Genomic DNA, 144,179 nt, shown 5'->3' with positions numbered 1-144,179 from the left:
GAGGACCCTCTGGCTTGGTCAATTGGTCAGGACAGAATCTGAGGATTGAGACCTGGCTGTTATCCTCAGACCCTCTATCACTGTCTCTTAAGAGCCAATTCTTTATATATGTTTCACAACCATGCTCTAGAGTAAGTCAAATTGATAATTCCCAGTTTACAAACTCGAGAAGCAAAGAAAATGAACATGATTTATTTACCCATCTTGGGCATTGTCTTATTAAGCTCCAAATAGGAAAAAGATATACTGTTCTCAGCCCCAGGACTATTAATAGGTGTGCAGTTGGTTTCAGGGTTGTTTCTTAAGTGAGAAAGAGGGTGGTAATGATTAAATAGAATTCGTTGGGGGAATAGCATTTGCTAGTTCAGCCCTAATTTGAGTAGAAAGTAAGCGTCTCAAGGTCATACATTGCAAAAACCAGAACTTGAATCTGGTCTTCTCTGATTTCAATGTCCACAGAGGTTGAGCCTCTCCGTCAGAGGCTCTGGCTGAGCGTTAACACAAAACAATGGGAACTTGACCCAAGAAAGTGTGTAGGTTCTTGGAAGTGTTCACACATGACTTGACATGGGAGCTGGACTTTGAAAATTAAGATGGAGTTTTCTATGTGGAGAAAGGGAGGAAAAATATCCTGGAAGCCAAGGGAGCGGCCTGTGCTAAAAGATGCATGTTTGGGAAACTGCATGTGGGCTTGCTGTGACCAGAGCATCCGCTGTGGAGGGGAGAGATGTGTTAAAGCCCATGGACCAAAACTATCAAGAACCTACACCTGGGCAAAAAGGATAAATTTATTTAGCTTGTTGTAGCAGGAGAGAATGATCAGCGAAGGTAATAGGAAGTTGAGAGGGGCTCATTCGGGCTTCTGCTGAGCAGTTTTAAGGAGGCTGTGAGCAAGTGCAGGCCTGTTCTGGATTGAGTCCCATCCAGAACAGGCTATTCAGTAGTTGCGTATTTAATTTAATCTAGGAGATGGAAGGATTAAAGCGGGGTTAGCATTGTTGTTGTAGTCTTCCATGTTAGTTGGGAAGAGGGGATATTTACTCGTTTTTGTGGTCGCTGAGCATCCTTGTCTGTTTCAGACATGGTCATGGAGAGAAAGTGTCTGATCACTGTTCTGTGAGCACAGCTTATGTTCAGTTGGGAGCATCACAGCCTGGCTGCCCCAGATGCTTTTTACTCTCTCAAGCAACCACTCTCTCAACCTTGCTATACATGTTGGAGAGTTTTTAAAAGTGGAATAACATAATAACGTTTCTGTTTGGGGAAGACTCCTCTCAGATGGCTACATGGAGGATGGTTTTGAATGTGGCAAGACTAGATACAGATGGCGCAACAGGAGCAGAGGAAAGAAAATGCCCTGGGAATGGGGATGGAAAGGAAAGCACTGCTCACAGATGCTTTAAGAGCAGAAAAGAGAAAACTTGTGCTACATAACAATTCAGAGAGAAATAACAATGTAAACTTACTGGGACAAATCACAGGATGTCTCTTTATCTCCATTGTTTCATTGGGGAAAACTACTTTGGGGGAAAAATTGTAAAGGGTTTCCTTTTCTTTGAAAACTAAAACCTGGTGCTTATTAAGTTCCTGCAGGGCAAATATAATTTCTCAGGCACCTGGAACTTGTTTCAGCTATGGTAATTGCCCTACAGTAGCGTTTTCTTATTTTGGATGCAAAAAGTTTGTAATCTATTCATCTTGGTACAATTTAGAGCAAATAGACCAAGCACAGAGACTGCTGATTCCAGGTTTTCTTGGGAGATGGACTCTCTTCGTCCAAGACTGTGAGTCCTGAATCAGCTGCCAGGAGCCTGAGCGGCAGATGGAAAAGGCTGGTGATAAGAGAGTCAGGTCGCCCAGCTCCTCGTCCCCAAGGAAAAGAGTAAATGGGCCATTCTGGAGAAACAAGAGATTAGTAGAATGCAGTAGAACCCTGGAAATTAGGAAGGAAGAAAAAGAGGGAGAAAAGAAAGAAAATTTTCTTTAATGTCAGGCAGGAGATTGGTAGTAACTGAGCATAAAGGAGAGGGGACCATCTTAGAGTGCTTCAGATGTAGAGAACAAACATATGGACACCAAGGGGGGAAGGTGGACGGGTGTTGAATTGGGAGATTGGGATCGACATGTATACACTACTATGTATAAAATAGATAACTAATAAGAACCTGCTGTATAAAAAATTTAAATTAAATTTTAAAAAGGAGTGCTGGGGCTTCCCTGGTGGCACAGTGGTTGAGAGTTTGCCTGCTGATGTAGGGGACACGGGTTCGTGCCCCGGTCCGGGAAGATCCCACATGCCACGGAGCGGCTGGGCCTGTGAGCCATGGCCACTGAGCCTGCGTGTCCGGAGCCTGTGCTCCGCAACGGCAGAGGCCAGAATAGTGAGGCCCGCGTATAGCAAAAAAAAAAAAAAAAGGAGTGCTAATTATATTGTTGCCTGACTTTTTTTATCCATAAAATTGTCGTTTACTGATGTAAAGGCAGATGCATAGAGAAGACGCACGTGATAGAGGGGAAAGTAAAAAGAACAATGAAATAAGTAAAATAAATCATTTAGTATTACAATCATTAATGGCCATAAGATAGAAATTTTAGCCATGTAGAAGGAAAAAGGTTATGGAAAAATCCAGTCTTTCCTTTTAGTCTTGTTTTGTTTGGGGGAGATTGCCTCAAGTCACTTAATTTTAATCTGTGACAGCACATTTACATAAAGAGCTTTGAGCAGAGTGCTCTTAACATTTACTTCTACTCCATTTAACGTAAATATTTTGAGGAGCAGACATTACTTTGAAAGCAACATTTCCTAAAACTCAGATGGCTTATTTACCCAGTTCTTCTCCAGGCCTATCCTACAGATTAATCTTTTCTAAAACTGTTTTTTTAAAGCCAACTGAAACCCTCAGAAAGTGAGGATTCTATTAGTTCACGACCTTATGTTTTAGTGGAGAAAAAGTGGCTTTGCAACCCATAAAATGTATTAATGTAGGGATAGAAATCTTTATCCTTCCACTGATACTAGGTCCAATCAACAGAATGGATTAGACCTTAAGTCATCTGACATTAGTATTAAAACATGTTTAAAAACACGTGTATCCATTACTGGTACACTATGTATGGGGCTTTATTTCTTGGTATTAAGACATATCCTGACCCCAAAAACATTGAGTAGAAATCATGACTATATGTGAAGTTGGGTAGGGAATACAGATTGTGACTTACCTCACTTTTTCAGTTAGTAGCAGAGCAAAGATTTGATGGCCATTTATAACTGATTAGTGAGACAGCGGATTAAAAAGACGGTACCTTGTGACATATTTTGCTTCCCTGCCTTTGAATGTGTCTGATTGCAGTGAAGGACATCTGCCACGTTCAACCAGCGAGTCAATGTTCAGCTTTCACCACCAAACAATGTTTGAACAAGCACAAAAGGCAGGTCCAAGTCTCCAAAAAGCAAAAACCAGCTCTATTATCAACAAATTGGAAGTGGCATTGCAACAGCTATTTGTATGGTTAATTTAAATCATCTTCTGAAAATACGATTTTACATATTTCAAAATGTACCTCATTTTCCATTCAACTGCCTACATTTTTCCAGTGCCTAATTGTGACTAAGTAACTCATTTCTTTAACATATTTTATTTTGAGCACCTGCCATTCATTTTCATGCTGACAAACCCCATGGGGTATATAGATACACATCACATTGTTCCTGCTCTCATGGAGCTTAAAATCCACATGAAGAATCATTAAAGGTTAAATGGTGGCATGTTAAGAAAATAACTCTGAACACATCCTAAGCCACAATATACTGCTTAAGTGTCAAATAAGTGGAATAGATCGTATATGTGCCCTCAGGCTGTGGCAGGCAGGAGATCACTGAGTTGGACTTGAAGCTTTATGAGGAAATGAGTTTTAAGCTGGTTCATGAAAGATGGGTAGGAGCAAGGGTGTGCTGGTGGACTGGGGGAGCCTGATCTGTAGCATCCACTATTTCCATAAACACTCCCACCATCGCTGATTGAAAGCTACCAACCTGATCTCACTGAACGTGACGTGGGGAGAGCTGTTCATAACTGGCTCTTGTGAGCCAGTGCAAGCCAATTCCAACACCACTGAATACACCTACAAGTGACGAAGATCCATTCAGTTCAACAAATGTTTTGAAAAAAAGAAAAGATGGTGTTGTCTGAGGTCTTCCTAAGAAGTAAATAGCATTTGCCTCATCTCTTTTCCCTCATCAATCCCCAATTCAGGCACAGTCCTCATTAGAAGTGGAATACTTTTGAAAACTCCAGAAGGATCTTTCCTATTAAAGGTGGCAGTGCTGACCTAGCACCAGCAATGCCCTTGAGGTGCTTTTCCCAGGGGTGGTAGTGGTGGTCTTGCCCTATGTATTTACCCCTTCTTTCTCAGCATCTCTTATGGGCAGGACCATCGGCCCAGATTAGAAGCTCAGGCTGTGTTCCTAAAACAGATCAGAGTTACACACCAGCGCAGAATTTGACTGGATATAAAACTTGGTAGAACCTGGCTGACTTGCTCTCTCTTAGCTGTACATTTGAAGTGTTCGGTGGGGACCCCAAGTCCTGATCCCATCACTAAAGAAATGTTAAAATGCCTCTAGTGAATCTGATTTTAATTCAATGTGACTGCTAGAACAGAGGCTGTGGAAACTAAAGGAGTAGCAAATCTCCTGTGTGAGGTCAGAACTGGTAGGGGAACGTTCTGCAGCAGATGCTTTGGCTATATGTGTGGATCCAAAAAAATTAAGTATTTCTAGCAACTTTCCAAGCGCAAATGCATGGCTGGGGGGGGAAAGAGGCCATCCATTCGTTTGGTTCTAAAAGGATTAGAACAGACCTCATTTTCCTTGCTTCAAACCTTGCCTCCTTTCTTTTTCTTCTTCCCTTTTTCTCCACGTCATCCCTTTTTTTGGCTACCTCCCTTGTCCATGACCTTGATTAACAGGCAACCCCCAAGCTTACAAAAACATCTCTGGAAAGAACGATTCTGACGGTTGCTGGGGTGAGATTGCTCCAGTGATCTCCAGCAAGAATCATGAACACCCAGAGCAATCTCCAACCATTTGCTGCAAGGCAAATTTTGCAGCAGTTAGAGATCAAGAAAATTGCAACTTGGGCCAGACCACAAGGTCACATACTCCTCACTTCTCAATTTATAAGACACCAATACTGCTTCCTCTTGGAAAGTTTCTGGGTCTTCAGAGCCAGATTTGTATCAGCTGAAGAAAGGCTATAACCTCTGTTTGAATCACTTGAACTATTTCTTTTTCCCTCCAACACAACAAATATTTATTGAGCATCTCCTCTGGCCAAGCACTAATCTTGGTGCTTTGGGTACACAAGTGAACACTACAAGGAAAGGACCCCGGCCTGCATGGGGCCTACATTCCAGCTATCCACAGCACCATGGGCTAACTGATTTTGGATGAGACAACGAGTTTACATGGGGAGTCGAAAGTAAAGGCTGAAGGCAAAATTCTAGGATTTTAGACCCATTGCCTATTCCCTGAATGTTGTTTACGTACCTAATCCTCTCACTGATGTCCCTTTTTCATTCTAAATTGGAATAATGATCTGACTTTTACCAAATACTGGACTTTCCAGAAAGGTAAGGTGAGAGATTGAAAATAGAAAGCTTAACTTATTTGACAGAAGGAATGGGGAGGTCAAATACTTAAGACAGAAGGACACTGATTTCTCTGAGAGTAAATATAAAGCACCCAGCTCATAGTGTTTTGTAAGAATTACTAGGGCAATAAAGGACCACTACCAGGATAATCTTTTATTATCTGGAATTGCTGGTTCACAATGATAATAAAAAGTGGACTGATTTTTAGTTGGTTTTATTGTTTTTAGATTCTCTCCAGAGAACACCTTCCTTTTGCCTGCACCCAGGGGTAACCATTCTTATGACTCTGGCCCTCCGCCCCTTGGTACACCACTGCTCTTCCTTCAAACATTTTCTTAGGTTAATCTCATCTATAACATCTTTTTTCGGAGCACAGGCTTCGGACGCGCAGCCTCAGCGGCCATGGCTCACGGGCCCAGCCACTCTGCGGCATGTGGAATCTTCCCGGACCGGGACAAGGACCCGCGTCCCCTGCACCGGCAGGCGGACTCTCAACCACTGCGCCACCAGGGAAGCCCTATAACATCTTTATGATCAGCCCACGTCCAGCTGACTCCTAGTACTTGTTTCTTCTAAGATCTTGTATAGCCATTATACTCTGTCCATCTTCATTAGCACTTATCCAAACATAAACTTAAATGTTAATTACCCCTTCCTGTACATCGTGTACCTCCTCAAAAAGCACATAACAAGGATAGGACTGGGTCCGGCATCCGTCACCTGCTGAATGACCTAACAGGTGCACAGTAATTGTTCATCAGTTGGTAGTGGAAGAGGGTGCGGATGGCGATGTGCAGAGCAGCACCCCCCCAAAGGCCCTCCTCCTCTCATGGAGGGGAAGCGCATCAGTGTCCCAGCCTGGCCCAAGCTGTGCTCTCTGCAGAGATTCAGCTCTGTGTGCCCAGCAATGTCTAATGACCCGGTGCAGGTGGGGCACAGAGGGAGTCAGGCAGTTAAGCACAACCTGGTAGCAACAGTTAAGGAATAAAGGGAAGAATATGCTTCTGAGTACAAGGCAGGGGCTTATGCCTGTGTCAGAGGGAGAAAAGGAAGCAAGGAAAAGCTTAGTGAGACTTTGGGGCCCAAGCAGCCCTGCCCCGGGAACCTGCGTAACAAAATGTCTCACAGAAGGCTGGGGCTCTGCTCATCTTTGCTACGAGCCCCTGTGCCGTCTCCAGACAATGGTAGGAGCGTCGTGAGGGAGCAGTGTGATGTGGAAAAAGCAGCAGCGTCGGGAAGGGACAGCAGGGCCTGGCAAACGGAGTGGTTCCTGGCAGGGTGGCTGAGCCCGGCGGGTGTCACCTATCAATGGTAAAAACCCCTAACATTTACTGAAAACATGCCTTGCTCCAAACACTAGGCTAACGTACATCATGTACGTTATTTATTCACTGTTCACAATCCTCTGAGGTAGTGTGAGGTCTCAGATATGGTGCAACAGAACAAGGAAGGTAACAGACTGGATTCGTTCAAGAACACACGTGAGCCCACTGCCCCAGCCCCAAGAAACAGACACTTGTGGGGTGAGCTCTTCAGAGGCTAAATATTGGGGGTTTTCTGCTATTTTAATCAAACCCCATTGGATTGCATGGGTTGGAGAATAAAATAATCATACTGGGTTAAGGAGAAGGTAGATTACCACAAATCAGAAATAAAGTAGTCCTAGCTCAAATATCCGGAGAGAAGGAGCTGTGCAGTGCTGATGTCCCAGGGGCAGAGATATAACTAGGAAGAAACTGATTAGCACTGATGGCTGGCAGATCGCTGTTCTGGCAAGTTGGAAAAGAAGAAGGACAAGCCTTGGGGGTGTGCATGAGATGGGGGTGAGCAGCCTCTCCCCCTCCCCTTTTCCTCCCCACCACTCCTGAGGCAGGCTAATTAGCTAGTGCCCATTACTAGGCTCCTTAGCTACAGGTAGACCAGTGGTTCTCAATCTAGGCTGAACATTTGAAGCGCCTGGGGCTTTAAAATAGCCCCCACCCACACTCACCCCCTCAGGGATTATCTTTTAATTGGGCTGTAGTGTGGTGGAGGGGGAAGGAGGGCAGAATTGGTTTTTTCTGAACTCCTCCAGGTGATTCTTTTGTGCAGCTGCCGAGGTGCCAAGTTTGAAAACCCGTGGATTAGAGCAAGTCCTGATGGAGTTAATTGCACCTGATATTTATTGAGCAACTACTATCCCCAGGCACTGTGCTGGGCACTTTACATGGATCCTTTCCAATCCTTAAAATCAACTTGCAGGTAAGTATGCTCATCCCGTTTTGAGAAGTGAATACACTAAGCCTTAAGGCTAAATCAGGGTCACAGAGAGTCTGTCCCATCTGCCTGCCCTCAAACCTAATCCTTTCCTGCTCTAACTGCTGCTTCCCTGGAAGGACAGTACCATCATTTCAAACACTGGAAAGAGAAGTAGAAAGAGACCAGAGATGCTCTTCTCAAACATTCTTCATGAGAGACTATAAAGACACGAAGAGAGGCTCTCTGACACCTTTTCTGTCAATATCACGCATTGTCCTTGAACCTAAGGGTCCTTCCTCACAGCTGTGCTGCCATCACCTCTGAAAGGGTTTGCCTCTGGAACTGTTAGTTACTTCATCTTTCTTGTTCTGATGATGGTGCTAGGCTATGTGCTAAGGGGTATACCAAGGAGCTAGAATACGCAGTGCTTGTCTTCGGGAGATCTCTTGTTGAGTTGAATAGCAATTCTTAAATGAAACTACTTTGAAATAATACTGGGGGGGGGGATGATTATTTGAAAAACCAGTAATTGCTCTAGCCCCTAATTATTATTATTATTTTATTTATTTATTTATTTATTTGCGGTACGCGGGCCTCTCACTGTTGTGGCCTCTCCCGTTGCGGAGCACAGGCTCCGGACGCACAGGCTCAGCGGCCATGGCTCACGCGCCCAGCCGCTCTGCGGCATGTGGGAACTTCCCGGACCGGGGCCCAAACCCGTGTCCCCTGCATCGGCAGGCGGACTCTCAACCACTGCGCCACCAGGGAAGCCCCGCCCCTAATTAAAATGTGGTCCTCAGACCAGCTGCACCGACATCCTCTGGGAGCCTGTCAGAAACGCAGAGTCTCAGACCCTACCCCAGATCTGCTGGTTCACAATCTGTGTCTTACACAATCCCCGGGTGATATATTTACACATTAAAGTTGGAAGGAGTGCTCAGGAGAAATATTGGCATTACTTCTGTCCCACTTTGTTGCTTTAGGAACATCTGTTTTACCCTTTTTCCTAAGAATTTCTCTCATACATGCTTTTTTTTTTTTTTTTAAAGAGCATAGCTGCAATTCTCCCAATTCTCCCTGCCCTTCTTAAAGTACATGAAACCACGATGAGCAGAGAACTGGGATCTTGTTCATAACTAAGTCTTTTGTCAGGTTTCCTTTTATGGCCCCAGGTGCCCTGGCACAGCTGCTGATATTTAGTTACGTTCTGCACCACCAATTCTAGCATTTGGGGAAGTGAAATTCATTTTTCTCTCTCTGGCTTATGAAAGCCTGGGGCAAAGGAGGTGAAGAAAGGGGAGCTTGGAGGAAATCAGCATTGGAAGTACCAGGTGTAGTACTGAGGTCAAACCATTTTCGATTTAGGTTCTGGCGTTTTATTTAGACCTTGGCGATCTACCCCTTTAAATGGAGATGGGAGGATTTCTTCTTAAGGCCACAGACAAAGGTTTGTAGTTCTAAGGACTCAATATTTGATTCACAAGTCCTTATATTGAGTTACACCCTAAACAGGGGTTGTGTGCCGCTCTGTGTTTGGAATGATTACTCTCGGAAATGTTCAGTGAAGTCTTCCCCAGCGTGATCTTCAGACACTTGTAATATTAATCGTTCCATTTAATAAGGGAACCGCAGTCCCCCTGAACCTTACATGAAGCTATGATTTTCATTTAGTCAAGTAATAAGGTGAATGGCTTTCTCAGATCCCAGATCTCCTCTTTCATAAACCTGTTCTGCTCCTTATTTTAGCATTGAGAATAAAGACCTACCTTTGTTATTGAACAGATTCACAAGCAAAACCTACTCAACGCGAGGAATTAATCTGCATATATTGGGAAACTCTTTGGAGTTTAAGGATGTGGGTGACTGAAACTATTATTCTTGCAAAGTTGCAGAATTATGCTATATGATGTTTGCATTTGGGAAAGTTAATTATGATCCTAAGTCATGGGTTAGAAATATAAACTGATTAGTGTCATAGGATAAAAATAAAAAGCAAGGCCTGTGACAGCTTCCCACTTTCCCTTGACTCCCCAGAAAGCCTCTTAAAGGAACATTTAAAACATGAGCCTTTGTTCCCTCAATCTATGGTGCTCAGGTCAGGTGGACCCTGCAGTGTGGCTGCAATATTTCAAACAGGCACTCACAAATGTGTCATTTGACCTGCTGTTCTTCCAAAGAGGTAGGAAAAATGTGTTCCTTGCTGAGATAACCTGACATCAAATAAACATAATCTCTTTAATTCCTTGTAAATAGTTCCATATTTTAAGTCTAAACACAATAGAACACAAAGCTTCTGGCTTTTAAAAAAAAAGTTTTTATTTTTTTATATGTGTGTTGTTGGGTTTTTTCTCTTCCAGTTTGTGTTTGTTTGATTTTAAGAGTATAATTTACCTTTCAAACCTAGCGAATCTATTTCCTTTGGTCAAGAGTAACACACAAAAGATGGTAACATTGTTACTTGGTTAAGTGGATACGGGTGCTTTTCTAAGAGTGCTATCTGTAGGCAAAGACAGATGTTCTTTTTATATTAACCATCACTTGATAAACCAGAGAAAAGTCTAAACCAAGGCCTGCAAAAAATTGAATGATATTTCCTTATGTAAAATTGGTTCTGGTCCATTGTTTTTATTTATCTGCAATAATGGTACTCACTCAAGTTTGTAATAACACCGTCATGGCTGAAGGGAGTTTGTTTTAGGTATTATATCTATTATCTGCTTCCTCTCCTTTCTATAAACAGAATCTCCAAGGAGAAAGTCTGAATGTGGCTTGGATTTAAGAAGAAAAGAAAAAACAAAAGCTTTCCTAAATCCTCACTGGGTAGGGTGTTATTTTAGATTGTTTTACAATTTTGAATAATTCTTGTTTGCCTTCGGCATTGAACATTGGATAAAACAGAATTTGCCTTATTCTTAGAGGAGAATTATAAGGCTTGGAGTCATCATAAATGTTCTACTAATTCCCTTAGCTGTTTTGAGGCAAGCCTACCTAACCTTTTGCCCAAACAAGGAATATTTATCTAGCGCTCCCTGGCAGTGGATAAATCTAGCCGTTTGGAAGTATCTGCTTTGCTTCACCACCACTAGAGTGTGCTCTAGTGCCATAAGATTCAGAATGTTTTCTTCAGGAAGTTGGCAAGGTAGACAGATGAAATGCCTAGGAAAAAAATCTTTTGCATCTAATTTCACAAGTGTCCCTTTAAGTGCCTTGGTAAGGCTGGATTATGTTCGTGGATATGATTAAAGTGGAACCGGAGACTTTACCTTCAATATTAATGTATACTGTTTTGACTGAGTTCATTTTTTTGTATTTGGAATTTGCCTCGTTTAGCTCCAATGGTAAGAAATATTTCCCTCTCCATCTACAAGCTATGCCTTCAGGCAGCAAGTCTTGATTTATAAAATAACCATCACCATGGCCCAGTGCATGGATGTATAGTGACATGACTTGGAAAGAATTAATTCCTCGAGTGTCCCTTGCCCTTGTCTCAAGTTCCTGGCAGAAGACCCCTCCCCCAGTCTTGGACACCCTGATGGTGATGAGAGCACAATCTCAGTCTCCACACTGGGGGCCGGTCATGCTGGAGGACAGCACCGCACTCATCAGTGTGGTGCTAGAACGTTTTAGCATCACCTCCTCCTCCTTCAGTCCCGCCACTGGAACAGAGTACTGCCTTTCATCTTTACTCTTCCCCAAGAGAAAGTGGCCCCTCATACCTCCACTGACCCACTCTTTTGCTCTTGGGCCTTGAAACAGCTTGAGACCCAGTATAACTTCCTTCTATTAGGCCTCAGTATAGTTGCTTCAGCAAAGTCAGTATAGTTGCTCCAGCAAAGTCTGCAACACCATCCTTGTAGCTGGGACCCCTTGTCTGCCTGGATGTCTAAGGCTCACTGCCCAGGGTTCAGCGACCACCACCTCTGGGGCTTACATTCTCCTTCTAACCAGAGGATAGCCCAGGACCACTTTCACAAGCAGTAGGTGGCTGGGTCCTGCCTAGACAGATGGAGACCCAGCCCAGGTCCCGCTCTGGAGGCCACCCTGAAGCAGACTGGCCCTAAAGGGACCACAGCCCAGGGTGCTGAGGTGGTCCAGTGTGCCAGGCTTCCTTTGCCCCTGAAGAGACTCCCCCGCATAGGTGCCTAACCACCCCTGTGTGACTTGTGCCCCCTCTTCCTAGGAACCTCAGATTTAGAACAGACAGCATTCCAGCCCTCTTTTCAGCTGGGAGGTGGTGGTGAACGCTCTTTAGTTCAAAGTTTCCCTTGCACAATGGAGCCACAAAGAGGTAGCTTGGAAGATTTCAGGACCCCTCCTCCCTGCAGTAATAGTTACGGAGCAAGGGCTCGCTGCCCGAAATGCACAGAAGCCAGTAACATGGCACTTTTTGAGAAAAGAAAGAGTGTATTGCAAGGCTGACTGACAAAGAGACAGGCAGCAAGACTCTCAAACCTATCTCCTAGATCCAGGGTTCCCTACAAAATTCAAGGAGTTAGGGGAATTTTAAACTCAGAAGCTGATTGGCTAGCCTTGAATCAGTCCGTATAAGCTACTCCGGCTGCTCGAAGCCAGATTTTCCTTATTGAAGGTCTTCTCACTTCGTAAAGGGCACCGGTGGCATCATTTCTATTCTTTGACCTCCGAAGACTGAAGATTCTTGGTTCTGGGGTCATTCTGGAGGCAAGGGTTCCGGGCTGGCCCATGTGCTGTAAAATAACGCAAGGCTTGATCAATCAACTACCTATTGAAGGAGGCGAACCCAGTTTAAGCTGGTGCTGTTTCAATTTGATTAATCAACGACCTATCAAAGGAGGCAAAACCAGTTTAAGCTGGTCAACGTCTTAGGTGCTGTTTCATAACCTACACCCAGGCCCTTTCAAAGCCACCCCAAATAAAAGCAGAATCTAAATAAAGGCAGCACACTCGCTACGTCAGTACAGTTTTAAGCCAAGTCACGTGAGGAGCAGCTTCTCTGGCTTCCGAGCAGAGCCCCATCCATGTGGACACAGGAGCCGTCTTTCTTCCACTGTGGCTCCTGAGCAGTCAGTCCTTCTGACTCTCCTTCTAGAAACCCAGGGGAACTAGCCTCTGTGGCCTCCAGGCCTCCAGGAGCAAATGAGCACCATCTGTCCCACTCCTGACCCCGAGATTCTATCAGGACCAGAAGCCCCTCAAATACCACGGTTTGGGCACCTCGTTGGCTTCTGAGAACACCCATAAGGATGGTTTGTGTGACAGCAAAGCCCCCACGCTGGTCCTGCCTTTTCTCTCACTCTCAAAGTTCCTTCAGCCTTGTGCTCCTGTGACTTTGGGCAGAAAAAACTAACACAAACCCTGCAGCGTGATGCTAGGTATAGAAAGTGCAGGCCCCAAATCTCTCAGCTTGTCGGTTGTGTGATCGAGGTTTACTCAAACTTTCTAGGACTCAGTTTCCTTCTTTGTAAAAGAGAGGTCATGTGAGAACCAGGCTTGTGTGGTGCACTACCAAAGGTGCACCAAAGGTGAAAATCAGCGCTGTTAACTCGGGGTTCTTCAAGCTACAGGGTGGTTTCTGCAACCCCATTTGTCAGAAGTGCCTTAAAAAAAGAAGATAATCACTCCTTCTAGGGTTTATATTATTTACCAAACAAGCTGTAATTTCAAAAGCAACAAAGTTTTGACAGACTTAAAAAGAGAAAAGAATTTTGAGATTTGCCCCAAAATAAATGTTTTCCTACCGAACGTATGTTGCCTTTTTAAAAGTCATTGCAGTTATTTAACATGGGAGAAATTGGCGACATAAAAATGAAAAAACAATATGGTTCCAGCTTCTGAGCTGCTCACATCCCACTTGAGGACAGAACCACACACCTTGAACTTGTGAAGAGAAACTTACATAGAAGGTATATTGTGCATAATTATGGTTATGGTTATGGTTTATGATGATGAATACTATATGATAATGGCATACCAAAACACAAATGCACTTATATTTGGGTGTTTTTCCCCCGAAAGCATTGGACCCATTCAATATAGTGACAGGAAGGTAGAATGTTGTGGAAAGAACATTGGACTAAAGCCCAGTTCCACTTCTGCCATCAACCAGCTGTGTGGCTCAGGGGAGACGCTTAACCTCCCTGGCGTCTGCTTCCTTATCTATAAAATGAAGGGTTGTAACTTTAGATCGGTGGGCCCCAGACCAAGCTAGTCAACAGGTTCACCTGGGAAGCTTTGAAAACGTGAAGATACCCAAGATCTACCTGGAACTACTAATTAAAATTTCCAGGGGTGGGCCCAGGCATTTACATTTTTTAAAAGCGTTGCCAAATGTTTCTGATGATCAGCCAGGTCTAAGAAATACCACCTTAGAAAACTGGCCACCCTTGGTCTTTCTTTAACACACCTGTTTTCTCATCCTGCTTAAAGAAATCTCTCTCAAATTCACCCCAGTCTCTTCCATCATTTTCCCACTCCTTGCTGAGGGGTTTCATGATGTGCTCCTTTGCACCTGTGGCCACAGACAGACATCTCTGCTCCTCCTACGTCCTCAGGTCCCTCCTCCACTGAGAGCCCCGTCACTGTTCCCACTGCTTGGATTCCTGCCCCGACGGCTCACTACCCGCCGCAGCTGAAGCCACTGATAGGATGAACCCAGTCCCTCGAGCACATCCGTACCACCCACATATCCACATACTCAGGCTCTGGGGCGAAGGCTAGCCCAAGACAAGGTCACTTCAAATGCTCATTCAAGGACGTGGTGTCAAAGCGAGGGGTACAGACGAGACAGTTGCCCATCGTGGTTAACGTGTGGGCCCTGAGATGAAATACGTGGCTCCACCACTAACTGGCAAGTTAACTAACCTCTCCGTAGCTCCCTCCCCTCCTCTGTGAAACAGGAATAAAAATGGTTTCTAGCTCACAGGGTTGCTGTAATGTAAAATGAGATCATGTGACACAGCTAACTCTGTTTTAGGTGCTTACTGCACAGCAGGCAGCGTTCTGAGCATTGTACGAGTATTGACACATGTCACCGGTGCACGCGGGTCTCCAACCCAGGCAGGTAGGCTCAGACTCCACAGCCTCAGCCACTACTCCATAACTCACATAACGCACTTGCTAAAGTGTCTGGCACACAGTAGGAGTTCAATAATATTAGTTTAAAGAAAATCTGTCCAGACGACTCCAGGGCTGGCCTTTGTTTGTGACATTTGGACTCATGGACGTTGGCTTGTCCTATAGAGGGGGAGGAAGCGCACAAGAGCTGAGGATTTAAGAAACAGAAGTAGCCAAACTAGACAGGTGACAGAGATTTCCAGAGAGACCAGATTCTCAAAGGTTTTCAAGCAGGTGGAGATCCAGCTTCACCTGTTAGCACCACCTGAGACTAAGGACTGATGGAGTGGAGTGAGGGGAACAAGTGTGGGGTACATACACAGAGAGACATCTCTTTGGTATCCAGGTGGGAAAATCTCTGCTGGCCCGAACTTGGCGTTGGCGTAGATGACACCTGCCTTCAAGACACCAGGTGGACTTGAACAACGAGCACATCACCAGAGGCCACCATGTAGATCAAGCCCAGAGTGTGGTGCCTGTAGAAGCCCCAAGACTCTCATGTGACCTGGGTGGGATGGAAAGGAGCCCCAATAATGACTGGGTGAATTTCCTGACAACCAAGTGGGATGGAGAAATAATGCCTGCCATACTTATAACTTTACACAGTGCACAAAGCCTGGCACACAGATACCCAGCTGAAATTTTTTTTTTTTTTTTTTGTGGTACACGGGCCTCTCACTGTTGCGGCCTCTCCCGCTGCAGAGCACAGGCTCCGGACGCCCAGGCTCAGTGACCATGGCTCACGGGCCCAGCCGCTCCGCGGCATGTGGGATCCTCCCGGACCGGGGCACGAACCCGTGTCCCCTGCATCAGCAGGCGGACTCCCAACCACTGCGCCACCAGGGAAGCCCCCAGCTGAAATTTTTGAAGTGAATAATAATAGAACAACAAACACCGCTGTTCTGGCTTACTCTGTGCCAGGCTGGCTGCTAAGCACTTAACCTAGATTATTTAATTCTGACAATATCACCATTTTATACACGGGAAAAATAAGGTAAGAGAAGTTAAGGAACTTGCTCAGCTCGTATGTGATGGAGAGGGGATTTGAACTCAGGTAGCCTAATTCTACAGCCCATGGACTTAAACACTGCCCTGAAAGGAGCACAGCTCCTGGTAGGCCAGTTACCACCATCTCCCTGGGCTCTAGCGAGCCTACCACTCTGCTGAGAGGCCCACCTCACGGTTCATGACCACTTCCTGCACTCCGTGAATACTCTCTGTTCACTCCACGCTCCCCACCTGCTGCTCTTGCAACCTTCCTTTATTTCTACGAACATACATGCTTTATGTGCTACCCTCATGTCCAGGACATTGGCTTCCAAGGTGAACACTCTAGAACTTAGTAACCCCATCTTCTTTCATGTGCACAGGGGAGGAAGGTCTCATTTGCCCCTCAGGTTGCATATTTGAATTTTAATAATAACACTTGATGAATGCTCCCTCAATTAACTCCACTGATTTACCGGCAGCTTGTTCCCAATGTCCTGAGCCCAAACTCGTGATTGAACTAAATGATGCACTTCACATGGTGCGTTCCCACAGGGGAGCAAAGCCCTTTTATTGGGTTTGTTGGGGGGAAAATCCCACTAGGAATGGCACTAATTGCCCAGTCTGCCATACTCCTTCTCCTGACCCCGTGACAGAAGTCTAGTGTGTTCAGGCATTCTTCATCTCGGCTTATCTTTGGCTTCACAGGGACCTGCTGTTAACATCCTTCTAAAATGAAGACTCAACTGTCAGCATCCTCACCTTTTCCATCTGGAAACGAGTAGGAGGGCTGAATCTGGGGCATCCTCTTACAGGATGTAATGCCAGCCCCAGAAGCCTTGGGGTGTGTAGGGCTCAGGCCCCCAGAAGGGTCCTCTCTCCCTACTCTACTCAAGCTCCCATCCTTCAGAGAAAAGCCAGTTTCCCACTGGGCTCTATTACCTGGGAAGTAAGGGGCTTCTCCCTCACTCCTAAGTCTCAGGCAGAAGAATGATCCATCTTATCTTACTCAGCAAGACAAATTTAACACTCTTGGGTTGTGCTATGGGTTGTGAAACACTAAGTTGTCCTTTGACTGTCAACATTTTAAGACACTATTTGCCTTCTTCTAAACCCCAGTTATTAGTGTGTGGCTAATTTCTAAAGGGGAAGAAAAGAATCAGTATCAGAAAATCAGTGATTTTACTTTTCTTCTTCTCCAACTTCCAAGATTAGATCATCACAAGCAAACTGACACGTCTGGAGACAACGTTCTCAACTTTGGTGTTTCGTGTGGCTGAATGACAAACCATAGAATTTCAGGTCGGGGAGAAGGTAAAGAACAGGATTACAGCCCAGCTGACCACCGGGGTCTTGGGTTATTGACCCTCAAAAAGCACCATCCAGGGACTCCATTGCCTATACCCAGAGAGACCACTGCATAGTCCATGGAAGGTAGACTTTAATTATATGTGGAATCACTACTTGTACGCATATATGTGAAAATATTTAGTTCATCTTATCAACTATGTTAAACTCATCAAGATATTACACATCTATCCTTTGGTAATTTTTCTTCTGATGTTGGAAGCATCAATGCAGGAAACCTGAGAGAGAAGAAAGTGTACCAGACTGGGAGTCAGGTCCTAGATCATTAACTATGCCTGTGATTCAGAGCTTGTAACTCCTGTCACATGGAAGGTCCTATATTTTACTAACTAAATGCCTTTGGTGACTGTGGTATGCTAGTTTGAGCAAGTACACGTGCTGTGCATAAGTGGGGGAGGAACTCAGAGTTTGCAAAGGCAATTTTGAGACGTAAGGGGATGAGGAAGAGAGTGAGCAGGAAGCTGGGGTTGTTGTTTGAACACTTCATTTCCCTAGAACGCAAGCTTGTTTGGCATGAGTGGATCTCTGTGGAAACTGGAGAAAGGGCTGAGTTTGGGCTAACGCAGCATGATTAAAGAGCTGCAGACAGTGGGGGACATTTACAGCAAGATTTCCCACCCCGGACATATTGGAAAGGGCTTTGGGTTGGGGGTTTTACCCAAGTTAGACTAAATCTGTAGGGAGCAAGGAGCTTCTCAGATCACACCTAGGCTGCAAATGGATGGTTCGTTTCTCTCATATATTTTCATTTCTAGTGAATTAAGTTTAAATGAAGTAGAAAAGTATGAGTTTTACTTGTCCTATTTAAAAATCATATCCTCGAGTATTTCTTCTAAATTTAGATAATAATAATGATAGCAAATATTTATTGTGGCTCACAATGAGCAAGGCTTTGTTCTTTTCATTATTTTACCGACTCTTCAGACCAAACTTACGAGGATGGCACTACTGTCGTTCTCATTTATCAGATGAGCCATCCCAGTGCCAGAGAAGTTAAGAGACTTGTTCAAGATCACAAAGATAATTAGTAGCACCAAGACTTAACACAGGTGCTCCCTGAACTATTATGAAAATGCTTAATATAAGTTCCATAATTACTTTCTAAATTACCCTGTATAGTTATATGCCTCTTAAATTTCCTTTGTCATTTAATTTATTGCAGGTCTGATTTAGGAGAGACCTTCCTTAGGGTGGGTGGTTTAGATATAATCTTTTCTGAAAACAGTTGGCAAAGTTAGATATCCCCTCTACAGCTTTTCTACTGTCAATCATCAAATACTTTTGAGTACATATTATGTTCTAAGTACTATGATAGGCACCGGGGTAAATCCACAGTCCTAGTATTCAATGTTCATTTTCAATCTGATAGATAGCTTTTAAATATCATCTTCTTTACTGAATGTAAAAAAGTCATGATTTGAACCGAATTAGAACAAAAAGGTTTTGAAAATAGCTCAAACCATCAAAAACTCTAGTTGAATTAAGGTATAAGCTCACCAGATTTTGGAACAGTTGTACCATAATATTTAAGACTCTTCTGTGTTGGGGCCAGACATTTCTTTTCCTAAATACGTATTGGGTTAATGGTTTGAATTTTCCAGACATCTGCCTCAAATGTGTTTTCTTTTGCTCAGGCAGAAAAAAAATGTTTGTCCCATATATTTTCTTTATTTTTGTAAGAGGTCTTACTGGAGGATGTATTAAAGATGGCTATAGGGCTTCCCTGGTGGTGCAGTGGTTGAGAGTCCGCCTGCCGATGCAGGGGACACGGGTTCGTGCCCCGGTCCGGGAGGATCCCACATGCCGTGGAGCGGCTGGGCCCGTGAGCCATGGCTGCTGAGCCTGCACATCCGGAGCCTGTGCTCCACAACGGGAGAGGCCACAACAGTGAGAGGCCCGCGTACTGCAAAAAAAAAAAAAAAAAAAAGATGGCTGTAAATTCTTTCCTACTCCCTTTGATAGGTGGAGTCCAATTCCCCTCCCCTTGAATCTGGGCCGGTTTTAGTGACTTGTCTGACCAATGGAATACAGCAGAAGGAAAATTCTGGGCTTTCTGAGGCTAAGTCATTAAAACAACAATAACGACAAAACAAACACACACAGAGAAACCTTGCAGCTTCCACCCTTGCCTCTTATAAGTCTCTGGTAAACAAACTTGAACAGGTAATAAGTTCCAGTACCCTGAGACTACAACATGTGACCACTCAGATCAAAAGTTTCAGCCAAGCCCAGCATTCCCACCATTCCCACCAAAGCATCAGACATGTAATGAAGGCATCTTGGACCTTACAGACCATCTGCCAGCTGCATACCACAAAGTGACCTCAGTCAATGCCAAACAATGCAGAAGAATCTTCTAGCTGAGCCCTGTCCACATTTCTGACTCACAAAATTGTGAGATATAATGAATGGTTGTTGTTATATGCCACTAAGTTTTGGGGTAGTTTTTAACATGAAAACAGATAATTAGAATCAAGATTTTCAAAATACTTTATGAATTTGTCTAATATGGATAAAACGATTTGCAAATTGAAATAGAATGGCTAAATCAGAGAATTTTTCAAATGTAACTAGTTAAGAGGGACAAACTTCCAGTTTCAAAATAAATGAGTCGAGGGTATGAAATGTACAGTGTGGGGAATATAGTCAATAACTATGTAACATCTTCATATGGTGACATATTGCAACTAGACTTATGGTGGTGATCAGTTTGAAAATGCATAGAAATATCGAAGCCCTATGCCGTATAACAAGAAATAATATAATCTTGTAGGTCAATTTTACTTCAAAAACAAACAAAAAATAAATAAACAAACATAGAAAAAGAGATCAGATTTGTGGCTACCAGATATGGGGGATTGGGAGAGGAGGAACTGGATAAAGGCAGTCAAAAGGTACTACAAACTTCCAGTTACAAGGTAAATAAATACTAGTGATGTAACGTACAACATGATGAATACAATTAACACTGTTGTATTCTATATATGAAAGCTCTTAGAGAACATCCTGAGAGTTCTCATCATGAGGAAGAAACGTTTTTCCTATTTCTTTAATTTTGTATCTATGTGAGATGATGCATATGTTCAGCAGACTTACTGTGATAATCACTTCGTGATGTGTGTAAATCACTATTCTGCACACCTTAAACTTATCCAGTGCTGTACGCCAATTATATCTCAATAAAACTGGAAGAAAAATGAATAACATGTAATTCAAACAGGAAACAATTGCTTTAGGGCAAATATTTATATATCTCCTACTATGTTTCAGGCTCTTCGCATATATTATAATCTCTAATTCAAAAAAAGCTATGGTTTTGGCTTTTTATTTTCATTCTCATTTGTTCCTTTACAAATATTTTCCTATTTTTTTAATCAAAATAATACAATGCAGATGGCAAAGTATATAGTAGTGCAGAACAACTGTCACAAAAGCCGTATCTCCCATCCTACTTCTCCCCCGCCCCATCTCCTGTCTCAGAGGCAACCACTTTTAACCTTTTCTGATTTGGGTTCTTCCCATGATTACCTCCCTAAGTAACAGGCCTCTAGAAGATCTGTTGATGTATCACTTTAAGACATTATCTATTAGTCCCCAGACACGATGAGGATGTAGCTCATTGCTACAATCCTCACCTCCACTTCTAACTTTGATAGTTGTAGGTTTAGCTTAATTGTTTACTTTTGTGCCTTTAAACAATATTCCTTTTTTGTGTGATATCTTAGAGTGTTGTCGGAGAAAAAATTGGTTCATTAAAACTTTGAGGAATACTCACAGATACCAGACTATGAAACCAAGTATTTATTTTTGCCAAAGATTTTTGCCAAATTGAAGCACAATTCACAAAATTTATGTTTAAAAAGTAAATTGGTTTCATGAGCGAGTTTAGTACTCTATTATATTATATCACCAGAAGGGATTTTGAAAGAGAATTTACTTTCATGTTGAAAGTTATTTTCCTTGAGTATAAAACACCTCCATATAACCACTTATATTACAGGGAACTAAACAAATGCAGAAATATTCATGAGTTATTGCATGCTAACTCAGGGTAATATTCTTGCTAGCATTCATTACAAAACTATCCGTTAGGTAACAGCTCTGCAACCTTCCTTCCCTCCTGTCTACTTTTTTTAATCATGAGATATATCATATAGATAGGAAAGTATATATTTATAAATAGTTTAAAGAATAACTATAGGACAGTGGAACTTCCCATGTCTGTCATCATTAGAATACCATTTTTTGGATTACTAGTTAGGCTGGTATTGTGATTTTGATTTATTAAAGACTGCAATTTATTTTAAACCAAAAAAAATCAAAAAAGAATAATTATAAAGGAAATACCCATGTAGCCACCACTCAAGTCAAGAATAGAAACACTGAAGAACAGAATAGCACATAAAGCCCAAAAGTACCCCTTCCCATCAAAGCGCCCACTCATCTCTAGAGGTAACTACCACTGTCTCAACATCTGAGATGATGATTTTTTATTTTCTTTATAGTTTAAAACTATGAATATATCTCTAAACTATTTATCTTTCAGCTTTAAATAACTAGAATCATTCTGTGTGTATTGTTTTATCACTTGTTCCTTTTGCTCACTATTTTTTGTGGGAGTCATCTATATTATTCCATGGTAGCTAGCTGTAGTTTGTTCATTGTTATACAGTATTTCATTGTATAAATATGCTAGGATTTATTTCTCTATTCCAGCGTTGATGAGTGTCTGAGGTCATTCCTATTTGGGGGCTCTTAGGAACAATATTGCCATAGACATTTTGTATCTGTCTCCTGGCTTCTCTAGGTACAAACATAGAGTAGAACTGCTGAGTTGTAGGCTCTGCATATCTTTGGCTTTACTAGAAAAAAATGTTTGTTTTCCAAAGTGGTTGTACCATTTTGCTCTCCTGCTAACATTTCCATTTTTCTACATGCTTGCCGACTTTATATACAGTTAGACTTTCATTTTTGCTAATCTGGTAAGTGTGTAGTATCCCATTGTGGTTTTAATTTGCATTTCTCTGATTACTAATAAAGTTGAACACATTTTCATATATTTACTCACAATTCTAGGTCAAATTATATGAGTATCTTACAGATTGTTGATACACATAGGTATATTGCACTATAAAATGTTATACCAAATTCCTTTATCACCGGTACTCTAGAGATATTAAATATCTTTGGAATGGCCATCATCAAAATGTCTACAAATAGTAAATGTTGGAGAGGGTGGGGAAAAAAAGGACCCTCCTACATTGTTGGTAGGAATGTAAATTGGTGCAGCCACTGTGGAGAACAGTATGGAGGTTCCTTAAAAACTAAAACTAAAAAAAAATAAAAAATAAAAAAATAAAAATAAAAATAGGGTTTCCATATGATCCAGCAGTCCCACTCCTGGGCATATATCTGGAAAAGATAAAAACTCTAATTTGAAAAGATATATGCACCCCAATGTTCATGGCAGCACTATTTACAATAGTCAATATGTGGAAGAAAGCTAAGTGTCCACTGACAATGAATGAAGAAGATGTGTGTGTGTGTATATATATATGTATTATATATATATATAATACATATATACAATGGACTATTACTCAGCCATAATAAAGGATGAAATAATGCCATTTGCAGCAATACAGATGGACCCAGAGATTATCAAACTAAGTGAAGTAAGTCAGACAAAGACAAATACCATATGATATCACTTATATGTGGAATCTAAAAAAAATGATACAAATGAACTTATTTACAAAACAGAAACAGACTCACAGACACAGAAAACAATCTTATGGTTACCAGAGTGGAAGGGGGGTAAATTAGGCATTTAGGATTAACAGAAACATACTACTATATACAAAATAGGTAACCAACAAGGACCTACTGTATAGCACAGGGAACTATAGTCAATGTCTTGTAATAACCTATAATGAAAAAGGATCTGAAAAAGAATATATATATACATGTATGTGTATATATATATACATATATACATATATATACACACACACATATATATAGCTGAATCACTTTGCTGTATACCTGAAACTAACACAATGTTGTGTATCAGCTACACTTCAATTTTTAAAAATCTTTGATAATTAGAAAGGTGAAAATGGCTTTTCTTTCTTTTATTTTAAATTCCTTTGGTTACTAGTATATTTGAATGTTTAAAATTATTTTTCTAAGGCACTTAACAGGGATGTTTGCATCTTCTTGTATTGTCCTATTGCAGATGGCTTATTGGATAGTATTCCATGTATCTAATTTCTATTGTTTCTAATCTAAAATTTCACAGGTATTTGTAAGATTAAGATGCATTTGACTTTATTTCAAGTGGGGTTTTGGGGGATAATGACAAAATTTTCAGGTGAATTTCAGTGCATTAATATCTGTGAAGCTGCCCTGAATGCTCAGAAAGAATAAAACAAAGCGGAGGGACTTCTGCTTCCAGAGAGATGGAGTGGCCATAGTTTTCCCTATTCCTCTTGCTAAGTACAACTAAACACCCTGGATATTATATATAAGACAAATGTAACAAGACGGAAAGGTGGAGAGAATAAGGTAGACCAGACAGGAGCCTTGAAACCTGAAGAACAACACGGTGGTGAGATCCCTGGATTTCTTTTTGCTTCACGCAGCCCAGACCGTGTGCCGGAGAAGTGAGCAACCCAGAGACACCAACAGCACAGCCAAAAAAAAGCCTGCTCTCCCTGGTCAGAGGACGAGGAAAAGGCAAGATAGACACATTTAGAAAATAACTCTCTACTGTAGCCAGAAACCAAAGAGAAAACTGTGGCCATCCACACTCACTCCAGCAAAAGCTGAGTGGGGAACCTTGACCTCCGCCCTCTCCAGTCGCCCCAGCACACCCACCAGGCTGATGGCAAAGAAGGCTGAACAGGGAGCCAGACCTTTCATCCATGGCATCAGTGGAGTCCACGTGGGGAGCACACACTCCCACCCACCCAGCAGTAATGAGCTGCCCATCTTTTCCCTGCTGTGGTGGTGTTAGATGGGCCCTAGAGGAGAGTCAGGACTTGTGCCCAGAAAAAGGAGGGCACTTCCCCGCTCTGCCTTCTCCTCACCGTGGTGTCGTGTCGGCGGGGGCAACGGGGGAGCAGTCACGGGCACTCTTACCCCTTTCCCATTTGAGGGAGGTATCTATCAGTGGAGGCCTGGTGGGGAGCTGGGACACCCACCTCTGCCTGGCTGTAATGCGGAGCCTTAGACTGTCCGTAGATGCTAGACTTGGCTTTCCCTGTGGATTTCTCACTGGCCTAGCCAGCCCCACAATCACATGAGACAATTCCTTGCAATAAATCTCCTAATATGTATCTCCCACTAGTTCTGTTTCTCTGGTTGGATCCTAAACGATCCACATATTTTTCTGTTGTACAGTATGTATTTTTTTTTTTTTTATCTTTGGCTGCGTTGGGTCTTCGTTGCTGCATGCTGGCTTTCTCTAGTTGCGATGAGCAGGGGCCACTCTTCGTTGCGGTGCATGGGCTTCCCATTGCGGTGGCTCCCTTTGTTGCGGAGCCAGGGGTCTAGGTGCGTGCAGGCTCAGGAGTTGTGGCACACGGGCTCAGTAGCTGTGGTGCGTGGGCTTAGTTGCTCCACGGCATGTGGGATCTTCCCGGACCAGGGCTCGAACCTGTGTCCCCTGCATTGGCAGGCGGACTCTTAACCACTGCGCCACCAGGGAAGCCACACTGTATGTATTATAGTAGCTGTCTCTAACCCACTGTGGTGTGAAACAGAGCATACATAACAGATAAATAATACTCTTTGCATATTTTGCTAGTCTGCCCAAGGATAAGGTCCAACTGTCATGTGTTTCCCTCTTTCTTCTACAACTACAACTCTAACATTTTCTGTTTTCATCTCTTCTCTTCTTCCCTCCTTGGTTCCATCCCCTCCATCCTCCAGTACATCTTTATCTCCTCACTATTTCTCTCCAAATACTCCCTTGGATTACCAAAAACCCATTTGACACTTCAATCCCTGTGACTTCCCACACTACTTCTCTCTTTCCCCTCACTGCCAAACTTCTTGCAAATGTATTCTATTTTCCCTTCTTCCATTTCCTCACTTCTTACCCACTATTACCTTGTTTCCATATGTACTACTCTACCAAAACTCCATCCTCAAAGGAGATTAGCCATGAAGCTAACAAAGCTTAAATTTCACAGCCCAAATTTTATGGTTACGAAAGGGGAAGGGGAGGGAAGGGGAGGGAAGGGATACATTAGGAGTTGGGGATTAACAGATATACACTACTGTACATAAAATAGATAAACAAGAACCTACGTATATCACAGGGAACTATATCATAATAACCTATAATGGAAAAGAATCTGAAACTAATACAACATTATAAATCAATTATACTTCAATTAAAAAAAATTTTCACAGCCCGTCACTAGCACAAGCTCCTTCCAATGCCCATACCTAATTTTGTATCTGCAGTTTTGTATTCTTTTGCTTACACGACTCTCCAAATTGTATAAACTTAAGCCCCATAAACTTAGATGTGGCTCTCCTCACCATCCTTCTCCTCTCTGTGACAACCTGACCACACATACATCACTGATATCATTTCATCCTTAGGTCCCTGTGGTGCATCCCTCTCTACCACTGTTCTCTCCTCTTCTCCTGCCATTCCCTAAATGAAGATGTGGTCTAACATTTGACCTCAACCTTGTTCTCCCTACATTATGCCTCTGTAAACTTATTAATTCATCTCATCCTTACATGACAACTCCCAAATTCAAACTTCCAGCACTGAGCTCTACCTCTCAAACATGGGCAAATAATAATGTGCTTCTTTTTTTAAGGGATCACTTGGAGCCCTTCTTTTTTAAAAAAATTTTTAAAATAAATTTATTTATTTTAGGCTATGTTGGGTCTTCATTGCTGCGCGCGGGCTTTCTCTAGTTGTGGCAAGCGGGGGCTGTTCTTCATTGTGGTGCGCGGGCTTCTCATTGCGGTGGCTCCTCTTGTGGCGGAGCACGGGCTCTAGGTGCACAAGCTTCAGTAGTTGCAGCACACGAGCCCAGTGGTCGTGGCTCGAGGGCTCTACAGCACAAGCTCAGTAGTTGTGGCCCATGGGCTTTGTTGCTCCGCGGCATGTGGGATCTTCCCGGACCAGGGCTCGAACCCCTGTCCCCTGCATTGGCAAGTGGATTCTTAACCACTGCACCCCCGGGGAAGCCCCATAATTATGCTCTTTTGAAAGTAATTGCCATGATAAAAACTTATTTTTTTATAAAGCTCATGAGCAAAAGATGAAGTGGATAAAAAAGGAAAGAAGCATATGCTTGGCTCAGTCAGTATTAATCACTGGCAGACTCTTTCAGAAAAGAAATTGAAGGCAGGCTGTCTTAGTAATCCATTGCTGAGCAACAAATTACCCCAAATTTAGTGGACTAAAACAACAACATTTATTATTTCAGTTTTTGCAGGACAGTAATCTGGGTGAGACTTAGCTGGGTCCTCTGCATTAGGGTCTGTAGTCAAGGCTGCAGTCAAGGTCTTGGAGGGAGTTAGTCATTATCTCATGGCTCACGTGGGGAAGGCTCGGCTCCCTAGCTCCCTCGTGAGGTATTAGTGGGATTCAGTTCCTTGCAGGTTGTTGGACTGAGGGCCTCAGCGCCTCGCTGGCTGTTTGGCTGGAGGTGACGCTCAGTTCCTTGCCATGTGGACCTCTCCATAAAGCACCTCACAACATGGTAGGTGACTTCATCAGAGTGAACAAGTGGGAGGGCAAGAGAGGTAGCACCCGCCAAGGGGAGGGCAAGCAAGATGAAAAGTCGGTCTTTTATAACCTAATCTCCAAAGTGACATCCATCACTTTTTCCTTATGCTATTACAGACAGAAGTGAGTCACTAGATCCTGCCCACACACAAGAGGAGAGGATTACACAAGGGAGTGAATACCAGGAGTCAGGGATTACTGGGGGTCCATTTAGAAGCTGCCTACCTACTCTCCAGGGCTCACAATATAGCAGAGAAAGCACTATGTAGTACCTGAGATGCTGGCACAATGGCTGCCTATCTATGCAAGTGTGTTAATCACTCTACATTTGAGACTATGTTCCTGTCAGATTGCTTGTAACACCTTTTAGATTGTCACTGATCTTCAGTGTATTTTGAGATGCATTCCAGGGAGCTTGCCCTCCTCTCCTCCCACTCCAGAATAATTGCTATAATAGTGTAAAATGTAAGCTTAAAGATCTCGCCAAGAGCCATGCTATGTGGTGACCCAAGAGTCCCCATTCTTTTTTGCATCACAGCTAGTTGGAAAATGCAGTATCTTCAGTTCATTTTCTATTGTGTGGTCAAATCTTCATCTAAATACTTCTCTTCATTAAAGTAGGAGACAACTTTATCACGGTGTAAATTATTTGTATTACTACAGAAACTCAAGTTTCTCAACTCATCTCCCAAGTTTTCCTCATGCTATAAGAAACAAAATAGACCAACTAGCTTATTTTAATCTCTCTGAAAATAACTCAGCGATTTAACAATTAGCACACGAGCTTATAATTACTCGCAGTAAACATGCGATTAATGTATGTATTGGCTTACTCGGCACTTATGTGCGCACACGTCCCCTCGGGCTGGCGGTCTGGGGCCCCTTGTGTAGTTCCACGCCACACCGCAGGGGGAAGACGCGGCCCTTCCTCACGCCCGCTTGGCAACCCGGCTCCTCTCTCTGTCAGACCCGACCAAGTCTCTAGGAAGTTGGGGAGGCCATAGAGACGGAGGCCTTGGGCCCAGGCTTCCTTTCTTAAAAGACTGTCAAAAAAAAAAAAAAAAAACAAAGAAGACTGTCGCTTGTGATGCGCTAGTGGAAAGCATATTATAATTCTGTAAACCCGCGCGCCAGAAGGCTGCCTGGGCCTGGCTCCAGCGAGACCCCGCATTTTCTCCCCCCGCGCCGGCGCAGAAGGTGCGCTCCCGTCCGCCCGGCCCGACCCGGAAGTCGCCGCGCGCCGCGCTCGCCCGTCGGACTGGGGATACCCGGCTGTCCCGAGTCCTGGGGCCTGCCGTGTCCTCCTTCCTCGGTCCCTTCTGGCCCATGGGTCTCCATGGCGACGGCGGGGGCCCGGCCGGGGGGCGGGCAGCCCGAGCGGGGCCGCGGCGCTCTGGGGGCCTCCGCGGTGGCGTCGCCGTGTTCGCCGCTGTGGCTGCCGTGTTCACCCTCACGCTGCCCCCCTCGGTGCCGGGGGGCGACTCGGGTAACGTACTCTCAGGGTCGTGCCTCCTGCCCCCCACCTCTGGTCCGCACTGTTCCCACGAGGTCTGGTCAGCTCGACCCCTCCATCCACCCGCCGGGGACCCCGCAGGGTTTCGCGTTCCAGAAACAACCTGTGTTTCCATTCGTGTAATTTTTCTGTAATTCTGGTCTCTTTAGTTCTCAGGCTTTCGAGACGGGGCTGGTTGGTTTCGCCTGATGGGACTTACCGACCTCTCTCTCCACTTCTCCGATCATTTTCCTGGACCTGAGTTTTTGCTTTCCATTCCTTTTTAGTCCACAAACATTACTTACTGAGTGCTTATCGTGTTCCAGACAAAAGGACTAACAGGAGTGGTGGACAGGTGTCTTGGAGAGTGTTGTAATGCGGGCAGAGACAATACTACTGAATAGCCAGCAACATATTAGGTGGGGAGAATTTAGTGGAGACAGAAAGAGGGAAATGTGATTGACAGTGGGGTAGGCAGTGGCTCCATCAGAATGGCTAGTTGGGAAAGGCCTCTGAGGAGGTGATATTTTAGTTGAAACCTGAATGTTGAAAAGGAACCAGCCTTGCAGACTATTTGCGGGAGAACGCCTGAAAGGGTGGAAGCCAGTTGCGGCTTAAAGCTGCTTCTATTGAAAAGCGTGACCCGTGGGCCATTTAAATCACATGAATAATCGTTATGTATTTGGGATGAGAGGCAAGATGCAGGCTTTGTTTTGCTGCCAAATTGACTAATAATGCCTAATAATGGTCCGTAATTTTGTTAGAATGGTGCTGTAAATTTGGGTCATGAATGTATAGACTGAAAAAAAACTGAGTGCCCTAGTTCCTGCATAACAAAATACCCCCAAAGTGAGTGGCTTAAAACAAAAAACGTTTACTAGTTCACATTTTCTGTTGATCAGGAATCTGGGTGCAGTTTAAGTGGGTGCTTTTAGGACAAGGTTGCTGTCGTGGTATGGGGTAGGGCTGCAGTCCTCTCAGGGTTCATCTTAGCGAGGATTAACTTCTAAACCCCATCCAGCTCTTTGCCAAACGGGTTTCTCTGTAAGCTGACTTTTGTCAAGAGAAAGAGATGGCACCTCTGCCTGACAACTCTGTCATTTCGTAACCTGATCTTGGAAGTGACAGACCACTGCCCTGTTTTATTCTTGGAAATGAGTCAATATGTCAGACCACATTCAAGGGCGAGAGGATTACACAGTGAGAATACTGGAGTTGGGAAGCTTTGGAGGCCATCTTCAAGGCTGCCTACCACATTGGGGATCCTTGATGTTCCTTTTACACGTCATTACCTTGACTCTTTCTTTCAGGTCCTATTGAACAAATAGGAGCAATGTTTCATTAGTATAGTGGGGAACGGAGTTACCGTATTTCTAAGGGTTATACTAAATAATAGAAATAGCTTTATAGTTGTGAGAGTTTTGACATTGGAGAGCATTATTACTCAGAGGTTGAGTAGTTCTGTAACTTTCAGGAAAATCATTGACAGTTCTTTACCATGGTTGTTTGAGCCTGAAGGACGGGATTAGGATGAATAATAATAATACTTACTGAGTACTTACTACGTGCCAGTGCTTTACGTGAATTATTTTAATCCTCCCAGCTACTACCCTGTGAGGTAGGTACTATCAATTTCTTTATTTTATAGATGACAAAACGGTTAAGCTGTGTCCAGAATCACACAGCTAGAAAGTAGAGGCCGTCAAGGAAAGAAACCAAGTAGACTGACTTTAGAACATGCTCTCTTAACCAACCTGTGCTCTAAAGTCTTTGTTAAATCTGTCATCACGTGTTTAGTGATAAAGTCTATTTAAAATTTACAGTTGTGTTACGGAGCCCAAGCTTGGTCTGCTCACCACATGACAGGCCAATAAATCGAGAGATGTGTTGTTAGAGCAAGGAATAACCGCTTGAATCGGAAAGCTAGCAGACCGAGAAGATGGCTGACTAGTGTTTCAAAAAACATCTTCCCTCAATCCAAATTTGAGCTTCTTTTATACAGATGGGGAGGAGGAGGGGGCCCACTGCAGTGCCAGCCAATGGCTGAGCGGGCTGCTACAGCTCACACCTGTCCCGCCCCTATTACAGCTGTTGCCTTGTTTTTATTAATACTGTCTTTTTTCCCCAAAAGAATAAAGTTATCTATTCACTTTGAGTTATCAGACTTTTTAGGCATTGTGACTTGTTTAGTTTGACGCTGAATAGTGGTTGCTTCTAATAGTTTTATGTTCATTTTTGGGAGTGATAAACTGTTTTCCAAGTGTTGCCAGTAAAATTTGTATAATCATGTCTGATGATTTTGTTTATATGTTGAATGTACTGTTCTCTTAGAATTTTGTGTTTATGAAAATTTTTTTTACCAATAAACAGAACACATCTCAAAACCAACATAAAGCATGTATTCTTCTTCCTGATAAGTCTTAAATTATACTCCATGAATCCATCGCATTGTGTGGCCTTGCCAAAATTTGTTTTTTGCACTGCTTGATACACATAGTTGATTTATGGGCAGGAGCACTCCTGGTCCTGTAGAGGAAAGGGTAGGAATCTAGCCTTCACTTCTATTTGTTATCCTTGGGAAAAATAAATTAGCTTATATATGTGTTTATATATTTTTAAGATACTGTCTTTAACACACTTGATATATGACAATATAATTTTATAATTAATATAAAAAGTATAATACGGAGGGAGCTGGGTTTTGTAAAGGTGAAGCTTCTGCTAACAACTCTGAGCTTGCCACCCATTTGTGTCCCAGATGAAAAAGCTGTGGTTCTCAAACTTGAATGTACTGGAGAATTGCCTGGGAAACTTGGGCCCCAATGCCAGAGGGTTTAGTGTAGGTAGATTTGGGTTATGGTCAAGAAATCTTCATTTTAAAAAGGCATCTGGGTAATTCTGATGCAGGTTGTAGTAGGACTTAACATTTGAGGCAACCCTAGTGTAAAGGGTTGAGGGAAAGCAAGCACCCTTTTATCATATTTACTTTCTCTTTTGTATCATATTCAATTTTAAGAGTCATGTTTAGCTTTTTATCAAGGGTGCATTCATAGACTTTGAATAGTAGCATCTTTTCTATTTATATTTTAGTTTCACATTTGATAAGAGTTGGTGATGGAGGTTAGTCACATTCCAGATTCATCTTCTTACCGACAACTCCAGCAAAGAATAACAGCATATTGACTTTTCAGTGGTAAAAGGAAATTAGAGAAAACAGGCTATTTTTCTTAATGTTGAATGTAATTCTAAGTACATTTTAAATGGAGGAGAATGAATAGCAACCTTGGAAATCTGAACTGAACTGTGCTTCATAGCACCCACAGAAATATAAAAACCAAAAATTGATTAAAACCATTTGGGACTGAAGACATAAAGAGCAAACCCATTCTAGAGTAAAACTATGAAATACTATAAAATACTGGTAACAGCTACAAAGGGAGGAGTTATTTTAAACATTTTAAAACCATAAACAATTTCTTTATGTAAGATACAAGAAGGGCCTTTGGCTTGTAAGATGCTCTTGAATATCTCCAGTAAACGTCAAAGATGTCCTTAAGTAAATGACTTAAGTGAGCAGTATCTGTCTTTGGTGCCCTCGGGATTTCTGTGAAGTGAGCAGTCATTCAACCTGAGATGGGGGTGTCTTGAGTAGCAAGGATGACAACGTGATAGGTCTTTTTGTCAGTCTCTAGGGGCGGGGCTTTTCTGTGTGGCACGAGGAGGGAGAGGTGCTGATGTCTTGACAGAACCCTGAAATGGATAGGATATTTTCAACTTAGTGGAAAAGACAAATGAGAACAACTAACCAGAATAAAAGGCAATCTAAGTGCTAAATAGAGAGGTTCCAGCAGGTTCTATGGAGGAGGAGGAAGTGATTCATTCTGATGGGTGAAGCTGGGGAAGGGTATGTGTAAGGAAAGGTGTCACTGAGAAGGTAGCAACTGAACTAGGCCTTGATGGATTTAGGAGAGAATGCTGGATGAGAAAATGAGTGGTAAGAGGTGCAAAAGAGGACCATTCAGAGGAACAGTGGGTAGTCAGATCTGACAAAGGTGAGCATAGGTTTCATGGACATAAGCCTTGGAAGGGGACCTGGAAGCCATAGAGGGCTTGCATGTCACGCTGAGGAATCAACTTCATTCAGTACACAGAGAGCAGCCATTGAGCAGTTTTAGTCTAAGGAAACAATCTGACCTCTGGGGAGTGGGGATGGCAGTAATTAGTGATTTCAGTAGGAAGATGAATTGGAATAAAACGTTGGTCAAAGCTATCGCTGTAGCCCAGGCCGGAGAGAGGAAGGGTCTAAAATACGGTCAGGGCAGTAGAAATGAAGAGTACTGATATCCACTGAAGGATAGAAAATGGACATTAATACATTTCCCAATAGATAATAGTACTTTCATAAATCATCAATTAATATTGATTGATTTATTACACTGTACTGTATTAAGTGTATAGGGATAATCAGAAATAGTCCCTGTGCTCTGGATACTTAAAGTATTAACAAATAAGCACTGAATTACTACATCATAATTTTAGAAGTAATTACTAATGGTGAGGAACTACAAAGAACTATGTAAATAATATGATTTATTGGTTTGACAAAAATGTACTTTGGTAGTCAAAGCTTACCAAAATAACCTGGAGTTAATAAACATTTGGCAATTGTTTAAAGATATCCAACATAATTAATGTAGAGAATGTATCCAAATGTCAGTTTAGGGCAGAATGGCACATTTTATAGACTGTTCAAATCTCCAGTGTCTGCACATTTTACATATCATAAGGTTGCATCTTTACCGACAGTTCTGTACTAAATTCTTGAGGGATAATACAGCATTTTACACTAATGCTCTGTAAGAGTTTTTTTATATTTGCAAGGGTAGACGACTTTCAGGAGGGAAAGTAGGCATATTTTTAAAATTGAAGGATAGTTGATCTATAATGTGTTAGTTTCTGGTGTACAGCAAAGTGATTCAGTTATACATATTACATATTCTTCATTATAGGTTATTACAAGATATTGAACATGGTTCCCTATGCTATACAGTAGGACCTTCTTTAAAATAAGCATTTTTAGAAACTAGAATTCACATATATTTACACTGACCAGTTATTAAAAACTAACAAAGGTAGTTTGTTCAGTAATACCTAAGGGAGAACATATTCTGAGACTATTTCATGCTGTTAAATCTCCACAGATTTACAGTTTTATCCAGTCAAATTAATGCAAAACCCCAATGCAAGCATTTGGATTTTGAAAACTTTGGAGGAGTGTCATTTTCTAATAGTAATTATTGGTTTTCCATTATTTTTTCACAGGGGAACTGATCACAGCCGCACATGAGCTTGGAGTAAGTATTAGTTTTATTGTTTAATCAATGCTCTCATTAACAGTTTTAGGAATTAAGAAAGTTTAATTAAGCATGGAGTAAAGTAGATTAATTTATTTTCAAACCCCAGTTTTTAGTAACTTATAAGTACAGTACATGACAATTTACTTTAAGTTTTAAATCCAATTAAACTAAATCATAAAGCAAAGCCTTTACTATATATACAGTAGCTGGCTTATTATCACCCCAAATTTTGTATAAGCTATGGAGAATAAAATAAATCGGGTTAACAGTTTTAATAAGTTTATTATTTAATAAACTTTATTGTGGTGCATGATCCCTTTAGGCAAGACCTTAGGACTGTCGGCACGGTGGTAATCCGATAGCAGTGTGGTCTTTCAACTTACTAACCAATACGATATTTCAGAACCCGCTTTTTTTCAATAGCCTTTTAAATGACCCTAATGTACTGTGAACCCAGAGAACAAACTGCTTAAGAACTGACAATGAAATATGTCACCCTTTCTCTAGGTGACACACCATGTGATAGACCCTGCCAAATCCACTAAAGAAAATATTTATTTGTATTGGCACAAGAGGATTACAATAGAAAACCACTATTCAAACATTTAGTCATTGTCTCTTAATCTTTATACTTGCCTGAGAAAAGCGCTGCTTTTCAATTAAAGCCAGTGTGACTCTTCCTTTACTAGATGAAAACCTTCTGACTGTTGCTAATTTTCCCTTAGGTTGCCCATCCTCCTGGCTATCCTTTGTTCACTCTGGTGGCTAAACTGGCAATTATACTGTTTCCTTTTGGTTCGGTTGCCTACCGAGTCAATCTTCTGTGTGGCTTATTTGGAGCAGTAGCTGCAGCATTACTTTTTTTCACCGTTTTCAGGTAAAGTAGTTGATTAGTTAATTTTGACTAATTGGAGATGGCCCATGTACATACATTACAAAAAAAAAATCTTTTGTTGCTTGAATGGTTTTTCCTAATCACTCATGTGATTTCACTTTCTCAATTTACAGTAATTTCATATGCGTTTGACTGCTTAAATGATTACACAGTTGGTTCTGCTTCATACAACGGAGAGAAGGTGTCACCAGTTCATTATCACAGTTCTCTGGTTAGGCAGAACTAATAAGGTTTGTCATTTCAGGAAGATGCAGATGGGCCAGTTTAATTCAACAATATAAAGTTCATCTTTTGGTAAATGGTAAATATCAGTTACTCACAGTATTGCTGATGGGCAGCTGCCTATCAGGTCCAGAGCTAATACCTAATTATATTGTATTTTAAATATGCACATGTATACTTTTTGAAATGAGGCTGTTAACTAAGGAAATCAATTTGGGTTGTGGTTTTAGTAAGGTTTCACTTTGTTCCATTATTGCTGTAGGGAAGACAGGCGAATTAGACACTTCATGATGGAAGGCTTTCTTAGTTTGGAAGGCTATGCTGCTTTTAAAAAAAACAGGTCATTAGTTTAGGATATTGCTAAACACATTTGCCTTTGCTGTTTCTCTCTCCTTTGGTATTAACTCAGTCTAACTTATGCCTAAAAGGCTTATAGTCAAAAATACAAATTATTCTTCCTGCAAAGGGGAAACCAAGTTAAAACATTTCTTTCAAAAAGTATTGCAGATTTTATTATAAAAACAAATAATTTTTGTATGTAAATAGAGTATAATTTGAATAGACAATTTCAAATGTCATTTTTGGAGACTAATGTTTTTATTTACATTTGTCATATCACTGCCCTTTGACTAAATTCTTTGTAAATTCTCTTTTGATTATTTGTAGAAAGGTAAAAGTTACAATAATTATGGCTAAAGCTTACTATTAAATCTATTTGTAGAAAGCTTTCAGATTCAAAGTTGTAATTGTTGATCATTTACTAAACCTTAATCTGTATTATTTAATTTGTTTCTATTTTGGTCTTACAGGTTTTCAGTGATAGCCATATCTTCAAGTATGAAATGTTTAAAATAACATTTCTGCTTGGATTAATTAGTGTTATGAATACTTTCTCTTTCTAAATGATTAGAATAATCATTATTAGAATTGTTCCTTCTGATCCTTTATAATTAAGACTGTCATTTTCGTTGAGAGAAAAACTTTTTATTTTTAAATATCTAGGTTGAAATTTAGAACTTACCTGTCTTATTAAATGTATGAGTTTTCGCAAGACATTTAAGACAAAGACATTTTAAAGAAAACTAATACTTGTATTTGTTTTGTTAGTTCATCTGTATTTTAGATTATTTCTACAATATATACATATATTTAAATGCTGTAGCCAGCTCTTAAGCAAGTAAAGTGATTCGTTTTCTAAAACTTTTCCATGTTTTCCACTATATTAATTGTCAATGCCCTTCCACATAAAAACCACTGTAAATATCATATATAAAAATCTTTATCTTTCCAGAATCCGAATAGTTTGGGACAATAATTTTCCTTTGAATTGTCCACATTTTAAAATAGCTTTGATTAGTTATTATGCTTGATTATAATGGGTTTTAGATTAGCGCACAAGCCTGTGACCCTTTTCTTTTAATATACAGTCTTAATGATAAATTCGTATACTTGCTGACATATGTTTTAAATCAAAAACTCTTCATAGACTAAGTTGGATATTTGCATGCTTTTAGTAATCTAGTACTTCGGAAAAGTTGCTTTCTTTCTGAAAAGGGACCTGACAACATTATCTCTTACATACTTTTAATATGAAAATACTTCATTATTTTGAATACAAATAATTGACAAGGTACACGTCCTTTGGGAACAACCTAGTTCAAGTGGCAAATCTGTTTTGTCAAACAATAGCCACCCTTCAGGAAAGAGCAAGCCATCTCTATGGTAATAGGACTAACAGTAGCCTATTGATCCAGTGGAAGAAGACATTATACAATGTCAGCTGGCTTGTTACAATTTCATTTGTCGTATGACCTGAACCTAGCCTTTAAAACCTTCCTTCTGTGAATATAAGCCCAAGAGCAGGATGCGGTTTTTGTGCAGCCATTACAGTGACGGCTTTTTTCCTGTCCCAGTGTACAGTAAATGTATTCCTTCACAGGTTGACTCCTTCACCAGCACTCATTCAGGAGACATTTCACTACTTTATTCATTTGCCGACCAAGTCATCATTCCATTTTGTTGTTGAATATTGAAGGGTTTTGATCCAGGAGACAGCTGTATTCTTTCTTTCCCCCATCACTTAAGAGAACATTACTGTACATGTAGGATTAGTGCTGACTGGTGTGCAGGAAATTAATTCTTTTAACAGTTTTAGTTTTTTTTCAGGTATTTGTTCACGTAGCATTCACTATATTTAGCTCTTGGAGTGGGTATAAAGACCTTCTGTACCTTTTAAACAAAGATTGTATTTCAAAAGCAAATTTCTGTTTAAATATGTTGATGTAAAAAGCTCCATTTTTTCGGTAAACATGACTTAGATTGAAAGAACAATTTATTTGTTGTTTCCAATTACTTTGTAATTTTTGCTTTTCTTACATCTTGCTTTTAAAAGCCTTTAAGATGTCATTAACACTGCATATTTTGTCAGTCTTTCCTAATGGTTGGCAAGAGCTCTTTTATATTTGCTTTGCCCTAATGTAGAAAGCATATGAGTAAAACAGTACATTGAAAGCTGTGTCACTGTAGTTTATTGAATTAAAAATAGTAAGATTGTGGCAGTTGTTTCTGCATGTATTTATTTATGTATTGTCCCCTTCAGGGGTATTTTAAAGCATGCACTATGTTAAGGGAGTTTAATCTAATCTATTTCATTTATAGGAAAGAGTATTCATTTTATTAATATGTACATCTGTGCATTTGACTGTACTACAATTAGTGATTTAGAGAAACTGGGATTTTCTCTTTTAAGGCCAATGAAGTAAATGATTTTTTAGCTTGATAGTATGATATTTAAAATGTCATATTAGAAATTCACAAATCCTATTAATATAAAAATTTAAAAGTTATAGGTATGTAAATCACTAATAGGAACATCATTTAGCTTTCCTTAGTACTTGAATTTCAAAATTGTTTTCTAAGAAACCTCAAACTAGATCCTATATACTTAGTAAGGAAGGAGTACTGAAATCACTGTAGTTAATATCAACATGCTTACATTTCATATGTTCTGGTAACACTGAAATAGAATGGAGTCTGTTGATAGTATCATATAAAAATTCTTTACTTGAGGGAAGATTTAAATTGCTTATGATCTCAGGTGAGGGCATGTCTTGTATCATGTATTTTGATAGTTACAGGGCAGGGAATATATTTTCAACAGGCTTGAGAGTCAGCATATCCTTTTCAAGCTAGTATGGGCCAGATGGAACTATAGAAAAATTCATTGAACAATATTTGTTACACACTCATATGAATCGAAAGTAAAATTCTTTTAGTTTTTATAATCAAAATTCAGTGCTTACTTTAAAGAAAGTAAGACAAAGTTACTATTAAATAAACAGTTTTTCTAAAAGGCACTGTTTCAGGAAACTTGCATAAAAAAGCTTTCTAACACCATTAACATTGTACAGTAAGAAATCAGATCTCTTAATGTCAAGCAGGTTCCCTAGAATATATGAATATTAATTATAATTAAAGGTATCTTGAAACTATGCCTGCTTACTACAAAGAACTTACAACCAATTTCAGTGATATTTAAATATCTCCTGGAAGACTGTTTTGTGGCAGTATTTTATTGATGCATATTTTATTTTTTATAAGTTATGTATACCTAAACATTATGCCACTGCTAAAAATTAATTTTATTAAACTTTTGGAACAGGAACACTTGACTCTGAGCACTGTGTCTGCTGTTCTTATAGCTTCAGCTAAGATTCCATTCAATAAAAATCGAAAATTAAAATGCCATACCTTAGAGAACGTAGAATCTCCTGCTTAAGAGACATTTGGATTTTCCAGCTCAAAGAGTATTTTAGATTATTGCCATAGAGAATAATGTGAAGCTCTTCCTAATTTCAGAGGTAACTATGCATAAGTAACAAATAGTCACCAAGTTTTTGTAGTTGAAGAAGAATGCAAAGTACTGGAGTATTAATTTCTATTCAGGAGAATATCTGTCTTGATCCCTGGTTAGTTGATCATATATTTCTCTCATACTTGTATTAAAACTGCATTGACTCAGACTGGCTAAGCATATTAAGAGCTTGGTTCATTTGCATTTTCTTATAAGTAGAGGGACATATTAGGCTCAAATAGCATTTCGTTTTGAAGGGAAAAAAGCAGGGCAAAAACTCTTTTTTAAGACTGTAGAGTCTCTTCTGACAGCTAGTCAGAGTTAGAATTAGTTCAAGGAAATGTTAATAATGCATTGCCTGGCCTAATCCCTTTGATATCACCAGGTATCCTCCTGTTCATGGGTTAATTGCTTTAAAAGCGAAGGCAATATTCTGAGCGGTGGGCCGCTTCACCTTTTCACAGCTGTTACCATTGAGTGACAACTAAATCCCATGTGTAAGATGAGGAAGAGCTCAATCTCCAATTGGGAGAAAATTTATGTAAACCACAATCCCTTCAGAATGTGCGGAAGTCATAGACTTTCTTGATTTACTCTGCTTTTCCCAGAAAGCTCTATTGTTCACTTTCCTAAGTCCCATCAACCCTTTGTAGCAGAATATCACAGCGGCAGCAGATAGCTTGAAATATATAAATGCTATCATAGCTCTGATTAATAGCAGTGCTTATGAGTCAAGTCTGATAACAGTGCAGCTCTCCACTCAATTTCAGATACTGCTAATGGAATCTGTCTTCTCCAATTGTAATATGAGAAGGCCTAATTTGCCATGGAGCTTGGAGCTGTCACCAGTAGGGGATTGTGGGGTCAGATGGGAGCTGCCAGGTTTTTGCCCTGCAGCTTGTATCTCTCACTTTGAATAGAGCAGCCCCCTGCCTGCCAGTTAGCTGATAGGCCGCCGTGGGGTTTATGCCACTATATACAATAGGAAAGGGCTACATAGGCTGACTTTATAATTGTGAAGCTAGCTCATATTTCCACAGCTACTGTGCTGCATAATTTCTAATAAGTGGTTTTAACAAACGTCAGATTATGAAAAGTTTCCTCAATTACAGAAACTTATAAAACATTTAAATTGCTAAATCTGTTTCCTGCCGAGATTTTGCCACTGGAACTAGTCATCAGTCATTATGGCTATAATAATAAATGCATATATTTCTTAAAGTTACAAATAAAATTATAAACCATAACTCATATAGATTTGCTGCTTTTCAAAGCCATAAAAAGTAGAAAACAGTCTTAATGAATTGAAATATTACGATATACTTCATAACTTTGCATAATAAGACTACTTTCTATTAAATCTCTGTTGTTAGTGTTGCTGATGAAAGTAGTTTAATACCCTCATTCTGTTGATCTTAGTTATTTGGATCTTTTACGTTTACTTCATATACCTTTAGTGTATAACATTTTTTAAATTATGCAGCATTTTCTAAGTTTTCAGTTAAGAAGGACTTTGAGAATAATATGCTGGACTACACTTTTAACCAATTTCAGTTTTGCTACCGAATACAAAATACACTGTCAAGATGGAGTAATAAGCTAATCTTGAGGCTTTGTGTGTGTGCTTTTTTCTTTTCTTTTCTAAATTAATTTATTTGTTTATTTTTGGCTGTGTTGGGTCTTTGCTGCTGCGCGTGGGCTTTCTCTAGTTGCAGTGAGCAGGGCTACTCTTCGTTGTGGTGCGCGGGCTTCTCGCTGCGGTGGCTTCTCTTGTTGTGGAGCACGGGCTCTAGGCGCGCAGGCTTCAGTAGTTGTGGCTCGCGGGCTCTAGAGTGCAGGCTCAGTAGTTGTGGTGCACGGGCTTAGTTGCTCCAGGGCATGTGGGATCTTCCTGGACCAGGGCTTGAACCGTGTCCCCTGCATGGTCAGGCAGATTCTTAACCACTCTGCCACCAGGGAAGCCTAAGCCCTTGTGTGTTTTTAAAAATTTCAAACAAAATTGATGAAAATCTGTAATTTGGGAGTTATTTTAAGCTAGGCTGTACCTTAAGATATTGCCTCCCATGGTGCAAGTCATTTGGCATACTATGGAAACTTGGTAAAATGTAAAGTAAATGATGGTGATTCCTATAAAGCTCAGTTCATTGTTTTCCTTTTAGATATTTGGGTATAAGGTTGATGAGCTGTAATAAAGTGAATTGTTCTAAGCCTTGACTAGTTTCATCATTTATTGGTCAGTGAACAAATTTTAATTCTAATGGAAATTGTATAATTACATTTTATTTATGGAAGCTATTCATAATCTTGTTCCTTCCATTTCACTTGTGCCTTTTTCCTTTTCGAAGCCTTTTCCATTTTTTCCCCAAGTTTATTTAGTGGTTTTAAATCAGGAATAATACTTCGTATTTTTCCTTTCAGTGTACTGGTAGTTGATATTTATGTAGCTGAAAATTCAGGGTAGAACAGTTTTCTTCCTTTTGATAGAATCGCATGGAACAGAATAAACCTTGGTAGAATTTTACCTGGAGTGAAAGTAAATTTTTATAAAATATAGGAAAATGGGATTACTTGCAAATTTACTAAAGATGGAAATGTTTTACATTATTTTTTAGGTGCAGTGATGGTGGCTTCAGAGGTAGAACTTGAATATACCATGTCCTCAATTATTGATTTATGTTTATTAGGTCTAAACTTGAAAATGACAAGAAAAAATTTAGATTCTACTGCTCTCCAAATGCCCACTGACTATAATTTGCCCACCTGGAACATGTTAGCTACGCAATACGTATTTGTTGAAAGGGTCTTGAGTGAACTGCCACTCAATGAGAAAGGTTCAGCTGAAACTGAAAACCTTTCTTGTCAGTAGCTTAGCTTCCCAGTTTGACCATCTCCAGGTACATGGAAGAGAGAAATATATGGGTGTTGATTTTGTGCATGGGAGCCAGAGATAACATTTGTATAATCTTCATGAACAAGACCCAGAAAGATAAGAACCTGGGAGGACAGGGGCAGTAGATTTGCCACTAATTGTACCCTGCTTTACCATATGTGTTCCCTGTAATCCACTGTATTTTTTTAAAGTCGTGAATATGAGTTGACACTAATAATAATTTATTTAACAGTAATGCTCAGATGCTGCATTGTGGCCTTCCTACTCGATTCTACTCACTTCAAGTAGGAGTTTTCAGTGTTGAAGGAAAGTAGTGTACCCTCCATGTTGGGTTCTTTGCACACAAGTAACACTGAAGACAAATACATTCATGGATTTTATGAGGCATGTCAAATGTGTGTTCTGAAAGAATTTCAGGTTTCTGTTATTTGCCTTTTGATTGAGGGTTAGACAAACATGTGACTACACATGAAAATCAAATACTGTATAGCGGAAAGAAAAATATACCTTATCATCAATAGCAAACCTGTGTCAGTGGTGTAAATTGTAACCTCCTGATTGATCCATTGTGTCAACAGATGAATAGCATTCCATAAGTGAGAAAACTGCTGCACAGTCAGTACCTTTCTTAGGAATCTCATGTAGGCCTTACAGAATTCTGAGCCTCACATTTGTTAGGATGCTCTTAAAAGCATCACATAGTCCTTACCCTAGTGGAGAATTTCTGTCATTTGCATTTTCTGGGTGAAATTTTAAATACTTAACCACCTTTCCCATACTATCTGTCATACTCTTGGTATATCTTTTCTCAGTGACTGACCACTGTGATCTCCTGGAATGTGAACTACATGGTTTTAGTGTTAGCCCAAGTTAAAAATAATTAGGAAAATTTATTTACTGCCAATATACTACAAAATATATTTTATATATAACATATTTGTAAGATATTTATTTATATAAAACATACTTCAATGACTTTTAGGTTATTTGTTATTTTGAATCATCCGTATCATTACCTTACTCTGTTAATGTGAGACCTTGAAAATTAAGCATGCCTCTCTAATAGTGTAAAAACTTGATTTTGATTGTTAGCACGTGACTATCTTTTAAAATACAATGGTTGTTTTAGTAAACTTTCACAGTAATGTTTGAAGTGTGTGTTCTTCATATAGCCTTGTGAGACGTTATCTTTCTGTAAGTCAGGTTAGATTCTGAGAATATGTATTTCACTTGAAGAAGTGTCTCCCTTGATATCCTTCTATGAGGCTTTATGAGCCTCTAGATTGGGAATAGAAAACAGTTTTTTCTCATATTATATATAACTTATCACGAGGTGTTCTTTAGTTCAAGTGGAAAACAGTTTAGATTATTTTGCAATTTATTAGTGAGTTCTGCTGAAAACAGTTCTCATTTTATTCACAACCTCACTTGAATTTCCCTTTTTTTCCCCTCCAGCTTCCTATTAGTGTGGTTGAAGTAGGTTCATCAATTTCAGTAGAAAAATGTATGTCTTTTAATTTTAATGAGCTAATTTTAAGATGTCACTTTAGCATATTAAGGGTAAATAAATTCATTAATTCCTTAGTTGCTTTCTAAAAAAATAATAATTACTTAAGCATATTTATTTAAAAGAATGAAATGAAAATTGAAAGTAGGCCTCCTTGACTGCTAAGTGAAAACACAATGGTGTTTTTGATTATGCCAGTTTTCGTTGGGAAGAAAACCCTTCATACTTAGTCTACAGATAGATGACAATTGTTTATACTCCATCTGTACATTTGACTTTATGGATGATACCAAACAGCTCGTTTTGTGGACTCAGAACAACAAGTTCATTTAAAACTCATGTTTAAATAACAATATCAGATTAGATATTCCTTTCATATATTTTTGAAAGAAATATTGCTTAGCCAGAAATTTGGACTACCAATTCATGTACCAGCATTTATGCATAGTGTTTCACTCTACTTATATAATCTGACTCTGCCAAAAAATTACAAATATATGTTGTAGCCTTTTCAGGGGAAAAAAAATGTAGAATGTGTGTTCTGGTTAGAATTATTGCCCAAAAGAGTTAGATTACAACTAACTTGTTTAATCACCCATTTTGGGGAACCCTTCATCGAGAAGGCTCATAATTGGTCCAACTCATAACAAAGGCCCCAGCAATCAAAACAGATTATGGATTAATTAGAGGCTTTAAGAATTCAGTAGCCAACAAACACATGAAAGAATGCTCAACATCATTAATCATTAGAGAAATGCAAATCAAAACTACAATGAGATATCATCTCACACCGGTCAGAATGGCCATCATCAAAAAATCTACAAACAATAAATGCTGGAGAGGGTGTGGAGAAAAGGAAACCCTCTTACACTGTTGGTGGGAATGTAAATTGATACAGCCACTGTGGAGAACACTATGGAGGTTCCTTAAAAAACTAAAAACAACTACCATACGACCCAGCAATCCCATTACTGGGCATGTACCCTGAGAAAACCATAATTCAAAAAGAGTCATGTACCAAAATGTTCATTGCAGCTCTATTTACAATAGCCAGGACATGGAAGCAACCTAAGTGTCCATCAACAGATGAATGGATAAAGAAGATGTGGCACATATATACAATAGAATATTACTCAGCCATAAAAAGAAACAAAATTGAGTCGTTAATAGTGAGGTGGATGGACCTAGAGTCTGTCATACAGAGTGAAGTTAGTCAGAGAGAGAAAAACAAATACTGTATGCTAACATATATATATATATATATGGAATCTAAAAAAAAAAAAATGGTCATGAAGAACCTAGGGGCAAGACGGGAATAAACACACAGACCTACTAGAGAATGGACTTGAGGATACGAGGAGGGGGAAGGGTAAGCTGGGACAAAGTGAGAGAATGGCATGGACATATATACACTACCAAACGTAAAATAGATAGCTAGTGGGAAGCAGCTGCATAGCACAGGGAGATCAGGTCAGTGGTTTGTGACCACCTAGAGGGGTGGGATAGGGAGAGTGGGAGGGAGGGAGACACAAGAGGGAAGAGATATGGGGACATATGTATATGTATAACTGATTCACTTTGTTATAAAGTAGAAACTAACACACCATTGTAAAGCAGTTATGCTCTAATAAAGATGTTTTTATAAAAAAGGATTCAGTAGATTCATAGTATTCATAGAATTCATGCCATTTTTAAAAAAACTGATAAACAGATTTAAAACAGTGCTTGCTAAGTCATCTTTTCTTTTTAATTTATTTATTTATTACTTATTTGGCTGCATCAGGTCTTAGTTCCGGTATGCGGGATCTTTCGTTGCAGCGCGCAGGCTCTTTGTTGTGGTGCACAGGCTTCAGAGCACGCAGCCTCAGTAGTTGTGGCACGTGGGCTCTCTAGTTGTGGCACATGGGCTCCAGAGCGCATGGGCTCAGTAGTTGCAGAGCGTGCGCTTAGTTGCCCTGTGGCATATGGGATCTTAGTTCCCTGACCAGGGATTGAACCTGTGTCCCCTGCGTTGGAAGGTGGATTCTTAACCACTGGATCACCAGGGAAGTCCTGCTAAGTCATCTTATTTGCTTAAAATGTTTAAGACCAGATTCACCTACAGACATGTTTGTCAATGTGATTTTTGCAGCATCACTTAGATAAGTCTCTGCACATTTAATGTCTTTTTCTATCTCAAATTCACAGTGGCTTATTGATATGAAAGGTTCATTGATATTTGGCTCAAAAAGACATAAAATGGAAACTTTGAGGTATTTCGTTTGAAATTTCACAGAAGTTTGAGAAACTGTAAGGGATCTTCTTTACACATCAGTGTGAAAGGCAGTATGAGTAACTGTGAACCTTCCATATTTTATTTTTCCCTTTGAAATATTTGTGTTACAGACAAGGAATAAATCAAGTAATATGAAAAAAACTTTTAAAGTAAATTATTATTTCTATACTGTTACCAAAAGAATATTTAAACACTTGAATTAAAGTACAGAATGATGAAATGATTATTCCCTAGTTTCTGAAAGATATATCCATATGGACCTCACTTTATTTTAAAAAAATCAGCGTAACAAAATCAAAATGAATTTTTTAGTTCTTTTCCCTTAATCGCATTTGTTACTAAAACATCACTTTTATAACAGTAAAGGACAGCAATGATAAAGGACATGGTCCTTAAAAGAAACAAAATTTGCTCCACTACCAAAACATCTTTTCTTTCAATTTTTTACAATTAAAAGAGAATAATTTCTAAGTAATGGCATAAGCTATTTTATAAAGCATTCTTAGAGATGGTTGGACTTAGGTTGAGGTAATTAGAAACCATTGCTATTTGGATATTTGAAGAGCATTAAAAACTGAAGATAAAGTATATCTGAAATTATATATATATATAAACATTTAGTTTTCAGAAAATCATATAGCTTTTCTATATGGGATACACAAATACACATATATGTAAAGTGCAATATACTTTTACCTTTTAAAAAGTGCTAAAATGCTGACATGGCTATCTAGTGGTATCAGTAATCCAAAAATAATTCTCTTGGAGAGTTTTAAGTTCCTCACATCTGGTTTCCTTCCTATGTTTTGATTAGGTTACAGTTAAAATATTCTATGCCTCAGAAATACAGAAAAATCTGCCTATTCAGTACCCATTTAATATGTTTAATTTAATGAGAATCGCGAGATGGAGCAACTACCCTAGTCTTGGTGAAAGCACTTTCGGGAAAACTTCTTGGAAAGGTGACGCCCGTATTGAGTTGTACACAATGAGTGGCAGTGGCCAAGTGAAGGCAGAACCATGTTCCAGATACAGAGAACCTCCTGTGCAGAGAAACCCAGAGGTGGAGGAGAAAGAGCCTGTGAGCACAGGGACTTAACAAGTCATTCAGTGTTGCTGGAGCACAGCTCGAAATGGGTTATGTCAGAAATGAAGCTACAGGTGGACTGAGACCAGATCACGAAAATCCTTGTCTATTGTCATGGGGAGCTTGGAATATGCTTGATAGTCAAAGAGGAATCCTTAAAGGGTTGGAGGCAGAAAAGTTCAACATCAGATATGCTTGAGGTCCCTCACTCTGGTGGCAGTGGTGGGCCTAGCACTGGAAGCAGGCAGCACGCAAAGCTGCAGTATTGGTGTGAACCTGAGGTGTGGATTCAGATGAGCTGAACTAGGGCAGTGGTGATGTGGGTGGAGAGAAGAGCGTGAGTTTTTAAAATGTTGATGAAGTACAGTTGGCAGGATGTGATATGTTTTGCAGGGAGAAGGGGAGAGGAGCTCTGATGATGACTCGTAAGTCTCTTAACTTAGATTACTAAACGAGGAAGATAATGAAATTTACTAAGATAGAGAACACGGGAGCAGGAATTATTTCAGGGAGGGGGATGAGAAATCAGTTTTGCATGTACGGACACTGAGGTTCTATGGAATGTCCAGAGTTGGGGTGGCTTTGTGGTGAGGGTACAACAGTAAGTTGGGGATAAGGTAAGTTCAACACTAAGGGAGAGGCATTTCTGGAGACATTTGGTTCCTTTAGTTTGTAGCTGGCAGGTGAAATCAAGATGGTGAATAAAGTCACCCAGGTAGAGCAGAGTGAGAACAATGTCCTGAGAAAGAAATCTTGGGAAACGCTGGCTTTAAAGGAGTTAAATGCAAGAAGAGGAGCCATTTGGAGAAAACACATAAGGAAGATCCAGAGCCATAGAAGGAAACCCAGAGGATGTGAGGTCCAGATGTCAACTCAATGAGTGTGGCTGTGGGAGTGACCCAGGGCAGCAGAGGGGTCCCCAGAGCTTATTGTATTTGGCAGTTAGATGGTCATCGGGGACCCCAGCGAGAACAATTTTAGTAGAGAACCAGGGTGAGAACAGAGGGTGGAGGCTGCAGATGTGGACAGTGTGAAGCCAATCCTGAGCCTCACCGTGACCCTGAAACTTGCCTTCAGAAAAGCATCCTCGACGTCAGCTTGCTCTTTAGTCGTTTATCTCCATCTCAGTAAGGTGAAACGAAGCATGCGCAGATAATGTGTATACCGTGAACAGTATAATGAGACTGCCCGCCTACAGAGTCAGTGAATGAACTGGAGACCTCCGAAGTCTTCAGAACCCCCTCACCCTCACCATTGCTGACATCATCCTTTGATGGGTTAGCCAGTCACAGGCCCAGCTTGCTGTGTACTCACGTGGGGGGGCACATCTCCTCGTTAGCCTGCGTGTGATGTGGCACTGGGCCGCACACCCGTCTTCCTACACTGGGCTCACCCTGCAGACTTATTAATGTGTGATGTACTGCTTGTCTTTTGAGAAAAATGCTTAATTTTAATGAATATCATATGACTTTGAGAACAGCTTTATTAAACTCTTCCATCACAGGCTCCTTTCAGCAGTAGAGTCGTCTTACTTTACAGGCCTGTTCCATCCTTCAGCAATTTTCCGTCCCCTTTCCCAACCCACTTCCCACTCCCTGCCTGACTTGAGCTTTCAGCTCCCTCATTTCCTCGCTGCCCCTACACTTGTCTTCCATTTAATTGACACCTAGATCCCTTTGCTCATCTTTTTGATCCCTCCATCAGCCCCCTGCTGGCTCTGCTTCTGTCCCCATCCAATGTAGACCCTGTGGTTCATACTTTAACACCTTTCCCTCTTGTCCTTCTGTCCTGCTTACCTAGTAAAGCCCCTAACCCCAGCTCCGTCCAGCCTGCCCAGGCCCAGCTCAGGCTGCTGCAGACCTTTCCACAGCCATGCGGACTGAAGCTATACTGCCCCATATCCATAGCCCCTGTGGTCTCCAGCCTCAGCTGAGCGTTTATTATTACGTGTTATTTGCTACCTACAAGTCCTTGTTATGTAGCCCTCCTCAGCTTGTGGAGTTTTCTCACAACAGATGTTTCAAATTATCTCTACTTTTCTTAATCCATTAATTTGTACATGTGACGTGGTCAGTAAATGTTGGTTGATTCTGAATCTTAGTATGAAGTAAACTTTTAAAGGCAGTGTGTTCAAACGTGTGTGTTTGAAGAGACATTCACAGTTTGACTTATAAAACGCTGTTGGAATCAAAGAACTTCTCACAGGCTTAGCCTATATACATTATTTTATGGAAAACATAAATAGTAAAATGACGAGGCCTCCAAAATGTTTTAGTATATTCTATTTATGGATGCACACGTAACTTTCTGCTCTTAAGCATACTGCCGTCTCTTCTGTGTCCCACAAAGCTCTGACAACTTAAGCATTTATTTTCAGAATTTCCTCACACAGTTTTTCTTGAAGACTTAATAGAAATAATAAACAGGGAAGGCAGGTTGTTTTAGTCAGGATTCTTGATTGCAAGCAATTGACTCTGGCTGTGTTTAGCAAAAAAGAAACATATTGAAAGGAAGTTGGGAAGAATGCTACAACTCAATAATAAAAAGACAACACAATTTTAAAAATGGGCAAAAGATCTGAATAGACATTTCTCCAGGGAAGATGTACAAATGGCCAATAAGTGCTTAAAAAGTTGTGCAACATCATTAGCCATTAGGGAAGTGCAAATCAAAATCTCAATGTGAGGGACTGCCCCAGTGGCGCAGTGGTTACGACTCTGCACTCCCAATGCAGGGGGCCCGGATTCGATCCCTACTCAAGGAACTAGATCCCACATGCATGTTGCAACTAAGAGGTCGCATGCCTCAACTAAGGAGCTGGAGAGCTGCAACTAAGGAGCCTGCCTGCCACAACTAAGACCCAGCGCAACCAAATACATGTTTTTTTAAAAAGTGCTTTAAAAAAAAAATCTCAGGGAGATCCACTTCACACCCACTAGGATGGCTAGAATCAAAAAATCAGATAACAGGTGTTCACTAGGTTGTGGAAAAATCAGAACCCTCATCCATTGCTAGTGTGAATGTAAAATTATGTAGTGACTTTGGAAAACAGTCTAGCAGTTCCTCAGATGATTAAATGGGTTGCCGTAGGCTCCAGCAATTCCACTCCTAGTTACATACCCTAGAGAAATGAAAGCATATGTCCACACAAAAACTTGTACACAAATGTTTATAGGCGCACTATTCATAGTAGGCAAAAGGTGGAAACAATCCAAATGTCCATCAACGGAAGAATGAATAAGCAAAATTTGGTATATCTATACAGTGGAATATTAATTCAGCCATAAAAAGAAATGATACTACAAGTTGGATGAACCTCGAACACATTGTGCTAAGTGAAAGAAGCCGGTCACAGAAGTCCACATATTCTATGATTCCATTTATAAGAAAGCCCAGAAGAGGGAAATTCACAGACAGAAAGTAGATTAGTGGTTGCTTAAGCCTGGCAGTGAGATTGCGGGTGGGGATGGGGGGAGATAGTTAAAGGAGAGAGAGTTTCTTTCTGAGGTGATGAAAATGTTACAAAATTGACTGTAGTGATGGTTGCATATATCTGTAAATATACTAAAAATATTTAATTGTACACTTTACATGGGTGAATGTATAGTATATGAATTATGTCTCAATAAAGCTTTTTACAAAAGGAAACATTCAAATTTGGCATTGGAAAAAAAAAAAGAGAAGGAAGTTGCAGAGCTTGCAGAATTTCTAGGAGGGATGGATTACCAGGCTCAGAGCCCAAAATATTCAGAGTCCTAGGCAGGTATATGCTAGTGAAACCACCACTGCTGCCATCTCTGGGCCCCAGACACCCCAGCTTACACCACCAACACTGACCTGGATTCTGAGCACTGCCCTTCCAAGTGCTGCCATCGTTGTCTGTGAAAATGATGCACAAATCCCACCAGCCATGTCTGATTCTGTCTCCATCCCTGCTTCTTGGCCTCACGATTTTCCAATTCAAAGAATGGAGCAGGTGATTCTGACAGACAGAGCCCAGGTCATACACCCATGTGCTAGCTGCAAGGGAGGTTGGAAACGTATCTCGTATTTTTAGTGTGTATAATAGGAGGGGCCTTGCCTCATAAACTCATATCCCTCAAGCATAGGAGAGGATTTTAGATGTTAAGCAACAAAACCCAAAGAAAAAAGGTCCACCACCCTTTTGTCTTCAATTTATATTAGGACCACAACCCAAATTCCTATAGACTGAGTTGATTTCTAGGCAAGCTCATTTGAGATGCTAAAACGATCATGATTATAGGTTTGATTTCCATTACTGGTTTTATAATCAGTTATCTTCTCTTCTATCACCTTACTCACAGTCTCACAAATTATTTCTCTGATACCAAGAAAAATCTAATGAAAGAGTATACGGATTATTTGTTGTAAAACCATCCTGACCTTGGCAGGAGGGTGGTGTGGGACAGAAATCAGGTGGGGAAAATTCAGATTATAAAGACCTTGCTGTTGTAGGATAAGTCTTCAATAAAATGCTAATGTACATAACTATCTGTAATAGTCTAAGGTGACTGGATAAATTTTATCACTGAAGTTGATAATTTTACCTTTACTCTTCAGTTTCTAAGAACTTATGAAATATTTGAAAAGGCAGTTAACATAGTTCATTCATAATTCCAATAATTAATGTCAACAATTCAAACACTAGGATGTCTTTCTGAGTATAATAATGTGTTAAAAATCATTGTAGATTAGTGAGTCATGAGTTTTCTTATTGAGGATTTGTACATATCAGTTCTCTTTAATTAACTGTTTGGTGGTTTTAAACTTTAATTGCCCTTTCAAAAAAAAAAAAGGTTAAAATCAATCTTGACAGGTGTGTACAATTCAAGTTGGTAGTATGTTGTGTTGATAAAACATAGACATAAACACGATTCTAATAATGGACAAAACTTCTGTTCTATTTACTCAAGGAGAGCATAGTTAACCAAGTAAAAGTACAATGTATCATTAGTCTGAAATAAATTATTTGACATTAAAACTAAAATAACAATCTTTTACCCCATAATGTCATGGTCCTAAATAGCTAGACTAACAATTTCAATCCTGGTTCTGCCACTTAATTACCTACCATAGGACTTGGAAAAATTACTTGGCCTCCCTGAGCCTCAGTTTCTTCATTTGAAAAAAGGAGACAAATCCCATCTACTCATAGGGTTATTGTGCATATTAAATGAATTAATATAAAGAAGGCACTTAGAGCAAGACCTGAAACACAGTAGCAAGAAACTCAATAAATGTTAGCAAATTATCTTGGAAATTTGCTGATTTTTTTTTTTTTTTTGCGGTACACGGGCCTCTCACTGTTGCGGCCTCTCCCGTTGCGGAGCTCTGGACACGCAGACTCAGTGGCCATGGCTCACGGGCCCAGCCGCTCCGCGGCATGTGGGATCCTCCCGGACCGGGGCACGAACCCGTGTCCCCTGCATCGGCAGGCGGACTCAACCACTGCGCCACCAGGGAAGCCCCTGATTTGTTTTTTTAACTTCTTATTTTGCCGTAATTTCAGATTTATAGAAAAGTGGCAAGAAGAGCCCAACTCTGTCTACCCTTTACCCAGGTTCCCCAGATGTTAGTATTTTACCACATTCGCTTTATGCTTGACTCAGTGAGTATGCATGTATTGTTTTGTTTTGTTTTTTAACCATTTAAGAGTAAGCTGCAGTCATAGTATCCTTTTACCCTTAAATGCTTCAAGATATGTTCCTTAAAAACATTTTCTTGTATATCCACAGTGGAGGTCTCAAAGAAATTATCAGTGATACAACACTGTTACCTAACCTTCAGACTTGATTCAGTTTTTCCAATTTTCTCAGATAATGTGCTTACAGTAGAAGAAAATCCTAGATCATGTCTTTTATTCTGTTGTGTATTCCTCTTTAATCTGAAACTGTTCCTCATGATGTTTTTTTTTTGTTTTTTGTCAAGACCTTGATATTTTTTGATACATACAGGCCAGTTATTTTGTAGCGTCCTTCAGTTTGAGTTTGTCTTTCGTCTTGCTTAAATTCAGGTAATGCATTTTTGGCAGGAATGCCGTAGAAATGATGCTGTATTCTTTTTATTGCAATAGCTAAGGAAGCATATGATGTTTGTTTGTCCCATTACTGGGCTGTTAACTTTGATCATGTGGTTAAGATTGTGTCTGTCCAGTTTGCCACTGTAAAGTTACCATTTCTCCCTTTGTAATTAATCTATTTACAGGATGATACCTTTAGACTATGTACATATTTCTGTTACTGCAAACCTCTTACCCACTATTTTGGTATCCATTGATTATTGTTATGACAGTTGCCAAATGGTGATTTTAATTCCATCATTTCTTCTACAGTTATTAGTTGACTTTCCATGGACTTTCTCTTCTCACCCAATTTTTGTATCACTATAGATTCATAGATTCTTATTTATTCATTGGGTTACAGTCTATTACTATAATTTTCTTGATGATCAAGTTATCCCCAGTTTGGCCATGAGAGCCCTGTAAGCTGGCTCCTATGTCCTTTTGTCATATCTCCGTTTGAGCACTTCCTTTCTTTTAAGTAGAGGAAGGAATCTTGTATCTTATGCTGACTGTCCAGAGTCATATTGAGAGCTGAAACTTAGTTCCTTTAAAATGTTACTAATACATGAAGATTAATTCATTCTCTCATTTGCTAAGTTTCCTTTCTGTGCTTGGGGCTAGATGCTTCCAATCTAAGTGAAGTTTAACTCCAGTTCATATTTCAAAAACAATGTAAAAATAATTGTTACAGACAATTAAATGCTATCAATATGCAGAGATGGGCTAGAAACCAGGGAATTGAAGAGAAAATTGAGAAAAGAGCAGAGTTTTAATAAAGGAGCAGCGAGGATATTCAGTTCAGCACTACAGCATGAGCAAAGGTGCAGAGCTAAGAATAGTCCTGTCTTAGGGAATTTTGAGGAGCTTGACTAGTTGGTGGGAGATCATGTTGGTAATTAGTGGCTAGGGGTGTCTGGTTTATTGGGAGCCTGGATTCCAGGCTAACTCATTTCTTATTTATCCTATAGGGATGGAGAGAATTCACAAAGAGTATGTTTCAGAAAGTTTACTCCGATTTTATATTGCAGAAGCGTTGGAAAAACATAAGACACGTTAGGCAACTATTAAAATAATTGAGTCTAAGGCAATAGGAATACAAATCGAAAGGAATCTGGGAAGGAATTTGGAAGGAAGAAATAACTTTAGGGTCCTGAATCAGGATAACTGGGAGAATGGGGTACTCTGCAAGAAATAGGAAACTGATGAATTTTATAAGGGAAAGAAAACAGAAAAATTGTAAAGAGAAACTCAAAGAAAAACAGGTTTGGTGATACTGAAATTTTTTAGCTTTTTTTTTTTTCTATTAAGATTGATTAAAAGCCATGCAATTACCCCATAAATTTTATACAAAGCAATACAGCTAAAAAGTAATGCCCTGGGACCATATAATATCATAATTATTAGACATAGAGATGCTTGCTGAATAATGCTTGTAAGCAATAGATATTCAGTAATAGCTTTAATTTTCATAGCTTTAGATTTATAGTGAAATAGGAAGTTGTTTTGGTTTGATATGCCACATTACCAGTCTGAAATCTTATCTCTGAATTGAGATCCAGTTTCCTTGACTGATTTGAAATATGGGGCTCTTGTTGGCATTTGGGGGCGAAGAATTTGTTTCCAAGTGTAGCATTTGATTCTTCTGGGTTTCTAAAATTCACATTCCCATCCTTCTCTTTAAAAGATATATCATTTTTAACTTTGACTTTGTGTAAAGAAGAAATCATCAGAAACTAAGAATCTAGCTTACAAGATCTTAAAAGCACCAAATATTGTGACCAAGACATATTTTGCCAAATGTTGGGAGATAAATGTAGGAAGTACCTAGATCCAGACATTCCACAATAAGTGAATGTTCCTGAACAGATATTCTGCCGTTTCATTAATTTTTACAATTAAACGCATTTCAGTCTTAACCAGTCGTTATCATTCTTCTTCTTAGATATAGCAAGAAAAATGACACAGGTTTGTTATCTCTCTAGCTACTGTCTCTTCAGGCTTTCTGAACTGGCTTGAATCCTAAAGGTTACATCTGAGAACTAAACCTCATCCAATCCATAGGATACCAAGCAGGTTTGTTCATTTGTTTGTTAATAGGTTAATATATGGACTTCATAATTAAAATCTATTGAAAGGAATTATTACATGAAGTAATGTATTAACCATCTAATGTGTTGGGATAGTGCTGGGCGACTGTCATAATTGCTGCTGCTACAGTTCACAAAAAGGAAAGTAAAGTCGGTTCTTTTGGTTGGGAAAGAAGATTTCATGTTATCTGTATTTGCAGGCTTTCTGGCTCATATGCTGGAGGAATCCTTGCTGCGGGGGTGTTTTCATTTTCTCGTCTAACATGGCAGTGGTCCATTGCAGCAGAGGTTTTTAGTTTAAACAATCTGTTTGTGGGGCTGCTTATGGCTCTTACTGTACATTTTGAGGAGGCAACAACTGCACAAGAAAGATCAAAGGTAACCTATTTTGATCAAAGTGAAATCACTTTTTGTTTTAATTTTTTGACAGATGCTCTATTTCTTTTTAACTTTGGTTTAGATATTGTTTATTCTGATTACTGTCAAGGTAATCTAGGCATGTTGAGAGAGAAAATATTCTCAATTCTTTTACTATGAATGATGAGAGCCTTTATAAAACATGGAATTTTTTTTTTTTCTTTCACAGTTCAGAAGGTTTTTGAAGAATGAGGGTATTCTGAAATCCCTTTTGAGTCCTATGACAAAGATAGACTTGTTGGTTAATCCACCATCGTGTGTGTGTGTGTGTGTGTGTGTGTGTGTGTGTGTGTGTGATCTTAAGATGCCAAGTCCTAGGTTGACTACCTTAAATTATTTACCATTATGGCACATTGACTTATTCTCTAATTGCAAAAAAGATCAAATTTGCACTTTTTTTTTTTAACCAGAAGGAGAGGATCAACTGTAAAATGAAGTAGTCCCAAAGAGATTACAGTGAGATTACAGTGATTTCTAAGGCCAACACTATCATCAAAATAATTTGAAATGTGGAGGAACCCTGTCTTCTAAGGGCTTACCGTCTATACATTGAAGAGTGCCAGATCATCTTAGTATATGCACAGCCTGTGTCATTAAAGATTATAGAAACAAAAGAATATAAAAGTTTATCTGAGGCTTCCATAAACAAACCTGTGGTGCTGTTAGAGTTTATTTATTTATTTATTTTGTGGTAAGCGGGCCTCTCACTATCGTGGCCTCTCCCGTTGCGGAGCACAGGCTCCGGACGCGCAGGCTCAGTGGCCATGGCTCACGGGCCCAGCCGCTCCGCGGCATGTGGGATCTTCCCGGACCGGGGCACGAACCCGTGTCCCCTGCATCGGCAGGCGGACTCTCAACCACTGTGCCACCAGGGAAGCCCTTAGAGTTTATTTTTTATTTAAAATAAACTTTTTTCTGATTATGAAAATAACACATGTTCAAAAATAGCAGAAAGACCACCCATAGAGAACCAGGTTTCTAAATAAAAGTGTTATATTCAATTTATTTAATTCAATAGGAGAAAAAGTCAAACAGAATTGTTGAACTTCAGTTCTAGATTTCACTTGAATGAGAATTACACAATATCCTGTTACTGTTAGGACATGTCATCATATAGGACTTTGCAAAACTTAGTTTGAAGACAGTAATTTAAGGTCACACTCTGCAATGATTTGATGAGAATGAAAAATAATAATAAAAAATAATGGTGATAAATATTAGTGCATGTTAAAGCATGACTGTTTGCATCTAAGATGTTGATTTTAACCAGACTTATCGTACAAATGCTTAGCTTTAATATAAAGAATAGCTTTTTACTATTGTGCTGTTTTTGGTGAATTTTTAACTTGGATTTTTTTCTTTTATTTATTTTCAGATATCTAAAATTGGTGCTTTCTGCTGTGGCCTTAGCTTATGTAATCAGCACACAGTAGTAGTCTATGTTTTGTGCATAATACCATGGATTCTCTTTCGACTTTTAAAAGAGAAGGTAAGTTTTTCTGTTTTGTTTTTTTTTTTGCGGTATGTGGGCCTCTCACTGCTGTGGCCTCTCCCATTGCGGAGCACAGGCTCCAGGCGCGCAGGCTCAGCGGCCATGGCTCACGGGCCCAGCTGCTCTGCGGCATTTGGGATCTTCCCGGACCGGGGCACAAACCCGTGTCCCCTGCATCGGCAGGTGGACTCTCAACCACTGCCCCACCAGGGAAGCCCCGAAGGTAAGTTTTTGAGTAAAAACGAAAATTCATAATATTTTATTTATGCCCACTATGACATTTATGGAATCAGAAAACACGGGCTTGCTTTATTTATTTATTTATTTCATATAAAGCTTGATAGGAATATCATTGAATCTGTAGATGGCATTGGGTAGTATGAACATTTTAACAATATTAATTATTTTAATCCATGAACATGATATATCTTTTCATTTGTGTCTTCTTCAGTTTCTTTCATCAACGTCTTATAGTTTTCAGTACACAGATATTTCACCTCCTTGGTTAAATTTATTCCTAAGCATTTTATCTTTTTGATGTTATTGTAAATGAGATAGTTTTTTTTTCCCAGATAGTTCATTGTTATTATATAGAAACACAACTAATTTTTGTGTGTTGATTTTGTATCCTGCAACTTTCCTGAATTTGTTTATTAGTTCTAACAGCTTTTTGATGGAATCTTTAGGATTTTCTATATAAGATCATGTCATTGGCAAACAGAGACAATTTTATTTCTTCTTTTTTTTTTTTTTTCTTTTGGCCCTGCTGAGCTGCATGTGGGATCTTAGTTCTCCCACCAGGGATTGAACCTCTGCCACCTGCAGTGGAAGCGTGGATTCCTAACCACTGGACTGCCAGGGAATTCCCACTTCTTCCTTTCTAATTTGGATTCCTTTTATTTCTTTTTCTTGCCTGATTACTCTGAGTAGGACTTCAGTACTATGTTGAACATGAGTGGTGAGACTGGTGAGTGGGCACCCTTGTCTTGTCTTGTTCCTGATCTTAAAGGAGAAGCTTTCAATCTGTCACCACTGAGTATGATGTTAGCTGTGGGCTTGTCATATATGGCTTTTATTACGTTAATGTATGACCCACATCCATTAAATCAGAATTATTTTAGATTGGGATCAGCCACTGGCTCGGCTCTGCAGATGTGCAGAACTGCTGGCTAAGATCTCTGCTCTGGCACTGCTGCAAGCAGGAACGTGGTCTGCCAAGATGGGAGACTGGTTGCTGTAAGCCTTGCTCCCCTTCTCCGTCTCTATCTGATCCCCAGTGGTTGAGCCCTGAAGATCCCCCCAGTGGTCCCTGCGAGGTGAGAACTGAGTGAGCCTCCTGGGAAGCATCCTGCAATGCTGGGGGAGCGGGATATCCACCTTGGGCTCTCTTTTCCCACTGGAAAAACTGTAGTCCTAGGGGAGTCCTCTTGGTGCAGTGCTGTGCTGGCCTAGGGGAGGGGTGATGTGGTCAGAGTGCCCCCTGACACTTCGAAAGTGGTCCTTCTCAGTCTCTGTGGTCCAGGAATATGCTTTAGCCTCAACCCCAGTTTCTGGGATTTTCACAGTGGGGCCATGTCTATGGATAGTTGCTGATGGTGTTTTGTGAGAAGGACTGAAGTTGGGAATGATTTATGTTGCCATCTTGATGCTGTCACTCTTAGCCAGTCTTCTGATATCACGGGAGGTGCATTTAGATATCAGAGAGGTACATTCTCTGGCATGAACTTAAAAAGCAAATCTTTTGTGTTAGTTCTTTGAAGGGAGAGCCGTATTCTTATATAAAACATGCAAGACTCATGGTTGACAAGTTAGGAGCCTGGTCTGAGAGCCTGTTTACTCTACTTAGATCAGCTACTGCTGAATGATGAAATTTGGGAAAGTATGACTCTTCAAAGGACCTTTTATTTTCATTATTTAAAGAGCAGAGGCTAGAAAATAAGATCTACCAGTGAAGTGACAGGGAGTTGGATCTCACTGGTCAGATGACCTAAGGCAGCGCTGGAAGTCCTGAGTCAGTTGGTTGCGACCCTGACTGCTCACTTAAATTATCTGGGAAGCTTTAAGAAAGTAAGTAAGAGAGAGTGTGCGTGTGTGTGTGTGTGTGTGTGTGTGTGTGTGTGTGTGTGTGATCCCACCACCCTAAACTAATTCTGATTTAATTGATTTGGGGTAAAGCCCAGATATTAATATTTTTTAAAAGTTCCCCAGGTGATTCCAGTATACGTGCAGCTGGGACTCAGAACCTCTCTCCTGTACTCTCTGAAATAGATCTCATGTGATTGTTTCCCTGTTTATTTCCCATACAAAAGGAAAATTCTGCAACAACTGCACCTTGCCATTCTAAACTGAACCTTATAATATGCAGAAACTACCAAAATCTAAACATTTACTTTCTTTAAAGGTACTCTTAAGAATAGCAAAGCCATATTTTTCAATTAGTTATTTCTTACACTTTTTTCATCCCATCATTTTTATGAATCTCATTACCACTTTAGAAATGTCAAGCAAAATTAGTACTATAATAAAAGCACTCCATTTTCAATTAAGAATGTTTATTTGAAAATGCTGATGTAAGTCAACTGCTTTTCTACTTCTGGTGAATGCAAACTTTGGTACTTATATTCACTGTCACCTATGAATTTTCCATTTTGTAAAGGAAAGATGGGCAATTTCTAATCACAATATTTGTAAGAGACCCTTTTCCCAGTTACTAAAGCAACCACTATTTGAATCTTTCTAGTATACCAGGATTCTTCTGGACTTAATCTTTATAAAAATTTGGCAGTGTTGTCCTTTGTTTTAGAAATGTGAAGATGAGAAATATATTCTCCTTGAGGCAAGACTGTTGCATACAACAGGTTTCCTTCCTTCCTATGTAAATTGAGAAAAAAGAACATTTGGATGAACTGGGATGTTACTTAAAAGCTAGCTTCATTTGTGCCAAGTATTTTCATTAAATGTCCCAAACACTTGTAGAAAGAACATATTGTCAGTGTACAATCATAATAAAGTATATAATTGAAGTCTGCTTCTGATGATGGGAATGAAGTGAATCAGTATTAGAACAATATTTTGGGCATTTTCAAAAACTGCCAGACACCGTAATCACTTCCAAGTGGGTTATCTCAGCTGTGCAATGCTGCATGTCATGACATGGTTTTAAATGTAAAAGATGCAATAGACATGATACTCATGAGTCTTTGCTAATATTATTTGCTTCACTCAGATTTCACCTGCCATGCAAAGGAATTCAGACTGATGCAATTTTCTAGTAATCCACAGTAATCAGAAAGTTTAACATCGTATTCTGTGGTGACTTAATATAAATTGAGAGATCAGCTCTGAGTAAACATATTTGATGTTTTCCTTGATGTGTTCTTGAAGTTCCAGGATGAATCTGACTAAAATAAACATTATTATACATGTGACACCATGTGCTCTGATGCAGGAACTGTCCCTGGGCTCTTTGTTGAAGTTGGGTCTGTACCTCTCTGCTGGTTTGCTGCCCTATGTCTACCTTCCTATCTCATCCTACCTCCATCAAGCCCGTTGGACCTGGGGAGACCAGACAACATTGCTAGGATTTTTGACACATTTTCTCAGGGAAGAATATGGAACATTCAGTCTGGTAAATTTATATTTCAAGCCCTTTTAAGGAAATAAGTGGCAAAATTTCAGTGTTCTGCCTGGACCTTGAGTGGAAAAAAAAAAATCAGTGTTTTTGTGTCAATGACAGTACCTGGAATTTTCATTTGTTATTTGTATAGCAGACTTGCCCCTTGGAATGTAGCCTTTCACATATGTTAGAAAAAAAAATGAATCACTTAATCCGACATCATCCTGTTGTATACCCTGAATGTGTTTTTCAGGATAACAAGCAGTAAAAAGATTGCTGCCCGCAGTTGAAGCATTTCAGTCTTGTTAGCATTCGGTATCACTTTGGGCTCTTGGTCTGTGATTAAAAATATTTGGAAATGATTAAAGGGAAAAAAATCTCAAAAATTTTAATATACCTTAATGAGTATATTTGTTTCTTTTTTTAAAACATATTTGATGAACAGTGTTCATGTTAGTATTCAGTGGGGGATCTAAATATGTAAATGCTTCATAAAATATGATCTCACTTAATGGAAACTGTATGTTCTAAAGAATTTCAAAAGGCCTTTCTTTCCCTAAGACATAAATTAGGGGAAAACACTAAATGTGGCTGTAGGTAATGGCTATCTGAAAAGTGAAAGGATAAATAGATGGGTTTTTATTTTAAGAAAGACAGTTGTATCTGATTTTTCTTTCATGGTTTGCACTTTCTGTGTCTTAAGAAGGCAAATCTCAGAAGACTACAATATTATATGATACCATTTATACAAAATTCTAAGCCATGCAAAAACTAAACAGTCTATTGCTGAAGGATACATAAAAAGTAGTAAAACTATATAGTAAAACTGTATATATATATATACAGTTACCACTGGGGGACAAGAAAGCCCCTTTGAGAGCTTTGTGAGATACCTTATGGTATTCGTGCAGTTCTGTTTCTTCAGTGAGTGGTGAGTCTGTAGATTTTTAAAAACTCTTTATTCCCTAAATATATATTATATATGTTTTTTTATGTAGGAGGTATTTCATAATAAAGTCATTTAATAAAAGGATAATTATTATTTTTTGACTTAGAAAGTTTGGTACTTTAAATTTATACTCTGGTTTACTTACATTGGTTATTCCATTGAAATATTGCTTGAGGGCCACTCCAGATTTGAAATGTGTATAATTCACACATAATTGTGAAATTACAGGCAGGCGATAATGAGCTTTAACCAAAGTGCCCAAAAAAAGAGCTTAAAGAGACTTTGTAATGAAAGTGTAAAATCTGTTAGTTCATTAATGTGTTAATCATTCCTGCTGGAAGAGTTTAACTGATTTTTAGCCAATTATTGTCTCTGAAATTATTCCTAAGGGATATCTGTGTTTAGTTTTCACTGACTTCTAAAAAATCCAATAAGGCTCTGAAGTAAACACTTTGAATGAAGAGACAAGTTGCATTGTATATTTAAACGTGTATCTTTTAAATCAGGGTAATTAAAACACAATAGTCTGTCTACCAAAGCTTCAGTTTAATGCTTATGCAAATAAACTTTTTTATGTTTAGGCCAAATCTGAAATAGGATCCAGTATGTCTGAAATATTGCTGTGAGTATGAAATATCTTAAACTATTTTTAAATGAATTCTTTATTAGTTCCTTTAAACGATTTTAGGGATTTCTGAGTTTATCTCTTTGTGAAGCAGTACGTCTGAGATGTAGTTTTCACCTCTGTGGTTAACAGTTTTTGTGTATAATGACAAATATTCCAGCATTTCCTTCAATAAGATAAAGCTTAAAATGAGTAATAAGTAAAACAGTAAATAAGACTATTAGGAGACTAAATAGAATATATAAAATGAAAATGTTTCAACTTTCAGTTGTATACAAAATTACCCAATGTATTGTTGCTTTAGAAATAACTTTTTCTTTGTTTATATCTTCTTTCTTTTGGAGACATTTTAGAACATTGTATTTAACACAATTTGAACAATTATTTTCTTGTTATTTTGGTTTGAGCTATATTCATTTAATTCTTCAAACATTAATTTATTTAATGTTTTTTAAGACTTCCTTTAAGCTGTCTGTAAGCTCTATTTTTGACTTGCATATGTTTAAACATCCAGCCTTATTAGAACCAGCTTAAGCAAATATATTTTCATCTATATTATCTATTAGAGTTCTTTGAAAAATGGGTTAATATTTGCTTTAAAACCTATACAAAGCTGGGATGAAGTGAGAGAGTAACACTGACATATATACACTACCAAATGTAAAATAGATAGCTAGTGGGAAGCAGCTGCATAGCACAGGGAGATCAGCTCCGTGCTTTGTGACCACCTAGAGGGGTGGGATAGGGAGGGTGGGAGGGAGATGCAAGAGGGAGGGGACATGGGGATATATGTATATGTATAGCTGATTCACTTTGTTATAAAGCAGAAACTAGCACACCACTGTAAAGCAATTATACTCCAGTAAAGATGTTAAAAAAAAAAACTATACAGATTAAGGCAACTTGAAAAATATACATACCAGTTCTGTAATATTCTTACAGTATTTTCAATATAAAATTAGGGATGAGTAGGTTTCTCTAACACTAAAGTGATCTCCTAAACTATTAATATGGAATTCACAGGACTACTTGAAAACTATTTTTAAAATATGGGGGAAATATTTCAAATCTGTATGTGAGGTAGTTCACAGGTTCTCACAATTTCTGTCTTGTTCATTAGCTAGCTTGTTTGCTTCCTTCCATACTTCCTTCTTTTCTTTTTAAATTACTTTCTTTTTACTCCAAGAAATGATACATAATTATTACAGAAAATTTAGCAAATACAGGCAAGCAAACCAAGAAATTAAAATGACTATAATTCCAACATGCAGAGATAACCACTGTTCTCAATCCATTAACATTTTTGTCTATATCCTTCCAATATTTTTAATATTTTTGCTTGTTTTTGAAAATGTAATCATAATGTATACTCTGTTTTGTTAGCCTGCTGTTTTTCATTTAATACTATATCTTGAAAATATTTCCCTGCCACCAGTTATTCTTATATAACCTTTTGAGGTTCTTACAATTGACTTTAAATATTTCTTTTTATGTCTGACAGAGACTTTTGTGGCTCCTTTTTCTTTTCTGTTGGGAAGAAGGTAGTAAGAAGCTCAGTTCCCCTTTTAAAGATAAAGACAACTTTATCAGTGTCTCTGGGCTTCTCCTTTGTTCTGCTTTTCTCCATGCCAAGACTCCCTGCCGGCTCTTTTCTACCTACCTTCCGAAGTTGTCACATTCAGGATCACTAGTATATTTTATCTTAACAATCCCACATGAACTCCAGAGAAGCCTCAAGACTAATCCTAGACCATACATCTAACTTTCATTAGTAGCACATAAAAGTCATTTATTGGGGAACTTAAAGGCCTCCTTTACATTGAAATAATAGCAGTTAGGTCATATACTTAGAAAAAAAGACTTGACAAGAGCGATGACCACTCACACCGACACTGTTTGCTCAAACGAAATCGTAATACGGTATGGGGGCATAATCCTAGCACTCTCTGAATGAGTGAGAGAATTTCTAGTCTTTGTTTCAGGTGGACAAGAGTATTGAGAAAGGCAACTCATAATTAACTTACTAGAAAATCCTTCAACATGATGGAACCTAATCATCTTCTCTTTTCCAGTCAAGCAAATTACGTTCTTTCTCCATGCATATCTTTAAATTGCAATCCTGTTGAATTGCATTCTGGAAATTATTGAATCTAACCCTAGGCAGTGACCATGTTTTAGAGCTTACATTTAAGCAACACATCTCCAAGAATAAATTTTGAGACTGACTTCATTCCTTTTGAAGAATGGTTTGAAATGGGCCTCATGCTGGAATCAATTTTTCAAGTGTATTTGAAAATGAGTAAGGATATCTTCTCATAGTAGATAAGTTTCCATTAGTAAAATACACATTGTGTGGTTTCCATAATTATGGCATCACATTTTCTCCAGTAAAATTGCCAGTAGGGAGAAGAAAGTTCTTTGAGATAGTGTATAGAGTCATTTCTTTTTCAAAAATTGGAGACTGCTAGAGCTATTTGAGAACTCAGATAACATTTAGAAAATGCTTATTAGTTAATGAAATAATTTAGATTAATTGTAGGGGAAAAATACATTTCTTGGAGATTGCTTAAACATTTTTTGAACCAAATAGTATAGAAAACAAGGAAGCCTTTTACGGAAGAAGATAACCTAGAAAACGATGATTAGAGATCACTTCTCTTTCCTTTTTTCTTCATGATTGGATCTCCAGAAAATTATTTGAATTGTTTTATTTTCAGTTTCATATGACTTCTTATCAAACTAATCTAGGATACAAATTGGTTTATAATATCAGTATAGTATACCAATATCAAAAGTACCGAATAATTATTTGTTCTTATCTCAGGTCACATTGTGTAAGTTGTTAACCAGATGTTACAACTGGAAAATATCTTAGACTGTTTAACTCTTTCTTGTGGTACTTTTTCTTCCCAATTTAAAAGAATACAAAATTTTAAAATCTGACTCAAAGCCTTAAAATTATTCATTGCATAATCAGATATAGCCTATAAAGAATGCTTTATTTGGAACTCACAAATTTGGTTTTTGCCAACAATAAATTAGATTGTCTTTTACAGTTCTCAGGTGACAAATATGAGGACCCAACTCTCATTCAACATTCAAGCCCTTGCAGTTTGGGCAAATATATGTTTAGTAAGAAAGTGAGTAAAGTAATCCTTTTTCCATTATTTTTCCCATGTTCATTAATTGAATTAATATATTCAATGTCATTATAAAACATTGCCAGTAGTATTTTATATTCCAAATAAATGACTCTAATCAGTTGTATTAAGGCAAATATGTATTGCTTTTTTGCTAGGTTTTTTTTCTAATTATAAATTAATGACTTTGGAACACTGAACAGTATATTATAATCTAACTAAGTGGGCCATCTGATATCTTAAACTTCTGGTTTGATCTCTTACTATCCCATAGCCAATTATCGTTGCTTTGCAAAAGAGGCAAACAATTATTTGAACTCCCCTGGAGAAAAAAGTAACCTCCAATGATAAAAGGAAACCTAAAAAAATATAGCACTATTTACCTCCATTATTTTCTTGTTCATTTACTTTCTAGCCTGTTGAGTGTATTTTATGTAAATATATATTTGTATATACATTTATAGTTTTATTTCCTTAACATTATATTTTGAGCTTTTTCCCATACCATAAGAGATACTTAGAATCATTTAAATTTCTGTATAATATTCCATACTATAACCTAGGACAGTTAATTTAAATGTTCTCCTATTTGAGGGTCTTAGATTGCTTCCACTTTTTCCACTATTATAAGTAATACCAAAGCATTGTTGTGGATTAATTCTTATCCACATTTCTGGTTCTTGCTTAAAAATTTATTCCCACATGTCAAATTACTGGGTCAATGAATGTGAATATTTTCTTTAAGGCTCTTGATATATATTATCAAATTAACTTTTCTTGAACATTGTACTAACATATATTCTCATACAACTGCATTCTCACCAGCACTGAGATTTGTCATTTTTAAATCTTTATTATTTTGATGCATGAAATTACTCTTTTGCGTATGTTTAATTACATCTTAAATTTAACAAGATTAGTAATTTATATTTCTTCTGCAGATTTTAACTTCGTATCTTTTGCTGCATAGTTCCAAATTATGCTGTCGACAATATGTAGTGCAGTGTATGGTTTATTACTATGCTTTGGTTATCTATTCCAACTCATATTTTTAAACCTACGATCTTTCTTTTTTCCTACTTAAAAATGGAAAGTTTTTTAGTTCCATTTTTTTTTCATAGTTTAAAATTGTGTAATATTATTGATATTCATGTCACATAAATAATTTTGGACATATTTTAATTTTTTTTATAGGGACAGACAGAACTCATCATTAGTATGGCTTTTTACTGGAATGTTTTGCATTTATTCATTGTTCTTTGCTTGGAGGGCAAATTTAGATATTTCAAAACCACTTTTCATGGGTGTGGTAAGTTTTACTTAGATATATCCTTTGACCAGAAAGTTAGTGAAGAATGTACAAATTTGTCTTTCATGAGTCTTGTAGAAGAGCAAGTTATCTCAGAAATAGTTAAAATTGTATATACATTATTATAAATCAAAATTTAAATTATTGAACCAGTAAGGCTAAGCCTTCTTTTTTGGGGGGGTGGGGGGAAGGGGGCGGGAAGCATTGTTTAGTTAACACAATAGTTAAATAAAAAAATAAATGTAAGGTAGATTTCAGTGAGTCATTTTATATGTGTGCTAGGTACTACTGCATTTCTCCTGGGATTTTCTTTTAAAAATAGCAAAGAAATAAGGGTTGTAATTAGGGCCTCTACCAACACATTCCCTTATTTCTTACCTCACCAGTCCAAGCCTGTGCAAAAGAGCAAGTATATTTCTGTTTTTCCCTGACTACCATATCTGAGATTAGAGTACTTCTTCTCCTTACAGAAGAAACTATATAAATGTAGATAGCTCTTTTTTGAACAGCTGAAACAGTTTGTGTGTGTGTGTGTGTGTGTGTGTGTGTGTGTGTTCAAGAGGCCTGATGAATAATACCTTACTTGAGCACCCGAGTTCTGAATCAGTTGAGAACACGGTAAACCAGTACATTGGGTGGGAGAATCACCTTTGTTACCCATAATGCTGAGATTGGAGAATGTGGTTAATATCTGTGGGGAAGGGAGTCTCCTCATCCTGCATCCCTGAATGGACTAGTCACAGGCAGTGCTGCACAGGGCAGGCCTCTCCCCTCCCCAGCTCACCTCACCCCAGAGTCTTCCCCTGGACAAGTACTTCCTGTGGGCGGCTCACTTCCAAGAGGAAGAGAGAGGAAAGAGGAGGGCTATACAGGCCCAGTCCCAGCTCCCAAACTCCCCAGTCAGCTCAGTCCCTACAATCCTTCAGGAGGAAATAAGTGAGGGTAGAGAGAGGCCAGGAGTGTTATACTAGTGGAGCTTCTCTACATGGAAGGAAACATCAGGAGTTAAGCAAAAGCATTTCTCCACCTCTTCTGCTTTGAATGTTAGAATAAAGAGTTCAAGATGAAGTTTGTAGTATAGAAAAGAATGTGTGGATCCAAAAAGGGAGATCCACACGTCAAACAAGGAAGGAGGAATGCTTGAAAATTGAAAAATAAAGTGACATGGAGTTAGGTTGGAGAAGTCAGTTAAGAATACCTAAATGACACAGGCATAAGCAACTATATACATGCAATATATTTTTAAAATATATAAATACCTGATTGATTGCATGAACCAGTCAACTGGACGCACTGTTTGCATGCCTCTTTCACAGGTGGAACGGTTCTGGATGCAGAGCAATGCGGTGGTGGCTGTCCTCGCTGGCATCGGTTTGGCTGCACTTGTTTCTGAGAGTAACCGAGTACTGAACACCAGTGGGCTTCAGTGTCTGGAATGGCTTTCAGCAACTCTTTTTGTAATTTACCAAATATATTCTAATTATAGGTAACACATGGTTATTTTTATGAAAAGTAGCATTCAAGCCAGAGGCATTTGGATATTTAGATTCTAGGGGTTTGTCTTACTTTTACTTTCCACTAGTTTTCAAAGTGAGACAGCTTGGTCTGAATGCAGTGGTTCTTAAACTTTTGAACAAGAATCTCAGCACAAGTGATGTGTAGTTTCAGGCCATTGCAAACAAGGTTTTGGCTGGTGCGTGTAAACACCCTGTATATTTTCCACTAAGGAATCCTAGAGATACTTCGTAGAATCTGGAGTGTACCTAAAATTCCATGATCTGAAATACCACTTAGATGGAGACTAAAGACATTTGGGGTTTTTTTGTATGCCCTAAAATAATTCACTTTATGCTTCAAAGATTTCATCTTTTGAGTAATCCTTGGCCCTTATCTTGTGCTCTCTGTAGTAGTGTATATTAAGTATTTTAAATAATCAAAGTTCTAGAAGTTTCTTAGCCCTGATGCATTATTAGTATTATATGTGTTTTTCAAAATCTGCTTAATAACCATTATAATGAAAACTTCAGTCTAACATAAAAGATGTAAAAGTTTAGATGATAGTTCATTTATTTGCGGCAGTATTGAGTAAACATTACAGAAGTGGAAGAGTCCATTGGAGTTTTGTTACACTGAGATTTGATTGGTACTTTAAAAGGTTACACTCCCCCTTTCAACTTAACTTGAAAAACTGATGTTCTTTATAATACTGAGGAAGAGCCGGTGTTAGGAAGGCTGTGTCACCAGGAGGCCTTGTGGGAAGGGGATGCAGGTCCCAGATACAACTCCAAGTTCAAGAAGGGTTTGCCGAGCCCATAGTGTGTTTCCCACCCTTTTTAAAAAAAAAAAAAAAAAAAAACCTTAACTATTTATTTGTTTTTTTGGCTGCGCTGGGTCTTTGTTGCTGTGCACAGGCTTTCTCTAGTTATGGCGAGCGGGGGCTCCTCTTCATTGCGGTGTGAGGGCTTCTTATTGCGGTGCCTTCTCTTGTTGCGGAGCACCCGCTCTAGGCGCGCGGGGTCAGTAGCTGTGGCTCGCGGGCTCTAGGCGCGCGGGCTTCAGTAGTTGTGGCCCATGGGCTTAGTTGCTCCGCGGCATGTGGGATCTTCCTGGAGCAGGGCTCGAACCTGTGTCCCCTGCATTAGCAGGCGGATTCTTAACCACTGTGCCACCAGGGAAGTTCCACTCACCCTTTTTTATCCCAGTCTTCTCGTGGCTCAGGTCTTCAGGGCAATTCCAGTTCCACACCAGGGATGCCTGCACAGACTGGGTGGTTTGGTTTTGTTTTGATTCTTTTTTTACCCCAGGTGAATGGAATAGACAGCAACTTTCCTGGATGGCAAAATGTGAGGCATTGCCCTGCAATGTAGGGAATCACAGTAGAAGATGGTTGCATCAGTTACAAAGGCAAGGATAATATTTTGTTCCCGGAAGTATTCATTTGCTTTGTGATGCTAACCCAGTGATTCAACTTTAGGCTGTGTTTTTCAGTACCATTACATGTAATGGACCTGATAATAACAGGAAAGACATTGCTGCTTCTGTTTTTCGATGCTTTTCCTTTCTTGTATTCTTTTTCTTTTTTCATGGAAAGCTCTCAGAATTCATGCCAGTTTTTTCTTTGAAGTTAGAAAGTCCACTTCATCCCTGAAAAGAGTTGTACTGCTGTTGTTGGCAATGGCAAATAATGCCTGGAGAGAAGTAAACATCTCAACAAATTATTCCTTCCCTTCTTTCTCATTGGTCTCATTCTCTAGTGATTTCTCAGTCTAGAAGGGAGAGAGGAACACAGGGAGTCTTTGGTCCAGGGAAGTGGTGGAAAGGATCAACCTCTATGTGCAAGAGAGTCAGACAAACGTGCAAATTTATGCCAGAAACTGGCAGATTTCCTTTTGCATTTCTGAAAATTCCTTTGAGCTAAATGGAATTAACATGAAATTACCTTAAACTCCAAGTGGAATCAGAAACGTTACTTCTTTTTAGTGAAATTGGATATGCTTTTAGGAAAAAAAGTACTTATTATTGACCACTAACTGATTCCCTTTTTTATGGAAATGATAATGAATTCCAGAATTAAAGCAGTATGCTGAGTTTTCTCAATTAGTTCCTTCTTTTTTTTTTCCCAGTTAATAGTGTTCCCTTTTCAAATATATGCATCCTCTTAGAAGATATGTTAGAATATTTTAAAGCACTAAATGTAGATTGTGTGATGGGAAAGGAATGGAGCAGGAAATAAGCCCAGTCTTATTAAAACTAAAACAATGTGTTGCTATTTTAATATTTTGTAATCCTTTCATTTAGCATTTGTGACCAAAGGACCAACTATGTGATCGATAAGTTTGCAAAGAATCTTCTAGCCTCTATGCCTCATGGTGCAATTATCTTACTCAGAGGAGATCTGCCAGGGAATTCTCTCCGTTACATGCATTATTGTGAGGGACTGAGGCCAGATATTTCATTAGTGGATCAGGAAGTAAGTATATGAAAGATACACTTAGAATATAGTAGTAGCCATCATTTTAAAACATATGTTTTTTAAAGAACTATTTTTTTTAAACATTGAGTGGGTACAGTTTCTATGATCACTCTTAGGTAAAATATATATCACATTCTTTTATTTATTTTAACTAATAGGAAAAGTCATGAGTTGCTTCTTTCCTTTTTAAACTGAATGTTCTAAGAATTAATGTGTTTCATATTAGATTCAAACAGCATCCTAGGTCTGTAGTTCACGTGACAGACCATGACAATGTTGTGTTGTAAATTTATTTTTAAATTGTTCTTTTACATCCAGCTAACTCAACCATTCAAATTAACACTTCCCAGTGATCCAGGGATTAAATTAAATTAGGCTGACTATAAAATAAGTCATACCGCAGGTTGGTATACATTTCATGCAAAATAGAAATTATTAACCACAATTCTGCTATAGAATTTATTTGTAAATTTTGTTGATCTTAAGACAAAAGTATTTTTGGAGAGGACTTGTGAAAATTTCAAGGTCTATTAAAACAATCTTCTTGAACTGAAAAAAATATATGTAAACTATAGGGTTTATTGTTTAAGCCATAAATAGTTAAAGGGAACAAATCTTTCTCTGGTGTTTTTAGAACGGTTGTCAGGAAAACAGAAATTCTTAACCTTGAAAAAATACATTTAGTTTGAGCAAACTATTAGGCACAATACTTACTTAATAAATTTCATTCAATTAATGAATAATTAAAATTTTTTGAGAACACTATAAACAGATTTGAAAATATAGGGAAATTTGAAAATTACACATATTTTTAGAAGGAGTTTGCACTTATGTACACAAATGATTAATTTGATCTTCAGTCTAGCACCTGACCAAAGCTAGATCATTTGTTGAAAATATGGTATCATAATGTGATTTTAAATACTATTTGGGATGACAGCTACTATGATTGAGAAGCTTGGATTTCAAAGTTAATTAGACCCAAATTCAAGTCCTCATCCTCTCACTTCCTTGGATGTGTGACTTGGGTCTATTGATTTTTCCTCTCAGAGCTTCTGTTTCCTTATCTATAAAATGGAAATGATCATTAGATAAGTAAGTTAGGATGCTTCTGAATGTAAGGAACAAAATCCCTGACTAAAGAGTATCTTAAACTATGGAGTTTTTAATCTCATAAGACAAGTAGTCTGGAGAGAGGAGGCTTTAGGATTGATAATACAAGCAGTTCCATGATGACAGTGTTCTGGGGCAGCTTTTCTGCAGGTCTCTTGAACTGATGGATGCCTGGTTCCAAACATCACATGCAAAGTGCTTCTCCTGGGGTCTCTCTCTTTCTCTCTCTCTCTCTGTATTGGGAGTAACATGTACCCCAGATGCCCCCAGCAGACCTCTACTTGGGCCCCACTAACCAGTATTGGGTCACTTGACCACTCCTAAACTACTCACTAGCAAAGGAGAATGACTAGAACTACCTGATTAAAACCAGGATTGTGTTAGTTGGAAAGGATTGGCTGTTGAGTGGGCAATCAACAGTGTCTGATATAACTTAATTATTCTCACATAATAAGGTTATTATGAGAATTAAATTAGAAAGAGTAAGGCCATAGCACACAGTGGGTAGTTAATGTTACTATACCCAAGAACTGAAACTGTTGGGTAATAAACTCTAATTCAATAAGTATTTTTTGAGTATTTACAGTGTACACTTAGATTAAAACTAATTTGTCGCTTCTAGTTAAATGACTTGTATAGACAAGTAAAACATAAGCATAATTGCTCAAACGATGATATCCAAACTTAATGAAGCTTTGAAGGTGTAAATAGGAGTCTTTTCTTTAAAAAAAAAAAAAAAGAAATCTGTACATATGAAAGTATAGAATGAAGTATATATTAAGTATAGAATTAAGAAGAAACTTTTGATATAATGATTTATTTTAATCAAAAGACTATGTAATTAATTTGGAGCTACTAATAAATTCAGATAATTTAGCCAAAGGGTTTTTAATTTTGAGGCCTAGGTTATCATATAATTGAGCTTCTCAAGGGCAGGGATTGATATCTTCTTCATTATAGGTGAGCAATACTTGTTTTTTGAATGAATGAAAGAACAGAGTAATGACACGTCTCTGTATTTTGCCTAGGTTGTCTAGTCTGGCCATCAGAAAGACATTTCAGGTCCAGCAAACATAGTTTGGGAAGTATTCTGTGCCAGGCAATGTGATAGGCGCAGAGGCAGTGAGATGAAAACAGCCCTTTTCATGTAGGAGCTTGCAGTCTAGTGAGGAATAGGCTAAGAGCTAACTGAGGTAGGTACAAAGTGCTATAAGAGCATGGGACCTGGGGAGGGCATCTGAGAGGCACTGGTGTTTAAGCTGGTTCCGAAAGCTCAGTACACTCTCTAGGCATGAGAGCAGGAGGTCATTCTGGGTAGTCTGGCAAATGCATGGAGGTAAGTGAAACTAGGTGCTGCTTTTATTGGTGGCTGATAGTTATAATTGAAGGCATGAAACCTAAGGTCTAAGGCATTAGAAGAAGAGTCAGTGCCACATACCTCAGTTGCATTTGTATGTACTTTTCAATTATGTTTATATTTAATGAGTACCTCCACATTTTAGAACCTTTTCATTGTCCTTGATAAACTCGATTCTTTTTAAAGAAACATATTAAAAGCATGATACCATATTTTATATTTCTGGCAGATGATGACTTATGAGTGGTATTTACCCAAGATGGCAAAGCATTTACCAGGCGTCAAATTTCCTGGGAACCGGTGGAATCCTGTGGAAGGAATATTACCTAGTGGAATGGTCACATTTAATCTTTATCATTTTCTTGAAGTAAATAAACTGTAAGCACTCTTTTCATATAATAGCTTTTCTAAAATCTTAAGCTTTTCTAAAATTGTTTATGTAGCAGCTGTGCTTCATCCAAAAGACCAATTTTCTACACCTATTTCCCTGTCACCGGTGAGATTATCTCTGTAATTAAATTGAATATCTGTGCATAAATGAGGCCAGGCAGAAATAAATGTTATTGTTCTGGGTAAAAGAAAAATAAAGACAGATTAGCAAGAATAGCAAATAAGATCTTAGTACAATTCAGAGAAATTGGAGATGTGCCTGCCTACTTGAAATCATTGCAGGTAGATCGCAAGCAATTATAGTTTCCCCCTGATCAACACCATGGCCCCCTTTTAAGTTTAATGCAAATGTTTTCCAGGAATAATCACTATATAAAAATAGCTTAAGGATTTTTTTCTAAAGGATAAGCCATTTTTATAAATAAGAAAAACACCTACAGTTATGTTGGCTGAGATAACATATGAGAATTGTGAATTCTATACTTGAGAACATAAAATTATTCATAGTTAAGGTCAAGAATAAATAACTCCTTCAGTGGTAGAGTGTTGAACATTTTTCCTGTCCGTGAAATGCTTGGGATTGTCCAGAGCGTGAAGAAGAAAACTTATTTCATAATTTCTATTCTCTTATAAAGGGGACTTCAGAAATTCTTTGTAAAAGTTAAACTATCCCTTACCAAGAACCTAATGATGTGGTACTTCTGGTGTTCAGAGCCTGAAGTTTACTCTGGCTCATGAAGTAATATGAAGGTGATAGGTATAAATGTGCTGTGAGAGTAATATTTAATTGTTCTATTGTGGAATAAAATGTTAACAATTAACATCTCCAAATCAGCATTTTTTGGTGAATTTTATTTAATTCAACCTTATAAACATCAATTGAGCGTACTATGTACCAGTTTGTATTAGGCAATAAAGTGAGACAGTTCCAGATTTAAGTAAGACTACAATCTAGTTGTATCTATACACAGATATGAATACAATTGGCCATAATATGATGGCGTAAGCTCTATACTAACAAAGCCTTGTAAAGTGTGAGACACAGTAAATGTTCAATGTGTGTTTACTAAATAGATGATTTAATTGACAGTATAAGCCAAGTGTTCTGGGAGCATGGATGAGGAAGCAATTAATTCTTCCCAGGGGCATTCATGCAGTATTTATTTAATAAATATTGGGTATTCAAAATGTCCCAAGACCTATACTAGCTGCAGATGCATGGGTGTGATCCCTGCTGTCACAGTCTTTCAGAGAGGTGTCAAGTGGTACCTTAAACATGAAACTGATAAGTTATAGTATCAGCTGGCAAGCATGATAATAGTGGTATGGATAAAATGTTGGAAACTTAAAGGCTAAGTAAGAATTTGCCAAGTGGGTAGGAACAATTAGGATACAGGACACATCCATGACCCCAGAAACTCCCTTTCGCTGTCCTGTGTCATCATACTGTCCCCGAAGCCCTAACTCTCACAACCACTGATCTATTCTCTGTTCCTATAGTTTTAACTTTTCCAGAATGTCATATAAATGGACTCATAAAGTATGTGACTTTTTGACATCAGCATATTTCACTTAGCATAATGCCTTAGAGATCCATACAAGTTATTGTATATCAATAGTTTATTCCTTTTCGTTACTGAGTAGTATTCCATTGTATGGATGTACTACAGTTTATCCATCCACCTGCAGAAGGACATTTGGGTTGTTTCTAGTTTGGGGCATTTGTGAATAGAGCTGCTATAAACGTTCATGTACACGTTTGTGTGTAAATATGTTTTCATACCTAGGAGTGGGATTACTGGATTGTTTGTTTCTTTTACTATTGAGTTGTGAGAGTTCTGTGTATATTCTAGATTCAAATCCTTTGTCAAATACGTGATTCATAAATATTTTCTCCCAGTCTTTTTGTTCTCTTCAAAGTGTCTTTTGCAAATAAAAGTTTCTTTATTTTGATGAAATCCAGCTATCATTTTTTTATTTTATAGATCATACTTTTTGATCTCATATCTAAGAACTCTGCCTAATACCAGGTCACAAAGATTCTCTCATGTTTTCTTCTAAGCGTTTTATAGTTTTATGCTTTACATTTCAGATCAATGGCCCCTTTTGAGTTAACTTTGCAAGGGTATTGCCTAGAACAGAGGTCTTTTTTTGCATATGAATATCATTTGTTGAAAACATTATTCTTTCTTCGTTGAATTGCATTTGCACCTTTTTCTATACTTACAAAAACATCCTTCTGGGTTTTTGGTTGGTTTTAATTTGATTAGTGTTTTCATGGTATTTCTCTTTTTATCCTTTTGCTTTTAACCACCTATGTCACGTTTAAAGTGGGTTTCTTGTAGACAGTACATATTTGGCTCTTGTTTTATTATCCATTCTGACAATGTCTATGTTTTCATTGTGTATTCAGATCATTTGCATTTAATGTAAATATTGATATGTTTTAGATGTACATCTATCATTTTACTATTTGTTTTCTGTTTGTTTCTCTGTTTTTCATTCCACTGTTTCCCTTCCTGCTTTGTTTGGGATACTTTGATTTTTTTCTAGTATTCCATGTTAAATTATTTTTACTATGTCTCTTGGTAAATTTTTTCAGTGGTTGCTCTTGGAATTACAGTACACAGACATACTTAACTTTTTACAATCTACTTACTACTTCAAGTGAACTGTAGAAACCTTAGTGGCATATAAGTTCCTTTAACCTCCCCACTTTTGATTGAGTTGTCAAATATATTAGACATGTGATAATTTTTGTTTTCAACCCTCATACATATATTTTGAAATCTAAGAGAAAAGATAATCTAAAATATTTGTCCACATATTTACCAGATCTGTTGCTCTTCCTTCAATCCTCATATTCCAGGCTGCCCTCTTGTATCATTTCTCTTCATCTGAAATTAGTCCTTTAGCATTTCTTTTAGAGCAAGACTGTTAGCAGTGAATTCTCTTAGTTTTCCTGTATCTGAAAATGTCTTTATTTCACCTTCATTTTTGAAGGATATTTCTGGATATGGAATTCTGGCTTGATAGTTCTTTTCTTTCCCCACCACTTTAACAATGTTATTTTATATCCTTTTGACATGCATGGTTTCTGATGAGAAATCTGCAGTTATTCAAATCATTGTTTCCCTTGTGTGAAATGTGTTGTTTTTCTCTGGCTGCTTTCAAGATTTTTTATTTGTCTTTAGTTTTCAGCAGTTTGATTATGATGTATCTGGGCATGACTTTCTTTGAGTTTAACCTCCTTGGGATTTACTGAGTATCTCGAATCTGAAAGATTATGTCTTTCACAAAATTTGGAAGCTTCCTGACATTATTTCTTTAAGTAGTTTTTCTGCCCCACCTTCTTTCTCTTCTCCTTCTGGGATTCTGATGACACCAATGTTAGACCTTTTGATATTGTCCCACAGGTGCCTAAACTCTGTACATTTTTCTCAATATTTTTTCTCTTTGTTTAAATTGTATAATTTCTCTTGATCTGTCTTCAAGTTCACCCAGTCGAGGAGTAATAGGAATTTGCTCCCAACCTTTGGAACCACAGCTCCTCTGATTAGTGAGAAGTGTTCCCCTTCCTCAGAGCTATAGGGACCTGCCCAGCTGCCACTGCTGTAACTGTGCTGCTGCTGGCACAGTATTGCCCGGTGCCCAGGGAAGGAAAGAAGGGAAAACATCCTGGGGATTTCCTCTGCTCTCCCCAGTCCGTACAAGTTCCTTTTCCTGCCCTTTGGACTAGGAAAAAGGGAGGCGGCCGGGCTTTTCTTGGAGTTCTTTCTGTCCTTACTTGGTATGTGCTTTTGGGTTTCAGGCTTCCTTTGAGTCCAGGCCAGGTAATCCTGGAAGGGGAAAAGGGATAAACTCACTGCGGATTTGGTGGAACTTAAGAATTCTGCTTTCTTCCTTCAATCCTCTTTCTACCATTTACTTTTCAGAGTCTTCAGATAGTTGTTCTAGGTCTTCTGTTCAGAAATTATAGTTGTGTGCAGTGAGAGAGACAGAATAGAATACGATGACTACATCTTCCCTAGAACCAGAACTCTGTTATGTTTTACTTTATGTCAGATATCTCATTTAATCTTAAACAGCTGTGAAAGATAGTTCATACCAATTTCATTGATGAGGAGACCAGACACAGGTAATTAAGTGATTTCCCCAAAATCATAGAGGTAATACATGGTGGAAAAAATCCAAAATCTAAGCCAGAAGTGTCTTGTTTCAAAGTTCATGAAGTTTTTACTTTCAAGTAATTGCTCCTAATATGCTCCTTTTTTTTTCTACTTGGTAATAGCTGTTAAGGTATACACCAAAAATTGGAATAGAACCAGTCAATTATAATGTTTTTGAGCCAAGCTTATTTAAACCATTTCTGTTACGAATTTTTGCAGGATTTGAAGATGCTAATAGTTAGTCAAATCTAATTAATTTTATTCAGCAAATATTCTGTATTAGCTATGCATCGTGCTGTGGGATTTCGAATTAATTCAGAGATAGAGAGCCTATCCTCAGGATGCTTCTGGGCTTCTCAGAAAGATTTATAAATGAAGATAACAAGTTCAATAAAATAATGTTAAAAGAGATTAAAAATAAAATGCAATGGAAATTTGAGGAAGGAGAGATTAGTAGTAGTAGTACTACTACTACTACTGCTACTACTATGAAGACATATTTCCACCTACAAAATTTTAAAGGTATCAAATAATATGTATATTTACACATGAGACAGAACCACAGAAGCGTTCCTTGTAACAGCGCTTATCCCCAAGTGATTTCCTACAGTGTCACAAACGGTAGTTTTATCATTTATGTCTGTGTGCTTCGCCTCAACCTCCCAAACAGCATTTTTTACACTAATATCAATGTAAATTTATTTATTTATTTTTGGCTGCATTGGGTCTTTGTTGCTGTGCACGGGCTTTCTCTAGTTGTGGCGAGCGGGGGCTACTCTTCGTTGCGATGCGCGGGCTTCTCATTGCGGCGGCTTCTCTTGCGGTGGAGCACGGGCTCTAGGCGCGCGGGCTTCAGGAGTTGTGGCATGCGAGCTCAGTAGTTATGGCTCACGGGCTCTAGATCGCAGGCTCAGTAGTGGTGGCTTAGTTGCTCCACGGCATGTGGGATATTCCCGGACTAGGGATCGAACCTGTGTTCCCTACATTGGCAGGTGGATTCCCAACCACTGCACCACCAGGGAAGTCCCTCAATGTAAATTTAAAACAATCTATTTGGGAGAGATTTAAATAAACCAAAGTGTTCACAAATGGTTTATTGGTAACCAAGGTTTAAAGAGTCAGAAATGACCCTTCACGAGTTATACTTTAACATTTAGAACTTTAAGTTAAAAATGCATATTTTTCTGTTTTCAATAGAAAAGAAACATTTGTTTGCATAGGAATTCATGAAGGCGACCCAACGTGGAAAAAGAACTATTCACTTTGGCCATGGGGTTCTTGTGACAAATTAGTTTCTTCGGAGATTGTATTCAACCCTGAGGAGTGGATTAAACTTACGAGAAACATCTATAACTGGACTGAAGACTATGGAAGGTATGGAGAGCAGTTATGGTTTTCATCAGTGTATAGCCATTTTGTGTGCCTAAACAACTTACTAAATTTTGAGATGCCTTTTAATTATTTGATGTATTTTGTGGTTTTTTATTACTAGTTAATATTGTTATTTGCTGCCCACAGAGTATTGTAATAGAGGAAGAGAACATACGTTTCTTGTCCTCAGGCTTGGAGATGGAGGAAGGGCGGTGGTGGTTGATTGGGCACCACAGTAGTTAAACGTGTGCCACCGTCCACCTCCAGCTGTTGTAATGCTACACGGTCCACCATCCTGTAGCTTAGAGCCTAAAAGTGGAAGAGATTTATTAACTGCAACAGAGCTTTAAAAGGCACTCACCCTGTTGCCCGTGATAGTTTCCACCTGCATAAACTCATATTTTTTTTCCTTCAAGAATGGCAGATCACTTCTCTGTAGGGAAGCCTGGGATTTGAGTAACTTTTTCTTCAGTTGTTTGTCATCAGCCTTGGTCTGTCGTTTTGGGCATGATTAGTCTTCCTGGAAGCATTTCTACCTAGACTTGACTCTCTCCCATATGGAAGATGAGTCACCATCTGAAGATAGGTGTCTCCATTGCCTGTTTTTTAAATTATGAATTATTCAAAGATTAGATAATTATTGCTTATAATTTAAGAACAACAGTCAAGATCCTATGAACAAATGGTACCAAAGTTTTTTGAGTCAATATGAGCAAATAGACCACATTGCTGTGCACCAGCGAGAGCTGGATAAGTAGTTCTACCTCAGAGTACTCTGTGACGGGAATTCCCTGGCAGTCAAGTGGTTAGGACTCCGCGCTTTCACTGCCGTGGCCCAGGTTCAATCCCTGGTCAGAGAACTAAGATCCCACAAGCTGCACGGTGCGGCCAAAAAAAAGTACTCTGTGACCATTGTGAGGAAAAGTTAGAAAATCACCTGTTCTCCAGACAGCTAACAACAGTACAGGTACATGGCATCACTCATTATCTCCATGCTGGCAAAATAGATACATAATAAAAGAAATTTTAATTAAGTGAAAAAAAATCAGCAAATGGTTCAGCCAGTGTTTTTGGAGCAGCATCCTAGCTCCAGCAATGATTTATCCAAGCCGGGAGTCCCCTCTCTTTACAGCTCAGTGGCTCTTAGCTGTGTCCATAGAGTGACCCAGGCCTCACCCTTGCCCCATCGCCCACCTGACAGTTCTTAGGAACAGCTGGCTCCCCAAATGCCTCCAGCCTCTTCCCACTAATCTTTAGTTTGCCCGCATGGGGCACTGGGGCTCGTTATGCAGAATAAGAATACATTTACCCAAACCTCAAATTCCTAATGATCAAATTTTTCTAGGAGAATAAGTTTGTTATTTTGGTCTCTATCAGTACTTCAGGATGCAGCCTATTTTATTTGCCCTGTAAGGTTATAAAACAAGAATTACATGTCCACAGCGATAAAGGTAGCTAGCAGAAACATGTTACCGTTTTCTTGTAACTGCAGGTTTGCTCCATCTTCCTGGGAATCTGTGGCCAATGAAGAGATGTGGCAAGCCAGGTGAATAATGTACACGTGTGTGTTTGCAGTCTGTTTGTAATGCAGCAGAAGAGCCTCTGGCGCTTTTCACCTGGGGAGTAGTGGTGCGTGGGGATCATAAAAATAATACTTATGAGCAATTATTTTGTTTGAGGCATTGTACTAATCATTACCCGTGCATAATCTCATTTCATCCTCACGATAACCTGTGAAGAAGTTATTATTATCCCCGTTTTACAGAAGAACGAACCGGAGGTAGAGAGGTTACTTGTCCAAGGCCACATAGTTCTACCAGTAGAGTCCAAAACTCACATCTGTCTGACTCTGGAACATTCCTAATTCCTATGCTCTCCTATCTCAACTAAACCAAAGTGAGTGTAATTGATTGAGGAGAAGTTGATAATTACAACCCTGTCTCCATGTGTAATGTGCTAGTTAATTATTTAAGCACTTATTGAAGACTTCCTAGAGACCAGGCACTGTGCTAGGCATGGAAGCTACACATATGAATATGACACAGTTCCTACTCTCACGGAGCTCAGTCTAGTGGAACAGACAGACATGTTCAAAGAGATCTGACTCTTCATAGATACTGTACTTTCCTGTTGTTCCTGTGTGGAACAAACACTTCATGGTGACGCTCTTGACTCTCTGGGTTCCTGTCATTCTTTTAAAATACTCAAAACATCTAACACTAACAGACTTTGGCCTAAATATTAATGTAAAAGTCTTAAGTGATGCAGACAGGGGTACCAAGTATGAAGTGCTTCCTCCAGTAAAAATGCGTTGATGCCCACTCTGGGCCAGGGACTGTGCTTTGCACCAAGAATTGAGTTAGGGTGTAAAGGGCTTACATACATTTAAAGAGGTTTTTTTAAAAAATTGTCAAGAGGGACTTCCCTGGTGGTCCAGTGGCTGGGGCTTTGCCTTCTGGTGCGGGGGGTGCGGGTTCGATCCCTGGTTGGGGAGCTGGGATCCCGCATGCCTTGCGGCCAAAGGGCCAAAGCGTAAAGCAGGGGCAACGTTGTGACAGATGCAATAAAGACTTTGAAAGTGGTCCACATTAAAAAAATCTTAAAAAAAAAAATTGCTAAGAAATGGTTCTTGACAAAACAACAATTACAAAAAAGATACAGTTTTTGCAGTAGTGTTTTTGAAAAATTTAGCAAATTGCATATTGCAAGTTATCAGCCCAGTTATAGGAACAAATAGTCGCTTTGAAGAACTAATCAAAGATACACCGAATGTCTCCACAATTCCTCACTGTGATTGAATGCGGGAAAGCTGGGGGAGAAATCACATAAAAGAAGAAAGCAGGTCATTATTCAGGTAGGTATTGATTTAATTGGTGTGCTGACTACAATTTGGATGAGTTCATGTGGTCAAAGAGTCCAGGCATCTTTGAAGAAGTGGTCACACATGGCATGAACTGTCGCGATGGGTACCTTCAGGGATATGCTGACGAACTCAGCAAGTCTCCGCCTCCTAGCCGCTCTTGCATAATGAAGTGTACATCTGGAGGGAAGGTGATGTACAGTAGGGATGATGAACATAAGCTTTTTTCTAAGATTTGGCACTAGGTGTGAGTGCAGTGTCTTGGGGTGGTGGGGGAGGATTACCGTTGGTTCAGAGTAAACCATTAATACGAGAGAAGTGAAAAGAATACAATAAATGGTTTTGTATGTTCCTAATCAATGGAAAAGTCTGGCAGATTTAGCTTTGAATGTAAAATTGACATGAACACCCTCCCACTCCCAGGATGAAAACACCGTTCTTCATCTTTAACCTGGCAGAAACTACAAGTTTGCCTTCAAATGTGAAAGCTCAGCTCTACACTCACGCGTATGACGTATGTTGTACTTTTACATACATAAATTTATTTGGTGGGAGGGTGGTGGCTGTTTGGGATGGAGAAAGGGTGTATCACAGTAGAGTTTTTACTTTTCTGTTTCCAGCTTTATTTGGCATTATAAAGCAGTATAAATGGAAAAATAGTCATGTGTATCACAAATAATATCTAAAGTGGCTGTGGTCCGCAGATTAATGAAAGGAGTTCATGTCCTAATCTCCAGAACCTATGAATATATGGCCTTACGTGGCAAAGGGCACTTTGCAGATGTGATTAAGGATCTTGGGGTGGGGAGATTATCCTGGATTATCCGGGTGGGCCCAACGTAATCACAAGGGTCCTTAGAAGAAGGAGGCAGGAAGGTCAGAGTCAGAGAAGGAGATGTGGCATTGCAAGCAGAGGTCAGAGAGAAAGACTTAAAAGATTGCCACACGTACGACCTGAAAGATGGAGGAAGGGGCCACAAGTTTGGGAGTGCAGGCAGCCTCTGGAAGCTGGAAAGGGCAAAGAAATAGATTCCAGAGCCTCCAGAAGGAACACAGCCCTGCTGATTTTACAAAAACCTTCATTTTTATGACTTTTGACCCCTAGAAGTATTCGATAATACATTTATATTGTTTCAAGCCACTACATTTGTGGTGATTAGTTACAACAGCAATAGGAAACTAATATGATGGCTTTATTTAAAAAAAGAAACAAGTTTTGATGGGTTGCCCTCTACGCAAAATCATGACCCTGGCTGCACTTGAAATGATCGGGCCATGGCTGATTGGGATTTCTTTTTTTTTAATTAATTAATTTTTATTTATTTATTTTTGGCTGCGTTGGGTCTTCGTTGCTGTGCGCAGGCTTTCTCTAGTTGCGGCAAGCGGGGGCTACTCTTCGTTGCAGTGCACAGGCTTCTCATTGTGGTGGCTTCTCTTGTTGTGGAGCACGGGCTCTAAGGCGTGCGGGCTTCAGTAGCTGTGGCACTCGGGCTCAGTGGTTGTGGCTCGCGGGCTGTAGAGCGCAGGCTTAGTAGTTGTGATACACGGGCTTAGTTGCTCTGGGGCATGTGGGATCTTCCTGAACCAGGGCTTGAACCCGTATCCCCTGCATTGGCAGGCGGATTCTTAACCACTGTGCCACCAGGGAAGCCCTGGTTGGGATTTTATGAGAGAGATAAAGGGTCATGGAGAGTGGCTCTGTCTTCTGATGTGGCCCCAGGAAACCAAACAGCCTTCACATCCAGCCACACTGAGGCTCTTGCTTAGCTGGTCCTCTGTGATGGCAAGGGGAGTCCAGAGCAGAGGCTTGCTTTGCTGTAGCACTATGTTAACAAGTCCCTGCTTTTCTGAGATTTATAGCACTGGGCTGTTCATCACCTTCAGAGATAGTCTTGGAGCCTGCTGTGTAGGAAATAGACATCCTGGCGAAGGCCAATAAGAACAGAGCCCAGGAGCTGTATGTCTAAGCAAGTGAGGAGGTATTTCTGCTGTCTCTGCGCTGCTGTAGATCTACTCAGCCAGGGCATTTGTTTGCATGATGTCCAATTGGTATGACAGATTTTGCTCCTCACTTTTGTGCTCATTGGTCCATTGTTTATTCATTTATTCATTCACTCACGGAGCACTTATGGAGCACCCAGTCTGTACCAAATACTGTGATGGAGACAATCAGGAATATTCCCGCTGTCAAAGAGGCACAAGCTAGAGAGAGAGGTGGAAGATAAGGCCCTCAGTGAATTCAGTCGCGAGAGTTACGAGAGGTTTGCAGAGGTGCAGTGGGAGCAGAGAGCAGCACGTGAGTACAGCCTTCTGGGGAGGGGCTGGTGAGGAAGGGAGGGAAGGCTTCTAGAGGAGATGTCACCGCAGTGTCATCCTGAAAGATCAGAAGGGACTGGCCAGGCAGATGTGGGGCAGGGTAGCGAGAAAGTGGGGCAGGGCGGACAGTCCGTAACGACGGAACCACAGGGACAAAGGTGGAAACCTCCTAGGTGCCCACTCAAGGGCAGCCAGGGACTAGTTATAGGAAACAGCATGCTGGAGTTCTGTCTGGCAGTCAGGAGGTCCAGGTTCAAGGCCTGCTCCACCATTCACTGTCAACTGTGAGCCAGTTAACCTTTCCAGACCTCTATTTTTTCTTTAAAAAGAAAAGTGGACTGTAAACTTTATAGATTATCTCTCATATCCTGGTCATATCCGGTTCATCTCTAATACCCTGTATAATTCTGTGAAAAACAAGTAGTATTTAGTTGGGAGAAATCTGAGACTTAACTAATATTTTATATTCTCATCAGTGATCTGTTCCATGGTCAGTTGTTAGGCCACCACTGAAGCTAATTCATGGATTTATTGTCCCTTTGGGCCTGTAAGCATTACTCTGTTCAGTGAACACAAGTCTGTAGCAGTCTATAGGTATCTCCTTCACATATGTCTCCAGATGTGTGACACCATTTGCAAGACAAATGAGGCCAAGTACTCCATGGGTCAACACAAATCAGCCCCTAGTACAGGTTTTTCAAGAACAGTCTTGTTAGCTATAAAAGATATTTTTGTTATTATTAAATTATCCTGCTCAATAGCTTATACAGGACATTAAGTTCAGGTGTAGTGGGAGAGCAAGAATGATCTTTGTTATCTTTAGGAATACATGTGATACATTGAAGATTTCCCCCGCAAGACAGAATACGTTCCACTAACACTAATGTCACAGTGATACACGCCTAGAGGGGGAAATGTAATTCCACATGATGAGAAATGACTCTTAGCTTCTTAAGATACAGCACATGTGGCCTAATGGGCCATCCAGAATGAGTCGATGTTCTAGAAAAGGGTAGCGTAGTTGTTCTGATGTCTGCAGACTGAAGCAGGGAGGTCATGAGCTGCCTCTTATTCTCTTGAGCCATTGGGAAATGAAGTGCTAGCGTCTGTCTTGCACTCCAGAACCTTATCAGGATTTTGAAAACTTGGGGAAGAAAAGAACCTGAGCAGTTCCTGAGCACCTACTTTGTTCCGGGCAGCCTGCCATGCAGTTTACAGATGTCCCTCATCAGAGGGAGGCTTGGGAAGAGGAGCAACGGATAGGGAAAAAAAAAAGCCAAAAACTATGAGGAAAGGTAGAGAAGCTTTGAATATTTTACCAAGAAAATAAACGGGTAGGAGGCTGACTCAATAGCTTTGATGTCTATGAAAGTGCAAGGTGACTCTCCTATTTTATGGAGTGAAGAGAACTAAGGGGAAAATAGCTTTAAAAGGCAGCTTGAGGCCTGAGGGTTATTAAATATCAAAATGACATATCACATGCGGATTGGGGACTTTTTCATGGGGATGTTGTTTTGAAACAGATTAGGTAGGCATTTGTCTGCTCTGGAGTAGGGGTTGGGGAAATAGATAATGTAATTGGGTCCCTTTCAACTGGATGATGTAATGAGTGTAGTTCTAATTCAGAAAGCCCTTGTCCCTGGAGAAAGCACCATTGCTTGTCCTGTGCTCTCCTGGAGGCTACTGGTTAACTCAAGTGCCTGTGGATCTGACTCCAATTTGATAATCCCCAAGAAGGCTGTGAAATTCCCAAATATGCAAGTATAATATTCTGTTTTGTAGATTTGCATCTACTTTTTGGTTTATTTGTTAAATTTTGATGTTTTTCCTCTGGAAAAATCAGTATTAAAGATTCTAACTCTATCCAATTAATACTATCTCTGATATTGAAAAACAAAACTCTGAATTCCTGTGGGCAAAGTTTTAACTATGAAAATTGTAATTTTAGGACACTGTGAAGATTTTCAATATCTCACTTTAAGGATGTCTCTTAAATTCTGTTATGCCCAGTCTGTTTGATGCTGGATTTGTTTGATGTGTTTTATTGTCACTATTGTTATTACTGTTGTTTATAATATAGGGAGAAATTTTTGTAAAAATGAGGGACAACATTTAAATTTCTTCAAGTTCTTTTTCCGTGCAGTTTTCTAAAGAAAGCTATCTTTTTCTCCTATAGCTAAATTTAGAGTTTCATCCTTTCTGCCTGTTGAGTAAATAGCTTTCCATGAATTAGAACTAAATCCCTTTCTCAGAACATCTTTCTGGAGGAACAGCATTTTGTCCTGACACAGTGTGTCTTAGGTTCCCTCTGCAACATCCAAAAAACCCCAGAAGCAGTTTCAGATGAAGCACATTGGCCTCCTGCTACTGTAATAATTATAGTAGCATCCTTGCATTTTCTGCATGGCCTAGCAACAATTAGATTTTTACTGTAGGCTGGTTGGATTTTTTTTTCTTGTGTTAATTTCTCTGTGTTTTCTGTTTTTTTTTTTTTTTGAAAAAAGTCAAGGGATAACAATGGAATACCAACATTTTTGCTGTCTTCCAGCTTTATAAGGAGATTGTCTATTTACGAAAGGAACATCCAGTGAACTGGCATAAGAACTATGCCATTGCCTGTGAACGGATGCTGCGCCTTCGGGAAAGAGGTGCAGACCCTGAAGTCTTGTTATCTGAAACCATCAGACACTTCCGTCTCTACACTCAGAAGGCCCAGAATGATCCACAGCTGGCCGATATTTCAGTTGCTCTGAAACACCTAAGAAAAGAACTGCAAAGTCTGAGAAATATGAAAAATGGCTGAGACAGCAAACTGTGAAAAACCTGCTTGGCGTTTGGCTTCCAAAATCTAAAAGTTTTTCATCCAAGAAAAGAAACAGCATAAAAAAATGGGGGCCTAAGTCATCTCCCAGATATAAGTACATGGTGCAGCCGTACTGTTTCGGGGGAGGGGGGGTGGTTAGAGACTGAGATGTGCTATTTATGCAAATACTATTTAGCCCATGTTACTGAATTAGCATTTCAGCAAGAATATTTTGAAAAATCTTCCTAATTCCACAGTCTTTCACCAAATGAGTTGCTTGATGAGATTCTAGAAGAGAATGAACTGTTTTCATATACTTAAAATATTGACCATGAATCTTAAAGGCCCTGCTTATTGGGATTGGGATTGAAATTAAATTCTTCAAACATTAATACCATACCAAAGACATTCTTTGTTTTCGAGAAGTGAAATCATTTTTTTTAAGAATGAATCTTGTTATGCTTCAAGTTAGAATACTGTTGGTTTTTTGTTTTTTTTTTTTTTTGAGTAGCTGTGGTTGTTACATAATCTCACACTTCAAACTAAATACCAACCAAATGGTATTTTGAAAAGGTTAGGGTTTTATTGTCTTAGATCATTCTCTGAAATCACTAAAAAATTAAGCTAATTGTTGTTTGCTTTTTTTTTCGGTTGCTTAAACTGATTGGCAAGTAAAAAGGATTTTGTCTTTCCTTAATTAATTTTATATTCATGTTTTACTTCCATTTGGGCTCATAAATCTGGGCCCAATAATTAGTCCTGCTGCCAAAATGCGAAAAAAAAAAAAGGGCAGGGGCTCGGGGGGTGTGGGGAAGTGGTTCAATAAATTCATTTCTGTTACAAGCATCTTTTATACATATTACTAAAGAGAACATAGTAAGAAATGCAAATAATAGTTCTTTATTTTATTATGACAGTTAATTAATAGCAACCTGTTTTAATGAATAAAGTCACTCAGAGTCCTTCAGCACTTCCTAAGTAGAGGCCTGAATCTGTAGGGATTCTTTTCCCCCCAATTGTATAGCTCCTAGACTCCAAGAACTATATAGGCCCCTGTATAGAAATGCTCACTAATGAAGAGGGAGGGCTAGAAGCTTGTCTGCATTCAAAGATCACTGGTGAGTCATTCAGCAAGAAAAGGCCCCTTACCAGGAATAGTCACAGTTCCGTGGCATTGTACTAGCAAAAGGGTCTGATCAAAGGTCTCCTGTGGAGCTTGCATGGTTCCCTTTCATACTACGACCATAATTAAAACCACTAATTCTCTTTTAAAATGCTGCAGGATGCCATGTAGGCATCTGTCTGGAGTGTCCTTTGTGATGTCATAAGCTGTTAAGGACCAGTGCCGAGGGCTTTTGAGTGAAATGCCAGTCATGAAGGTGCTTCAAGACAAGGGTGCCTCTAAAAGCTTGACAGGGCCTTGACTGCACAATTCGAGCTGGATTTGCCCCTTGTCAGCTGCCAGTAAATAAATCTCAAAGGGGGAAAAGCTGAAGTTTCATTACCTGATCCATGGGGCTTTGTTGGTTTTGGCATCACACAGGGGAAGCTCTTGCCCCTCCATTCTCTGGACTTGAAGATGTCCATTGGAGCCTGCAGTGCCTGGACGGGGTTCAGAGCGGAACCTTTTGAAGAGTGTCAATAGTTGTAACAGTTCAGCTGTTAGGAAGACAAATAAATGGAGGAGCTCATTAATCCGCTTTTGGCTCTCGGTGCCTTTTGCCCTTTTATCACAGCCTTATTAGGCTCCTACTCATCTTGAACCAGAAAAAAATGAATTGAAGTTGTTGAGTACTAATTGGCAAAGACTTTTAATCATGGGCCAAGAACTTTCACTGACTTGAAAGTAACTTCTCCACAGGGAAGAACCAAAAACCTGGTTTACCTTAAAACAAAAACCTGTTGGAGTGCAGTGTGGTGTAAAAATTTAAGGAAGCATTGATAAATTGTCTAAGTTGATCCATTTGAAAGAATTATATAAGATGATGATTTCCACTTTCCTTTAAAAAGAGTACAATAAAATTCATATATGCCTTCCCTGGAAATGCACTGTCTTTATTATTTCAGAAAAGAGATTGCATGCGTATGTGAGATGATCATATTGGTTTTGAACATCTGCATATTGTATATGGAATAATATGTAAATATTATTACAGCATCTACATACACATCTGGTGTTGGAGTAATAGTTCCTATTTATGGCCTTAAGAATGGAAAATAAGGGCCTCTTTTTGAAAATATCTGCATTTTAAATGTGTCGATAATGTGGACACACATATTCAGCATATGCCTGAATATGCTTTGCGTATTGACTGTTGTCTGATGGTACATAGATTATTCTGTATTTGTGCATCAGTGGCTTTGGACCACTCTCTGTTTGAGAAGGCAATGATATGATGGCCCACAGTAGACAGGATCATAATCATTTAAATTTCCAAAAAACCAGCAGTGAATGAAAAAAGAGCAAACTGAGCTGAGATTTTGGGATGTTGGGCTTCATTCCCAGATCAACTACTTTTTGAAGAATTCTTTCCTTTCTACTGTGTGAGGTTAAACAAGTTGCTTTCTTTTCCTTTCTCTTACTTCTCCTTGGCTAGTACACAAACACCATAAGATCTGACAGAAGGGGTATCCTTTAGTCTAACCCCCAACATGGAAGAGGATGTGAAGGAGGTGACTTCTGCACGTTTTGGCTGGCATTCTCATAGCAGTGTCCCTGGAGTGCCGAGGCTTGGCAGGATGACAGGAACCCTGCAAGGCCAAGTTCTGCCTGGACTTTGGCCTGAGGAGCAAGTGGGAGCCAGCAAAACTGTCTGCCTCTCCACATGCTGTGGTGCCCTCCTGCCCGGCACCGAGGCTGGCACACACCAGAGAGTGAGTGGAGAGGGAGATTGTGGCTTCCATGTTCCCTAACAAACCGCCCCAGCCCTGTTCCCGATGATGGAGGTATGCTTGCTTCTTGCTGTTGACTTTCCTCTTCTCTTTGTTTTTTCAAAGGATCCTTTTTTTTTTTTAATACTTTTGTTCTATGACTCAAAATGCAGCCAAAATAGAAGTGAGTCAATGACTAGTGTCCTATTTTGAAGTCTTCTAATAGAAATTGTGAAATGTTATTTCTGCCTATATTCGTAGTCCTTTCTAATGACAGAACCATGATGTTTAGCCTTTATTATACTTAAATAAAGCCATTTTGAGTGTTAGGATTATTTGTATGATACCCTGCTGATTTCTTTAAGTCATCAGATTAGGATATGAAGAGTAGTTTTTTAATTTATATTTTGAAAGTTAAACAGTGTGTGAGTCCTTTTTCATAGTTCCTACCAATATCCCTCAGAATTTAGAAATGTTAATACTTTTAATATTCAGGACAAAAAGTTAACACCAAAGATTTTTTTTAAAAAGTGGATCCTATTACAGCAAATCCTTTTACTCTGTTTTAATTCTGGTATATTCTGTAAAAGCACCAATGTAGAGTATTACTTAAAATTCTGCTCTTCTAACTGGCTCCAAGCCCTATGGTTCGGTAAAGAAAAAAAACTCAAACTCAGTAAGAGATTCACACTGCTTTGTTCACCCTCATATTTTGCTGTGAATGCAAACCCATTCTAAGGCTTATACTCACAAACAAATAAGTAATGTTTCCAGGGATTCTGGAAACATCTAAAGGCCAAGATCTTGGCACAGCATTACAGAGCAAACAGGGAGCTAAAGCTTTAGCCGCGATCATATTCAATGAAGACGTCATTGTCAGTACCCTCTAAAGGTCTGTTTGACTTGGATCAGCGTGGACGGTATAAAACAAGCCTCAGGAATAGCACGATGTGCTTACCTGGATATCGGAAGGTAAACTAGTACGAATATATCTTGAGGAAGGGATTTTTCTGAAAAAAAAAATCTGATTGCTCTTCAACAATGTAACATATATTTGTATATCCTGGAAAGATTAGCTTATGTCATATCGCAAAAAGAAAAAGATGGGAGAGACAGGTAGAGGTTACAAAACTGTAAACACAGAGCCTGAAATTATTGCCCTGTAAATAGAGTTATCTGGATCTTTTCCACCGATCCCAAGTGTTATTGGTGAGGGTTAATTTTCATTAGCACAGATATTGTTATGATTTTAAAAAGTTGATAAGGTTGAGAAAGTTTCAAGGTACAGATCGAATACAAAGGCAAATAATTGGACCATGTTCCCATCCACGTGATCCAACTTCACAGAGTACCTAAGTAGTTGCAAGTCTTTTTGTACATAATTGCCATTAGATGAGGTTAATGTTAAATAAATGTCTAATAAAAGATTAATAGAAATAAGCCCAATCGAAGTTTTAACCCATTCAGAATGTTAATTGTTCAGAATCTGTTATAAATCTGTACAAGTAGTATGGGGGGGTGGGTAACATAGGTGAATTATAATTTTTATATTGGTAAATTCATTATATATTATAAACTAATAAATGAAGATTACATCCTGTTTTTTAAAATATGCAAACAAACCATAACCATCTTCTATTTTAGAAATGTTATCTGGGGACTTCCCTGGTAGTCCAGTGGTTAAGAATCCGCCTTGCAATGCGGGGGATGCAGGTTTGATCCCTAGTCGGGAAACTAAGATCCCACATGCCACAGGGCAACTAAGCCGTTAAGCCTCAACTACTGAGCACATGAGCCACAGCTAGGGAGAAGCCCATGTGCCACAACTAGAGAAAAGCCCGCGCACCACAACTAGAGAGAAACCCGTGCTACAATGAAGAGCCCATGCGCCGCAACGAAGATCCCGCGTACTTAGCTGCGTTACAACTAAGACCCAACGCAGCCAAAAATAAAAAGTAAATAAATATTTTAAAAAAGAAATGTTGTCTGAGGAGTTATTTTATAATATAACCTTTTAAAGAAAATCTTTGGAGATTTCTCTCATATAAATAAGATATTCCCTAATGGTTGAACCATTGGAAATACCCTCACTTATATGCAAAAGTATGTGTGATTAAAGCCACAAGGGAACAATGCTTGTGAAGTCAGACCCAATTTTCTCTTCCTTGGATTATAGTGTAATGGAACCTAAATGAATCACTTATTACCACACATCCTTGAGTACCATCTGAGACACAAGAAATCCCTGTAATATCTGGCATGCCAAGACTTTTACTCAAAAACTGCCACAGAGGATTTGAGGACAGGGTAAAAGATGCAAGGACTAGAATCTTGTTACAGTATCTCCCCCAAAAATGGGTTTTGAAAGTGGAAGGAAAACATTATATAATTGTTTCATTTATTTAAAAAAATTTTTTTGGCCTGCACCATGCGGTTTGCGGGACTTTAGCTCCCTGACCAGGGATCAAACCTGGGGCCCCTGCAGTGGAAGCACAGATATCCTAACCACTGGACCACCAGGAAATTCCCTAAAATTGTTGTATTATTAACAGTGCTTTTAAAAGTTAATATTAAAAAAAATCAAGGGCTCTTTTAAAATACTCCAGCAAAAGCCACAGAAGCTTTAAAAGGGGTGGTTTATAAATAGAAGATGATTCATTTATCAAAACTCTAGGTTCCTTTGCTTGAAGACTTAAAAGCCAATCTACCAGGTGAGAGGAAGTTTCAAAAATAGATTTGCTTATAGAAGAATGAAAAACCAAAGTTCAATTATGCAGAGTTTAAAATGGGTAAGTTCACTGATAGAGAGTACTTGTACTTAGTGGTTGTTTCTATTTAGTGTGTCATAATTTTTCACTAAAATTAGAGCATATTCCTTCAATATGTGGACTGGTATCCACACAGTTTTTATATTTTTCTTTCAGCGATCAGAGAGTTAACCATTAACCTGTGCAGTAACCTGCGTTCATCTGGAGGCAGCTGCCCAAAGTGCAGCACTGTGCCTACTTACAGCGATAGTAAGGCTGGGTCGTAACATCAATTTAAAGGAAATTGACCAGCTTTTTCATAATGAAATAGAATAAAAAATATAATGCATCAGAGGTAACAAGGGTAGCTGTTGTTTCACAAAATTTTGTTTCATTTCACATATATGTGTGTGTGGTTTATGTACAGCACATATATCATACTATGAATGATATATAGATATAACATTTACATATAAATCTATAAATGTATGTGAACAAGGTCATAATATAAAATGTACTTCTTATTGTGGATCACAGTAAAGAATAAATGTGAAAGCCGCTGGCCTAGGAGAATTTATCCAAATTTATTGAATATTAATGCCAAAAAGGTTGGCTAAGGGATCATCTAGTATAACTAGCACAACTAATCTAGTTAGGGACTAGAAACAAGGTTCTTGGCTCAATCTGGTATACTTTCCCCTCTTCCATCACAGTTAAATGAAACCAGTTACATTCTACTATCAACTCTCTGTCACATTGACCCAAATTATGCAGTCATGTTAAAATTATGATAAACTTTTCTAGCTGTAAAAGGTGTGTGAAATCAAGAGCTGTGTCGTAGGAAATTGTTTAAAAGCCATACACTGAACTTCTTTCTTGCCCTCCTCCAAACCTCTGGAATATAATTTCTTTTTTTTTCTTCCTTTCTACACAGGGCCAGTTGTATCCCTGGCTTTTGATAGAGAATTTTCCTACCCATTCTGGACTTAGGAATATATACCCAAATTAAAGGTTTTAGTGTGATAAGAAAAAGTCACTTTGAAATCCAGGAACTTATTAGCATAAATTACATTCCAGCTGAATCAGCTACTGAAAGCTCCATTTGAAAAATGTCGCTCTAGATTATATACTCCTTCCCCCTCCTATGCAGGGTTCAGAACATAATAGTATTTCTATGTTTTACAGAAGGAAATATGTCCCAGCTCCACTGGAATGTTCATTGAGTTGGGAATTAGACTTTTCCTCCCAGAAACCAAAACCACCTAGAGCCAGTGTTCATGATTGTTCTGTTTGGTTCAGCCACTCTATTAAAAATTTTTGACAGTGTCCAGAAGGCCAGAGGCCTCTGTGAAGAACTAAATATCTGTTTTCCTAATTATGAGCCTTACCAATTCAGTGTTTAGATGATAATTTCTTCCAAATTTGGTTCTGAAGTCATAAGTATGATTTGTAAAAATGTATAACAACAATAATAACAATTATTGTTATAACAACTAATTCCATTTGACATCCATTGAATGGCTTCGTTCCTGCATTTACTGTCAGAGCTGGAAGTAGTTTGGCTTTTCATCTTTGGGAGGCAAATAAATTTAGTGTCATTCGTGCGACAAAGACTCCTTCTGAAGTGACCACACAAGCCATGCTGCATGCGTTTATGTGACGATACTTTTCTCCTTTCACGTGTCCCCTTGTGAACAATTAAATAGTTGATCTACAGAGCCTAAACCTGTTGAATACTATGAGCTCATTTGTACAAGATAAATGTGGGAGCCTGTGCGAGAGTCAAACAAAACTAGAACTTTATTTTAAATCAATGCCATAAGATTTCCTAGTAATTGTGCCAATAATTGTCACGTGAAACATGTGGCCTGCTTGAAATTTTGTAAGCTAGACCTTTTATGTTCCTTTTTTATTATAGTGCTGCTGGATTAAAGAAATACTTCAACAAACACCTTCATCTCATCTGAAAGCTCCCCCAGCAGTGTGCAGTCTCCTGCAGGAACTCACTGTCACCTCCCATGGAGGGAAGGACAACTCGAGATCTTGTTGCCTGCGTGAAGCGGTACACACACACACACACACACAGAGGGACGTGTGCCTGGCGGGGTCATCGTGTCCCTGCAACAGCAGAATCCTAGTCCTTCCCAACTCTTCCATTCACATTTCCAGCTGCCAGGCTGTTCCAGATAGCACGGGCCTTTTCTAGACTGCACTAGAACACTGTATAGCACAGTGGTTAGGGCTGGACAAGGGCTCTGCCACTTGGTAGCTGGATGACGTGGTGCACGTGTCTGTGTGCCTTAACCTCCTCATCTGGAGAAGGGAGTTATAGCAGACTTACCTCACGGTGTGTCTGTAAGGACGAAATGGGCCGATGCAGACAGCGTGCACGGAAGCGTACCCGGCGCATAGCCACCGTTCGGGGTGCTGACTGTCATTAATGCGCCAGGACACCAGTGCTCCACTCTACACACCTGAGTAAAACCCATTCCACGCAACCCCATTACCATCACTGTCTTCCCTTCTTTACTGGCTTCCCCAAACCATGGTCCACGAGGCAGGAAGCTCCAACATTAGTACTATTTGCCTCTTCCCAAACTGAGATTTTGCCATCTACACATTTGATCTGATTCCACTTTCCCCCAAAGAGTGTAGATTCCGTTGTAGATTCCCAGGACCTCTCAAAGAACAGCCTCCCCACAACACAGCTTCGTCAGGCACTTTGAGGACAGATATGGGTCGGAAAGCTTGGAGCCCTGAACTCACAGCCACCACTGGGCTTCCAAAACCATGCTGGGGGCGGGGCCACAGACTTGCAATAAAGAATGAGTGGAGTGCCCGTCAGTGTGTTTTGTAAATGAGTATCTCATCCACTCAATTTTTTAAAACTCATTTTAAAAAATTCATTTAATCAATAAACACATTTTGAGCTCTACAGTGTTCCAGGCCCCGGGTACTAGGTTTTCAGAGGGGGAGGGGAACCAGACAGACTAGGGCCTGTTCCCTAGGGAACTTCCAATCTAGAGAAGGAGAAAACCAAAATGCAAGCATTTAAAATCTACCCGAGGGTCCTTTTGTACCACCACTACATTTAACCCCTCTGAGGAAATCAAACCTGCCGTCTCATTGTTACAAATGCTGATTGAGAAATGTTTACCACCACTGCCTCAACACAAATTAACACGGTTCCCACCCACGGAGACGTCCTCATCTCACTCCTAGGTCATAGAGAGCCCTGCTGAATCCACAAACGGCTGCACTGGATCACAAAGCAGTTCCTTTCCCCACACTTCCATCGTGGTCCTCCTCTCCCCACACCTCTTCTCCCCCCAGCATCCATAATACTCCGCTTTCCTTGGCTACACCTTGTCCTTCTGCGGATCTCAACGGCGCCGGATTAAGAAAATACTAGTGCTATCTGCCTACAGAGAAGAAAACTTCTCGCTTCTCCATTGCCACCATGGTAACAGAGAAGGGAAGAGACAGGTGAGAAAAGCATGCTGAGTGCTCTCAGGCTCAGTGCCTGACTCTCTGGGACCCACACCCAGGTTCTAAGAGGTGCAATGGCTCCCTCAGGCCCTCAGCACATGCTGCTGCTTCACTCCGTTGCTGGAAGAGAACAGGCCCCTCTTCCACAAAGCAATGAGAAGGAATCAGCCCTTCTGTAACATTCTTGCCAAAAATGTATAACCTCAATGTAGTCACAAGAAAATAGCACCCAAACCCAAATTAAGGGACACTCTGCAAAATACCTGACCAGTACTCTTCAAAAGTGTCAAAGTTGTGAACGACAAGGAAAGACAAAGAGTGTGACACAGATTGAAGGGGACTGAGGAGTTGTGACAACTAAATGCAATAAGGGATCCCGGATTAGATTCTAGAACGGAAGAAATATTAGTGGAAACGCTAGTGAAACCGAATCCAACTCTGCCGTGTAGTTAATAGTTAATAATGTTGCACTAATGTCAGTTTCTTGGTTTTGATCATTGTACTGTAGTCACGTAAGCTATTAAATTAGGTGGAATCGGGGGACGGGTATACAGGAACTCTCTGAGTTATTTTTGCAACTTTTCTATAATTCTAAGATGATTTCAAAATAAAGCGGTTTAAAGAATTTTTTTTAAGGCAAAGCACTTCTTTTCTCTCTTAGTCCTTGTCGTTCTTTATTGAAAGCTTTAAGCCTCAAGATGAGCAATAGCTAGCACAGTGGTCTTTACTACCTGGGCGCACCAATGATCAAAGAGACAAGATCCTTAAGGCCAAAGGCCACAGCCCTGCCATTCGGGTAGGTGGTCCTCACTGGCCCTGGGCCTGAGTCCCCTCCTAGTGGCCGTCCAGTGGGACCTGGGTGAGGATTGGGCATCTCCAGGGAGCCTGAGGCTCTGTTGCAGCATCTTGGCGGAGGCTCAGGAGAGGTCTGCGGGATTAACTTCCCCGAAAAGCCACTGGACTCACACCCAGTTTGAAGACAGCAGGCTCTCGCCTTGGATTATTCCTGTGGTCTGGGTTTCTCTCTTCAGGCAGTCCTTCTCCAGGAGAAGAGGGAGTGAAGGCAAAGCACCCTTAATTCCCTAATTCTTTCCAAAGATGATTCAGGTTTTTGCAGCTTCATTAGCATTTGCAGATAGAAATACATTTTAAGTGGCATTATGCTAAGTAATTATTCTTACAGGATGTGAAATTAAACACATTTTACTCAGCATGAAATTATTCCTGCCATGTACAGAGTTTGGTGACAGCTTGAGAGTTGGGACAGTGGGTTGCACGAAGGGGAGAAGCAATCTATGTATTAAAAAAAAGAAAAAAAAGGCCAACCCAAAATATTCCACCAAAGGTAAGTCCTTGTAGCAAAATAATTTTGGCTGGATGGAACATTAAACCTGCTACTATAAATTTCACGCCTTGCATTCTTAAAGCAGATGCAGAGGGATGATGCCAAAAATTAATTGGAAATAACGCGACTTGTCTTGTGTACTCTATCCAGTAGAGGGCATAGCAGATAAGCATTGTGTGTTGGCGACTTAGCGACTGATAAGGCTTGTGTGTAATTGCTTCTGTAAAGATATGTAGCAGCATGCTTGGTTGCTTATTTACATTTAGGAATGTGGTTCGGAATAGGAGGCTTAGATTTATAACTTTGTTTCTGTCTGTCAGCACATGGGAGACTTTGGGTCGTCCTGAGCATTACATTTACCAATGCGTAATGTTAAATTGCTGGATTTAATTGTTACAGTACAGTGAATTATTCTATTATTTCTTACTTTTTTATCCTAAGGAAAATTCAAACTTTCCAGGCTTTAGGGCAGGATAAAATGGCTCTGAGCATGTCAATGTCTCAAGAGCACATTATTTTCTTATTGGATTGTATTAACTTTACAGATGGAAATTTGAAGGAGAATTAGAAGGCTTAGAGATGGGAAATTTGGAGAAGAAAAGAATAATGTCTTAAGATTTCTGGAGGGGTTAACTGGTAAGTCATTTTGAAAGCTGCTGATGCTAATTCTCATAGCAAGAGACATAGCAGACCCTAAAAATATCAGGAACGAGGCACGGAACTGCTAAGAAAGAAGAGAATCTTGTGTCACACTCAGAACTGCCAGAGGATTATTCAGGTTTTCTGTCTCTGTCTCAGTCTGTGGCTCTGGCTCTCCCTCCCTCCTCCTCTCTCAATACCTGCTATAACTGGCACCGATTTTTCTTCCGTAAACTCCTAATAGGGCAACTTTCCATGTTCTGGGCAGAGGGTGTTTGGCAGTTCCACTTAGTTTAAAAAACAAACACGGCCTCCCGCCTCAGATGCATGTATTTGGACCTGAAAGGACAGCAACATGACATATATAAACAAACATTCATCCATAAGCACTCTACTTTGCAGCTGAAGGGAAAGCTGTGGGAATAAACCACAACATAATAAAACCTAGCAGACAATAACCTTAAAGGAAAACGGCACAGGCCCGCCTCCTGCCAGGGAACGGGCTATTTCCTGAGGATCAAGCGGCTGGGAGGCGGAAAGCACAGGTGTCCTGTCCACGCTGCGGGATCGGATCTCGGCCAGGCACCAGCCGGCTGGGCTGGAGTCCTGGCCGTCACCGCCTCCGCCACCACCATGGACGCCCCTTCCTCCACCTTTACCCCCAGAGCTCTTCCCCACCATTTCAGAGGCTTCCATGCAATGCCCAGGTCCGAAGTGCCCCTTTGGGAAAACGAGCTGGGGAAGAAACTCACCACAGTGCTGGCTGCTGAGTCGGGGAGGAGGAGTGTGGGCTCCAGGGTGGCAGGAGACTTGCTGTGTGCCCGTTTTTGTACCATGAGCAAGTACTGCCTAATCTTAAAAGTGTAGAGTAACGGAACCTGAACCTAAGAGAGATGAAGAGAGACTTGCCGGTTCTCGGACCTGCTCTTGTTTACTGTCTCCTTGCCACATTGTCTTTCTCCCCTTGTGCTTTTCATAAAGGAACAATGAGCCTTTCTCCCCGGGACAGACTCTACTGCAAATCTTGTTATTTCTCCTTGGAAACTTTAATTTGTTGTTTATAGCACTGTTTCTTTACAAATGGACTCCTCCCTTGTGTGTGTGTGTGTGTGTGTGTTTCTGTGTGTCTGTGTGTCTGTGATGGGTGACTAGAGGTGGTGAAGGACCCCTGTAGGAGGGGAGGGAAGGAACCAGAGAGATGACAGGGAGAGAATGGGGAGGGGCTGCTCATCATTGGAAAAGTTGGGGCAGGAGAATGTGACCTGAAAGCTTATAAACTTAGGGTTGACTTTTAGGATAAATTCAAGTTAATGTGGAAGTTAGGGCCTCCAGAGCTCTGCCTCCCATCCATCACTCAAACCCCTGTTGGCACAGAAAGTTATATATGCACCCAAAATGGCAAGAGCCTCCATTTGGTTCCTACATAGCTGCAGCTGCCAATAAAAAGTCTGAATCGGGCTTCCCTGGTGGCGCAGAGGTTGAGAGTCCGCCTGCCGATACAGGGAACACGGGTTTGTGCCCCGGTCCGGGAAGATCCCACATGCCGCGGAGCAGCTGGGCCCGTGAGCCATGGCCGCTGAGTCTGCGCGTCCGGAGCCTGTGCTCCGCAACGGGAGAAGCCACAACAAGGAGAGGCCCGCGTACAGCAAAAAACAAAACAAAACAAAAGAAAGCCTGAATCTTGCCTCTCTTCTTAGATAGCTGCTTCTCTTGCCTTAAAATCTTTCTAAGCAGAAGCTGTATTTAATATTGCAAATAACTACTCCCATGGTTTATCGGTCAGGGTCCCCCTTGCAAAGTCCGGAATCCATTCCAGCTAGTGTCAGCAGAAAGGGCCTTAGTACATGGCCTTAAATGGCTCACAAATTAGCAGAGACAGGCTCTAGGTTGGTCCTTTCCAGGATGAGCTCCACACTGCTCTGCAGAGCTGGGTCACCAGCAGAACTGTGGCTTCCACCACCAGGAAGCTCTCTGCCAAAGCAGGAAGCTACTCCAGAACCACAACACCCCTGCCGCCCTCGGGAAGCTGCCATGGCCAGGAAGCCCCTGCATCTGCTACAGCCTGAACCACCCGAGTGGACACTAGAACCCACACCAGGAAACAGCTGACCTGCTATAGCTTTCAACACACAGAGCCAGTGATCAGACACAATGAAAATAAATGCGCGTGACCACACCTCCAGCGAAAAGAACAGAAGCAAGGGCTGTGTCTCACTCCTGCCTTCCAAACCCCATGCATCTGAATGGCTGAACGGAGCTCACTTCCAGAATCCCAGCTGCAAGGTTGGTGTCTGAGAAATACAGTTTTCATTTCCCAGCCTCTGCAGTATGGACGGCATTCTAGAAGGCGGCTGGAATGAATGTCAAGCATCAGTGCACTGTACCTGCTACACTTCAGAGTTACAGTGCTGAAAACATGGTTTTTTGGAAAAAGCTTATTTACAAATAAGAGAAAATAGTTTCTTTTGAACCAAAAATAAATGTGCATTCTGAAATGGACAAATTCGTAAAGCGGGATTGTCCCAACAAGAATTTATAGGTATTGAGGTCAACACACAAAGAAGCCGGGGATGGGAATTCTTTCATTTCCTCTATCCTAGTAATAGAGGAATCAGCAAAGGCCAATATACTGTAACTGCTTATGTGATATCTGGAGCATGGTAAACAGTACATTATTAGAAGATGGAGCAGAAGGGCAAGTAGCAGTTGATTTCACCTAGTAATGGCACACGAACTGGCGTGGACTCACCTGTTGTGAAGGCTAGAACTGAGAAAGGAAACTATTACATCACCAATGGAACGGGTTAAAGATGTAAAGTGGTCACGGTGGGAATTGGGTCTGCGTACAGGAGTAGTGGAATCAACATGCCTCCAACAAGATCAGAGGGCCTGCTGATAGGAGAGAAATACGTGTTGTATTTCTTTTCCATTGTCACTTGAGAAGCCATCTGAGGACAACTTGGGCATGAGTGGGAGTATCTCCCTGGGCCACTGCTGGAAGGCAGAGCAGGAAGTACCACTCAAGAGTCGGAACTAGGACAAAGTGGTTTTTGCTGCAGGAAAAAAGCAGCTTAAAAAAAGAATTTCTGAGAACTCAAAATCCAATGACCCAAGAGACTACAATACACACACTGTCCCAAGACTTACAGAAGCTGGAAGATCACTTATAAAGAAAAGCATAACCTATAATCAAATAACAGAGGCCACAGATTGTGGAAGGAGGTGGATAGAGCAAAAAGACAGCAGAGATTATCCTGTGGGGAACCCTTACAAAGCCTCGCGCGATTTATGATGGAAAGTCAGGAGTCCAACTGAGAACCAGAGCGTGAAACAGGTAGCTGAGTTGCGATGGCCATGCAGAGTGAAGTTCCCTGATGTCACAGCATAAAGTTCAATCGCATCGTGCCTTGAGGGGAAGCAGAGTCAACCGCTCTGAAGCTTTGCGTTACTGACGACCTTCAGCATAGACATTAACTTGTCTTCGTCTTTTCATTTATTTAGTTTTTTAATAGATTTTGTTTTAAGTATCCACTATGTGTAAAGTAATATGAAAACCATAGGTATGGTACTTTAGGGGGGTTATCGCTTTATGAGGGCCAAATAGAAATGAAAAAGCAATTACATTGTAATGTGGTAACTGAAGGAGAGCACAGAGGGTTATGCAGGAAACCCACCCAAACTCGGAGTGAGGGAATGGCAGAGAAAGCTGCCTGGGGAGGAGACACTGAGAGGGGAGAAGGAGAGTCAACCAGGCAGACAGCGGAGGGGGCTAGAGCAGGAGGAGAAAGTATTTCAGGAAGAAGGAATAGTGAGTGAAAGGCCTCAGAGTGGAGAGAGAGTGGAGCACATTCAAGAATTTATAGTAATCCTGGATGTTTGAAATGTGGAATTTGAAGTAGTAGTGGCAAGAAATGAGGCTGTGAAGCGAGCATGGACCAGCCCATAAAGGACCTGAAGACTCACGTGAAAGAGCTTGGGTTGTATGTTAGGGTGATGGGAAACTATTGGAAGAGTTCTACGCTGGAGTGTGATGCCACGTGAATGTAGGATGATCAGAGCGACAGCAGTGTAGAGAACAGACTGGAGTAGGGGCAAGTTTGAGAAAGAGGAACCCATCAGATGTGGCTGCAGTCACATAGGGGTGATAATGTGGCCTGAGCTGGGGCGACAGTGAAAGGCAGAAAAATGGGCATATTCTAGAGAACCACAAACCTGGAAAGGGCTCTTAACTCTCCTAGCAATCCTGGTACGCTTGATCTCTCTCTCTCCAAGACAACTATCACAAGTTTCTTCTCTCCTCTAAACTCCAGCTCGTTTCCTCCTTTCCTCCTTTCCTCTTAGCTATCTCCCATTTAATTGAAAAAATAGAAGCCATTAGAAAGGATTTCTCTTTTCCTCGCCATCACACCTACCTGCTCCTGTACCCATCTTCCCCTTCTCTGCTTTCGAACCCTCCTCCTATCACAAGCCAACCCTGTCCCAGCCGTGACATCCTACGATGGCCACCTTCTCAAGGACTCTGATCCTTCGGACTTCTTATCTTCCACATCATTCGTACCTCATTCCTTCCCTCTCCCTCTCCCTCTTTCCTCCACCATCTGGCTTTGCCTCTCTCTGCAAGCTTCCGTGGGTCTGTTCTACTCCTGACACCTACACTTTAGCCACACTGGCTCCAAACACTCCAAGCTCCTTCCTACCTGAAGGGCCTGTGTAAAAGCTGCTCCACCTACTTGGAAAGGATCTTGCCATTTGTACTGGGTTGAATCATGTCTCCCCCAAAATTCATGTCCACCTAGAATTTCAGGATGTGAACTTATTTGGAAATAGGACCTTCGTAGATATAATTAATTAAGATTAAGTCATACTGGGTAAAAGTGGGCCCTAAATCCAATGACTGGTATTCTTATAAGAAGAGGAGAGGACATATAAAGATATAGACACAGAGGGAAGGGGACCATGTGAAGATGGAGGCAGACGTTGGAGTGGTGTGTCTACAAGCCAAGGACTGGGGGTAACCATAGCAACCAGGAAGGGGCGACAAAAAAATCCTTCCCTAGAGCCTTTGGAGGGAGCATGGCCCTGTTGATACCTTGGTTTCTGACCTCTAGCCTCGAGAACTGTGAGGGATAAAACTCTGTTGTTTGCAGCCTCCCAATTTGTGGTCCTTAGCTATGGCACCATTGTCACATGACCCATCCCTTCTTAGCCCTATGCCTTCCCTAGGGGGCTCTTCCCTGGCCACCTTATGTAAGAGTTTCTCTCATATTTTTCTTCTTTGCTGAAACAAGTTCATTTTCTTTATAGTCCTTATCATGAGAGGATGTCATATGTGTATTGGCTTATTTTTGTCTATATTATCTATTTCCCACACTAAACTCTAAGCTCCAAGAGGGCAGGGATCACATCTGATTGTTTACCTCTCTAGTACTGGCCTAAAACCTGGTAAGTATTCAGTAGAGAGTTGGTAAATGAGTGAAATAATAAATAAAGGAAGGAAGGAATGAGGTACTTAGAAGTTGGAGTGGACAGGATTCATGACTGGTTAGATGGAAAGGAAGGGGGCTGGAGTGGTCAGGGATTCCAGGTATCCCACTCAAGTCCTTGGTGGATTCAGCTGCCTTTCACTGAACTGCAAAGCGTGGGAGGAAGAGCAAGTTTGGGGAAAGGTACTGAGTTCGGTTTTGGAGTTTTGAGTCTGAGGTGTCTGTGGGTCATTCAAAAGTAGAGGTCAACTAACTGGCATCCCTGTTTCTGCCTTCCCCCCTCCCCCAGCCTGTCTGTAACACAGCAGGCCAGGGGAGCCTTTAAAAACATGAACAGATGACATCCCTGCTCTGCTTACCACCTTCCAATGGCTCTCACTATTTATTTTACTGGTTTATTCATTCTCCGACTTCTCTGATTCTAGCGAGATATTTGTTCCATGAGGGCAGGGCTTTCTGTCTGTTTTGTTCACTACATATATCCAGTACCTACAACAATGTCTGGCAGGTAGGAGGTACCCAATAAAATGTTGGATAAAGCAATAGGATTCCGTTGGGACTCTGGGTTATGGGTCTGGCACTCAAGGAGTGAATTCTGGGCTGAAGATGACGATTGGAAGCCGTTGACAGGTGATAGATTAGATGGGTAGATAGATAGATAGGTAGGTAGAGAAAGCTCCCACAGTGGATGTGATCTCCCTTGGGCAGGACATAAAGTGGAAGAGAAAGTGGGTTAGGACCAAGCCCCAAGAAACATGAACCTTTAAGAGAAGGGCAGAGAAAGTGGTATCCTCAAAGGAGACTAGGAGGCAACAGCCGGTGTGGTATCAACCAACCAAGGCTAGAGAGCATTCCATAGAGGGAGTGATCCACCGTCAAGTACGACTGAGAGGAAGCAGACAAAGAATGGCAGCTTCATGAGATGGTAGAGGTGACAATCCAATTTCAGTGTGGAGGAATGAGTTGGAGGGAGGATATGCAGACAGGAAGTTTAGCAGCTGGTATGGACAAATCTCCAAGAAATCAGACTGAGGAGAGACTGGATGATTACTGGGGTCAATATGGAGGTTTTCATTTAATGATTGGAGAGAGAGCCAGCTTCAATGCTGATGAGAAGGAATAAGCAAAAAAAACAGTTGGTGGATGTAGCTGAGAGCCTGAAGTGCCTGTTCTACAGCAGTGAGAAAGGGCTGTAGAACAGGTAAAGAAAAGGGACAAGTCCTGTGAAGGAGGGGTCAAAGAAAGGTGGGGCAGTCACTTACAATGGCAAGAATTTGTTTCTCGCTCACAGTCTGTAATTAGATTGGAGATCGGCCGATCTAAGTTGGAGCTGGCCCTTGGCTCCAGGCTGTTCAAAGAATCTCTCATTTTCTGGGACCAGCAGAGCATGTTCTTATTGCAATGGCAGAAGCCAGTGGAGAAAACCCAGCCATACAAGCACATCTCTAGCCTGTGCTGACATTCCATATGCTATCATCCCATCAGTGAAGGAAAGTCACTTGGCCAAGCTCAAAATCAAGAGTTGGGGAAAGGATACTTTGCCAGCTTGAGGCCATGGCAAGGTTGTGAATGTGTAATTCTATTATGGGGGTGGGGGCAGGTGAAGAATTGAGGATGATATTATCATTTTTATTTATTTTTTTTTACATTTTGGCCACACAGCTTGCAGGATCTTAGTTCCCTGACCAGGGATTGAACCCACACCCTCAGCAGTGAAAGCACAGAGTCCTAACCACTGGACCACCAGGGAATTCCTGATATTATCATTTTAATGACTATCACCTCATCTAGGCTGTATGTGGTACAATTGCTGTAGCTCCCAACCAGCCTCCCCACTTCTGATTAATCCTTTAAGGCATCAGATTCATCCTTCTCACATGTCATTATCATGGTGTCACATCTCTTTCCAAACCCTGTCTATAAGATAAAGTCCAAAGTCCTTGGCCAGGTATCCAAAGCCTCCCAACCCAACTTTTGCAGTGTATTCCCTTCACTCTCCCAGATGTACGCTCTGCTTGGGCCAGTTCAATACTACTCACCCACCCCCAAACACTTCCTTTCTTAACCACTTCACCACTTATCTAAAGTTTCCTTATCCAAGGTCTAGCTTCCATGAATTCATCCCAAACTCCTCCAGCCCCTCTTCTGAACGCCTATAAGTAAACGTCAACTGAGTTTTTACTACCCTTTTAAAACTTAATTATATAGGAACTTAAATATAGTGACTTAAATTATGAATATGTTTTGTTTACATATTTGCTAAACAAATATTTGCTCTTTTCAGACTCCATTTGTCGACCAACTAATATTGTGATTGGCCTCCTACCAGGAGCTGAATGCTTATTGGAAACCTGGCAGAGCCCTGCCCCTCAGGAGGCCCCAGTGGAGTACAAAAACAGGGCAGTGGGTACTTATAATGCAATAAATGCTACCCTGGGGGGGAGTATGGAAAGTCCGTAGGAGGGCACTGTCCCAATTTAGAGGAAATGGGAGGCTTTCCAGAGGAAGGTGAGATAGATCTGGATGGTCAGGGGCTAACTAAGTCTAAGAGAGGGTAAGGTGGTCCAGGCTGAGAGGACAGCGCTGGTAAAGGCATGGAGGCTTGAAGGAAGGCAGTGTGTTTAGGGAATAAGGTCTGTGTGATTCCTAAGTAGGAGCGAGGGCTGGAGTAACAGGGAGACAGCGTGGAATGGTGGGTTGAGGCCATCTGCTGAAGGATTTTGTGTGCCACCCGCAGGAACTTCAACTTTATCGGGGAGTGGGGACGAGATGAGGCCAGAGAAACATATGGGGTGGACGGGCCTCCCCTTTATGTTTCTTCTCAGGGTTACTCATGGCAGTATTTGCCCTCCAAACGGCAGCCAAGGGATGAACATACAGCGAGAGCCCCGTGCCATCCTAGAGCCTGCTTCCCCTCTTAGCATGTCTCAGCCCTAAATTGAAAGGGGGATCTTTGAGATGATTTAGCAGTTTCCCATTGCCAGACAGTCTCCGGATCCTCTGTCCTACCCACCTCCCAGGACGATGAGCAGTGGGTCCCATTCTGGGGTAGGGCTGCATCAACACCTGCACGACCCTCTTCACTCCTGCCCGTGGCAGCCAGGGAGTGGACTGTCCTTTTAGGAACTGTTAACGTAGGCTTGATCTTCAATTTGATCTCCAATTTATCCCTAATTTAGAGGCAGGGAAAAGTATTTCATCTCCCTCCATCTTTTCGAAGTGTTTTCAGGCACCGTCCATAGGAGCCTTGGCTGCTTGGCAGAGAGATCCCTTTGGAAACTGGCGCCCTCCGAGGCTGGCGGTAATTGGAAGTCCCCATCACAGGGTCACCTCTCAACATGGCTCTGTGTGTTCTGGAGTTTGATAAATACCAGGAAAGATAAATTTGATAAATACCAGCATCACAACGCTGTTTCCTTTGTTAACTCGTTCGTATGCTGTCACCCTTCCTCTCATCGTTCCATGCAGGTGTGCATGGTTCATTCACAACGTTGTCCCACTGCCCCCAGGCCCTTCATGCCCTGGCCCTGTGCTTGATAAGGTGGACATTGTCTTCCTCTCATCTGCCAGAGACAGAAGCAGGACCTCCCCAGCATCCACAGTTCCATGGTCCCCACTTAGGAGTGCCCTACTCAATACTGCTTTCTGGCTACAGCCCCTTTCTTTGCCTTCAGAGATTGGCAGAAAGCTTCCCACATAGCTCTCTACCTAGACATTCAGAATGACATGTGTAATTTTATTGTAACCTGAGATGTTTCTAGAGGAGGTCAGTGAACCACACTGAGAATTCGAACATTCCTCACTAAGTCTTTTGCCCAACACACCTTTACATCTTACCGCCACAACCTGTTTGCTTTCTTGAGATGACTGCGCATCTCCCTGGTTATGAGGATGGAGCGGGGCCTGCCGGCTCCAGCCTCCAGTTTGCGTCTCTAGGCACTTCTTCCAGGAGGGCTAGCCCTGGGTGAGGCCCTGGCGTGTGGCATGTGGTCAAGAGTGTGAGCTCTGAGCCCAGGGGACTTGTGATGCCACCCTCCCTTCTCATTTACCAGCTACGGGGGTCTCTGTCTGAGTTGAAGCCACCAGCAGGTGGTAGGAATTCTGTTCTTCCAAAGCCCTAAGTTTGAATACCAACTCTGCCATCTTCTTGTTGAACAATCTTACCCAAATTCCTGAACTTCCCTGAGCTTCTTTTGCTACCCTGTAGAATGGGCACACTACTTACATGGAACTTATACATTGGAAATACACATGGGAGTTAATACTACATTATCCATTTCATCCCTCTACCATTAGGTAGTGGCAATGTTACCATCTGGAGAAACAGGGAAGCTACCAGAAGCCATCCTATAACTACAAGGAGAGTTCTGACTCTGTGGAGTACAATCAGCAAGACTGAATGAACCCAAAGTCTTTAGTAAAATATTTATAATGGTTGTTTGAATTGTTGTCTCTCCAACAGACTGTAGGCTTCTCTAAGATAGGGACTTTGATAGGTCTAGCACATAGGTAGTATCAGTCCTCAAACTTCATTCTTCTTGAATATTGTGTTGACTCTGCCGGGTCTTTTGCCTTTCTATATGAAGTTTCTAATCAGCTTGCTAATATTCACTTGCTGGGATTTTTATTTAATTTAATTTAATTTAATTTTTTTGCGGTACGCAGGCCTCTCACTGTTGTGGCCTCTCCCGTTGCGGAGCACAGGCTCCGGACGCGCAGGCTCAGCGGCCATGGCTCACAGGCCCAGCCGCTCCGCGGCATGTGGGATCTTCCCGGACCGGGGCACGAACCCGCGTCCCTGCATCGGCAGGCGGACTCTCAACCACTGCGCCACCAGGGAAGCCCTCTTGCCGGGACTTTGATAGGAATTACATTAAATCTATATAGATCAAGTTGGGAAGAATTGACTTCATAACAATATTGAGTCTTCCTAGCCATAAGCACTGAATACCTCTCAATTTACTTAGATCTTCTGCGATTTCTTTCATCAGAGTTTTTTGTTTTCCTCATATAGATCTTGCACACGTTTGTTAAACATACACCTAAATATTTCATTTTTATGTGCTAATGCAAAGACTGTTAATGTTATGTTACAGGCAATAGGAAGTCAAAGAAATGGCTAAACAGAGGAGTAATAATGTACATTAATTTTTAAGGAGATTGTTCTACTAACAGTGTGAAAGATGGATTATAGTTAAGTAAAATTAGAGGTAAGAAGACCAGTCAGGAGAATTTTTTCTCAATGTGTACAAGTGGAAGCAAAGACCTAAGAGAAGTAAGTAAAGGCAGAAGGTATAGGAAATGTTAAATCTGACTCAAGAAATAAGGCGAATAATAAGGATGCTCTTTCTCTGAGAAAGCCAAGCAGACAGATGTTGCAACAGCCTTGACGACTATTCACCTACACCAGTCTGCCCAGGGAAGTGGTATTTAAAGACCAAAAATGGCGGTGTTAGCTGTCTACTCCAGCATCCATTAATCCCCTGCCCTTTTTCCTGCCTAACACAATCCCAGTTTTGCTCAGGAATCCTCCTTCCCCACCTGGCCAAGAACTACAGGGTTGGCCTGCTTGGTCTATGGGTGCCCCTATCCCCCTTGCCAGGACTGAATCAGAAATGCGCAAGTGGGCCAATTCTGGCCAGTTGGACAAAAAAGGCCGTCTGCTGAGTGAGGTGGGGACGGCAGCAATAAAAAAATTTTCCTCCATCCTAAGTGAAAGCCGCAGGAAGAAATGGTCTCCTACCTTGCTCTGGAGGTTGTCCTGAATTTGTGACTCCTAGAGCTACTGTATCCAAATTGCTATCAGCCTGAGGATGGAGCCAACAGTGAAGGTGGTGTAGCACAAGGAAAGCACTGTTGAGCTGCTGAATCAAAGAAAGCACATTTCTTTATTGGTTGAGCCAGTATAAGTTGGGATTTCTGAGACTTGCATCTGAAAGCATCCTCTCTGTTACACCTGACCTTATTCAGCAGCTAAGCTAAAGAAAGCTCACCTGCTACCCACCCACCCCTCTGAGGATGCTAAGTTCTTTCCTAGTGCCAGGTTAGATCATACCTCTAGAGTAAGGACTTTGCCTGCTTGTTTACTGCTCTACTCTCCACATCTAGAACCTGACATTTAGTAGGAACTTAATAAACATCTAATATATCAGTGAATGAATGAGACACTGAAGAGCTAAAATTTGAATCACATTTGTTTGGCTACTCCCCACCCCACACTCTGTTTTCTCCCATTAAAACTTACCATTATTGGGCTTCCCTGGTGGTGCAGTGGTTGAGAGTCCGCCTGCCAATACAGGGGACACGGGTTCGTGCCCCAGTCCGGGAAGATCCCACATGCCGCGGAGCAGCTGGGTCCGTGAGCCATGGCCGCTGAGCCTGCGTGTCTGGAGCCTGTGCTCCGCAACGGGAGAGGCCACAACAGTGAGAGGCCCACATACTGCAAAAAAAAAACCAAAAAACTTACCATTATTGAGTTGTGAATGTTGTATGCCTTTGACAAGTGACAAAGATTATAGCAAGAAATAGCTATATCAGAATAGCCTCTGTGTTTGCTATATGAAAAGACAGTCCAACACACATCTATGATGTTTTCAGAGTTCCTATACAAAGTCTTCTACAAGAAAATTAATGCCAGAAAAAAAGCGTATCTCTCTTGGAGAATTGTTCTACTTCCTTCCAGTAGGTTGTATGGATGATCTAATTGAATGTCCTTTTTCACCCTGGCTGCCAGGAAGCTCAAAGCCTAATCTGATGCTAAATCACAGTAACTCTATTACACTTCACAGTCAATGCTTGCTTCTTCTTCCTTTCCATGGCTCTGCTTTTCTAATTTTAGTTAAATGACCTTATTGTGTTTGCCTTTATTGTAAGTTGCTTCAAATCCTTTTCAGAAAGAGGTGCGTATTTTAAAAAAAAAATTAACAACTCAATTCTAAAAAGCCATGCAGAGCCTGAGTTGGCACCACTTGCTCTTTGTAATAGCCTGGAAGGGCCCCCAAAGTAGCCTGGTGCTTTATCTTTACAAACACATGTCAGCCAGAGCAGCGGTGCTCACCGGAGATCTCCCGAGACAAGGGCAAAAATCACCCGTCATTTTCTACTGAATGGGTGTCTGGAGGACCATTCAGTCTCCCAGTGGCTGGATTTGGTGGAGCGGATTAACGTGGAGAGCCCTTGGAAAAATCAGCATCGCCCCTGCCTAAACCAGCTATTGTGCCAGAGGTGAGTGTTCTGTCTAGTTTTGGAGATAGAATCTCTTTCCTGCCTGGCCCCTAGCCCCGCTGGCTTTGTATGCAGAGTCCCGTGCCCTTCCCCTTCCCCGCGCACCCCCTCCCCCGACTCTGGACCTCAGGTCTCTCCAGCCAGCCCTCTGTGCCAACTGGCAGAGGGTGCTCTTGTATAGCAGATCTGAATCCCTCCCCACCAATGAGCTCCCGATGCCTTCCCGCTCCAGCCAGGCTGTCTCCACCAGCTGGAGGCCCTGGAACCCTCACGTGGGGCAAATTGCTATTTTTCTTTCCAAAGACTGGCCTAGGCCATGCCCCCAAACACTGCTGAGCTGGCCTCATTCCCCTGCAAGCTTGTGTACCCCTCTCTGCGCTCCAATTTCCCCACAGGTGGAACAGAATGAAGCTAAATATGGGAGGACATAGTTTGATTTGTGATATCTATGTTGAGTCAGAGAGAGAGAGAGAGAGAGAGAGAGAGCCCTCTCCGAGCTCTGCAATAATACATTCTGTGATTTAATTGGAAATTTAGTAAATCTGCTAAAACATTTAGTGGTTTAAATTTTTCCTGTTCTGCAAAGAAACAAAGGCTTCTGGTTTACCCTGTGTCTTTCAACAACTTTAATTTCATTTGTAGATTACGGATGGAAGTAGCATTTCCACTCGATTGCATACTGGGCATTAAGAAGACAAAAACCTTCATTGTTTGCAGCCCTCGGAATTTTTTTTCAGACATTAAGCTGTAGGTGGCATTCTTTATACCTGACATCAGAGCACTTTTGTCAGGCGTTTAGTTGACAGGATTTACTGCAAGCCCATCCTAGGTGTGTGAAGCAGAGAAAACAAGAAAATATATCGTTCGGGTGGGCAGACAGAGGAGTGCACAGGCCCATCAGCCTGACTGGGTAACCGCTGCTTTTCAAACTGTGTAATTAAAGATCTTTAGAGTTCTTTGAAGGGAATTAATTAGTAGAGAAAGGCTGTTTTGTTTACAGTCTTTATCATCAACATAATCAAAAGCTAGCCTTGATATTGGTGGCAAATTGGACTGAATTCTCCCGAAGCGAAACATGCTTCCTGCAGAGCTGTTCTTGTTTTTGGAGGTTTGTTCCATCTGTGTGTTAGCTTGCCATTGGGTGGAGGGGAGAGGCCGGTGGGGAAACAGAGCACTGTGTCTGGGACGGGATTGCCAAAACACCCGTGGCCCACGTAGAGGCCCCATCACCAATCCCCACGTGTGGATGGTGTGTTGGGAGGTTGCGGTCAGTGTTTAGGTTCACCTGTTTGGATGCTTTGTCCCTGGGTAGCTGTGTTTTCAGGTCTGGGAAACCCTAAAGAAATCATCTGGTAATGTGTCACAGTGGATCTCACTGTACTGGCCTGGTGGCATCAGTGCTTCGTAGTCAAGGCGGACATCTGGGTCCCACTCAGACCTACTGAAGAACCTCCTGGGATAGGAATCAGGAATCTGTGTTATTAACTCACTACCCAGGTGCTTCTGATATGCAGCCAGGTCTGAAATGTTGAACTACTGACTCATGCCCATGTCCTTTTGGTGAAAGGACTGGGGGCAGCTTCGGCCCCATTGCTCCCCTTCCCCCAAGAATCCCATTTCATGGTGCCAGGAAATGTTCTAAAGGACCAGCATCTTAGGGGAGGGAGCTGAGTTGGTCATATGTTTATCCGAGTGAGAAGCAGGTCTTAGTAGAATCTAGGTTTTATAGGCCAAATTTCATCTGATTACCTTATGATCATATTCCAGAAACTATCTTGTCTTGGTCATTACAAGAGCTCAAAGACTTCCTCGGTTGCCCAAATTGTCTTTACCTGGCCACCTCTGTAATCCATACCCACCAGTCCTATCCCTTTACTTTAGTTTCATTTTCAATGAAAAGTTTCTATTGTAGAAATAATACAAGTGTGTAGTTAGGAAGAATTTTCTTAAACGAGAGAGGTGTTCAAAGTGGGGAGGGAAAGCTCTCCCTGCAATCTCACACTTCAGAGAGAATCCCTGTCAAAGGTATCAACAACCTCATTTTCCAGATGTGGACACGAGGGTCCAGAGAGGTGAAGTCAGTGATTCTGTGGCAAAGCAGGAACAGGGGCCCCTGACCTCTCCGCCCAATGCTCTTTCCACCTATTCCTCTTTGAAGCAGGCCTCTTCCAGCACCCCAAGCTGTCAGAAACTTATCAATGCTATTGACAAGGAGATGACTTACTCATTTCTCATGACTCAGTAAAGGTGATCAACACACTTCTCTGGAAGCCTGAAGCCACACCTCAAAACCGATTCTTCGGGATTACAGGAAACACTTCCTGTGGCTGATTTCTCTTCCACCCCTCTGGCCTTTATACCCATCACTTTCTCATCACAAGGTTTCACTTTTCTGAACCAGGTTCCCAGAGGTTACAGATTCTCAACTAGGAAAGCAGAACTGAGCATGCTTCATCCCTGTTGGCCAGCCGGGGCCCAAAAGCAGAGCACCTGCAGCCATGCTGAAAGATGCCGTGGCGAAAGGAAAGAGGATAAGGCAGGTGGAGTTAAAGTCCCCTAGCAGAGCCCACTATGCTTTTCTAAGAGTTCCCCAAAGGGATTTTTCACTTTTTCCCAACATTCGTGGGGACTCAAGCTTCCCCAGGGTTGTCATATCTTTATACCACACACAATCTGGTGAAGAGGTCGTGAGTGGAGAATTAAATATTCTTGATTCCCAAGTCCTGGGGGGCATCCAGGCGCAGTTTGATTACAGTGAGAGTCTTTCAACGACACTAGAAAAGCGGAGGTTTATGCTTCAGGATGTGTTTTGTTTTGTTTAACAGACCCAGGGCACAGGCGCTCTCAGCCCGGTCCCCAGTACTTGCAGAGTCATAATACAACAATAATAAGTTTCATTGCATTAACTCACGTATTAAGAATCAAGCATGTGCCAGGCACTGGGCTAGCTGCTTCACATAAATTACCTCATTTAACCAACTCAAGCAGAGGGAGTTATTATCATTTCATTTATAGATGAAGAAATTGAGACTCAGAAAAGCTACCCAAGGTCACACAGCCAGTTGACAAAAGAGTGAAGTTTCCAGTCCAGGTTGATTTCCTTGCAAAGCCGGGTAGTTTATGAATATAAATGCAGGCCTGGTGTCGGGTCTCAGCCTATACCTCCCACACCCTGAGACAAAGCTCATGGGGGAAGGCAAGGTTGGCTAAAGTGAGGACTGGTTTCCCACCTGCACCCCTAGTGGATGATGAGCCATGTCCACCTGTCGCGTTGGGAAGAACTTTGGGGGCCACCATGTTCCCTGAAAACATGACAACTGCAGACTCAGCTGAGGCTAGGAATTGGTTATTCTGCCTTGTTGATTTCTTTATTTTACATTTAATCCCCTTTTTCCCTAGAAAAATAATCTCCACCTCTTTTGAAGCCCTTTACCAATAGTTCTGTTAACTGCAGTTATGTATGCTGAGCACAGCAACTGATAAAGAAATAAAGGCTTCTGTCAGATCTCAGGGTGGAGGGAAGCCAAGGGGGCACTAATCAGCGAGGGAGACCTGGCCAGCTTGAAAGTAATTTTCAGGCTAGCCAAGAGCCCAGAGTGGTGGGGGTTTTTTCCTTTCCTTTTCTTTTTTTCTTCTTTTACCATTTTAAATCCATGTCGGCAGAGTCAGGTTCTTGATGCACCCCTCTGAGAAACCTCTTGCTTTTTCAGCTTAGTCTGAATCTCCCCTGTATTGGCCATGCCATTATTGAAAGAGATCTCAATTTTAATTCTCTTCTCTTCTGTGGGCCCCTCCTTCTTTCCCTCCTCCCCAAATGTTTTAGCATCTGTTAATCCCAGTTGGAAACCTCAGCAGATAAAAGTCATGTTCTGTGTAGATTGCTTCCAGAACAAATACGGGGTGGTAGATAATTTAGCATTTGGTTTCAAGAGGGCTTAGCATAGGGGCTGCAGAGGACACCACCTCTTCCTCATAAGACATCCAGTAAAAGCAAAAGCAAAGTTAATTCCCAAGCTCAGATGGAACGCATGTAGATCAGGTTCATTTCCAGGACGGCGGCTGCCTGCGTTTAGGTGATATTAGAAGCCACCATGACAGCAAAGTAGTTCTATGCATAGCGGCTTAGTGAACACTCTGAGAACTAGTTTTTAGTGAAGCTATCAGGTTGAAAAATACCAAGTCACAAAGTTTTAATGAAACTAAATGTGGATCAACGTATCATAAAGAGCATCCAGGACGACTTAAAAGATCCACGGGTGGAAATTAGAATGGATCTTCAGGATTTATTTGGCAAAGCCCGTCTATTTTGACCTTTTTTCTGTTTCATATTAGGGCTACTCAAAGTGTGTTTTGTTTGGCTAAGGCTGGAGGAGTTCAGCAGCTACTGGGGCTGTTACACTGATGCCGCCACTGAAGTTTAGAGGCATTAATTGACTGATAAGGGCCTGGGCATCAAACAGCAGAGAGAAAGGCCATCGGAGATTTTCTTGCTTTATTTCTCTCTGCACTTCATTTACATCTTAAGCCATATTGGTGATCCAGATTTGAATAAAGCCACAGCTTAAGCAGTGATTAGATCTCAATAGCTTGGATTTTCTATGAAATTGCAGCATTTTTACTAGATGTATTTAGAAATACTGGTGAAAACTGACACCTTGGGTAACTTTATCATTTAAAATGGAGCTTCGTGTAGATAAAAAAAAAACCAGCTAAGATGTGGGTATTAGTCGCCAGGCCTTTGACTCAAGCAGTGTCAGAGGTTAGAATTAGACAAAAGCCAAGCTCAGCACGACTTGGGCAGGAAAGAATGCAGATAAGTCAACCCACCACCTTCCCCATCAGCCTACTCTCCCCGCAAATGTTAATTGAAGCAGTGATCCCATAACCTGAAGAAAAATAAGGAAGCCGAAAGGAATATATAATGCAACAAGGAGCTTTTTTTATTCTGAGATTTTTTTTTTTTAATCACAAAGCAATATTTTTAACTCTGAGGTTAACCTGCTAATCCTTAAGCTGGTGATATGACAGTGTCAAATGTGATGGGATTTTTGTGATTCTCATTATTGTTATGTATTGTTCTTTCCCTGGTATTCCATATTAATATTTATAAATGCCCTTTTTATAGAACCAAGAGGACCAAAACCCATTATTAAATTTTTTAAATGGACAAACCTTGCATCCAATATAGTTGATTACAATTTAGAACAAAAAGGATTTTGGTAGTAATCCACTTCTTGTTTCTCATTGTTGTTGATTTGTGTAGACAGCAGAGCTCCTGACGTTATAAACTACTGTTTGCACAAAGTAACATCCAAATGACAGAGAATAACAGAATATCGATTGTGCTCCACAAGAAGGAGGTGAAAGGCACCATGAGTAGGTAAGAGGGCATAATGGAGAAAAGGTGTGCATTTAAAATGCTAAGTCACCCACCAAGAGCAAGGGCAAAATGAAAGAATCGATTAAAATTTTTAAAAGAGGGGTTGTTCATTCAGTTGTTTTCAAGTGCCTCGTTTTACTTGACAAGTGGCCTCTGGAGGGTTCGGTAGGCATCCACGTATGTGAAAGAGGAACTCTTGTAATAAAGAGAGGCAAATCAATCGTGCCATGGCCTAACCATAGACTACAGTCAAAACTCACAACTAATCCACCCAGTACCTTCTCCTTTCAGCATCACGGGATGATGCAATCAAACATCCTTTGGAGTCAGAAGGAAGAAAAAGTCTCCACCCAGCTCAGGGTAGACTGTGTTCCCAGCACTAGGCAGCCAAGAATAGGCTTCAGCCCCAGAGAGGAATATTCATGGAAGGAAGATATTTCATGGCCGACTGGCCCCACCACTCCCTCTGCATTTAAAAGGACCTAAATAACTCAGCATAATTAGCCGGAGTGTGTAGGGCTAATTGGTTGTGGTTTGGGGGAGGGGTGGGGGGTGGTGGCTAGGTGGCCTGGTTTTGTAGAAGAACAATCAAGAAAGAGAAAAGGTAGCATCTCTGCTCGTGAGGCCGAGAATCCGAAGCAATTATGACAAATTACTAGAAACGTCTCAACTCTTCTTAGCCTTTTGGAGAGAAGGTGTTTTCATGGGAGATATTTTTATTCTTGTTTATAAGAATCATTTTTTCCCAATTCAATGTCCAAAGCCTGGGCTTCAGAATCAGACCTAAGTGTGAATCCTGGATCATCCCCTTCAAGCCGTGTGATCTTGGGCAAGTCACTTTGTCACGCTCTCTTGATTATAAAATTGGGAAATGGGGAAGGATAAATTAGGAGTCTGGGATTAGCAGATACAAACTACTATACATAAAATAGATAAACAACAAGGACCTATTGTATAGCACAGGGAACTATATTCAATATCCAGTAATAAACTATGTATAATGGAAAAGAATATGAAAAAGAATATGTATAACTGAATCACTTTGCTGTATACCAGAAACTAACACAACATTGTAAATTAACTATACTTCAATTAAAAAAAAAATGGGGCAATGGACACCCACTTCATGCTGTTGTGGTGAGGATTAAACAAGGAGATGCATGTTATGTGGGGCCTGGCACACAGTGCAAGCATGCAAGAAACGGCAGCTCTAATTAATAAATCTATGACTGGAGATTTGAAACTCTTTTTCTTGTGGATGATTTTCTCTCTTTTATCCATCCTCTTCTGGTTTAGGAATCACAACCCATGCATATGGATCTCTGTAGGTTTGCACATGTGAAAAATAAACCACGTGGGATACTGTGGAGGCCCAGGCTGCTTGAAGAATTCCAGGCTATATTTGGCCTTCTGGGATAAAACACTTGGGCACTTATTTTTACTTGCAGTTTTTTATTTTTTAATTTTTTTATTGGAATATAGTTGATTTACAATGTTGTGTTAATTTCTGCTGTACAGCAAAGTGAATCAGTTATACATATACATATATCCACTTTTGTTAGATTCTATTCCCATATAGGTCATTACAGAGTATTGAGAAGAGTTCCCTGTGCTATATAATTTATTTATTTTTGACTCTGTTGGGTCTTCATTGCTGCGCGTGGGCTTTCTGTAGTTGCGGCGAGCGGGGGCTACTCTTCGTTGTGTGGGGCACGGGCTTCTCATTGCGGTGGCTTCTCTTGTTGCAGAGCACGGGGTCTAGGCACGTGGGCTTCAGTAGTTGTGGCTCGCGGGCTCTAGAGCACAGGCTCAGTAGTTGTGGCGCATGGGCTTAGTTGCTCCGTGGCATGTGGGGTCTTCCCAGACCAGGGCTCGAACCCGTGTCCCCTGCATTGGCAGGTGGATTCTTAACCACTGCGCCACCAGGGAAGCCTGGGCATTTATTCTTAAACACAACTATGGTATTTTCCAATGACAATAAAGAAAGAAGGGTCAGAACCGATGCCTAGTGGTTCTGACAGTTATTGTATTATAGCACAGGGTTCCAGCCACAGAGCTGGCTTGTTAGCTCCCAGCTGAGGAATATTGTATGTTCAAAGCAGCAATAGTGTAACTCAATTCCAATGAAACCCAAGTTTGATGAAGCAATGAGAAGGCTATTCATGACGACCAATCTTTGTAGAAACTGGCCTCGCCTTCTGGGGAAACATGTCTTGTTTCAAGTATGCGCAATGGCCTGGGTTTGCAATTGGCATTAGTTTAAAAAATATGCTGAGGATGTAAGCTTCTCAGACCTCTCGAAGACTTGTCAGCCTACCTCTTCTTGAAGTCCCTGAGTCCTGAGTAAAGTAGCAGAGATTTGCTTTGGGTGCTTTCCTCTTCCTTTTCACAAGATACCCCAGGCTTCTCTCCATGCTCTCCTCAGGTGACCTGAGTTGGCCTCCTGGGTCTTCCCTCTCCATCATCAAACTGTTCTCCTCCCACTGACTTATCAAAATCTACTGCCCTCTACTCTGTTTCCTCAGGACCCTGAATGAGCAACCCAGCACTCTTGATAAATGCTTGATCATAGTTGAATACATGTATTCAGCGGCTGGCACTAACCTAAAGTAATAATGACTTATTTCCCCTCAGATAACATTTCCTTTTTGCCAGACAGCTTTTGTGCCCTTCCCCATATAGACTAAGGGCACCTTTTCGCTCCAGTGGTTACTGTGGCACACCTGCACCCAGCTGCTGCCCGACAGTCCCTTTCCTCAGCTGTGCCTCCTTTCTCCCACTTTCTGCCCAGGTCTCCTCTCCCTCCCTGCCTGTGGGGACCAGCTTGGCCACCCTAATACAACCATGCACAGATCTGGAGTGTGAGGGCGCTGGCACTCCCCAGAGTAAATTTTGACCAATGGAGATAAGAGCCAGTGGGTAAAACTCCCCTCTCCCCTGTCCTCCACGTGGTTCTTCCGAAACTCCCCCGGGGGACTGATCTCACTTACCCACAGTGATAACCAGCCCCCTAATGCAACCCTGGATTGGCTTTCCTCCACTCCAGATTCCTAAGTTCACATCTCAAAATAAACAACCTGCACATAAGCCCTTAGCTCAGACTCTCCTTTTTCGGAGAACACAAGGTAAGACATCCCTTCTAATAGAGAACTTCTCAAGAAGCTTCGCTCCCTTAACCTAAGACAATACATCTCCATAGTGGCATTTCTGTTCTGTGGGATATATGTTCGGGAAGTGCTCTTCCTTGGAGCCCCCAGAGCTACCAAGGCATAATCTCCCATAGCTTTTGTCATGTTAGATTATCACGACCTGTTTGTTTCCCTCCCCAGTATACCGAATTTAGGGACAGTGTCTCTTCTTTCTGTACCCATGTGCCTAGCCGAGTAACTGGCATGCGGTAGATACTTAATAAACATATGTTTGATGGATGGATGAATGAATGAATGAATGAGTGAATGCAAGAGAACCACGGCTGTCCCATATCACACATGGTAGTTAACTATTTACATAAACCCTATCTACATCCTCCCACATACAAATATAGTACAATATAAAAATAATAGAACAGAATTAAATTAAATTTTAGGGGAAGAAAACAGAAATATAAACTCTCATGGATAATCCCTCCCACACACAAAGAACGCTTCTGCCATTGCACACACCCCTTCAGTGGCGTCCCTCTGTTGTCGCTTCTTACTCTTGCTACTGACAAGCCAGTCCCATTTCGGTCCCTTTCTTCTGCCTTCCTGGGTGATCCTTTAGGTATAATTTGGATCTGCATAGATTTACCTTCAGAGATTCCTTGAGGGGATCTGTAAGAGAGTCTTCTCTCAAGAATATCAGGTCTTTCCCCTGTGCTCCTGCAGGAACTTTCTGTCTACAGGCCCTTGTGGAACATTCTGGAAGAGTTTTCCAGCTCCAGTTCAATGAATTCCGGATTGTCAGTAGTTCACATGATGACACAATCCTCATCGGGGACTTCCTAAATGATCCAGCTGCCCAAGCCGAACACCCGCTGCTCTCCTTCTCGAACATACACCTGTATCTCGAGATAAGTAATCCTACACTGACCTCCGACTTGCCCAGCACCCATTAAAGTTGTGGTATTTAGTGTATCTGCCAATACCAGGATTAGGAACAACAGTAACAATCAAACTACCACTCACTTTCCCCGGACTAGCGTTGGAGCGGGGTTTTAAGACTCCTATTGGGACACAGTTGGTCTGCAGTCGACCCTGGATGGTCTACTCAGCACAGCTGACTGCTTCCATGCTGCTATCAGATGTCTTTTATCTTTTGTGAATGATTGGAAGTTTTAAACCTCACTTCCCTCCCCTCCCCTCCTTCTTTCCCCTCTGCACCCGTTTTTTCCTCATTTGGTCCCAGACAAAGATGACTTATAAATATATTTAGTGTTTTGCCAGGAAAAAAAAAAAAAGACTATCAGGTCCTTTCTATGAGGCTTTAAGAACACTCACAACTGGAGTGACAACACACATATTTTACCTGGACTTCCCACAATAAAAGACAAAGCCGTCTTGGGAAGTTGGTACGAGAAGAGAAATTCATCTTACAAGGCATTCCAGGGTGCAAACAAGCTCTGCTGAGATTCCCTTACCTTCCATCTGAAACATCCTGTGCAACTGTGAGATTTTTCTCTGAAACCCATATGTTCCATTTGGGGAGATGCTGAACTAGCAGGTCGGGAAGCAGGATCTCTATGGGAGAATATATCTCCAGGGTTGAGCACCCCTCTGTGGCCAGTGAGACTCAGCATCTCTGTGCCATCCCCACAGCTGGTAGACATATTCTCTCACTGGCTTAAGCGGAGTTTAAGACTTAATTACAATAAAGCATTTGGAACAACTGCAGGTCTGGACATCATCTTACTTTAAATTTAGTTTCCCACTAAATGAGAAATTGAGCTTTTAGCAGTGTTTTTCCTATAAGAGTAGTAGTTGCAGTGAACTGAAGTAAGTTTAATCTTGCCTTGCTAATAGCCATGATTTATCAGTTACGATGTTTTTGGTTGCAAGTAACAGAAAGTCCAAATCAAACCAATCTGAACAATAGGGAGATTTATTATCTCATATAACGGGGAAGAAAAGTGATATGGTGAGTTCCAAGACTGGTTGATTCTGGGAATTCCCTGGTGGTCCAGTGGTTAGGACTGCTGTGGGTCTGGGTTCCATCCCTGGTAGGGGAACTAAGATCCCATACGCTGCATGGTGCGTTCAAAAAACAAAAAAAACAAAAAAAACTGCAGCTTAAAGATGTCATCTAGGACCCAAGTTGTCTCTACTCTGCCACCGTAAGTGTTAGCCCCACCTTTGCGCTGTGAGTGAGATAGCTGTAGCGGTCTGCCCCAGGCTTCACACCCAGACCCAAAATCCAGAGGAAAAAGAGAAATTACCTCGTGTGTGTGTGTGTGTGTGTGTGTGTGTATTTAGAAGAGAGGAAACATTTCCTTAAAGTACCCCATGAGACTTTATCTCACATCTCATATCTAGAATAGGATCATAGCATAAGCTAAATTACACTCTAGTAAGAAATAATCCCCAAACCTCAGTGGTCTCTTCACAGCAGCCTCCTTTCTATTTCTGAACTTGCCTGTGGTCCAGAGACTTTAAGGGAGGAGATCTCTACTGGCTCAGCCATCTTGTAGATCTGATGCCAATATTAACTATTGTGGCAGAGGAATGAGAGAGGGGCAAGTATCTAGAGTGGTAGAGGGTCTTGTGCAATAATCCAAAGCTGAATCCTGGAGCGATACTTGCCACTTTCATTCATTGCCCACTAGTCATATGGCCCCATCCAGACACAAGTGGATGAGAAGTGTGATCTTCTTACATCCTAGGGAAGGAAAGTAGAAATAGATATGGAGGATGCTGGAAAGCGTCCACCACTGTACCCAGTCCTGACCAACTGCTTGCAAAACTGGTGGGAATAGAGCAGTGGAATAAGATTAGGCTAATCTAAGGTGGGATGGATGTTGGGAGTAAATTACAAATCTACTCCAGGTAATTTGAAGATTAAGAAGACAACAAACATAAGCCTTTTAGATTCTTCAACGATGACGCAGAGATCTGAGAGCAGTTCTTTCCGGATTGCTCATGTATTGATTACCCAATCATTGATTTGATCATCAGAGAAAAGGAGAAGAATGCCAATTCCAGTTTCACGTGTTAGAATCTTACCTAAACACACCACTACCTAAACAACTTGAATTTGGAGATACAGATGTTTTTTACATCAGGATTCATTTGCACACCACAATAGAATATTTGACGGCCCATACCATGCTTTTTGACCCTGCAGAGCTACCTCTATTAAATTAAAACTCAATTAAATCTCTAGCAATAACACTCAATCCTGGATATCAGTAAGAAGCTGGTGGGCAACTTTTGGAAGCTCTTTTTTCCTATAATACCAAACAGAGGACACTATAAAACGGTTCTTCATGTCGTCTCAATTTCTCAAAATGGGCCTTGGACTCCTCTCTAACAGCATCTGCCACTTCTTTAAAAACTTCTTTTAGTCCTCTCGCCCATCCAATGACCAGCTGCATAAAAATTCCCCAGAGAATTGTGAAACCATGCACAAACAGGTAAAAGTAAATAAATAAGTATAAATAGAAGCAGCTCAAGTCTGGAGATTCAGCTAGAGGAGCTGTAGTATGTGGCTTGGGAATCTGCATTTTTAAAAAGGCTCTCAAGTAATCGGGATGTGCTGCCAGGTCTCACATCACAGCTGCCTGTCAACAGGTAAAGAGCTCCCTATTGACAGTTTTTTTCTTCACTTGGTTAGTTTATTTAACAAATCATGGTTCTCTTTACCGTATTAGGGCAACAAAGTAATATTTATTGAGCTAAACAGAATGACAAATCCAGTTGGCAGTCACTTTATTGGGTCCAAGTTCAGTTCTTTTGTTTCTTAACGCTTTTCTGATGAGCTGGATGAGGATGTCTCCAAAGGAAGCACAGACGTTTCTTTCTGATTTGACCCTTTATAGAATAAATTGTAATGTAATGGAGCCCACCTTTAATACAGCTTTCTCTCATTATAAGTAGAAGTGTTCGAAAGTGTTCATTGCTTGCCCCTTACAGTAGAAAAGTGGATGATAGAAACCTTGCTTCCAACTTTGTCCCTTAGTTTCTTCATCTGTAAAGTAGAGATAGCAATAGCATCTATTGCAAAGGGTTGTTAAAAATTAAGCAAAACAGAACAGAGAACCTAGAAACAGACTCACACAAATATACCCAACTGAATTTTGACAAAGGTTAAAAAGAAATTCAATACAGGAAAATAGTCTTTTCAAAGTTGCTGGTGCTAGAGGAATTGGATGTCCATAGGGAATGAGGGGGAAGAAAGACTTCAGTGTCACATCTCATATAAAAATGAACTCAAAATGGATCATGGTCTTAAACGTAAAATGGAAACTATAAAACTTTTAGAAACAAACATAGGAGAAAATCTAGGACTAGGCAAGGAGTTTTTATACTTGACACCAAAAGCATGATCCATAAAAGGAAAAATTAATCAATTGGACTTCATCAAAATTTAAAAGTCTGCTCTGCAAAAGACCCAGCTAAGATGATGAAAAAAAAACAAGCTACAGGGCTTCCCTGGTGGCACAGTGGTTGAGAGTCCGCTTGCCGATGCAGGGGACATGGGTTCATGCCCCGGTACGGGAAGATCCCACATGCCGCGGAGCGGCTGGTCCCGTGAGCCATGGCTGCTGAGCCTGCGCGTCCGGAGCCTGTGCTCCACAACGGAAGAGGCCACAACAGTGAGAGGCCCACGTACCGCAAAAAAAATAAAAATAAAAAAATAAAAACAAGCTACAGAGTGGAAGAAAATATTGCAGATCATATATCCAATAAAGGACCAGTATCTGGAACATCTAAAACTCAAAAACACAAACCTCAACAGTAAAAAAGAATAAAATAAAACCGAAAACGAACAACAATCCAATAGAAAATGAGCAAAAGACATGAAGAGATACTTTAGCAAAGATGATATACAAATAAATGAGCATATGAAAAGACGTTCAACAGCATTGGGGAAATGCAAAAAAAACATACAATGAAATATCAGTACACACCTATCAGAAAGACTAAAATAAAAAGAGTGAGGGACTTCCCTGATGGTCCAGTGGTAAAGAATACGCCTTCCAATGCAGGGGACACAGGTTCGATCCCTGGTCAGGGAACTAAGATCCCACATGCCACAGGGAAACTAAGCCCGGGCGCCACAACTACTGAGCCTGCGTGCCTCAACTAGAGAGCCCACACGCCCTGGAGCCCATGTGCCACAAGTAGAGAAAGAAAAACCTGCACACCACAACTAGAGAGAAGCCTGCGTGCTGCAGCGAAGAGACCATGCCACAACGAAAGATCCCGCATGGCGCAACGAAGATCCCATGTGCCACAACTAAGACCTGACACAGTCAAAAATAAAAATAAATAAATAAATAAAAAATAAATATGAAAAATAAATTAAAATAGTGACAACACCAAATGCTGGTAAGGATGTGGAAAAACTGGATTGCTCATGTATTGCTGGTAGGAATGTAAAACAGCTTGGCAATTGCCTAAGAAACTAAACACGTAACTATCATACGACCCAATAATTGCAACCCTGGGTATTTTCCCCAGAGAAATGAAGACACACAAACTTATACACAAATGTTCATAATAACTTTCTTCATATTAGCCCCAAAATGGAAACAACCCAGATTGTCCTTCAGGAGGTGAATGGTTAAACAAACTTGGAGCATCGTATCATGGAATACAACTCAGCAATAAAGAGGAATGAACTTCTGATGCAGGAGACAACCCAGATGAATCTCTAGACAACTATGCTGAGTGGAGGAATAAAAAACACAAAAGAGTACATGCTGTATAATTCCATTATGTAATAATCTTGAAATAACAAATTTATAGAAATGGAAATCAGATCAGTGGCTGTCAAGCGTTAAGGAGGGATGGGGGTGAGACTGAAGTAGGTGTGAATAAAAGGACAACATGAGGGATCCTGGGGTGATGGAAATATTGTATATCTTGACTGTGTCCATGTCAATATCCTGGTTCTGACATTGTTCTGTAGTTCTGCAAGACATCACCAATGGAAAAAACCCTCTTCATTTTTTTTTTTTTTTTTTTTTTTTTCCGGTACGCGGACCTCTCACTGCTGTGGCCTCTCCCGCTGCGGAGCACAGGCTCCGGACGCGCAGGCTCAGCGGCCATGGCCCACGGGCCCAGCCGCTCCGCGGCATATGGGATCCTCCCAAACCGGGGCACGAACCCGCGTCCCCTGCATCGGCAGGCGGACCCCCAACCACTGCACCACAAGGGAAGCCCTTCTTATTTCCCACAATTGCGTGTGCATCTACAGCTACCCCAAACTAAAAAGTTTAAAATTATTAAATGACTTAATATCCACGACAGACACCTGGTAAGCCTAGTAATACATTTTAGCTATTATTGATTGAACTTTCCTGCAATCACTTAATACAACTTCTGTTTTGTCCCCCCGTCCCTTCTGAAATACCATGAGGCAACGTGGCACAGCAGTAAGGGAGTGCTAGCTCGGAGTCACACTCAAGTTCTAATCATAACGCTGACACTTATGACGCAGCTGTGTGACATTGGGCAAGATTAAATCTTTCTTGAGCCTTATTTTCTTCATCAGTAAAATGAGGATAATAATTCCCCTCTGTCCTCATCACAGGGCTTTTGGGTTTGTTGTTTGCTTGTTTAAGAATCAAATAGATGATGTACAGGGGGTAAAAAAAAAAAGCTTTGCAAACTGTTAAGTGCTATAGAAATGCTACACATTCAACATACATTTATTAAATACCTCTTACTCATCTACTACTGCTATTACAAATAAATATGACCATTTACTCGCTTGAAACCCTTGTTGGAATTTGGCATGCAAATTTCCAGTGTTGCTCATTTGCATTGGAAAAAGGGAAAGAGGTGGGAGGCCTTTTGAAGCCATTTGAAAATTGAGCTCACAGGGGATGAATTCTCATCACTGGGCTCAAGGTATAATTGATTTTCTACACAATGGCTCACAGGTGCTACGTTTAACACCCTGAGTAGTAGGAGGATGGAAATGTATCCCAAGGTGCAGCTTTCACTTAATATATCTACATAGTCAGCCTCTTCACTCGGGGGAAAGTTGAGAAGGCTGAGGGACTGGGGTACCCCACCTTTCCACCACTTATCTAAATGTGCTGATGGAGGCACCTGCTCCATACTTGTCATCCCACCGGGAGAACTGGGCTTTGGGTTTCTTGTTTTCAGTGGCCAGCTGCCAAAAGCACTTCTTTTCAGACCTGGATCACAAGGTTAGAGAAGAACACAGGGCAAGCCCACCATGAAATACATATTAATATTATAACAGCTCTTTCAGAATTCACTGTTGCTATGTCAACAAAGCAGCTGGGGAAATTGGGTCTTTGGGAAATTGGGAAATGAGGTTGGCTTTGGCAACATGGCAAATGCTTCCTTCTCTCAGAACGATTGCTCTGTGACACCAGCCAACCTTTTTCTACCTATCCTTTCTCCTTCTTATTTATAGGAAAATTGAGCAGCAAAACAATGGCCCTTAAGATTTGGGATTAGGGCATGTCTGCGTCACCGGTTTGTATCAGTTTCTCACTCCCAGTCTGGACTCCAATGGACTGAAAATGGATTCTGTAACCAGCTCTGCAACTTTAAATGAATCACTGACTTCCTCTCAGTCTCAATTACTACCTCTTGTGAAATTAAGGTATATTTGCAGGATCAGCTACATAATTTAGGGGGCCCAATACAAGGTGAAAATGCAGGGCCCCTTATTCAAAAACTAAGAATTTCAAGATGAGATTCTAAAGAGCCTAAAACCAAGAAAGAACCTAAAACCAAGATCAGTGCCTTCCTAAGCATGGGGACCTGTGCAAATGCCCAGGTCTCACATTCATGAAGCCAGCCCTCTATACTAGTTATGAGTCTAGATTTACAAATGAGAGAAGCCAAGTCATACTCATTCTAAAGGTAAAGATAATTTAGTGGATGTTTACTGTGGTATCGTGGGACCAAGGGAGAGCTGAACAACTAAGGGGCCCAAGGGACACCTCTAGGGCTCTGTTCTCTCATCTCTGCTCTCCTCAGAGTAACGGCTCCATCCTACCCTGATGATAAAGCGGAGCCCAGACAGCTCATGAGTTTTCCTTCTCACAGTTTCAGCCACCAGGATGTGCTCTTGGTCTAAATGCGGAATCTTGGTTAGGGCCACTCTGGCTCACCTTAGGTCAGGTGCCCACACTAGATCAATCAACCCTGGGTGGAGGGCCCAGGTGAATTTCAGAATACTGGTGGAAGCCCAACAGATAATCCCACAGCTTCCCTACAAATTGTCAGAACAGAGATAACAGATTTTATCTCAACGCTACTGGGGATCTGTTGGTAGCAGCCGCCTACAGGGAGGTGTAGATGCCTGGGGCTACACGGGACTGTCACGTGGGCAGGCCATCCTGCACGTCTGCCAAGAAAAGTGATGGCCCAGGTGACTGCATTTGCCATCCCTGGACTAGATTCTGTGAGCTCCAAGTTTTCTTACAGCCCTAACACTCTATGAGTATTTCCTCTTGTGCTCATGTTCAGCCCCAATTCAACTTTTAGGAAGGCTTCACATGTAGGGACAATTTATTTCATTCAACGGATGTTGGTGAAATGTGATTAAATCTTTTAAAAATAAATGGATGTATTTGAAATACACAAGAGAAATGCTCAGGCTTAAGCAATTCTGAAGCGAATCCTTTGGTAAAGCAGACTCTTATTTAAATTGAAATGAATATCTTAGTTCCTTAGCTAAGACAGAGAGACTGAGGGTCCAACTTGGAAAGACAACCACTGAGGAAGAAGGTGATTGCAGCTTGTAGAAAAATGCACAAATAGGCTTCAATCTATCCCACTCCCACCTAAGCAACAAGGGGGGATTCTCCTTCATCTGTACATGCTTGGGTGGCTTGCCTCCTTCAAGGATGTCTAAGTGTTTATTCTAGCGTAAGTCCACTTTAAGAGCATTTTTTCTTTTGGGGGACGGGGTGGGGCAAATACCAGTGACAGGGCTTTAGACCTGCACTGTCCAATACAGTAGCTGCTAGCCACTAGCACTTGAGAGGTGGATTGAATTGAAACAGGCTGTATGTGTAAAATACACACTAGGTTTTGAAGATTCCGTATAAAAAAAAATGTAAAATATCTCAATAATTTTATTGATTGATTACAGGCATACCTTGGAGTTTGGTTCCAGACCACACAATAAAGCAAATATGGCTATAAAGCAAATCACATGAATTTTTGGGGTTTCCCAGAGAGTATATGAAAATTATGTTTATACTGTAGTGTAGTCTATGAAGTGTGCAATTGCATTATATCTTTAAAAACAATGTACATGGGGCTTCCCTGGTGGCGCAGTGGTTGAGAGTCCGCCTGCCGATGCAGGGGACACGGGTTCGTGCCCCGGTCTGGGAAGATCCCACATGCCGCGGAGCGGCTGGGCCCGTGAGCCATGGCCGCTGAGCCTGCGCGTCCGGAGCCTGTCCTCCGCAACGGGAGAGGCCACAACAGTGAGAGGCCCGCGTAACGCATTAAAAAAAAAAAAACAATGTACATAACTTAATTAAAAATAGTTTACTGCTAAAAAATGACAACTGTCATCTCAGCCTTCAGTGAGTCTTAGTAGTAACATCAAAGACCACTGATCACCATAATAAATATAATTAAAAAGTTTGAAATACTGTGAGAATTACCAAATGGGACACAGAGACACGAAGTGAGCCAGTGGTGTTGGAAAAATGGCACCAATAGACTTTCTCAATGCCGGGTTGCCACAAACCTTCAATTTGTAAAAAATACAATATCTGCAAAGCACAAGAAAGTTAGACGTGCCTGTATATGTTGAAATAAGTTCTTCATATATTGCGTCAAGTAAAATATATTAATTTCACTTGTTTCTTTTTTACTTTTTAATGTAGCTACTAGAAAACTTAAAGTAACTCATGTGGCTTGCATTATATTTCTATTAGACAGAGCTGCTCTCGACTCCATTGTCCAGTGGTGTCCTGGGTCTGGCCATGATGTCTCATTGATTCAAGCTTTGCCAAAGGAGAAGATAAGAGTAGGTCAATTAAGGGAGACTAGGTAAAGGGCAGAGGTAAAATAAGGGGAGAAGTGAAGATTTTTTTTCCACTTCAGGGCTATGCTGACAACAGGGTCTGAAAGAAACTTGTAGAATTGTAAAGGTGGAAGCTGCAACTTGACATCTGTGCTATAATATCACCCATACAGTTAATCTACCCTGTCATGGAGGATTCGAGTCCACTGTAAATACTTAAGACACCTCCCATCAGGAGCTGGGTCTGTGTGTGTGTCTCTCTCTCTCTCTCTCTCTCTCTCTCTCTCTCACACACACACACACACACACACACACACACACACACACACACACACACACACACGACTGCTCCACCAGCCCTGGGAACAGCCTTTAGGAGGACTGCAAGTCTCTGCTGCCTTCCTCTCATGCCCTGAGCCATTATGGAAAAAGTTCCATTCCCTCTCTGGGGAGTGGAGACCACATAGAGGAGAGGAAACCAGTTGAGCCTAGCCTGCCCACTGTCTACACTGAGATGACAGGACATGCAAAGAGAAGCCATCTTCGATCCTCCTGACCAGACCAGCTCCCAGCTGATACCACCAAGCACCCCCGTTGACACCACATGGAACAAAAGAATTGCCCAGCAGAACCCTGCCCAAATTCCTGACCCAAGGGTTTATAATAAAAATAAAATTGGTTGAAGATACTAAGATTTGAGTAGTTTATGATGCAGCATTAGTCAATTGAAAAGGAAACAGTAGAGAGTAAGGAATGTGAAGGCCAGTTTGTACAGTCTTGAATGCAAGGCTAAGGAGTTAGATTTTATTACAGAGGCAGTAGAGAGCTACTCAGTGTTTTGAACAGGGAGTAATTTAATCAGAGGTGTGCTTTAGAGACATTACTTAACAGCTTTGTGAAAAATGGATTGGAGAAAGGAGAGATGAGGAGTGAGAAGGCCAGTTAGAGCGTGCAAAATCCAACACCCCCATGAAAGTAAATTGTCAGAATCCAGGGCAGTGACACTTCCTGTGTGTCTCAACTGGGATGACATTGAGCCTGGGGGATATTTGGGGAAGTTGAGATCTGTTTCTGATTGTCACAGTGGCTGGAGGGCATTACTGGCATTTGGTGTGCAGGGATCAAGAATGCTAAATGATCTGCAATGCATAGGACAGTCCCACAAAATGAAGAAGTATTCTACCCACCACGCCCTGTTGAATAATACTAGTAGATAGAAGACTCTGCATGGGGTAGAGTCAATAGAACTCAGCAAGTGATTGAATGAAGGTGGAGCAAAGGGGGAGACAGGAGTCAATGACCATGCTGAGGTTCTAGATTTGATGACTGGTATCATAAAGAGTTGGAAATTCAGGAAGAAGAACAGGCTTCGGTGGAAGCTATAGAGTTTGAGGTGCTCATAAGGTCTCCAGATGGAGGTATCTCACCAGCAGTAGGATGGAAGTCAGGACACACTCAGAAAAGAGGCCATGGGGTGGAGGTGTTGTAAAGCCAGAAGCCCACTCTCCCGTTTATGCTTTCCACCACTCTTCAGGGTCTGCGTACCCCCTGCTTTAGGTCTTATATAAGGCTCATGGCTCCCTGCTCTAGCAGACCCCACCTCTGGCCTGGGGACAGCCATCAGCATTTAGAGACCATCTAGCCTGAGAAAGGTGATTTGGGGCAGGGAGGATTCTGGGCCAAAGAGCAGCAACCTTGGTCTGCAACAAACTCTGCTCTTCACCCACTATGCGGACGCAGCCAAGCAGCTGACCTTCTGTAAAACAGCAGTGTTGAACCACTGGATGTGCCATGAAGATGGTGCAAAGCTAAACTGGACTGGGGACCACGGCTCCAGGGAGGGACCCTCATTATGACGGTCCTCCTGCATGAGGGGGAAGGGTTCTCACAGAACCATGGGGGGTTCTCTAAGATGACAAGCCACTGCTCCCCCAAAGGAAGAAAAGGGGGTTTCCATGGACATTCAGGTTCAGATGATGGACAACATAAGCTTCCCTCTCTCTCTCCTCCTTGATTCTGTTCTAACCTAAGGCCTGTCTTCTGCTCATCTTGCACCTGCTCTTTTCTTCAGGACTGGCGAGACACAGCTCTCCCTGTTCCACTAGATGCCCACATCAGACCTGAGCCTGCCCATCGCTTCAGTACATTCCCTTCCCTCTCCCTCCAGGCAGGTGCCATAAGACTTGTTCCCTGTGTAAGAAATAAAAGCAGAATGTGGCGATGGACCATCCGTTGCCAATTCTGAGGTGCATTATATAGCAAGGAGATTTGGGGACCCAGAGCAGCTAAGTGACACCTTTGCTCCCCGGGGGCGGTATTTGAAAGTGACGTCACCCCCAATACCCAATTAAAATTCACACCCTTTAACCTCCACAATCATCTGAGATACATATCATTCAGTTTGATTCTGGTAAGATGCCTCGATATTCTAAATTATTTATCAGCCTGGCACAGCAAATAAACATTTGTGAAATTCATTTCAAAAGATGTTAACACTGGTGAAACCCACGTGCCCCCAGAGGGATTATACAAATTTCCATGTCAAATATTTGAGGCAAAGTACTCGTAGAGAAACAGTGTTTTTTTGTGTTTTGATGCCTTTCATTTCCATAAACTAGATTACTTTCTGAAATTACTTTCACACAGAGAACAGCTTCTATTGAATTCCAGTCAGTGAACTCCTCCGAGTGTGAGGTGAATAAAATATCTCGGGGCTGTGGGGCTTCCCTGATGCATATGCACCCGTGTTGTGTACGGAGGGCAAACCGAGTTGAGATGTTATCTTTAGAAAGCTCATGTACTCAGATCTGCTGTCTAACAGTAATTGCTAAACAACCAATTCATTTAGAGCCTAACAAGGAAGCTCTGGGGCTTTCTCTTCCCCACCATCTCTCCCACCTGGCTAACAATGACTCCAGCTCTGTTGTTAACTGGAGATTTGCTAGCAGGCAGCTGCTTGCTACAGCAAGGTTCTTCAACAGTCAAGTTTTATCTGCTTCTTGCAAACACTGATTCTGCCAAAAAAATTCGCGCAAAAAAATTTGATCCGAGCAAACATTGTCCTATTGTCCTAGTTCTGTCAAGCCCATAAAATTAAAACAGACTTAGTTTTCTTAAAGGGAAGAAAAAAGAGGAAAAAGTAGTTGAAGGCCCAAGTACAAGAAAGCTGCTGGGTTAAATGTTGCTTGAAACAAACAGGTGTTTCCTATAGGTGTGGGTTCTGAGCTGCCACATGACAATGTGCTGATTCCTAGCTGGGTGGGGACAAAGGGGACAACCTCTCCTTAGATAAAGCCACTAGAAGGTCTTATCTTCCAGGGCTGGGAGGGGGAGTTCCCGGATCTGGGGTAGACATTTCTTAGCAAATCTAACCTTGACCAACTTTAAAATGACCAGCTGATTAGCATGTGAGGATAACTGGAACCAGGGTGTGGCCCTGAAAACATCAGCAGCCCTGGCGCTCTCACAAGAGAGCGAGGGAGAACAAAACGGTGTTGCCTAGAACAGGCAAGGCTTGTTTTTTTGTTTTTGCTTTTTTCCAGAAAGCAGCGGTGAAGAGAGCAGCTTCCAGCTTGACTCCTCAGGGTGAGCAAGAAGCCAGTGGAGGGCGTAATCCAAGGAACCAGCTGATCTGAGTTGCTTTTTTAACAAGATCACTCGGGCTGCTGAGTTAAGAGTAGACCAAGGGAAGAAAGAGCAGGAGGCTGTTGGAATAGCCAAAGCAAGACATGATGATGGCTTAGACCAGAGTGGTAGCAGAGGAAATGGTGGGAAAAGATTCTGGGTTTATTTGGAGGGGAACCAATGCTTTCAGGGTGTTACAATAAAGGAACAGTAAAAGATGACCCCAAATTTGTTGTCCTGAGCAGCTGGGAAAATGAAGTTGCCATTTACTTAGATGGAGAAGGCTGCAGATGGATACCAGGATTTGGGCATTATAGTTGTCATCTTAAGATGTTTATTAGACTTCCCAGTGGAAAAGTCAGATAGGCAGAGAGGGTGATCTACATGGAATATAAATTTGAGTGACCTATTTATCTATTTATAGATGCATTTAAAAGCCTTGAAACCGGATGAGATCACCAAAGAGGTGAATGTAAAGGCAAGAAAAAGTCCTGGGACACTTCAACCTTAGGCAAATTTGTAGCCTATCAAAATGTAATACAAATGCATAACCAGATAACTTTGTATAGAAACAATTAACCATCTGGTCACTTAATGAACCCTGGAGGATTGAACCACAGGATGTGTATTATAAAGGAGACAAGGCAAGGTCACAAGGAAATGGTGACATCTAAGGGGCTGGAAGGGACGGTGGTGATATCTACCATCTTCAGAGCAGATTAGCCCAGGAAGAAGAGGATGTAGCAAGGGTCACAGTGCAGGTGAAGAAGATTGGGTGTGCTGGGAGTGTTGAAAGAGAACATAAACAGACAAATAGGCTGATGCCCAAGGAACAAGCCTTCTTTGGAAGTTTTGCTTGGTCTCCTTGTTCCTCCTCTCTCTCTGTTTCACTGCCCTCACTCCCAGCGTTCCATGCAGTGCAGGTGCCCATTCGTGTGCCCACACGCACCCCCGCCTGTTCTCTTCTCGTCCAGGAAAGAGACTGGCAACGCAATGCACTCTGCTGGAGACACGCCTGACGCTGAATGGACAGGCGCTCAAGAGCCACCCCCTGCTTTCATTCTCCATCCCCTGCCCCCTGCTTCATGTTTCTTCATCTCCTTGCCACTGCCCAACATCACATCACGTGTCTGTTTACTGCCTTCTCAACCATCAGGTTAGAGACTCCATGAGGAAGAGACTTTGTTTTGTCACCACTGTATCCTTAGTGCCAGGAACTGTGCCTAGCACATAGTAGGTGCTCAAGGAAGTTCTGTATTGATTAAATGGATGATGTGCTGAAAGGCAGTGAGGGTCAGCAATGCCAGTACCTCCTAGTTACTTGACTTCATACAAGTTTCATCATCCCTCCTAGCCTCAGTTTTTTGAACTATAATATGGAAATCTTGGGACTTCCCTGGTGGCACAGTGGTTAAGAATCCGCCTGCCGATGCAGGCGACACGGGTTCGATCCCTGGTCTGGGAAGATCCCACATGCCATGGAGCAACTAAGCCCATATGCCACAACTACTGAGCCTGCACCCTAGGGCCCACGCGCCGCAACTACTGAGCCCGTGTGCTGCAACTACTGAAGCCCGTGTGCCTAGAGCCCGCACTCCACAACAAGAGAAGCCACTGCAATGAGAAGCCCATGCACCACAATGAAGAGTAGCCCTTGCTCGCTGCAACTAAAGAAAGCCGGCACGCAGCAGTGAAGACCCAAAACAGCCGCTAAAAGATTAAAAATAAATAAAAGATTAAAAATAAATGGAAATCTTACCTATCTGTGGGTTGTGAGAATTAAAATTGAATGGGATTATTTTTGTAAAGCATCTTAAGATGCAAGAAAAGTTTTCTCCCTACATGCCCTCCACTTTGGTCCTATGAGAGTCAAGGCAGAGAGTTCCAACATTGATCTTAGTGATGGCAACTAGCTTCTGGCACGTGGGTTCTCTCTAGCATCATAGCTTCCTATGAAGGAAAAAGTTTTAAGTGTCAGAGAATGAACTTTCACGGTAAGAACTGCATTCTAAAAAAGTTTAATAATGTAAAACAACATGATTAACAAGGTTTCTCAGAAAAGAACCATATAACATTTTCTAAATGAGAACTTGGCACAAATTAGACATTTGGTAATATTTGATGAATGAATAAATAGACAGTGAGATCAATTTAAATTTAAGTTAAAAGTAAAGACTTTATTAAATCTCACGCTAGATTATCAACAAATTTCATTTTAATGAAAGTAACCCACACTGCATTTTTGTTGTGGCCTCTCCCGTTGCGGAGCGCAGGCTCAGCGGCCATGGCTCATGGGCCCAGCCGCTTCGCGGCATGTGGGATCTTCCCAGACCGGGGCACGAACCCGCATCCCCTGCATCAGCAGGTGGACTCTCAACCACTGCGCCACCAGGGAAGCCCCCACACTGCATTTTTAAGAGCTCTCATTTTGTCAGTGGGCTTTCCTTTCATCAAATGGTAAAGTGCAAAATTTACACTTCTGCATTGAAAAAAATTATATTTGAGTCTAATTTCTTTAATTTTCTCAGCAAAAATGCTAACTTCTTAGTAATTACGTGTGGGATTTAAGCACTTCAAACATCCCTCATCCTCCCTTGTCCTTTTTTTGTACATCCTATACTGTTTAGAAGGTGTTTCTCTCTACTTGCAAGATTCTCACTAGTGCCCAGGGAAATTCTGGGCACAGAAAGAAATAAAAGGAGTTGATGCCAGGAGGAAGGCTGTGATGTTTGCCCCCAGCCTGTTTCACTCTAGTGGAGTCAGCTAAGGACCTGAGAGGGACACAATTACAGACATTAAGGTCACTTGGCCCTTGCCATTCTTAAGGGAAAACAAGGCTGTCTAAGCTTTTTCCCATGACCTTGTGAGTGGCCACCTGGCTAATCTTGGTGGCCAAGAATGTTGACCTTATCTGGGTTATCAGTTTTTAACAGGATTGGTTTTCTTATTTCTGGGGTAACATGGATGTTTCCAGTTGCTCTGTATCAATCTATGACCACCTATTAGAAAAGAGACTGCCTGTATAGAACAAATGAACGGTCTTTTTCCAGTTATGCTAATGTGGGCTGCTGGGGAAACCTTAGACCCCTCTGATTTCTGATTTTTGTGGTCACATAGAAGGCTTTTGGGACTCAGCAGCAAAGGTAGCCTCCATATCCTGGGTGATAAATGCAAATAAAATCAGATCAGACCAAGTTAACAGCTAGTACTTTACTGACTCAAAATATGTCACAAGACATCTAGGGATTTAGTTGACAGGAAGTGCACAAGCCTCTTCTCAAAAGTAGATCTCCAGTCATGGCTCAGTTTCCAAATACTTGTAGTTCATTAAAGATGGATAAAGATAGCAAATGTGAGGCCCAGCTCAGAGACCAAGGATAAGGAGACAGACCTGGCCACTGGACCTGGATTGCAGCAGGCCTCCACTGACCACTTTCTCCCTGGGTGGGTTAGGCCTTGCAGTACCAGCCCAATACTGCTCAATCACACTCCCTGCAGCCAGGTCGGCTCTGGAAGGACCCTCTCCCCTCAGTTCCTGCCTCTGTCCCCTGTCCCCAGGGCCTCACCATATCCACATCCATCTTCACCTCTGCCCTCTCTCTATGCTTCCTTACCTCCCTCCCTCACCTTCTTCACCACACGCCATCCTTAGTCTCAGGCTTGGAACCAGGGATACTCCCGAGGCTTTTTTCTTGGGAGCGGAAGTATCAGAGATGTCTTAGAAAAATATTTGAGAGTCGGTGTCTTAATCAGGCTCCTTGAAAAAATCGTTAGGCAGGGCTTCCCTGGTGGCGCAGTGGTTGAGAGTCCGCCTGCTGATGCAGGGGACACGGGTTCGTGCCCCGGTCCGGGAAGATCCCACATGCCGTGGAGCGGCTGGGCCAGTGAGCCATGGCCGCTGAGCCTGCGTGTCCGGAGCCTGTGCAATCGTTAGGCAAATGTGAAAAGGGGCAAGAGGGCCCCCAATCCCATCCTGAAGGCCTTAGCTCTCGCCTGTGTCCCCACTACCCACAGACAGAAACCGGCCGGCAGTGGGGCTCTTTGCTCCCAAGAACCCCTGGTTAGTGAAGCTGCCATCAAGGGGCTGCCTGCTACTTCCGGTATTCAAGGTAAGCCCTCTCTCTTCTCCAGGGCCTCCCAGGCAGGCGGGACATGGAGAGAACCATAGGATGACATCTGTCCCCACTTGCCTTGGGGAGCAATTCCCCCCCACCCCCACCTATGGGGGTTAAACGCACGCCCCTCAGGAACATAACAGCTGTCCCTTCCCAGGTAGCACATGGCTGTCCTTTCCACACAGTGTCACATTTGGAAGATTTGTTTATGTTTTACAGGTAATTAATTCATTGTGAAAACAAACACCTACAGAAAGCAAACTTTTCTCAGGGATGCAAATAACCGTGGATGTTCTATGTACTAGAAAGATGACGGAACACTGCTGGTTTCATGAATGGCTTTATGCAGAAATTTAGCCTCACTCCCAATCAACATGAGTGATTTGTAATCACAAACTTTGTGACAGAAAGACACATGAGGAAATCTCAGGACCAAATTAGGCATAATTAGTATCCATACAGGAAACTCTCCAGTAACCTGGCAATTTGCAGCCAGGGGAGGACACATGCGGCATTGTCTTAACAACAAGTTCATCAAACATGTAATTAGCCACCGGCCACCAGCCACCTTTGCAAACTGAATCTGAGCTGCTGCCAGTCACAGACTGGCCCGCGGATGCCTCTTAACAGAAGCCTAGGTGGATATGCAAATGCGGTGTGTGCCGGTAGGGGCAAACAGCCTGTCTGGCTTTTTATTTGATGGACTCACAGTATTTTTCCTCATTTTAATGAACTTGGATTTCAGGGGTCAGTTTCACTCAAGTTACTTTCTGAAGCAAGAAGCTCAGGGCATCGCTTTTTGTCAGAGTTTACTGTCAGCAATGAAGAGAGCTGGCCTGTAGAGGATGGCCTTGATTCAGACAATCAGATTTTCCATCGGAAGGAGTTGATTTCAAACATTTCTAATAAGGAGAAATAATCGGAACCCCAGTACCCCTACCCCCCTACATCCAGTACACTGAGAAAGGCCTCAGGATCCCACCTTCCCATTCCAGCATTGCAGAAAGAATTAACTGAAAAATGTTGTCTCTGCAAATAAAAAATAATAGTACATCCAATTAAGCATGACCAATAAAGATTAAAGTCTGTGGCTTTTCTTTCTGGACATATCTGTCAATTCACTCTAGGACCAATATAGACTATTTCTCTCAGGAGGTAAGATTACAAAGGAAGAAAAATGTTCTCAGAGCTCAGTTGGTAATTAATCTTTGCATATGACTTCCTTATAGTTCCTATTAATTATCAATATTCAATCATGCATTAAAAATGGATTTTTCTTTGACAGAATTTAGCTGTTTATAAGACTTACTATATCAAACTTACTTCTAACATAATCACAGAGCTTGGCCTTGTAAACCTTCATTACGTTTTTACAAACCCTTTAGTGGAAGGTTACATACAAACACATTAATAATAGCCAATTCAGCAGGATCAATGTTCAAAAATGTATCAAAAGCGAACATGAACATGTCAATCAACTGTAGTGTGTGGACTTTATGTGTATTCTGATTCAAACAAACTGAATTTTTAAAAAAATTATGACATTTTGAGATTGGAAATTGAACACTGGATATTTTTAAGAAATGTTTGTTTTTAGGGGTGATAACCATATTATGGTTATGTTTAAATATTTATGGATAAGATAACATGATATCTGAGGGTTGCTTGAAAATAATATGGGACGAAGTGAGTACAGTTAAAATAATATTGACCATTAGTTGATAAATGCACATGGGAGATTTTAATGTCTCCTCAGCCAGATATTATATTAAAAAAAAAAAAGTAAAGCACATGAAGTCAACACAAGTGTTGTCTCTCTAAAGATCATTTGCCAGGTAGCAGTCACTTAATAGAAAAGAAAGCCAGTTCTTTTTAATAATAAAAACTCTAAGTCAGAGGCATCAACCCAAAGACCTGCTGATTGAATCTGGCTTGCTGTTATGTTTTGCTTGGCTTGCATAGTGTTTTATCAAAATTTTGTATTTTTTACTAACATAATAAAATCAGGATCTTTTGCCAGATTCCTGGCTTCTCTTGAAAAGTCACAAGCCTTGGCAACCCCAAGTCCACGTTCCTACTTAGCAGTACTCAGCTGGAGCTAAGTAGAGGCTGCCCCCTTTGGATGCGGCAGGATTACTAGATTGCCAGTCCTTACCAGGCCCACTTAACTCACTGACATTATGGATGTATCTGGGCTTTGGACACTCACTCTTAGAACAACCCTCCAGGGTTATTCAGGAACCCATTGCCTGAGGGCAAAGGACTTTAAATCAGCTTTTTAGCAATTACAACCAGCCACCCACATTTTCAAACAGAGTCCCTTTTCTCAAAAAGGGCACAATTCTCTCAGAGGCTGGAGGAGACCTTGAAGACCACCTAGCTCAGGGGTTCTCAAACTTGGCTGCAAAACTAGAATCACCCAAGGGGATTTTAAAAATTCCAAAGGGCAATCTTCAATAGAGCCCTTTAAATCAGACTCTCTAGGGAATTCCCTGGTGGTCCAGCGGTTAGGACTCAGCGCTTTCACTGCCCTGGGCCTGGGGTTCAATCCCTGGTGGGGGAATTAAGATCCCACAAGCCTCGCAGCGCGGCCAAAAAAAATCAGACTCTCTAGGGGTAATATGTAAATTCATCGGGCCCTCGCTGTAGCCTGGCAGTCCGCCTTCCACAGCAGGCTTACCAGGCCCACACTGTCCAGGCATTCTTGGCTGTTCCTGATGGCCTAACTATGCCCCAGATTTCTCATGCCCTTACGCAGCTTTCATGCCCTTACGCAGCACCCTTACGCAACCTTCAAAAAATGTCCTCTGCCTGATGAAATCCTTTCAAGTCTTCAAATGCCACCTCCTGCCAATGCCTTCCCTGATTTCATTCCCCAAGGGAGGTATTTTTCCCTCTTCTGACCCCCCCCCCCCCACCGACAGCAAGAAACTGATAGCTTTCATATAATGTTTACTCTATTCTACCTGTGCTACAGCTATTTTATATACTTGCTTTGCTATACATACTAGATTTTTTTTTTTTTTTGGTGGTACGCAGGCCTCTCGCTGCTGTGGCCTCCCCCGTTGCAGAGCACAGGCTCCGGACGCGCAGGCTCAGCGGCCATGGCTCACGGGCCCAGCCGCTCCGCGGCATGTGGGATCTTCCCAGATCGGGGCACGAACCCGTGTCCCCTGCATTGGCAGGCGGACTCTCAACCACTGCGCCACCAGGGAAGCCCTATACATACTAGATTTTAATCCCCTGGAGGCCAGGGGTTGTGCCTTCATTATTTTATCCCCACAGCATGTCTGGAAACAAGTATTCCAAGATGTCAGTGAAATGAATTGAGTTGCTTTAGATGACTGGGAGCTCATTAGTTTCACAATCTTAAGTAATACCCACGTATTTTTAAAGTTTGTTTTGTGTTTTGTTTTGTTGGTTTACTAAGAGGGGGAGTGGGAGCTAGGTATTTTTATTTTAGAGATAGGCCTATTAGAGTAACAAGAGGATTCTGCCTAAAGCCATTTGGAGTTGATGGCAGAAAAGGAGCCAGACGTCCAGCTTGCTGGCTCTCACATCAACCTTTCTTTTTCTCCCTGCCCTGCTTGGATGAGGTTATTCCAGTCAAGGGGCCAGAAACATTCCTAGACACTTTCTATGCTCAGCAGGTATGGGGCTCTCTGTTCTTATTACTACCAGGTAAGACTGAGGGCTCTAAAAGGAATGCTGGGACTTCCCTGGCAGTCCAGTGGTTAAAGACTTCAAGCTTCCACTGCAGAGGGCACAGGTTTGATCCCTGGTTTCCTGATCGGGGCACTAAGATCCCGGAGCTCGAGCTCGGTGCTTAGTGACCGCCTGGAGGGGTGGGATAGGGAGGGTGGGAGGGAGGGAGACTCAAGAGGGAAGAGATGGGAACATATGTATATGTATAACTGATTCACTTTGTTATAAAGCAGAAACTAATACACCATTGTAAAGCAATTATACCCCAATAAAGATGTAAAAAAAAAAGCGCATTACATGAAAAAAAAAAAAGATCCCGCACGCGGAGTGGTGTAGCCTAAATTAATTAATTAATTAATAGATGTTAGAAAGGAATGCCAGTACCTTTCCCCCACCCCTGCCCCAGCCAATCAATGACAGCACTCAGCAGAGCTGGCACCTAGTAGGTCCTCAACAAATCGTAGTTGTTGATGTATGATTGTTACTAAAGTATCTGGCCAAATCCAAGTGCAGAATGAGAAGCATGTGTGTTGAGTGCCCCAAAGCCCTCAGTCACTGGTCCTCATGGAAAGCTCAGGGCAGTAGTGCTTATTATTTTTTGAATCATGGAGCCTTTTCAGAACTGAAGAAAGCTATGGACCCCCTCCTCAAAAAGGTGTACATACATACAAGTTCTGTATACCAGTTCAGGGACTCAGTGGCTTGGCTGAAGCTCACCATTCTTAACGCCCTAAGAAACTCTGCCCCACACTGGCGAGACTCTGTGCGCTTAGGCCTGAGAGATCGTGCAGAATGCCAGCACTACGGGGGTACGTGGTCATACGCACACTTACTGGCTATGTGGCCTTGGACAAGTTACATATCCTCTCTGCTTCTCATGGTTTTTAGAAGTAAAATGGGGATTTTTACCCCATTTACCCACAGGATTTTTGAGGCACTTAAAAATGAGACACTGTTAGGTGGGTTTTTGTTTTCTGTTTTTGTTTTTTTCTTTAATGCCTGGCACATTGTAGATGCTCAGAAAAGGTTATTTCCATCTCCCCAAGCAGAAAGGACTAGAACTCTAGCTCACTGATTACTAGTCCAAGAGAATGTGAACAGTCAACATGTTTGACCTGTCAGAAGTCTAATCAAATAAAAGGACTTGTACCGCAACCTGAAGGTCAAACCCTCAGGGTTTGTCAGCCTGGGGTGGAATGATCTGCTTTCAGAGGCCGACTTCTCTTTTAACTGCACACAGAGAGATGATTTGGCACATTTGAATTGCAATTGAATGTAAACAGAGCTCTTGTGACTCACTGGAGAATATAGCTGGGTGCCTCGTGGACCAGCGAATCCCTTTTTTACATTACTCTGTGGTCTTGTTCTCCAATATCACACTCCAAACAAGGAAATTAAATTAAGCATTGCTTAAAATGCCTCATACAATAATATAAATTTGTATTAAATGAATTTAGTGTCAATTTCTTGTTTGGAGTGGAAGGTGGGAAAACACTGGAGTAGTGAGAAGAGTAAATAGCTAACTCGATTAATCCTATTGAAGGAGAGGATGGAGCCACACGAGCGACTTTTGTGTGTGTTTGGTTAATATTTTACCGAAAATTGCTATTAGCTCTAACTGATCCGAATCAAAATCCACTGTGTAATATTAGCCAACAACTTAATAGCTGAAGTATGGGATGCAAGGCTTGGCATGATACCATGCTATTCGGGGAAGTAGAAAGAACAACAGAAAAATGAAGGGAGGTTGGGGTGGAGGTGCTGGAGTTTGAGATTTAAAATCTAGTGAAGGGGGCTTCCCTGGTGGCGCAGTGGTTGAGAGTCCGCCTGCCGATGCAGGGGACACGGGTTCATGCCCTGGTCCGGGAAGATCCCACATGCCGCGGAGTGGCTGGGCCCGTGAGCCATGGCTGCTGAGCCTGCGCTTCCGGAGCCTGTGCTCCGCAACGAGAGAGGCCACAGCAGTGAGAGGCCCGCGTACCGCAAAAAAATAAAATTAAATTTAAAAATCCAGTGAAGGGAAAATTCAAACCAAGTCGAGAGAGGGGATGATTGGCGGAGAGGAAGTTCAGGGCAGGAGGAGGCTGGAGGCCAGTACCAAGGCCTGTTCTACTGGAAATCTGCTGTTTGTAATTCACAAAGGACTAGGACAGCGTGTGGAGTTGGGGGATAGAGATCTCAAAGTGAAACCCCAACCTTACCCTCAAGAGCCACGATTATAGTAGCTCTCATCTTCCCTAGGATCCAGCAAAGCTGGAGAGACAAGGGGGAGAATCCCCATGCCGGCCCCTGAGCCTGCAGGGTAATTGTCGTTGGGGCATCCCTAACCTGGAGAGGGAGGGTTGTTTTCCATTTCCTTTTGTAGGGACATGGTGGGGGAAGGCCGAGAGTAGGGGTCCAGTGGAGGACGTCCCGTCAAGCCCTTGCCTTATAGCTTGCGTCATCTTGTCTACTCTTGGGTATCGGGCAGTGAGGCAGAGTTGCTGGGGGACAGGGGAAGATGCTCTGAAGGGCCCAGTGAGGCCCAGAGCCTGGGAATCTCCCCTTCTTGAGTCAGTACAGCCAGGAAAACACGGATGGTGCTTCTTTCTTCTCCGTTGTCCCATCCTAAGATACACAGGCCTCAGAATCTGGCAGTTTGCAGTTAGAATCCTGAATTTGCCACTTACTTGCTGAGAGCAGAAATTTATGTGAAGAACATTTTGGAGAATTGAACGTTTAACACTTTACTTTCTGGAGCCAGGAAGTGAAAAGTCCATCTTTACTGTTATTATTACTTCCAGAGATTCTCAAATTCCCACCCAAGATATGAGAGCCTAGACCAAAGGAACTGACCACAATTCAGATTATATCTCACATCTTCCAAAAAAGGATTTCAGCTGACTTACAAGATGAAAAATCATATCAAACAGGACAATTAAAGATAGAACAGAGACAATCTGGGGAAGCAGGGAAGCAGGTCTTCCAGGAACTCTCTAAGAGGAGTTAATTAGTGTTGCTGAAGATTGATTTTGGCTTTCAGTCTCTAGGTAACTAAGGCAAAGAGGAAAGTATGTTGGGTTACATGGTGCCCTTTGTCACCAAGCACACTCGTGCACCCGCATACACACATACATGCACACACGCCCATGCACACTTGACTAAAGAAAAATTCTTTTCTGGGAAATAATTTCCAGGAGAAATTTATGATGTGGTTTCTTGAGTACGGTATGTTGGATAACAGAATAATGCTTTCTGTTTAATGGCTTTAAATATTCAAAGAGGACTCTTCCACTCACCTCTATACACTGTGTGGTCAGAAAGCTCATACCTAAATTATGGCTCCGTGGGAAGGGAGCAGCAGCTGAGATAATGTAGTACTAAGTATTTTGCTTTCTCCTGATTTTACTTAATAAAGGGAGAGATCTTGGAGGATCTAGAAAAATGGTTAATGAACATGTCCTTTTGCTATCCTGTTAAAATTCTCTGGCTGGTATTGAATCACTGTCAATTCATGACAGAAATCTCCAATAAGTGCAAATCATGATGATATTTGAGGGTAGTAGTTGATCTGAGAGCCACGTGCTTTAGCCATCAGATATGAGGGCATTAAAGAAACATACCACTGACCCAGCTATGCCTTACTTACTTAGCTGAATAT

At 41.1% G+C, this 144,179-nt stretch overlaps 1 protein-coding gene across 1 annotated transcript; it reads left to right on the top strand.

Annotated features, from left to right (window-relative positions):
• The first annotated feature begins 28,337 nt into the window (after nt 1-28,337).
• On the top strand, nt 28,338-87,206 carry TMEM260 (transmembrane protein 260). The gene is made up of 16 exons (XM_065871864.1): nt 28,338-28,586; nt 33,915-33,946; nt 34,675-34,826; nt 55,048-55,225; nt 56,640-56,753; nt 60,205-60,384; nt 61,903-61,943; nt 65,003-65,086; nt 66,281-66,395; nt 67,712-67,881; nt 70,194-70,365; nt 73,068-73,216; nt 78,595-78,771; nt 80,261-80,314; nt 82,052-82,142; nt 86,493-87,206. The coding sequence occupies exons 1-16, from the start codon at nt 28,427-28,429 to the stop codon at nt 86,745-86,747; spliced, it is 2,124 nt and encodes a 707-aa protein (XP_065727936.1). The 5' UTR covers nt 28,338-28,426; the 3' UTR covers nt 86,748-87,206.
• Nucleotides 87,207-144,179: the final 56,973 nt, after the last annotated feature.

This window comes from Phocoena phocoena, chromosome 2 (assembly GCF_963924675.1).
Source record: "Phocoena phocoena chromosome 2, mPhoPho1.1, whole genome shotgun sequence".
Lineage (NCBI taxonomy): Eukaryota > Metazoa > Chordata > Mammalia > Artiodactyla > Phocoenidae > Phocoena > Phocoena phocoena.
Note: the sequence above shows the minus strand (reverse complement) of the source record. Positions and strands in the feature narration are given on the sequence as shown.

Bases quoted from the DNA above. Each gene is read 5' to 3' on its own strand.
- TMEM260 (XM_065871864.1), top strand. From the start codon at position 28,427: ATGGGTCTCCATGGCGACGGCGGGGGCCCGGCCGGGGGGCGGGCAGCC. The intron at 56,754-60,204 runs GTAAGTTTTTCT...GCTCTGATGCAG, and splicing joins TTCGACTTTTAAAAGAGAAG to GAACTGTCCCTGGGCTCTTT. The intron at 82,143-86,492 runs GTATGTTGTACT...GCTGTCTTCCAG, and splicing joins TCTACACTCACGCGTATGAC to CTTTATAAGGAGATTGTCTA.